The sequence below is a fragment of the Colias eurytheme genome, chromosome 9 (assembly GCF_061535395.1).
Source record: "Colias eurytheme isolate Ceu_HAF_F1 chromosome 9, ilColEury1 Martin Lab GWU primary, whole genome shotgun sequence".
Lineage (NCBI taxonomy): Eukaryota > Metazoa > Arthropoda > Insecta > Lepidoptera > Pieridae > Colias > Colias eurytheme.
The window spans coordinates 9,328,816-9,472,757 of NC_142988.1; the positions used below are offsets into that span (position 1 = coordinate 9,328,816).

Genomic DNA, 143,942 nt, shown 5'->3' on the forward strand with positions numbered 1-143,942 from the left:
ATAAGTGACTTATAGAAGTTAGACAATTTTATAAACCTAACCAACTTCGTAACTTGATTTCAGATATGGCAAACTTTTCAAATAACCTATCACTTGCGATGTTTTTCCAACAGTCTTCAAGTAAGGAGCCTCTTTTGCGTATTCTTTATATCCCCTAGGGCTTAGAACACAATATTAGTTTCTTATGGATCTACCAGTGTTGTAAATATGGTAATTGGGCTGGCCACGTCGTCTGACCCATATGCTTTATGATATGCTACATAAAAAAAATAATAATATCACGTCCAAATAACCGAATCCAAACGCGATAATATGTTTCATTTACATATTATTCGCATTCGGCGTCTACATTTATTTGTTCCCACCTACAATGCCATTATTTTTATAGTGTCGAAGTGCATCAGTACCTCACGTCTAAAATGGGTCTCTATCGTTGTTTAAAAGAAAGTTTCTTGGAAACTAAGTCCCGATTGAAAGGGAATCGAGTTGATAATTTGATTTGGCTAGTGAATGTCGTGCCGAAATTGGCTGGATTTTCTCTATACAAAGATAAAAGTTTTGGTAATCTGTTATTGACTATGTATAGAATTGATGTTTTTAATACTTATTTAATATATTGGCATTTTACTTAATTTTAAGTGAAAAAAAAAAACTGCATGATTCTATTACACTTTTCATGTATGATAAACATTTTATTTATATGACAATAAATAATATTTGAACTGTTATGTGCTGTTATAATACAAATAGATTTTCCCTTTTACGCACGGATGTGACCGTGGCGGTTTGTTGGTATTGGTAATCGGAAATCAGAGTATCAAGGTTGAGTTTCATATTCTATTATTGCAATAGCACCATTCTGGATCGTCCATTTGTCTCTACTGTTCTACGTGTATGGCGTGGGCAGTGTGGTCTACCAGGCAAAGTACGCGGAGGGAGCTGGCGACTTCATCAAGAGCTATGTGAACATCTCTATTTTTGCGCTTACCGTTAATAATAGTTATTGGTTTATCATGAAAAGGTAAGTATGGATTATAATACTTTGGCAATGGAATTCCGACTATTGATATTACAAACCCAACTAATATTACAAATTTGGATGAAAAGTGGTAGAAAATTGTTTGAGACCAGAGAAAGGACGTAAGATGAGAAGGTTTTATTAAAAAAATCCCACGGGAACAGAAACTATGCGGGTTTTCCTTTGACTACGCGGGCGAAACCGTAGGCGGAAAGCTAAAAAGTAGGTAATACGTAAATAGCAATAAGCCCATGATAATATCTTATTTTCACAGGCCTCTACTCAAGACTGTTTTGAAGCAAGTAAATGAAAATGATACATTGACCCGAGAAACATTGTGTCTCACGAAAAAGTATGAGAAACTTCTCTCAGTCGTGAAAATAATTGTATTTATTTTTTATGGATTCAACTTAGTGGATGCATTTTTTATTTACTTACCTCATCGCGTTGATGTTACTAATGATTACTACTCAATGACACCTTGTGTTGGTAAGCAGGAAAATGTTTTAAAGTTTTTTTCTATAGGTATATACATATTTACAAAGTCAAGAATGATCTAGAAACATTTATTCAAATATTCTATTGGAAATTTGACTTATGACTGAATGACTATTTAGGTACTTTACAGTATTTAAGCTAAAGTAAAATTTATGTTTAAAATAATATGAGTGATACGGTAAGATTGTTTCCCGATAATTTAGTTATTATATTGATCAAACTTTATTTTCAGGATTGGAACCCCTAACCGCATCACCAAACCGGGAAGTATGTCTGACAATTCTTTGCCTTCAGGAATTTTGTATAATGACAGTAGTTCTGAACTATCAAGCTCTCCTACTGTTCCTCATAGCTCACACGGCTGTCATGTACCAAATGCTATCGGAGGAGATGTATCTACTGGACATCCCTGTATATGACCAATCTCATAATGATCTGGTAAAACAAAAACTGCCAGCACTCGTCGCTCGCCACGCTTTGACCGTGGACCTTACATACAACCTAAAATCTTTATACAGCGTACCTCTCGGAGTCAACTTTGGTTCAAACGCCGTGTGTATCAGCTTATTTTTCTATTTACCCCTCCAGGAATGGGTAAAATTTGCTCCGATATTAATATATTGCTTTCTTGTCTTCTTTTTGTACTGCTATCTTGGTCAGAAATTGATAAACGCTTCAGAATCGTTTGAGAGATCAGTGTACGCATGTGGCTGGGAAAAGTTTGATCTAAAGGAGAAAAAGATAGTATACCTTCTGTTATTGGAGGCTCAGAAACCAATTCAATTGTTAGCAGCCGATATAATACCTGTAAATATTTACACTTTTGCAACTACATTGCAAGCGATGTTCAAATTTGTCACTGTTGTTAAATTTTAATCACGTGTCAGTTATTGTCATTTCAATAATTGTTTATTTTGTAGTTCGAACAACTGTTTATTTTAAAAGCTAATTACCAAAGCACAATATATTATCATTTGTTGAAATTCTTCTTTTATTTGGCCTTCGTATTTGAATTTTGAATATTAATAAATTCACAAACTTTAATTTTTGTCTTTGATTTTCTTCATTTAATGAAGATGACTTAAAAATAAATTAGATAATTATAATGACATCATGTCATAATCGCTATTACAGTCTAGCATTTTCAAACAACACCATGAATTGCTTACAAGGGATTTTCAGAAAATGCATAATAATTGTTATTTGGTTCAGAATTTTCCTATATGTTAGATAATATATAGGAAAATTCTTATTTCCGATAGATTAAATTATACAATAAATATAATTCAAAATGATATTTCACTATTCACTACTTTGATATTTTTTTAGCAACAATCAGTTATGATCAACACAAACAAAATCAGTTTTTTTGGCGCTATGTTTGTTGTTTGACTTATCTGCCCTACATGATACGGGTTAAATTATAATTATAAAATATATTTATTACTGATTTTGAGTTTAAGGCGTTACCCGGCAATTTCGACTATGTTCAACCTCTATAAAGTCTGGTACAACATAAAGCACAATACCGAAAAAAATATATAAAATAGGATGGTCTTTGATCTTTAATTGCTCGCGAGGACTTTTTTCCAAAGTTAATAGATTTCTAGAAAAAAAATGTGCCGTGGTCATCGATTTTTCCGCAAATACTCTATAAACTTCGTAACCTGCTGACTTAGAGCTCTGAAAATTTTATGTTTAATAAATTATCAGTTACACACAGTCCCTGACGAGGATTTTTTGTTTCACTGATTGGTATCTTTTTAAATACAAAATGCGAGGAAAAAAGAAGGTGAAGCGGGAGAGGTTTGAGATCCGTCAAGTATGGTCAAGGTTATTAGCGCATGTATAAGCCTTAATCCTTACCTTTATCCTTTTCAATAATATGATTTGGAACGCTTTCGGTTCGCTCGGCGTTGCAGCAATTAGTGTTCTTTGTAACAAAGGCAAAACTAATATACGAAACTAGCTGATAAACTACAGATAAAATCTTTGGTAATTGGGTGCTTTTCTATTGCGTTATTTCATAACTTGAATTAACTAAACTATTGTATTGACAGTTTATTAGATTATCTCTCAGTTCCGAAATATATTTGGTAATTATTGCATTTTCTGAAGCAAAAAGATAAATTCGTATTTTATCATCCTACCATCACAGTATCATCATATCATAAAGTAAGTAAATAAATAAATAAATAATATGATTTTCTAAAAAAATAGCAACATGTATAACTTTGCACTACTTAAATCCACTAAATAGAGCAACTGCTCTACATGCGTTTTCTATACAATAATAATTCTTTTCCTCTTTACCCTTGTCCCAATAAGCAACGCCAGTATTCTGTAAAGTATGTGCCTATTTTACAATATAAATTATAAGGTACACATTACGGATCAACTTTGCCAATTATGTTTTCTTAAATACTTTTTTATTAATGTTTAGATGTCTTACCAATCATGAAAATATATTTTGTCAGAAAAAAATGAAAGTTTACATACAGAAATAGAATATAATGTAATTTCAATAGAAAACTTCGCGAACCCTCCGAAGACCGAACGTACAACTTATCTATACTAATATTATAAAGCTGAAGAGTTTGTTTGTTTGTTTGTCTGTTTGAACGCGCTAATCTCGGGAACTACTGGTCCGATTTCAAAAATTCTTTCGGTGTTAGATAGCCCATTTATCGAGGAAGGTTATAGGCTATATATCATCACGCTACGACCAACAGGAGAGGAGCCACGGGGGTGAAACCGCGCGGAGCAGCTAGTGCTTGTATATGTATGTTTGAACAACTGGGATATATTTCGATCATTTCTATGTCGCCATTACGTATTATATAATATTTCTAAACATACGGAACTCGCAATGTTTTGCCCTAATAATGTCAACTCGGGTTTCAGTTAAGAAACAAAACGAATCAGCTCAAATCTCTTCTTCGTTTATTGGAGCGTTATATATATTTAATGCAGTTAAATACCTTTATTTATCTATATTTTATTTTTATCATTTACTCACATGAGTAGAATAATGTATTATTTACATACAAATAAAAATATTTTATTTTGAGCTCAAATGAATTATAAAATATTTCGTAGCTCTACTTTTTTTTTTAAATTTTCATGTGTTTATTTTTACCTTGATATTAAATTTTCTTAGTGTGGTTTGCAATATTATATATTTTGTCATAAAACAAACATAAAAATTATAATGGTCTAAAAAACATTTAAATAATGTGTATAATATTTATAAATAATATGTAAAAGAAGTTCAAACTGCATGTGTATTAAAGAAACACACGACGAAACTAGAAAGGTATTTCCTCGCTTCTGAATTCAGCCCGTCTTGGCTTTGCCTTGTTTGGCGCAGAGTGTGGCGCAGAGTGAGTCAGAGTCGTCGGAGGAACGACACGTGTGTACCGGCATACCAAATATTCATTTCATTTTTATATTATCTGTTATCTGTTTTGTTTACATACATCGTTCATAGTCAGTACCATGCTCATGTCGTTATAGTTCTATATCTATAGTGAAGTTTACAATATGAAGTTGTTTGTTTTTTGGTTTTTTGTTATTGCTAATATAAGCAACAATGGTAAGGCTTCTTTGGAAAGCTTCGCTCCGACGAGTGATACGATTTTTCTGACCGATACTACACAGAAATCAGGTGAGTAATAATATATGTAGGTATTTGTTTTTATGCAGTCTCGATTGAGTTAATTTTATAATCTGAGAAAATAATAGATTGTATTAGCAGAACCAAAGGAAATTAATTGTATATATGTAAATAATTATAGATAATCGAGCAATTTATTTATTTAAAATAATTAGACCTATAAATAAATGTAATTTAAGGGAGAACTAAGTATTTACTTCAATTAATAGTGAAGGTCTCCTCCAGGCTGCACTATTGTGCGCTCCAGACATCCAATTTACGCCTATTTTCTTTATAGCGTCTGACTAGCGATATAATATAAGTCTGTCTTTCTTTCTTTTTGCTGTATTCTTCAAATAGGTAATGCCTAAATATTTCAAACAAAAGACTCTTGAACTCCGCCTTCTCAATTTATAAATCAGCAAATCAAATGTCCCGATTCAGCAAAATTATATTTTGCCTTGTTATTAATTCTAATGTCCGCAATAGCCACAATATTTACGGACATTGCAAAATACGAAACCTTTGCAGACAAATCATGCCACCGACCTTGCAAGTTCAACGTGAAACCTCGTAGATGCTATTATAAATTCGACGTGGAGCCTTCACTACAGGACGATGGTCCAGCGCTTACCATCAACGGTGTGAGCCCAGGACCGGCTATACATGTGTGTGTTCATGATATAATTATTGTCCAAGTTAAGAATAAGATCCCGGATCAAGATTTAGCCATCCATTGGCATGGGCTGGAACAGCGCGGGACGCCATACATGGACGGTGTTCCCATGATCACGCAGTGTCCTATTACTTATGGATCTACGTATAAATATGCGTTTAAAGCGTCGTCTCCAGGAACATTCTTCTATCATGCTAATTCAGGTAATTTTCACATAGGAATACGAATTATGAACTCTATTAGCCGACAATGGTAACTTCCATTTTTCTTAAAATATTGAATTGGTTAAAAACATTATATTATGTAATTAAAAACATTATATTATGTAATCAAACACATTGTCCCTACTATCCGGTAGATACTTAGCGTTAATTTAGTAAAATTATGTAAAATGTACCGAAGAAAGTGAGATATTCGCGCTAGAGAAAGTAAATGTGTTTTTGATTGTTTGTTACATCTTCATCTCACAATTTTGTAACTTCGTGATGATGCAAGTTGGAATCACAAATGCCAAATATAAGAATTTGAATTTAGGAACCTTATCAGTGTCTTGAAAAAACTGTATTTTGGTTCATATTATTTGAGATATTGTGTGATGTTAATAAGGATTATTTGTAAGGTTACTCTGCTTTTAACTATTTTATCTTTATTTTGAACGAAGATATTAAAGAAATAACATTGTATATAATCGATGTTTTCCTTTGAAAACTTGTTTCCACGAATTTACGTCACTAGACAAAAAAGATGATAAATTGGTATGTTAATTTTTATAAAAAAAGTTATGATTTATGGCAAGATTACATAACGAAAAGCAATAACATAACAGTTTTTTTAGAAGTTAATACATCTATAGATTAATGTTTCCTTTCTAGTGGCTCATCAAAGCGACGGTGTCTATGGCAGCCTGATAGTAGACCAACCACAGCCTATGGAGCCTCATTCTTCTCTATACGACTACGATAGAAGCCAAGAGCACACTCTTATAATCGGGGCGAGGTTCCCAGAGCTTCTTTCAGCAAGTTTGAACGTAATAAACGACATACCACCTAGTAGTCTAGTCATAAACGGAGACGCCAAGGGATCTAAGTAAGTTTTAAGTTTTAAAGCGATAAATTAGTTCGCAATAGATAAATTTGGAGTTTAAAAATTATTGAACTCATATGGTACATTAACGTAGATGTTGCAAGCATAACTTTCACATGTAGGAGAGTGGATTGGACTGCATTATGTTCCACTATGATAACACAATATATATTGAATACAAATCCATTGCTCAGTTCAAAGCTATACCAACTCGTAGACTATATTGGTACCTATATACCATAAGGTACAATAACTTAAATACCATATATTAAAAACTAACTGTCTGACTGTAAGTTCATCTAATCTATATTTTGTAGATTATTCGTAATGCAATCATACGGCTATCGATTGCGGCTCATAAACGCGATTGGGATCGAGTGTCCCATAGTGGTCAGTATTAATGACCATTTGATGACGGTCGTGGCGAGCGACGGGAAACCCGTCCAACCAGTCACTGCAGCTGCTGTTAAACTTTATCCTGGTAAGGCATGAAGTTTATGTGATATAATGGAAAAGTCAGGTCAGGTCAGGTGTTTTTGATTTAAATAATAAACAGGTATTTTAAATCCACGGGAGCAAATGTAAAAAAAATATATCCCGTCTTCAAACATCATCAGAACTATTATTGATCAACTTTTAGAACCTATGAAAGGTTTTACTTTTTAGAAAAAAAAAGTCATATTTAAAATGAGAGATACACGATGAATAAAACATGCTTTGGTCTAATGACTAAAAATTAAATTGGTTGGTCTCGGTGCGGAAAATTTCATTCAGAATTCATCCAAAAATTATCTCAATTTAAATATATCGAGATAATCATGAACGTTCATGATATTTTCAGCATGATATTTAAACTGGTTCTTGACAAAATCGACAAATATGAAGCAAAACTTGAATTCTTTTATTACATTCTGCTTTTGATTATTCATATATTATGATATTAACACAAAAGGTCAGGTTACGGTCAGGGTAATTGGTTCAATGAGTTGTTTATTTTTTATTTAATCATGAATAACCAATGTATACGAGAGGTTAATGAGGAGTACCTAATATAGAGAAAAAATATGTTAAGAATTGAGAGCTGCCGTTATTCTGTAGAGGCCATTAAAACTAAGATAACTTATGTAAGAATATTGTATGGATCAATAACAAGCGAAACTCAATTAAATTGAAAGGTTACACTTCCACCTATGGATTGTCATTTTAAGAAAAACATTAGGATAAAAATTAGAAACACTATGTTTGTAAAATGGTAAAACTTTGGTATTGAATATTTATGACGTTAAAATATAAGAAGGCATTCATCTATCGACGATACATTAAAAATATTAAATAATATTAACGAAATGTGTAACGTAAATTAAGAGTGGGTCAAGCTTATTTTCCTACTCATACATATTATGTCATTATCTTATTGTTCATATATTATATGGACACTAAAATGAATTAATTTAAATTGATGCTGAAACGAAATGTTACGTATGGCGTGTTACACGAAGTCATATTTCAGTTTTGAAACGGCTTTACATTATGACATTTAGCTTGGATGAAGGAAGTGAAAAATTACGTAAAATCTTCACCTTTTAAACACTTTTAGTTCCTCGTTAACATGATCTGCCTTATAAATAATGATTAATTGACTATTTAATCACTTGAATGTATTGTACGAATATGTAGTTGTCATTTCATTAAATTTTACGCAGAATAATAAAAAAAAGATGCAGTCAAGAGACTGTTTATATAAATAGGTTTAAAACCAGTGTGACATTTATCGCTTCTCTTTCTTTTTCTAGAATGTACCTAATTATAGTTTTTAGTTCTTTTTATTTAGTTAATAATATAATAATAATAACCTTAAATATTACGTAATATCACAGGCAACGTATAAATTTATTAATATTTTATAGTTAAGACTTTATAGTTAAGACTTGCAAACACTAAAAGTAAAGAATCACTGCTTTAAAAATCTCAATTATATTTAAAAATGAAAGTGGTATCTACGTCACGAGATATTACCGACAGTGAAACTTGTAACATCATTTTGATGACTACAGTCCAGTAGAGTCATGCTGTTTTTCTCATCTCAGTATTGTAAATTGTTATACTGTGGTTAAGGTACCTCAAAAAACTAATAAGCATTTTATATTGCGGTTATGCCAATATTAGATCCTTAATTTGAAAGAATACAGGCTATGGAATTGAACAATATAGAGCTGTTTTCTATATCACCTATTTAGTGTTTAATTTTAAACTAAATTAGTCAGCAATGGTTAAAAATATAAGAGGATTGTTTGAATAACTACATTATATAATGCACAATTCAATTTACGAGCGAAACGATTCTTAATTTTTAATAGTATATGTACACTAGCGGTCCGGCCCGGCTTCGCCCGTGGTACATACCTATGAAAAATAGATGTTGGCCGATTCTCAGACTTACCCGATATGCACAGAAAATTTCATGAGAATCGGTCCACCCGTTTCGGAGGAGTATGCAGACTAACATTGTGACACGAGAATTTTATATATATATAAGATATATAACACTGTATATCGACATGGAAAACATTTTCTTCTTTCAAATTGTTTCCAAAAATATTTTACATAATGTATTTGTACACATACCATAAAGATAAGGTGCTAAAACAAAAAAGGTGTGCACAAAAATTTCACCTCGAAAACAGTGTCAAATGTTTTAAAAGGTAAAGGGTCACAAAAAGTTAATAAGAAATGTACAGAGAAAGGTGTTGTCTTATTGAGTACTTGCACTCAAAGTTTAAGGCCAAGATAGTCACAAACCAGTTACGCTTTTACTCTTCTCAATTTCACTTTCTATAATATTACTATCATTATTCATGGTTTTCTTGCGTTGCATGTTTTATCTTTATAATTCCTTGTCACGTTACATAATCTAATTATATACCTAGCTGTTATAAATATTGTTTTGGCTGATTATTATTATTCGACGTGTAAACAATCGTTGTCGAATAACAGTTATTATCTGCAAGGTTTTAAATAGGAAAACGAAGTGTCAATCGAAAAGTATAACGGCATTATTATAACAATATAATACATTCAATAATGCAACCATTATACAATATAACCAAATTCATAAGTTCACTTTACATATAACTTGATTGAATAGTATTAGGACTGAAAATAAAACAATGCATTGAAACTTCATTTCGATAATTCGTTATTAAAATATTCGATTCGATCTTTATACTCTATCATACTGTATCTGCTACCTGACTTAGAATAAATCCGAAATAACGCTGAAACAAAGAAATAAAATATATTCATAAAGTTCATATGCATAAGTATGTCTCAAAATGTCATCTATACATTTTTTTAATATATAAATAAACAAATTACAGGTGAACGAATGGACGTCGTCGTTCGCGCCGATCAAAGAAGTGGAGGCTATTGGCTTATAGTCACAGGAGAAAGTGCTTGCGATAGTTTGAAAGCTAGATCTATGTTCATTTATTCTGGATTTAACTATACTTCAATGTTAGAAAATGTGCCGGTAAGTTTTTTTTAGTATGACGTGTTAATTGTGGCTAAGACTTTTATAGTCAAGCTATAAAAAACAAACTGTTTTTTTCTTTTTCTGTCCGTCGCACATAAACATAAATATTTAAGCATAATAATTATAATTAACGTATAAACTCCTTGTACGATTTTTTTGTATGTAAATTAAATTATGCGCTAATGTGAATCCACAATAACACAATGTGCTTTAAATTGAAAAGTATTCATAAATTTCAAATATTTTTCAGAATACCGAATTGAATTACGATATTAGTAATATAATCACTGGTCAGAAGCTTTTATCTAACAAAGACGCAAATTTCCCAAATAAAATAAAATCATTTTACCTTGGCATAGATAAAAATGCAATTAAGGTTAAAGACGAAGATTTAGACTATCGGTATATAAGCGATGCTCTACCAAAGAAGCCTTTATATCCTTCAGCATTGTGTAAGTACTTTTAAATAATTATACTCCATATTAGAAAGGTATATTTGAACTTTGATTTTACCTTGATCTTTATTTGACACAAAGTGTACCTATCTGCTTTTTTTGGAACAACTTCAATCTTCATACATATTTATGATAATAAATAATAATATAAACGTAATTGTAATTTAATAAAAACAAATGAACATGTAACCTTTAAATAGGTTTCTGTTATTTTTTAACAGAAAGGTTTATTTAGAAAAGGTTCTTATTGGCCATGATATGTCAATGCAGAAAAACCTCATGTGTAAAAAATATTTTCGTTCCAATCACATAGCTTTTAGTGTAGAACTTTGAATGTACCTATTATTAATTAATTAATATTATTCATATTGCAGCACTCATAGATAGTGTAGTCCAAATTAATCGTAAAAACTTCTTGTTCCCTAACGCACCATTATTATTGAAACCACGTGATGTCTTCAATCACATTGTCTGTGATGTGGGAGCTGAAGAAAAGCACTATGATGTACAATGCCTGCAGACTTTGAAGACTGCCAATGAAGAGGTGGAACTCATTTTAGTTAATGAAGGTAATTGATTACTATTTTTAAGTTAATTAATATAATAAAATAAAACAACTTAAAAACAAGCTTATACTCATGAAAATATTTTATTATCACGGATTCTAGACGAGTGTACAAAGTTTGAATTTAATCTGTCTGATTAAAGTGGGTCGAAATCGAGTCTAAAGGTCACTTACAAACTTATAAAAACGTGTGAAAAAGGTAAAAAATATGTTAGATCTTATTTTAATACCGAATTTATAAAATGTAATATACCTAGGATTATAAACTTTTCTTAGTTTAATTCTATAACGCACAGATTAGAACTACGAAAAGGTATTTTGTGACCTAGCTAGGCATAAGTTACGAAACAATTTCCGTTCACTCAATTACTTTTAGCTCAACATAAATTAAGCGAGTACAAGTAGTAGGAACTTTTTGTAGCGATGCTTTTTATAGATTGTTTCTGCATTACAAAACGAAACCATGAAAATTTAACGGTACATTCTGTAAAGATACTTTCTAAGAACAAAAAAAAAGTTCGAATAGAATCGGACAACGCGTTGAGCCCCTTTCCCAAGAGAACCATGCTGATTGCCTAAAGTGGTATTCTTATAGTCTATGTTCATCTTAAAAACTCGAAATATGAAAATTTCATGTGCACGATATTTGTTTTTAGATTCTTTTGGGTTCGGGGTTGAAAATTGTAGGTAGGTAATGTGCGTAAAAAATGTTTTCGAGATGACTTCAATGTACCTTTCTTTTATTGGTCTTACCTTTAGTCTTTCGGTCACTATTTTAATCGTTATTATACCATTTATAAATTATTAAGGATTCTATAATCTACATCATTTAAAAATATTTTTCATACATTTTCAGGTTTCAACAGCAATGACTCTTATACTTTTCACATGCACGGCTATAGTATGCATGTGGTTGCGTCTTGGCAGAGTCCAGCAGGACTCCCTCTATCGAGAAAAGAATTTGAGAAATTGGACAAAGACGGTCTTATAGTTAGGTAAGTCTTGAATAGAATAGAATAATTTGTTTCTTGTCTTTTATAGTTTTTGTTTGGGAAAGGGATATTGTGATAGTAGATGACATTAATTTGAGTACTGTATATCTGATTTTAACCGTAATATGTATATTGTAAAGGCCACGTTATGAATATTCTCAAGGCTCTATTTCTATATTCACTAGCAATAGCGCCATCTAGTAGTTATTTATGGGTAAATAGCTAAGTATATTGCAAAACCATCTAAATAATAATGATTAGTAACTATGTAATAATAACAAAAACCTTGATTGTTTTATAGACTACAGGCCCGTGTTGAAAAAATTATGGGTCATTTGACCCACCAGGTGACCTATCTAGAACGATATAAGAGCATAAAATAATAAGATTCAGCACTATGACGTCACTTGTAAGCTGTCCACCTGAGTGCAGATGAGAATTCGAAGGTTCAGGTAGAGATTTTCTCCCCTTGTCTCCATGATTTTTGTACGGCGTTGCGGAATAATTGATTTAAAGTAGTATAGAAATAGTATGACACAGATGCCGTACAAAATCAAATGACCAAATTTACCCCGGCAACTGTCGAAAAATAAAAATAAATTCCGACTTTGTGGACCACCATTTTTGTACGGCATCTGTGTCATACTATTTCTATACTGCTTTTAAGCCATTATTCCGCAACGCCGTACAAAAATCATGGAGACAAGGGGAGAAAATCTCTACCTGAACTTTCGAATTCTCATCTGCACTCAGGTGGACAGCTTACGAGTGTCGTCATAGTGCTGAATCTTATTATTTTATGCTCTTATATCATTCTAGATAGGTCAGGTGGTGGGTCAAATGACCCATATTTTTTTCAACATGGGCCTGTAGTCTATTATAATGTCAAGTAGATTTTGATAATGTTATGTTTTGTTTTGTTTTGCAAACATAAAAATTAACAAGTTTTAAATATATTTAAGTATAGTGTTGACAATTCTTACTAGCCATCTCTTTATTACATAGCATTCCTTCCTGTATCTTGCTTTCACATATTTTAATTTTATATAATATTATCCATATTTTCTGTTGACCTGACTGTTTATTTTTCTTTTTTTTTATTGTAATGGCAATAAAACTGCCAAGGACTTTACAAGCCTTATAACATCAATACAACACCAATTAACATTTCAGAAACTTGCAAAACCCGCCAATTAAGGACACAATAGCGGTACCGAACAAAGGTTTTACGATCGTAAGGATCAACCCAGATAATGGAGGGACCTGGTTGTTTGAGTGTAGGTCGTGCAGCCTTACATTACCTGTTGCAATATTAATTAACACACCCATATCAATACCTAAGGCAGTGGTTGATACGTTACCGAGTTGTGGCAGTTATAAACCAGCAGATGTATTACTTCACTGAAGAGATTGACTTTTAAGTGTTTGTGTATGGAAAGAAAGTGGAAGAAATTTAAGGGTTACTTACAATAATTATAGTGACAATTGCCTATACGTCCTATAGCTACTATGGAATAGTAAAAATACAGTTGTAATATTCTCAATCGTGTACTGCACAATTTTGGAAATCGTATTTATTGTATATAGTTTTTAAGTTTAAGTATTGTAACAGGTGCTTTATTTCAAAGGCTTGTTATTTGTAAATAAGGTAGTTATAAGTTGTATTTATTTTGAAAGTGTGATGATAAGTATACGAAATAAATGAGTAAATACCGAAATCTGTTTTTTATTTTCTTTGTTATTTCCATTGATGAGGTACGTAATATAAACACATAACAATCGTAACAAACTTATCTTTTTACAACTAATGCGGGTACATCAAATTCTACGCGAGGTCAATATATTCATGAATAAAATCTAAATATTCAGAAACTCTTGTGTAAACAGTAGGACCACCTTTTATTCCACATGGCGAGAGACCCCATGAAACAATTCCAACAATTTCGGGAATTTCATTTGAATCACTAGCGTTGAATCTATTGGGTTTGGATTTCTTATCATTTTCTATGTAGTTATCATCATAGTTCTCAGTATCCTCGTAATCTGTTGGTTTTGGTACCATTTGAACTAATGGTCCGCCAGAGTCTCCGTTGCATGCAGCGATGCCTCCAGAAATAGGTCCAGTGCAAATGTGTGCAGTAGGGTCCAGGGGATTACCTTCATTTACATCCTTTACTTTATCAATGGCATCATGGCAAGCTGAAAATGTAAAATAGGAATAGATTATCTAGAAGTCAATACTTTAAAAGGTTTCAATCTATGAGCATAATAATGAAAAAAATGTTATTGGTAGATGTAGACGTTTTTTTTATTTAAATGCAGTTAAATTTATCTTGCTATTATGAGAATAATTTTGTTTTGTTTATTATTCGAGTAATAGTCGTAAACTAACTATGTATGTACATTAAAATCATTACCATCATAAGAAAGGTGTTTCACTTGTACTTCCTGCAACCTGCTGGGCAAATCTGGTATAAACACTGTCGTGCTAAGAGCTCCCCAACCAACTAATTTCATGGCTTTGTTCTCGAATTCATCATAGTATTTGGGAAGACTTATTGGTTGCACTTCGTTAGTGAAGTAAAATGGCAATCCAAGTTTTAGCACAGCTATATCGTATGGACCTATGCCGCTGTAAAACAAAAAGAAATTCTTTGAGACTATTGGAATTAGAGTAGGTACTCAATATATAATTATCGAGATACATCTTACCAAATTGCTCAAACGGGATTAGAGATAAGAATTAAGAACCTATTAAAGGTACCACTTTAAATATGAAGTGATGATATAAACGTAGTTAAGAGATTTTATTCATTCTAAGTATGTTTATGTTTCTCATTCCTTATCGACTATTATGTCGTTCTAGAATGAGAAGAGAAATAGTTTTAAGGATGATATAATATTATTTATTTTTATATATTTTTTATAATTGTCAATGATTAACAAAGGAGCATATTTTTTATCATTATTTTAGCATAAAAGACGTTAAAACAATTTAAACAATTGTAAATCAATTTAAAACGTACCCAGCATAATTTGGATGAGTGATTCTTGAACGGACTGTTCTGATTTGTGCTTTTAATCCATAGTCAGATACATCGTGAGTTCCAGCGATAGCATCCATCGGCATCCAACTTGTCAACCATGAGTCAGGGATACAATGTGCTGCTGTCACGACCTGTAGATCAAAGGCCGTTTCGACAACTTTTACAGAAAGCAATCCATCAGATAATTATTTAAATTATAGTAAGGTTGTGGGTGTAATTAAAAAAGCCATATATTTTTATTCATAAAAATAATATCAAGATAGCGGAGTATAACAATATATATATAAGTCTATTATTATTTAATCTTATATGTTAACTACTTATGTTAAAAATCAAAAGTTAACTTGAATGGAAGTTATAATATATCTTGCTGTTTCGACCCCAAAAAACAGATTTTAGTCCTGAAATTTTCGTTGAGGCAGTTCGTTTTTAAACTATTTATTGTAGGTAAAATAAGTTTATTGGACTTACCCAGTTTTCATTCAGAATACTACCACCACATATATGCGCTCTTAGCCACAGAAACCTTAACTGTAACGACACCAAGTATGGGTGACTGTATGGTTTAGCCTCATGACCTCCAACTATCCTTGGTTCTGCTTCAGATTCGATTATTGTTGCTGAAATTTTTAGAGAATTAACTTTTATTCTTATTGCTTTGTCTAGGATTTTTATGGAGAAATATCTAATCGATGGAAAACATTGTGTTAAAAAAACGAAATTGATTTTTATTCTGATTTGGTACTTATTAGTTTTGTATATGTTTGAATTTTCTTTATTTATTTCTAGGTTTATGGTCATTCATTCAATTTGTTATTTTTACTTATCTATCACCACAATTGTATCAATTTTGTATCCGTTAGTTAAATCACTTATAATTGATATTAACCTGATAATACGAAACTGCACTTGGTTAAAAATAACAAGTTCACTATAAAGTTCATGGTGCTGTAGACACTAATCGCTCTTACTCACGTTGTCATTGAGAAGCGCGCTTTTATCATAATGTATGTAATTATGGTCAGATGTTTGAAACCTATTTGTTATTCAATAAATATTCGTCTTAAAATTATAGCTTGGTATGAACAAAAGCTCTACGTTACATGTTTTTCGCCAAATACCGATTTATGCTTGCATTTGCAAATCGGCAACATGAAAATAAATTGGAAATTTAATTTCCCTGAAATTTATGAAAACATCGAAAAAGTGGGTCTAACTTTCTTAGGCAATTTTTTAATATTATATTACAATGCCTACCCTCCCTTGTTGCAAAAAAAACTCAGGAAGTACATATTTAACTGCAAATACGAGTAATCACTACATAGTATAAAACAATGTCGCTTTTTCTGTCCCTATGTCCCTATGTATGCTTAAATTTTTAAAACTACGCAACGGATTTTGATGCGGTTTTTTTTAATAGATAAAGAGATTCAAGAGGAAGGTTTTAGTATATAATTTATTATATTTTAGACAAAGCGGGCGAAGCCGCGGGCGGAAAGCTAGTTGAATATAATTTACAAAACTTTTATGCAAAGCAAAGGCAACAGGCAAGTTTCTTGAAATGAAACGTTGCCTTTATTTTTTTAAACATTTCCTTTTTATCATAACAAGATACATGACTATTAAAAATATATATGAATTTAGGCATCAGGCTTAAATATCTTTTTAAATATTTATAAAATTTTACTTTTAGAAATCAAATTATTTTATACCTAGTTAATATTTCAGTGTTAGGTTAGTCTCTAGCTAGCCTAGCGAGTAGTTAGATCGTAAAGTATCTAGATTTTGCTCATAGTTCAATCACGTACCTACATCAGCTCTCATAAAAATAGTATCGTAGTATCTTTAGTTAACTCATAAATCATAATTTGGATGTATTTTTAGATATTACTTCCACTTGTATGAAATTAGTCATTGAATATTATTCACTGGCATATGAAACATAGATTATTTAAAATCGAACCGTATTTTATCACCTCTGACCATCAAATTCCAGGCAATCCATCTTTCGAGTCACTACGCTTTAAACCTTATACCTTAAAACGTACGGGTTATTATAATACTGAAGCAGGTCAGCTATTCAGTTAACAACGCAGTAAATTCATAATTCATAATTCATTTATTCAGCAAAATAACACATAAAGTTACACATAAAGTTAATATCATAAACTTATTTGAAAAATTATACAATAAAAATAGGAGGAACTCCGGTATCTGTGTTAGTAAAAACTGTGCTACAGACACCTGCGCCCACCCCTCAAATTAACTAGAAATGACTATGTTATTTCTAAAATTAAAGATTAAAATTAAAATTACAATTAAAATTAAAATTACAGTATATATTAGAATTTCATTACATTGGAGATAAAATTACAATTAAAATTAAAATTAAAATTACAGTATATATTAGAATTTCATTACATTGGAGATAAAATTACAATTAAAATTAAAATTAAAATTACAGTTTATATTAGAATTTCATTACATTGGAGATAAAATTACATTACATTACAATAAACATGAGTGTGTGAGAGAGTATGTATGAGTGTGTGAATGTGTGTATACGTTTGTGTAGAATGTGTGTGTGTGTGTGTGTTTTTTTTATGATCTTTACAATAATAGAGCTTCAGTGTCCTCATATGATAGTTTTAATAGATATTCCTTTAAAATCGGTTTTATTTTATTACAGGTTAGAGAGTAAATATTGAGAGACTTATTTATTTTGTTATATAAAAATGAGCTACCAACATTAAAGTGACGTTTGGCCAAATCCGTTCTTACTGCTGCAGTCGTGCAGACAATATAATTCCTCCGATGCATCAATATATTAGGATTAAATGTAATTGTTTTGTGTTTTTTTAACATTGCATTGAAAATAAAAAGTTTACGCACAGATAAGAGTTGGCAATCATTATACAATGAAGAGGTGGAGTAATAGTAGGGCTTACACAACATAACTTTCAACAAGGCTCTTTGCGTTCTTTCGAGTGGAAGTAGTTTTGTTTTGTGTGTGTTGCCCCATACTGTAATACAATACGTGATTAGCGATTGACCTAGAGAGTAATAAACGATTTTTAATAATTTAGTATCACTCACTAGTCTGAGTTTTCTAATAGGGTACATGACTTTTCTAAGTCTAGTTGAGACCATTTGAATGTGACTACTCCATCGCAGTGTCGAATCTATTATTACTCCCAGATATTTAATCTCAGAGACTCTCTCAATTGAGTTACAATCACAGGTATCTGATTGCTGCAAGCAATTATGAGCCGTAATTGAAAATTCGTCATCAGGTATTTGTGACAGATTGCTAGCAAAAGTAACGAATTTAGTTTTATTGACATTAAGGGTTAATAAGTTTCTTTTCAACCACAACATTACTGTTTGTAGCGCGGCTTCTGCATTTTTGTGGCAGCTATTCCAAGAACTACCGTGAACGATCAAGACTGTGTCATCTGCATAAGAAAGTATTTTAGCGTTCGTAATGGGCAACTCACATAATTCATTGACATATATTTGAAACAGTGTCGGTCCTAGAACACTTCCCTGTGGGACGCCATAAGAAAGAGATTCTTCAGAGCTAATATACTCGTCGACTTTAACCAATTGAGACCTATTCTGTAGATAGTCCTTAAATACTTCCAATGCTCCTCCTCTAATTCCAACAGATTCCATTTTGTTAATAAGTATGGGAATAGACACAGTGTCAAACGCTTTGGCGAGATCAAGAAATATAGCTATAGTTTTGTCTCTGTTTTCTATATTTCTTGTGATAACATTAGTTAACTCAAGTACAGCATCTTCCGTCGATCGACCTCTGCGAAAGCCGTATTGATTGTTAGAGATGATATTGTATTTGTTCAAATAGTTGACGAGACGTTTGTGTAAAAGTTTTTCAAAGATTTTAGATAATGACGAAAGAATAGATATTGGTCTATAATTTAGAATGCTGTCTCTGCTTCCACCTTTATGTATAGGTCGAACAATCGCCTTTTTGAATACTGAGGGAAAGGTCCCTTTATCCAAGCACAGATTAATAATGTGAACTATGGGAGAAATTAGGGCTTTCCTAGCTCTTTGGATAATATTGGCTGGAATGTTATCCCAACCAGGAGCACTTTTACATTTAAGGCTGAGTATTGCAGATTCGACTTCACAGAAATCCACATACAGAAGTGCCATCGAGTTTAACTGTGTAACTTGAGAATTATTCTGAGAATTATCATTATTATTAGTAGGCTTGTCAAAACTATTCACCAGTATTTTAGTTGCCAATTCCTTTCCAATGCTCACAAAATGGTGGTTAATTTTATTAACTGCCATATTTGGGTCTTCGTCAATAGCCAGAATGTCTCTATTATTATTAGATATTCCACCAGTACTAGTTATCTTTTTTATAGCATTCCACGTTGCTCTTCATGTGCTAAATTAATATTTAGCCTTGTACATAATATTTAAATTTCGACACTAATAAAGTTATAAGAAACTTTCAAGTTAAATGTTGTGAACTACATTCCACTCTTTTTGCAGAAATCCTCACAACTACTCAACTAACTCCGTATCTTTTTTTGACTATATTATAAAATTTATTACGGGTTTTATTTAACATATACATAATATTATATTCTACATAATTATGCGCTAGGTCATGTTTTATTTATTAAAATTCATGTGACTAGAGCTCTAAGAACAATTTGTTTGTGCTTCAGCAGTAGGTATGTCGTCGACCGTCGTGCGTTTAGATGGCATACTGTGGTACCTAACTAATAATTTAGCTAAAGTAAGGCAAAGGAAAGGAAGTTTTTGATTTACTGTGAGTTACAATGAGTTAACTGTAGTAAATTCCAATAAAACATTCCAATTTTTTTTTTACAATTTGATCAAACTTTATTAATTATTTTGCATACCCCGTCGGAAATAGTTTTTCTAAATAACAGTGTAAACTGTCAAAGTCGAAAGATGACAAAAAAGACAGACACACAGAACGACTTTATTTTTATTTATGCTATGAAGAGATGACATTGTTTCAAGAATATCTGTAAAAACCTGAAGTTATTTAACCTCGGAATATTACGCGTGAATTATGTACATAGCTTGCGCATAATAAGGACGTTTTTTCATGTATTTAAGCAGAATCTATATATTTTTTTGTATTTAATGGGATGAAAATTAAGTCTATTTTTTATTTTTAACTAGCTTTCCGCCCACGGCTTTGCTCTCTTTGTTTGCCCCTAATAAATAATATCTGTAGTTAAACCTTCCTCTTGAATAGCTCTATCTATTAAAAAAACTATGTAGATTGTAGGCTTGTTATTTAGGCCATTCTCCCATTGCGATACGCACAGGCGATTCAAGTATCCTGCAAGTCTCGGAGACTAGTCGCCGCGGAATATCTCACATACATTGTATAATTGTGCGAGCCTACATACAAATGTATGAGAGATACTCCGCGGCGACTAGTCTCCGAGACTTGCAGGATATGTACTTGAATCGCCTGTGCGTATCGTAATGGGAGAATGGCCGATCTCTATGATTGTCGGTGACATTCGTTCTTGTAGCTGTAAATAAATTATAGACATGCAATAAATTTATTGTAACCAAATTGTTACAATCATCTTTTGAACGTTGACAAATAAAACACAAAGTGAATAAAAATACAATATTTTATTGAAATTGACTATTACTCACTAGTAAAAAAATTCTTTTCGACGTGGAAATTTCATTTATTATCACGCTATTTAATATAATTTTGACTAATATTACAATAATACATAACTACATACTTATAAATTATATTACTTATACTAACTATAGAGAATCAGTAAAATAAGCACAATATAATAAAGCTTTAAAGATTATAAATAACACAAAATTGAGGTGAAGTTCAACATTGTAGTAGTTGAATAATAAAAAAAAGTTTTAAGGGATTTTTCTGTCATATAATAAATATATTTGATGCGGACCAACCACAGCAGTATACTTTATTTTAAAATATTACTCTGTGTCAATATAACACGCATTCCACTTAATTTCTATACAAACGAGACGAACAAACTTTTTTCTTAGTTTTTGAAGTGAAACTTCTTTAGGCGCGTTGAGAATAAAATTTCAAGGTTGCGTCAAAGCAATACCGTCACGTCATGGAGGGCGATCGTTATGGTATCTTTGAATCTTGGCAATAAAGAATATAGAATAAAAAAATTATTTATGATTATGAAGTTCGCCTCGTTTGGATTGAAATTAGTTTAACTTTCCCGGAATGATGATTTAGCGAAAATAAATGAAAAAAAGTAGATACTTATATGTTATAATATAATTTGACTGTGGTGCGAACTAAAAAATATAATAAATGAGTGAAGCTAGACATTAAGACCGTAATAAATATTATTAAAAATATTTATTAGGATCGCATCTAACACATTTGATGGTCTTATTATACTTTCTCTATTCATATAAAATGCAATGAATAATAAATATCTTCTTTGTATTTTTCCACGCCGAAATATTACACACTGCTGAATTTCGTGTAAACATAAATAATATTCTTTAAAATTACATACTATAATCTATATATTAATAATTAGTAAAATGATCCATATTTATTCGAATGTTCACCCATTTCATTAATTATTTTACATAAACTTAATATAAATAAAACTAATATTTAGTATTTCAAAATCTTGGGTAACATTCGGATAGAAATGAAATTTAAATATAAATACAATATAAAAACCTAAGATGATATTTAAGACGTAACTAATACTTTAATTGCCGTTTCATAATACTTTGTATCATTTAAAAGTTTGAATATAAAATATTGTTTTGATGTCTGTTAATATTCTATAGCCTTTATGTTATTTTGGTTGTACATAAAACAAAATTATATCTAAAGCATTAAAACTTATTTATGCGAGTTCACTTAATTATTATGTACAAAACTATAATACAAAGATGAAACTGTTAAAATGAAACGTTCTAATTTTCTACGCCTAGAAAAAATAAAGAGGAGGAAGGAGGAAAAAAGTAACAGGAGCTTTGGTTTTCTAGGTGTAATTTGTAGTTGTTCACATTTTTACTCGTATTAGTTGGTCGCATGTTGATATTTTCAACAACAAAATAAATTATGGCAATACTTGACGTTGAAGTTTAAATCATGCCGCCGTACATTTGATGACCTAACTAAGATATTGTTCGGTTCTAGGAGGAAATGCAAGTGGCTAGTGTATTATTGGATAGTAGGGGGGTGTTATCGATGGCAAATGGTGGCCACAGCGGGGGAAGTTCGGCGGCACAGGCGGTAGGTCAGATTGCGTTCCTATGTGCAGTATTAAGTTCATTCCGATGACGATGTGGTAGATGAAGTGACAGTGGAACAGCCAGTATCCTGCAAGATAATTATTAAGAATTAAATAACTGAGACAGTTATGATTGAAACGACAATTCAAAAGTATTAGGTACATAATATAATCTTAAACTTAATAGATTTTTGGTTCATAATTAAATGAATTACTTTTAATGTAATTTTGTTTACTCACTTGAATTATAGGTAACTACGAGTAACTAGTTCTCAGAATTCTGATCGACAATTTGCAAATCGAAGTAAGTAAACGTAAGCATTACAAATCAAGTCTTTAATTATGCAAAATGTAGCATGAAATATGAATTTACTCATGTTTAATACCTGGATTATCAGCCTTTAATCTTAATACGACGTATCCGTTATTAGGCACCGCGAGCGTGTCTTTGAAGGGCGGTAGATTGTACTGTCTGTGTAATAGGCCTTTCCTGTCTAAATCTAGAGCATGCTTGAGGTTGATTTTCTTAATGTTCTTGTCCGGAGATCGACCCATACCGATCACGTTGTATGGCGTCCCGTGAAGATGGAACGGGTGAGATAGATTCGGGGATTGCACTGTAATTAGAGGAAAATATAATATTATAAAATATTAACATAATTTTAAACCCGCTTAATTTTCATTGAGAGTGCTAGATTTGGTACTTGGTTCTGTTTTACAGAAAGTGGGATAGTGGTAAGGTCGAATACTTCTTACCTTTCCTATTTAATAGAAAATAGTAATTTTAAATAAATTGCAAAAATTATACTTTTCCATTTTGCATATGAAAAAAAAGCGGTTCAGAATTAAAATTACATTTTATGAAACTATGTACTCTATGATATTTACCTTCGTCCACAAGAACAATTTCCACAATGGAGTTCAAAGGGACATCAATCATATGCGTGCATCTACAATCAACGGGGCAATCTTCGGGTCTGTTATCTCCGTTACAGAATATCTCTGGTGGCAATTCGTGCATTTGGGACAGTGGCGGGGCTGGAGCCGCCGTGTATGAGATTTCGTCAACCAAACTGAGCACGTGGTCTCCACCGGGAGCAACTAAAATGTACGGAATATTGGTTAGATTCTGAACCTTCATATTAAACTTTAAATTTATAATGTTGAAGATCTAGGGTAACTTATTTGGAAGAAATAACTTCCAAGGTGATGACGGTGAAGATGTTGATACTCTAGTTTAAAAGAAGATATTGAAACAGTAAATTTTTGGTGTCTAGTTTTACAATTTTTAGGCTATGGAAGATTGGAGAGTTATATAATTTTGAACTTTAATAATGAGAATTATTTAGTATAAGAATATCACACCTAAATAGTTTCTGTATGTGTTTTCCTTAAATAGATCCTTGGGCTTGTAGAAATGGAAACGAAACGGTAGAAAGATCTTGACATCAGGTCGTTCTTGAAGGATATCTTTGTCCACAGGTTTTGCAGATTTCAGATTGCTGACGCACACAGCGTCATTTCGTTTAACATCGCATATCGCATCTAGAGGATTTAATACCTAGAGAAAATTGAATATATTTAGAACATTTCTATGAAACGGGTATTTATAAGCAATTGAAAGAAATTAAGTAAGATAAAGATAGAAACAACAATAAATATACAACCTGGATTTACACCACTGCATGTTTCACCAACAATTTCAACACCCAAAATCTTTTCTAAAGATCTACTACTACTTTAAATAGCTACTTGTGATTATTATACACTAACTACAATATATTCTTATATTTACTGTGTCTTAAAGTAAAAAGGAAGGAAAGGATTCGGAGCTGAAAAAGTTTATAAATTGTATAAAATTCATAATATTTTGATGCAATTTCCGTGGCTCTTAGTTAAAGATGCGCTTTATAAGAGAAAAGGCCATGTTAACCTGTCCAAATAGTGTACTCGAAGAGTAAAGTGAAAATAAAATAAAGTTTATTTATGCACTTTCCAAAATCCGAAAATCCTTAAACTACTCAATATGTCCGTTTGCGGTAAGAAGGTGGATGTTTTTTTAACAAATCTTCTTAAAAACGATGTCGTCTGGGTTGTCGAAGCGTTGAACATAATTATTAGGTATGTCAGTTAATTACCGATACTTCAGCGATTTATAAATTATCTACACGTTTATAGCTAATAAAGTTAACGATTTATTGCATTACACAGGTTTAGTAACGAAACATGTTTACTTTATACATTTATTAAATGGTACAAAAAATTTACAAATTTCTTAATATTATAAAATGTTATAAATAAACTCTTGCAATCATTACACCGTCGTCTTAAGATACAAGAATTTTTGTTTTTGTTTTATTTTATTTTTCGATGCCAAGTTTTCAATTGGTTACAATTAGATTCGTAAATAATAAAATACTTATTATGGTTATAATGGTAACTCAAATGGTAACGTATAGGTTCCTATCTTTTATCTACATTCACACTTTAACACAGGTTTGAAGAAAATACACTTTACACAAATATATTATTTTAAAGTTATATCGCTCTCCAATAGTATTTTGGTTTATGTGTGAGTGCGATGTTAAGAACAGTCTTCAAAATGTAGATATGTGGTGGCAGTGCACTTGGGTTTACTAAGCGTTATACAAACGTATGTGTATTTACAGGTATTGCGGTTTGTATTTATTTACAATTACTTTAAGTGTATTGCATGCTTGTTAGTTATTAATAATATATTAATTCCCTAATTATTTACATTGACGCGCATAATATCCAACCATCCAAACATTGCTTTTCAGTTATATCTCAATGGTATCCATAAAACGTTAAATAATAATCTAAATTGTACTTTGAATGGGAATTCACTCTTGGATTATGGTGATGATTCAATAAGATACTCAAAGCAAATTGGACGAATAATATTAGCACGACAATGTAATATTTGTTAGTTTATAATTCACAAAATTAAATAAATATTGTTGGAAAATATATAAAATGGCAAGTACATAGGACAGACGTTCATTATGATAATAGGAAGATGTTTTGTACAATTGAGAGCCTCAGAATCTGTCGAGGTGATACATCGATGCAACTTTAACAGTATCACCAAATATTGCATAAAATAAAATACACTCAGAAATAGAATCACCTTTTAAATAAATCACTATCTTTAAGAACTTCAGTTGAACATTCGAATACATATAAAACACTATCGATGGAGTCGAGCACTTCGAGTCCATCGAACACATCACACAAAACAAACATAAAATTACACTTAGTTAACGTAATGTCAACTGGTTTACCAATGTTGCACGTCTGTAAACTGAAAATAGTTTGTAGGAACCCAATTAGTTGGCGGTAATCGGAGGAAGATGGTCCCCACACGTGGGGAAGTTCGGCGGCACTGGCGGCAGATCGCCTTGCGTGCCTACTTGCAGTACTACGTTCATGCCTATCACTATGTGGAAGAGGAAGTGACAGTGAAGAAGCCAGAATCCTGGGTTGTGAGCTCTAAATCTCAAAATAACGTAGCCGTTGTTGGGAACAGCGATGGTATCCTTCGCCGGAGGCAAGTCTCCTTGCTTCAAGTGACGCTCCAGTAAACCTCTCCTATCGAGGTCGAGAGCGTGTTTCAAGTTAATCTTCTTAACGTTCTGGTCAGGTGACCGTCCGATACCGACCACATTGTATGCATATCCGTGCAAGTGGAACGGGTGAGATAAGTTCACGATTTGCACTGAAAGTGAAATAATAATTAGAAAAATTTGCATTGAAATGAAAACCAAACTGATATGTAATCTTGTTATTTATGCATACCTTCGTCTACAAGAACGATTTCTACTACCGCGTTCAGTGGGATATCAATTTTGTGTGTGCACATGCAGTTTTGTCCACAGTCCGCTGGTCTATTGTCTCCGTTACAAAACTGATCGGGGTTAATGTCGTCGAACTGACTGATAAGGGGAGCAGGTGGGGACATATAAGATATTTCATCGATTAAACTGATAACGTGATCTCCTTGCGGGGCAACTGTGAAAGTTAACACTCATATTAAACCAGGATACCAATGGAAGAAGGAATGGATTGGAATCTTTGAAGTATCAACGACCATCTTACCTAAGTATCTGTTGTACGTGTTCGGTTGGAAAAGCATTTCTGGCCTGTATACGAAGAAACGGAATGGCAAGAAAATTTTAACATCGGGTCTGTCTTGTAAAATAGCGGGATCGATGTGTCTTGCATTTTTCAGCTGGCTGACGCAAATAGCGTCATTCCTGGGTTCGTTACATCTGGCATCCAAGGGGTTCATTACCTGTATAGTTAGTTAGGATAAGGTACGTGCAATTACTAGTATTACGTGCGTTAACTACGCTACAAATTATTGTCTACTTTCTCTGTATTTATAATTTCTACTTGTATTCAGTTGCAATCAATACTGGTTGAATGTAAGTGAATTATTTTAAACTACTAGGTAGTTAACTATACGGCTGACTGTTTAAAGAAAGGTTTCCATTGATTATAATATGGATTATACCATTTGCTTATATTAAGTATATAAAACATGTATATAGGTACATGAAACTAGATAAGGAAAACCTTTCTTTGAAACATTATTGTTAATGAATGGATATGGATTTATATTCGCATTAGGAAAGGAGCTATAAATACGGTCAAATGTGCTACTGCATTTTTTATACTTATAAAAACAATTTACAAATCTGAAAATTAATGGGCCATTATATACAATTGCGTACTGGTCGACACTTGAAAAAGTTGTAGGTACTGCACCGCTCAAAAGTAATTCCAATATTAAACTTTGAGCAATCGTGTGCAACAAAATCTACCAACTTAAATCGAGGCTGCTGTGCCGACAGGTATTCAGTATGCAATATCCGCCAATTAATATATGAGATAGGCCCGTGATCCCAACTCAGGGTAACTACTTATTTTTTCAAGGAGATAATTACAGCAATCTTGAGGGGTATTTAGGGTCACCAATCTAATATTGTATATACAGTCGATATTCATGAGTATTTTTTATACATAACTATACAATGAGATACATTTTGACCGTCACTTACCACTCCTTGCGGTATTCCAACGTCGTAGGTTGGTGAAGGAGTAGATGGCTGGTATGGTCCTCTAGCGTATCGAAGAATTCCCAGTTGTTGTGCTCTTTTAATACCACATTCTCCAAGACCACGTACTTGAATCCAGTACGCGCCCGGGATATTGCTAGCTTCGATTACAAAATCATATCGTTCGCCTGTAGAATAAAACATAAGTAATTACTAACCACGGTTGATGGTTAATATTATTATACAATAAAATATTATTCAATTCGTTTCGGTTCAAGTAATGCACCAGTTAATAGCTCAACGTTACAACATGGGCGTGCCTTTTTTAATTGCAGCTTTTATCGTACTCGTTTGTTAACTAATTATAGTATACTTTAATTTTTGACAGAAGTGTTACGAGGAAACATGGTTATCTAACTCACCAGAGAACGAGATAATAGTATTAACTTTTACGGGCTGGACGGGTTCACCGTCAGTGGCAATTACAGTTAGATTATGGCCTTCGAAAGTGACCTGCGCTGGGCAGACTGAAGCAAACGCGTTTATCATTCTGAACCTGTATCTTCTTCCAGGAGTGATAGTGAATACTTCAAGTGGCGTATTAGTCATGAATCCAGTATTGGGATCTCTGAACTGTCCCTTTCCGTTGATAAGTACGTTTTCGGGATCTTGTCCAGTGTTAACAGCTAAGCGACCAGGATATCTTTCAGCAGCATCTTCGTGAAGCCAATCACTGATGAGCATTACGTGGGTTGTCAAGTCGTAGTCGTATAGATGGCTGTTAGGATCTTTGGAAGGAGGTTGACGTACAACAATACTGCCGTAGAGACCGTCTAATTTTTGGAGACCAGTATGCGCGTGCCAGAAATGTGTACCAGCATTACCTTGCCATTGATATCTGGAAATCGAAAAAATAAATTACATTAAATTTTTCTAAAAAGTCAATAGGGTCATTTGTTAATAATCATCGCTCAGAATAGAAACAAGTTAAAAAAAAGGAAAGTAAGTTGTTAGTTACTATAAAAAAAATCGTTTGAAACGAACCTGAAAGTGTTTCCTTGTTGGATGGGACACTGCGTAACAAAAGGCACACCGTCATAGTATTGAGAGCCTCGTTGCCAGATACCGTGCCAATGAATTGTTACTTCCATTCCCTCCATATGATTTTCGACATCGATGACCACTTTATCGTTTTCACATACTTGTATGGATGGTCCGGGCAACATTCTGTTCACTGACAAGATACCACGCTCGACTCCGTCAGCCAAAACACACTGGCAGTGTGACCACACGACGTTGGTTGCGTTTGGTGTGCATACTTGACACGCCCTGCGGGATATCATAAAATTTTATTGCATTGTGAAACAATGAGTTATTTTAATTGCTTATAAAATAAATGTAGTCCCTATTATACTAAATATTTCATTATGTATGTATATTAACTTAATTCTGAGATAGATGTAGATTATATGATTACAAATTACTAATATCCTAGGACGAAGGCGAGAAGTAATTTCATAATTTTCATAACCGCTGTCGACACCAGCTATCAATTACAGGTACGGCTAAATTTAGACCATTTGGACCGTAACATCGTTCATGGAACCAGGCTGTTTCGCGTGAAGTCAGCCATGAAGTCATAACACGTAATATTATACTTAATTAATTAATTATATTATGAGATATAATCCAAATAATTTTAAAACAACCTTAGGTCTGTCATTTACTGTGACCCCAATGTAAATGGTTTATGTAAATATAATAATTATCGAAATGCCAATGTTTTGCAACAGAGGATGCGTCTCAGGAAACCAGTAAATACAGGTCTAAGTGAGTACTTCTTAAAACTGAAATGACTATGATTTATTATCATAAAAAAGACGGCAAAGCGCGAGTGCTCGCCCATGAATGTTGTTTGTTATTATACAATATAGCATTGTATGTCGTAACCTTCACATATCAAATATAAATTAATACCGCCAATGTATTCAATATTAATATAATGAAAATGTATTGAATTCTATACAACAAATTTAGTATCATTTATTCGTTCATTCGCACCATGGAAACCATATACATATTAGACAATTATGCTCCTAATTAAATGTATTTTTATTTTGTTGTCCTGTTTCAATCAATTATAAAATTATATTACGATTACATTATATTATGTGCGAAGAGATTTGATGGAGTTTTAGTTTAAAACCTACCAGAGAACCCTAAAATATAATTTGTAAAGTATATAATAATCAATCGCCGGTAAGTTAACGCCCAGCAATTAAATTAAAACAGGATATTCATGACGGCCAGCCTATGTACAAAATTATGAATACTCACGCTCCGAGAACAGTGTAAAACTCCAATGTAAAGTGGTAGTAGCAAATCCTTGGTGGCTCGTTTTCCCTGCAGGCTCTAGCGCACTCATCGGGAGCAGACAACGCAGGATTTCTTCGGAGCTCAGCTGTTGCACTGCTGGTGAAGTCCAAATGCTTTAGTCCAGCTTTGCCATTAGCACTTCGCGATAGAGGTGGAAGCGGGTTGCTTCTGAATGTTCCGCTAAGCGGACCGCTGCCGCTTGTCTGAGCGAAAGGGTTAGACGATGGTCCAATTGTGCTCTCTATTCCTCCGAACGATGCAAACGGATCGTTGGCAGTGGGGTGGGTTTGGACTATGCCGTGGGTTGAGGCGAATCCGTTGCTGCTGTCCCGGAATGGTGTCGCTGTACCCGCCTGCCACCATGATGCTGAAGTCGATTGATCATCCGCTGCGTTTATCGCTTCTGAAACAAAAATAATACTAATTTAATATTATGCTTTTAAATTATATCAAGCGTGTTCCGCTGTTATTATTGTAGCAATTGAAACCGTTTGCTATTGTCAGGAAGTGCATTGAACTATTTTTTTACTAGAGGTACCAATTAATTTCAATACATTGTAAAGACAGAGGCAGACTTCTGATTAAATTGAGAACTATAAATGGTAGTTACAGTCAGGAATATTTCGTCAGTCCTACGGTATGGTGATGTTGAATTTATTTAGGCAATATGTCTCTCAGATAAGCCCACGGCGATTTGGAACAGGTGCGTTTATGTAAATCGTGTTGTATTTAAGACAGTAGCGAGCAGCAACTGTGTTGTCACGAGTCTTTTGAAATACCATAAGTAAGCAGGGACTTTAGTTTCGTATCTATCCTTAAATGCAAGGACTTTTACTTCCTCGTTAGTTGCTACAGTTTTGTGACAGTCGCTGCGGCCTATATTTTATCTATCGCTACACTTAATTGAACATTTTGTTGTACGATACTATCGCGTTACACGATTTCCAAATTGTCTATTACTCCATGATCGTGGACTACTTCGTTACGGACAGTTTTTGTTTATGGTTCGACACTATTTTAACGGTGGCCTTGAACCAACTTTACTTTTACTTCCTCATCAACAAATAAATACATATAATTTGTTTATTTTAAGTGTGTACATTTCAAACGGCTACTTTGTTGTAAGTATTTAATTTAACGTATAATTTTATAGCTCTCTTGGTACTATATCTAAAGATGGCAATTCGTATTCATTCATAGCTAGCAATAATAGTTTTAATAAACAGTAATTAATGTATTATTTAATATTGGATCTATTTTATTGGTTTTAATACTACACTTACATTGTATTGTATTGAATACAAGGATAATTGATAGCTATCGAAGCAATAAAACCGCCTTGAAAGTGAATGTGATGATTCAATATTAACACATGTGTACCAGGGAATTTTATTAATCCATCTTTTGAAAATTTATATAGGTACGAACTCTTAATCAGTGTCTGTGCACCCACATACATATGCGTCAGATATTTATTTTAAAATATTTTGCGTAATATGATTAATGAAAATTATTATTGATAATGGTTCATACATATAAATTGATGATACGCAACATGGATAAATTTAATTTGAATAAGCATAATTTTTAATTATACTCATATCAATGTATCTTGCAGGTTGAATCACTAACACAGTCTTTACTGTATAATAGAGCTGATCTCTATCTCTCTATACTATCTTTTTAAATACTTAATATTTAAATTTAATAAATGATCAGTGTGTTTTTATTGTAAATATAATAGTTCACCATTAGATCTGACTTATATAGTATAATAGTTCCACTCTCAAATATGAAACGTAGCTACAGATTATTCCTATAGCTGTTTTAAATTGCCAATAAATAATGTAATCAGATCACGTCGAAATCTAAACTCCCAGCAATAAAATCACTCAATGAAATAAACCAAAACGTTCAATTTAATTATTCTCAGGCCTATATACTCTTATATGGCGTCCTGCAGTTATCAGTAAGACTAGATATTTTATTATCAACTATCATTTATAACACTGGGTTATGAAATTCTTAATCTATGTAAAGTAAAGGTTTAGTTATTTGAAGATAAACTCTTAACTTTAAGCTGAAGAAATTTATTGTATGTCTTGATATTTATAAGCTATTGAGAATCCGCTATGACCAAGTCATAAAGATATCTCACGAACAAATTCATGAGTCAATACGTCGAAAAAAATCATGTCCATTTAATTGAATTTCAAACAAGATATTGCTAATATTCTGTTTTTGTAACATCGAGACAATCTCAAACTTCCTTGTATAATATTGATTGCGGCAAACCTGTGAAACAATGCTCGTTTGTAATTTACAGTCGTAATCTTAATGTTTATTTGTTTATCGCAATTTTATTCGTTTTATTATATAATTCCTGCGCATGCTGTTCAGAAAATTAGAGATAGAGATATCCTTTTTTGTTAAACAGTTAAGTAGTTTTTTTTTTAATTATTACATTATTTTTTTCTTAGCTGAGCACGCAGATAGATAATATAGGACACATTTTTAAATGACTTTTTGATATCATATCGATTTTGGCAAATACATATACATATTCCAATGTTTCCGACTTTAAAATGGTATTAAAAGGTTATCTGCTTACACAGAAGGTATAATAAATATGTAAAACAGAAACTACATATTTACCTAGCCAAATAGATAGAGATATTAACGAATATCCTCCAGTTGTTAATCATAAAGTAGTAAATATAAATCGTGTTAGTTATTAATACCTTGCCCTTAGGGCATATCTACTCATCGGGTTTCAATTATGTTGTTTGCAATTCGCCTCAGTCATAAATACGAAGATATCTATCGTTTAACCCACGTGGCTCCTTTATGTTATTCAATTTCAGTCCTTATTGCAGAAGATAAATGACGTTAATCGCTATTTATTGAAGCTGCGGTGTGATGTAACATTTATGGTTAACTAAACCACTGTTCTATTATTTTATGCAACGTTACACCTGCGGTTTTTATATTCTGTAATCATCTTAATTTGTGTTGAATTTTGAAGGTTAGTATGACATTGTAATTATTTTATGTATCTACATTAACCTAATTTTGTTAATAATAGTGTAAGTACCTATTTGTTCAATTATATTATGGTATATGCAACAAAAGTAAATAATAGTTCCACTTCATAAGATCATGTATTATTTTTAATACGGAATTTTAAATCAATTTCATATCACAATAGTTATTATGTAATTTAATGGGTAGGTACATGTAACGTGTAGTCTTATTATTATAATTTAATATAAACCTATTATCGTGTAATCTATGTTCTGAAGAATTCACTTTGAATTCGTTATGGATTAAGTAAAAAAATAAAATTGTTTTTGTAGTGGTACAAGTTGTTGGTTTGGTAGTGGTAAAGTTTGGCCAGAGAACACGAGTTTCTCTTCTTTATAATTCGTGGTTCTTACAGTGGTTCTTAATATGTTAATTATGGCCAAACCTGTACAGATAAATGTTTATTATTATAATAATTCGCGACTTGACCTCACACAGTTATAATATTAGAACCTTGAACGAATGTAACAATGAAATGCACACGTAACTTAGTTGCGTTACGATACGAACAATTAATTTGTATAACCGTTCCACTTGATTGAAACCAGGTTTTTCAAGAGCTGAATCATAATTTCCTTGCTGAAGAAACTTTTCAAGTGGGTCAAGAATACTATGAGGATAAATGTATGAAATATATCGTGGAAAACTTGATAGATGATTAGAGCAGCAACTAATGCAGATATATTCATATGCCTTTTACACAACATCCGCAAAAGTTCCGGTTGTAGGTACCTTATTGTTGTTATTTGTAGATTTTACAGACTGTTGTGTTTACTAGATGGACGAAAATGGCATCTTACAGCTTGAAGTACGTAGATATTTGAAAACGGGGTCATGATGGCATGGCCATGATGGCATCAAACTCACTGACATGGGTCAGCGAGTTTTCGATATAGTACAATGACAACGGTAGCAATTGTTTTGTCTCTAGTTGCAGTTTACAAAAACAAATTTTAGTTTATCGAGGTTGATAGATTGAGAATGCTATTAGCTAACTGGTAACAGTAGAGTCTTCTTAGATTTATCAATCAACTAAACCGCATAGTTTAACGTTACGTGGTAATTACAGATAAAAAAGATCGTGACTGTGGAAGTAAAAACACCACATCGTTACAATGATGTATGACTTACTTATCCTAAGTTATTACTTATGTCACTATTGTGAAGATTAATGAATATTCAATTAATTTCATTCACAGATTACAAGGTCATATTTCAATAAGCGGTGGGACGATCAGTAAAAATCATTAAATAAAGGTCGATGTACAAACTTCATAACAGAGATTAACGACCCTACATAGACAATAGTTTCTAATAGCGTGCAATAATTTGCGTTGGGTGTGTTCAGTAGTTAGCTCTGTATCGATCATTTTTGCTGACACAGAGTTATAACACACATAAAACTAATGTCACCATTCGCGCGGAACGCCAACCGTATCGAACTGAGAGATTATAATTAGAAACATAACAATTCGTCATAATGTTACATAAGTGCATTGTCGTAGATATAAAATTTTATTAGCGGCGATTATTGTGCAGTCGGAAAACGGAGCTTTTACTTACTCAACTAAACAATTGTGGGCGCTCGGGCGTAAATAGTGAAAGTGTCCACTTTACCGGACACTTTGAGAACAAATCGAGTTCGCTACAACACGTAACATTGTTGACTAAGAGCTACATATTTCGGGTAATTTAAAAATTCAATGAAAGGCGGCTTCTTAGTCACTTTCAGCGCGTAATGAAGTGAAAAGTTGAAGCGTATCGATCGTAATTCGTTGTGTAATGCAGGAACAGTAATTATATATTGTAATGTGGATGTTATAAATTTTTAGTATTATAGTTATTTTATGATTATGACTAGCAGAGGTCTTTTATACTGTTTTCTATGATCATAATTATTAAATGAAACTTCGTTTAAAAATAGGTATAATTACACAATAATTATACTGAAATATTTAGTAATTTCACACGTCAAACACGTGTCTAGCAATTAATAAATATAAGAAATTATGGAATTGACTGATTGTATTCATCTGCTCTAATAAAATCTGCAAGAATTCTTGCTATTATACACAGTGACACAATATATATAAACCAATTTATATTGAAATGTAACTCGGACTACAGAAATCACAATGCTATGTATTTGTTTCCCGCCACATCTGATTGCGTCTCGACAGTAATTTGTAGGAGAAAGTTCAATTACTCGCACATTTTAAATAACATAATAAAGAAAGCAATTTATGATACAACCAATAAAGTGTCACATTTTAACTTCCATGTTTAATAATATCTATTGTGACGATATAGAAAGCTAACCCAATGGATTCGTTACATTAAATGTAATTTTATCATTATTATATAAAATAAACGCATAATCCTTGCATGGGATGTGAAACAAGCAAGTCATTGTTCTCACGTAAATTCAAAAGAAATAAGTTATATAAGATTTACCTAGGAAATACCGTTTTATCTAACATCAAAGATTAATCGTGGGGATTAACAGTTTATGGGTGTTCTCTTTGATTGAAAGAAATAATAAACATATAAAAGCTAATAAGATTCGTGTAAATCTTGAAAAATTGCAGCTGTTAGTTACTGGATTACGTAGTATATAAACTCAGGTGAGAGGTCAATGTATTTCCTGTACATACGCATAAAATAAAATGATTTCTATTTGCACAGATCTGACTAAATGAATGTTGATGTTTTCTCGTTTGTTAAAAATACATAATATATGGAGTACTAGCTTTCCGACCCCGGCTTCGCCCGCGTTTTCAAAAAAAAAAACCGCATAATCTCCGTTCCCGTGGGGTTTCCGAGATAAAACTTTTATGAGTTAATCCAAGTTACCCTCTATATGTGTGCTTAATTTCATTGTAATCGGTTCAGTAGTATTTGCGTGAACGAGTAACAAACACACACAAACTTTCGCGTTTATAATATTGAGTAGCATAGGATAGGAAGTATTTAGTTTTGATGTTGTAAATTCTATTCTAGTAGCAGACAAAAAGGTAAATGAATAATTTTTTTTACACGAATTTTTGAAACTCATAAAGTAGGTATTTTCTGCGTAGAAACGAGATAAGTGTATGTTCCTGGAAGTCATTAAAGATAAATGATTTCGCAAGTAACGTTTATGGATATAACGAAACAATTATTTCATAAACTTACAAGATGACAGCAGTACAATAAAATAGCATTGGAACAAAAACGATAGATTTACTTGACAATAAATCATAATGAATCGCGAACGCGGTGCTGATTGCCGATTAATATTTATAAATGCGTATATCCTCACATATATTTTTTTTTTTTATAAGTTCCGGTTTTAATATTTCATTCAAAGAAATATAATCTTTTGGTAACAAGAATTTATATATCAATGGTGTGTCGTATTTATATCATGACAATTATAACAAAAGTCATCTACTTTACTGTTAGGATTTTATAAAAGAGACTAAAATCCGATTCTGAACTCACAAATATCTGTATAAAGATTATTATTATATTACTAATGTATTGTTTTCCGTTATATTGAAACATGCGTACTAGTTAAGCTGAATTGTATATAATACTAGCTGTTGCCCGCAGCTTCGCTTGCTTGGAAAAGATAAATTTTCATGTTCAGATAAGTTTTCATCCCCTATTTTACTCCTTTAGGGGATGAATTTTCTAAAATCCTTTCTTAGGGGACGCCTACGTTATGACATCTACCTGTATGCCAAATTTCAGCCCGATACGTCCAGTGGTTTGGGCTGTGCGTTGATAGATCACTATTATATCAGTCACCTTTGAGTTTTATATGTAACATAGATATTATATAGGACTGATTTTATGATTGTAGACAATCAGTAAATGTCTAATCTAAACGCAATAATCAGTTTACACGATTCATCGTGTAGGTAGCAGTTGAAGTCTCAAGAAACAATTAATAAATTTAATTTTATTTATTGCTGAGCCTTAATAAGAACTACAGCTATGTCGTGCGGTTTTACCTGCTTTTGGTCATGTGTTTTTCCAAATCTATCCAGTACTTTATGAGCCAATTCGTTACAAACATACAAATCTTAGCATAGATAAAAGAGAGTTTTAATTTAATTTATTATTGTGTATTACTTTGCCTCTAAAACGTAAGAGCGACTCAATATAACTTGAAACAATAACGCCGTAAATGTTTTAATTTGTCGAAACAGTGCAGTTGCGAAGAAATGAATAGAACATAAAACTTTTTCCGTTGCATAAGTTTGCATGCATTGGAGGAAATGGATAAGATTCGTGTCAGATAACTCTTATTGCTTTTTTAATTACTGATAAATGTTCAGAAATTGATTGTATCTCCTGGTACCGATGCAAGTGCGATAAATGCAATCGATGTTATAACTAATAGTTATTCAATATTTTATGTACTTTTTCATTGTTGTGGTTATATAGGTAGGTACTATTTCATTTAAATTTCATTTTTTATTTCATTTAAGGTTTTATTTCAGAAATACTGAATCCCTAAAATTGCTATTTATTTTGTTTTAAATCACAAATAAGCTTTAGGCTCTTAATTGGAGTTCAATATGTTTATTAGATAAACATACTGTAAATTTACCTATTTTACGTTCATAGAAAGTATTCAATTACAATAAATAAAAATAAAATATTATTTTATTTATTTGGTTCAAAAATATCGAGGATATTGATGAAATTTTTATAGTTGATATATGTATCTAAATTATAAAATGCCTTTAAAGTATTACATGTATTACGGTTAACACGCCTTTGAGCACGTAGAATTTATTTCGTGCAATTAATGATAAACCAATTTCCAAGGATTACAATTATAACATAATTTTTAGACTTATTTGTGTTAAATTTAATAAACATTCCTCATATCAGTGTCTGTTCATAAATCACAGCTTTTCGTCATAACATTAGCGCAAGAATGCGAACTTGTTTTCATCGCAAATTTAGAAATCGAGAGTAGGTACGTACATTCGTTAATTTTCGTGTTTCTTTGATAAATTTGTTCTTGTTTCGTAATATTTACCGACTTGCTATTTGTTTACTGTTATTTAAATGAGTTATTATTGCGTAAAGTTTCGTTTGTTTCTATATATTATGAAAAATATAAAAAATAGAATAAATTTTAATCAAATTTTATCCGTATGTGAAGTCAATGCTAAATTTATATTGTTTCACTTGACTTCTAATATAAAATAATTGATTAACCTTAATAGTGCGATAATATTATAGAGTCACAGTCAGGTGATTTCAAAACATATAGACAAAAACACTGTTGTGTCAAATTAAGAATAATATATACAATCTTTATAGTAATTAGTGTAGAGTCTTGGTATAGTAGAGTCAGATGCCATTAATAGCCTTAATACATACATAATACTAGGGGTATCTCTAACTGTCTATTTGCTTCTGGTACATACCTTCACTTATATATGTAATTATAAAAAGAAACGTGACAAATTTATCACTCACGACTCAGTAGTAATTATACCTAAATATATCAATAACTACCAGATATTGCTAGAGAAAATTATTTAGCGTAATGTATATCCTTGTTTTTTTTATTAGTTATAATAAAACGTATTTCTTGATCTTGCCTTGATAACTAAATATTTAAAACTGACTTGATTAGTTTTTGGTTTTTTCGCTTTGACAATAGAGTAGACTAAAATAACATATATATTTTTTACATAGGAAATTCATTAGAACTTATAATGATCACTATAATATAATATATCACTATAATATAATCACTATAATATAATATAATAAGGTAAAAAAATTATTTATTATTTATTTATTATTATTTATTTACGTATCCTAAATAAATGAAAAGTTGTCTATTATAGAGAACATCGTTGATTTAAACGGCATAAAATAGTAGATATCAATCATTAGGTATTAATTTATCATATTATTCAATACATCCAAGGCAATATTACCACATGTAATATTCATCATAATTAATTTATCACACATATTGAACAGATCGATAACCGGAAGAGGTACGTTTCAGTTAAGTAATCATTGCATTGCTTTGTACTGTGGGAAGTCGGCAAGAGTTCTATGAAAATATCCTTTCCCACGCTTTTTCGCATTGGAACAACAGTAGGTGGTCTTAATTATTGTATTGCACGGGTTGTGTTTAACACTAACGCAGAAATCACAAGGCAATTTAAATGTCGGTAGCGTACTGCTGTTTAGTACGGTACAAATTTCACCTACGCACGGTTCCCCGCATGCAGGTTTTCTTTGTGTGTGTTTGTTATCTTTTTGGCTGCTGTTGTATAGAGTAATATTGTCGTATAGTAATGTTTCATTTCACATAGTTCACGAGAAAAAATAATGGAACATTATTTTTATAGCATAGACAAAGTTATGATACTAGTAGGGATAGCAAAGTAAGCATAAGATTTCTTGAGAAATATTATATCGTTATTTGCTATAAATAGTTAATTTTTTATAAATTTATAAAGAATAGAAAAAATTCGATCACGAGGCGGGACTTGAACCCGCATCCTTCGCGCCATTCCGGGGCGGATGCCTCACCAACTCAGCCACTCGTGACCCGCCCGAGTGATCGAATTTATTCTATTCTTTCAGTTTTATGTGTCTGAAGGGACACACCGCGCGCCATCTATTGAGATGATTAACAACCATTTCAACCAATATGAAGCACTTTTCAGTGAATACAATATTGTAACGATGGAACACGACCTTTTTTTGTTGAATTTATATTTTTGGTTTTATGGCATTCAAATGCTTTATAAATATAAATTTATAAAGAATAGAAAAAATTCGATCACGAGGCGGGACTTGAACCCGCATCCTTCGCGCCATTCCGGGGCGGATGCCTCACCAACTCAGCCACTCGTGACCCGCCCGAGTGATCGAATTTATTCTATTCTTTCAGTTTTATGTGTCTGTTTATTTATATTTATAAAGCATTTGAATGCCATAAAACCAAAAATATAAATTCAACAGTTAATTTTTTTTTAATGAGACATGCAATAAAATTATTAAAATAGTCAAATACTGTAAAATAATGTAATACAGTTATCAGTTAACGAGTTATCTAGATTAATTTTGAAATAATAACAACGATTTAGGAGACTTATGAAGTAGTTAAGAAATATTAGCATTACAATGCTAAGCGACACGTAAAATAGACGGTGTTTTGAGGATATGTAATTCTCGTGTTATTACGTTCGCATTACAACGTCGTTGAATTCGCATTTGGTGCAACACAGAGCGTTTTAACTTATTTTCTAAAACGATACAAAATATGTAGAAATATATTAATTATAATAATATTAACTGTGTTATTATTTTTTTATGTCAGAGCAAGATAATACCTTTAAATTCAATACCTTTCATTGATATACCATAGTCGTCAGTACTAACAATAATATGGATGTATAATCTGAATTAAATAAAAAATATATTTAAAATCAATTCCATACATACTTTTACAGAGATATGATATTATCATTTTGCAGAGAGAATATTATGTTGATAATAAATGTGAGTGGATGTTAGTTCATGTAGAGTTTCATGAGTTTTTAGAAATATTGAGTTTTTTTAAAATAATAAAAATTATTTATTCAATTACTCTTTTAAATTTTTATTTCTGTTATCCACACATTTGATTAGTCAATAGAATATTATCACAAATATTCGTTGATAAAAATCGCTTGATCCTATACCTTAAAGGCTTACTAACACGCTTATAAGTGGATAAGCATGGTACCAGCTTTATTAGTAACAATGGAACAATATCAACCCATGACTCCATGAAAATGCTCTAGCTAACCTACTTAGACTACCATAAAGCCATATAAATTATACCTTGTGTGCAATTTCTATTGTTATAACTATTTTTATTTCTATTGAATAAGAGATATTGTTAATGTAAAAAATAGTATTTAAGCTGCTATTTACATTGTTCTTTATATATTGTATTTATAACGGAATGTACATACTACGTGACTTATTTTTTGCGATTTTTCGACCCCTCCCTCCCTTAGTAACCTCTCGTAGTGTATGCCAAGATTTTAAAGATCCTTACCGATCCAAGAGATTTTAAAAGATCCCTCCCCCCTACATTGGTCACGTAGTATGGGTATGTTTCCTAATTAAAAACCACGCCATAGTAAAGCTATTTATCTACCGTGCACAATTCAAAATATAATGTTTATTGCACTAACTTATTTCAATATAAGAGTAATCTAATATAATGCAATCGTAATATATTTTTATAATGACTTTTTATATTGTTTCAATGAAGGACGCAAATTGAAAATCAATTAACCATTACGTTTCATATGGGCTTGGAACCGATAAATGTTCAATAAAACTAATCAGATCAAAGGTCGACAACTTTTAGTTAAAAACTAAATTTCATAATAGTGTGTCCTTAACCTTAATTCACTCATGTTTAAGACAGAGCGCCTTTGTCTGCAAGTCTCAGAGAAAACAATTGAACACAAATTGAGTGCATTATGCCTTGGTGGAGTGAGAGTGAAAACCATACTTAATGTGTTTAAATTCAATAAGTTTTAGTTGTTATCGTGTAGTTATAGGATCTTCAGCAACCCTTTATGATATTAAAACAAGACGTATTTTCTATGATACCGTTATAGGCAGCTTTTGTGTTTTTGTTATGTATAGGATTTTGGTATATTTTACACTTTATACTTATTACTTAAATCCAATATCATTCTTTAAATATTTAGCATGCGCTGGTAATTACAACAACCGGCTATCTATCTCTGGGAGTTACTTATTTTCCACTAGAATTATTACTCATAACTACTGATATAATGCCAACTTTAATGGCCTTTTCCTTCCTGAAAAGATAATTAATTGAAATATTTATCTGTGCCATTATCATACACTGAATAAGAAACGTATTCTCGTATAATTAATATTAAAATTCATGCAAATAAGAATCACATGATTATGTTTTTAAGCTAACATTTCTTCACGACAGTCACGTTTCGTTTATAAACACAGTACTGTTTATTCTACCAATTTTATAGGTTAAACAATACAATAGGTTAAAATCCTTCATAATCCGTCAATCGTTGTCGATTGTATTGGCAGGTTTGTACCTTGACATCGACCATTACCTACGCTTTCGTAACTCACGGCCACCCTTTTTTCTTATTTTTTGCGCCAGTTTAAATCAAATTGAGGACCACGAAGTATATCTTCTAGTTAAAATTATCAGATACTTATTGTATATATAAATGCTATTGAAATTGAATTACCATTATGCTGTCGCAGCTAAAGAGGGTGAACATTGCGAAAGAAATAGCGAGAATGTCGCAACTGCATTGTTATAACATGTAGCTTTATTATACCCATAAATAAACTCGTAGCCATTTATTTTTTATACACGCTTACCGATAATTTATCTGTAGCAATTATTTAACTATATATAAGTGTTAATACGACCAGTATTATAAGCAATGAATGATATTGCGTATCGTTAAATACTAAATATTTACAAAATCACCGATACGTTGCAATCACTTGTATATTTTGTGATCTTGTTTTGATTTCTTAATAGATACGTATTCATTATATGTCGGTTTAATAAAACTAAACTGCTCTTGTAAGCGCATACCCAGACATAAATAATTTAACGAGTTTGGAATTAGTACAAATAGAATCAATTGAAAATCAAAATGGCATACGTAATATAAAACACAGTTCGATTTCATATTTGGTTGTGAGAAATATACTTGGATTTTGCTACTACTTACTTGAAAACAAACTATTCCATTATATTGTTTCACCAGTTATGGATTTTCCGTAATAAAACATACTAAAAACATAGCACTTAATAAAAATTTTCATTTCTAAAGCTATAAAATAACTTCTTATAATCATTATCCTATTTAATATGAAATTATAGGAAAAGCTTAGATAATAATTCATAACTTAAGATTACGATTAAAACCTCGAAAGTTACACTGCAGTTGTAAGAAGGCATAACCGCAGGCGGTAACGTTTCAATATTAGGTACATTTAAAATTGTCAGGGTTATTATAGCTATCAAATCACGACACGCGTTATCAAAAATTAACATCTACTGCTGGTTTCACTTATCACATCCTATTATCTAAGTAGCAATAAATGTTTTCGAACTAACGTCACAATGTTGTGGCGGTACTTGAAAATTATAGACCAGCGACTATCATAAAGTAATGGGACTTTATTTTAGTATAATAATATATGGAATGGTTATTATGCTGCATTTTTCAAAGGAAGATAGATCGAAGCAAGCTTTTATGTAGATTAAACTTTAAAAAGCTTAAAATGTTTCCCTATTCTGTTGTTAACAATATTGCAATGCTATAAAATCGTGATAATAATAAAGGTTTAGTTTGAAAAACTATTATTCAAGTATGAAATTATCAAGGTGTGAACTGCTTGTTAATTTCTAAAATAATATCTATCGAGCGAAATAAGATAGAGTCGATTTTAATATCTATACTTACTCGACCATCGTTGCAGTATTTTTTAATCTTATTTCAATTGTATAATGCTTTTGTTATTCCTTATAAATCGAATGAATACATAATTATAATAATCAGAATAGAAAGTTTGTTGAAAGAATCTTGAATTTTATTTCTTTGCCATTTCGTCGCGATTTTACTGTTCGCAAAAAATGCATTATTTTCAAATAAGGCACATCAAGGTTGTGTAGTTTGCACAGATGTTATGGTAGTGGGCCTATTGCACTATTTAATTCGCCTTTTGCACTATAATACAATATTCTTAGAACTACTGGATGAAGATCTATGCTGTTAGTACGAAGTATAGTAAAAGATCCCCAAATATCAGAATTTCGATTTTAAGCCTTAATTATAAATTAAGCAATTCAAAATAGGCCTGTTTAAAGCACTATATGTAAGCAAAATAATTGAGATTGCCTAAATCTGAGGCCAAGGATAAAACAATTAGCCGAAACTAATATGTAACTTTATAGCATTTTGTACGTTAAAACGTGGGAGACACTAAAGTAAACCTCAAGTATTTGCCAATATCCGCTTCTTATTATTCGCTTATACATGAGTCACATTATCTTTAACTATGTATTTATAAAATGGATAACTTTATCAATATAAAAAACGGTATATTGTAGGTATGGTATACTTTTAGCAGCTTTTAAAATATTTTTATCCAAGATTTTATCTGTAATTTATCTATTAATTATCTAAGATCAGTTTAGCGATCAGGTTACTAGATTACGCATAATCTTTTGATTTTATAGTCAATTAATTCAACATCGTGAAATATATTATCACCTCAAATTATAAAAGTCACGATTTTATTTTCGTTTTTGACAGTTTTAGTGTTAATGCTAATATTTTGGTGTTATATACCGATAAATCTTAATCTAAATGTTAATCGTATTTACTTTAAATTTATTTATCTCAGGAACTACTGGTCCGATTTGTTTCGGTGTTAGATAGCCCATTTATCGAGGAAGGCTATAGAGTATATAATCTCAATATAGCCTATACTCTATAGCCTTCCGTCTATCCGTATCGTCGTTTGGTCGTGATGATTCATGAACAAACGACGATCTAAGACCAACAGAAGCAGAGCAATACGGGTGAAACCGCGGAGCACAGCTAGTTAAATATATTTCATAACATAATTAATACGTTTTCACGGTTACTTTCAATTATATGTACTGGATGTGATTCGTAACAACGGAAGCGTGTTGGCGACATAAGCGTCAGGCAGCGTAAAAGATGGCCTTGGACTTTTTGTACGCGAATTAATTGCATTTGATATAATTATTATTTTATAATACAATGGTCGCTTGGGTAACCCATATTTTTGCGTCATTTTTCGAGTTTTGCAAAACGTTTTCACCACGCAAGTAAAATTTTATTGTTATGTCACTAAATGTAGCTTATTACGCACATACGTAATGTTTAGGCTCATATTATAAACGAAAATGTTTTGGATAATTTAAGTTGTAGAGTTTAAGACGTGGAATTTTGACCTGTATGCATTTAAAAGTGCATACTAATAATAGATACAAATAACTCTCATTTTATGTTTTAAATAAATATGGCACTGTATGTTTTGTGCGCAACTGCGCAATTTATATACTAATATATCCAATTACTTTTGACACATTTTCATAATAAAATTCTTCCATATAAATCTAAAAAATATACATTTAGTAGTAAATTTGTATACAGATGAGTTAATTATAAACTAGAACATAGGCTTTAATAAACTCGCTCTTGATTTAATACTTGTAAGTTAACCAAATACAGAAATTTAAGTCAAGTACACATAGCTACCCATTTTAGCACGACAAATGCTAAAACACATTTCTGCTCAATTAAAAATTTTTATGAAAATAAAAATAACACATGCTACTAAAGAAAAATAAACCAAATCATATATTATCTTCTGCAAAGTATGGTACCTGTATTTTTTTAAGAAAACATTCGAACTATTTTTCTAAATTTTGCCATTAAACCTTTTTATATTCAATGGAATAGAAAGCATCAGCACTTTTGAACATTCTAAAATCTCTAAATAAATGACTATAACAAAAATATTTTCTCTTCGATTGCCATGACCAAGTACATTTATCGCAATGACGTGTTGTGAATTGTGATCCAAGTCCGATACAATGCAGGTCACAAGTTTTCGGAGCAATTTGGACCAATCTAGATTTGTATAAATAATAGCAGCACTCAATGCCACAACTAAAATTATATCTCCAATTGACTACAATTTCCTCAATCATTATTAAAATATAGCTATTGTCTTGTTATATGAAGGATACTCTTGTTACGAAATATTCACCAATTTATGTTGTGAGGTGTAACTGTGAACGAGAAAACTTTGATTGAGGCCGACAGACTACATTTTTACGACACTTGTTAATTTTGTTTTAGTACAAAACAACCTCATTATAACATTGGCTACTGTTTAGCGTGTTACAGTAGATGGTTAAATAGATAAATTATATTATAGAACCATTAATCCCATTAATGGGAGTACTCGTATCACACTATTGTAGATCATTGCTCTGTACTGTAAAAATACATAATTATTTGTGATCTATTAGAACAATAATTGTACCTACTACCTATTCAGATGTTTCTTTTATATCTATTGTTTCATAAATAAGGTAAGTACTCTATTCTTTACATTCCAGACTAGCGAGAATTGGTCTAAATTATTTTTACGTGACGTAAAATATAAAATCTAACGCTTTAAAGAACGCTTGCAATAATTCGTGTTTCATGCGAGATAAAATCTACGTAACTACAAACACACGATTTGGATATATTTTGTAACCAAAAAATATAATTTGTCACACGTAAGTTCTTGCGGTTATTACCTATTGCGTTCTGTGTATTTGACATTATTTAGGGTAATGAAGTGTTATCCACTTATTCATTAAATTTTGCCATCACTAGTATCGCAAGGTTTCACAACTTTGAACTAAAGGTAGGTGAATTAAATTACTTATGTCCACATTATGTTACGAAACAGATCCTGGCTTTATTTCTTAATTTTCATTAACAACCTCACTTAAGTGTTAAGGAGTGTAGTAGGGTTCTTTAATTTTTAATTATAACATAAATAAAGGAACATAACTGTACCATTCGAATGTTATTACCAGACAAGTGTGTAATTAAAACATTTGTGGCACTTTCATTAAAACATATACAGATTTTTGCTTTGCTGAGATTGTACAGGATATGACTAATAAATGAATAATGGGAATTTACAGACTGACATTTTTTATAATAAACCACCAGAATGAGTAAGGTTGATTATAATAAAACGCATTTTTAACCCTTTAAAAAATGCAAAAAAAAGAATCAGCATTAAAGTGAATTGGATCAATTAACTACAATAAAGTTTTATATTATTTTAATACCAATATACAATACTTGTATATTACACACAAGATAATAAAAGTTAATTAAATTTAAATATGTGGTTACTAGCGAAAGTAACGTTGCGTTGCTCAATTTTCATTGTCGAATTATTCATCAGTATAAAGCCTTCATGTAATGATTATTTACTTTTAACGTGTAGCAATTTGTAAATAATATACTTGGTTGCGTCATGTAATGATGATTGATCTTATAGTCGCACCTGAACAGATCGAGGTAATGCCTGTTAGAAGTAGGGGCGCCAATTACACGAATAATCAAGTAAAAAAAAACAACGAGCTAGCGCTGCTGTTTGGCTGCTGTACTGCATATTGTATAAGTCATAAATGACGAAGGTACCTACTTATTTATATGTTTAATAACGAAGTATTCGATTTTAATGAAACTTTTGTTTTGAAACGCATAGAGGCAATGCATTCGAACAATGACTGTAGTGAACTCAACTCGAATATATTATTCACTTTGCATAGTAACTTTTTGTAAATACAGCGGAAGTATGTTATAAAGTAAAGTCGGTTTACGATACATTGACAACCCTGTCTTAAATTATTTCAGGCAGCGTATAGTTCAAGCCTTTGATTATAGAACTTCTTTGAATCGAAAGAAAGTTTGCTTCTTGTATTATCAATCAATTGAGATTATTCTTTGACGTTAATCTCTTTACATGCTTACAATAACTATTTTTTGCTATCGCTGTATGATCTAGCAGATTAATTCAGCGATAAGATGTATCATTATATGTATTTAATATTGAATGCTGATTGTTAAAATTTTATATACATACAATTAATTTGTAATATATTTTATATTATAATTTAATTGTATATGTCGGCGAAACGTGTAGAATGTGGATCTATTTTCAAGCTGTGGGCGTTGCGTTGGGTAATCGAGCAAAGAAACACCTCTAACTCAAACATTTCTTTATTTACCACCGATTCGGAATGCAGTATCTACAGAGAAGAACCGGCAAGAAACTCCATAGTTGCTCTTTTAAATCATGTCAGTTTTACAATACAGTCATTTCTAATACAATCACTTGGTATTACAATTATGACCACTAATAAAATAAATATCACAAATAAGTTATAGTAAGCTACTACGTAATAGATGTACACTCGGCAACGGTCGGCGAACGAATGACCCGAGTCGTGCGCGCGCGCTGCTTTATATCGGTTCGCCGTTCGTTATTTTTTAAAGCTTCGACGGTGGCGCCGTCACGGCCATTCTGACATACGCTCGTCCTCGAGCGACTTCTGAGCACCTGGGAACAAGACAATTAAAACAATGTGCTGGTCCGGCAAGCCCTTCAGCAACCGTGCTAGTCCGGAAATCTCTCCAGATTTCCCTCTAGCGTGCCAGTCCGGAAATCTCTCCAGATTTCCCTCTAGCGTGCTAGACCGGATCTGCAATCCCTATAGCCGAGTTATTGGACCGGACTCCCTTCAATAACTCGCTCTCTCTTTTTTTTGCACCATTCTTTTGCTCTCCTTTTTTTTGCATCATTTTTTTGCATCATTTTTTTGCATCATTCTTTTTGCATCATTCTTTTTGCATCATTCTTTTTGCATCATTCTTTTTGCATCATTCTTTTTGCATCATTTTTTTTTTAAGGATTATTTTTTTTCCTTCTTTTCTTTTTTTTTTTTTGTAACACAACAATATTAAATCCAAACTCACGACTCTCTCCACTCTCTCCACTCCTCGGCCATACTGACAATCGTACGTCCTCGTACGTCCCTTCTTGTTTTACAGCACTACGGTATTTCATCCCGGGATTAGACAACTATACCGCTCGGCCATACTGACCTTACAGAACACCAACAACATCCACATAACATAGACACGACGCTTGCTCACCACAAATGAAGGCTCAACTACCGTGGACTGCAAACCAGATAGTACGCACAATTCCTGCAATGAAATCATTACCGTTACAATAATCCACGTTACAAACTTTTACTTTACACAAGTTATCTCCGATACAGTCATACTTGCGTCCTCGTACGCCATAATATCTCACACTACATTACTACGATAATTCATTTTCATTTTTTTTTTGTCTAAATAACATCCATCCTGCCTCAGCCTACACTGACCTTACAGGGTTTCCACACTGCCCCGATCCTACTGACCGGTCAGAACACACATGTACTATCCTGGACCTCATGCCAGATAGCATATCACTTTCTTCTAATAAACGACATTACCGCAGTAATATTGGAATATTACGTAAATGTGTGTTGTGTGGACACAACACACATTTACTTCGTACAGCGTACGAGTAAACAGATGTCAGTATGCTACTGGTCAACTATGAAAACTGAAAACAGAGTGTTGCCGCAGCAAATCAGTAAAACGGTACGCGACCGTATCCTCAACGTTTGTGCTGCGTCATCCTGGCATCGCGTCATCGAGCCGTACCATTGATGATGCTACGTTGCTCCATATGCTACGCAACCGCTGCGCCGTACTGTTAACTGCCTCGCTTCTAAACGCTGTGTCGTAAAACGCTCTCTGTAATTTAGCTAATTAAAATCAATCTGACATTACCTGTCGTTAATTATGATCATTGACTATAGCGCAAAAATTACAATATCTAAAAAAGTTTAAAACGAATAATTCGTAACTTAACCGCAAAAAAATCACAAAATTTCGACTAACTCAAAAAGTGGCAAAAGCTTGTTCTCAAACTTAATGATTTACCAACTTGAATTTAATGTTATCATGTGGTTAAAATTCCTTAACGGTATGTTAACTTTTGAAAACTCAACTTAAAACAATTGATAAGTGTAGGCTTAAACTCATCTGTGAATCTCATATCGAACGGTAAAAGGGCTGAGCTAAATTTTAGTTTCAACGTAATAAGAATGTACTGCTCAACAACTACCGTACAACTACCTAATTGATGTATTCAGTTGATGTCAAACTGCAGCTAGTCACAAAAACTATTATCAAGGAATTACATAAAATGCACACAATGTAAATCGATTATACTATCGAATACTCCACGTTTAGGATTTGCGTTCTTATATTTTGAAGCTACAAAATAACCTTCAGAAAACCTGGATGGATTTTTTTTTCTTTTCTCTATTCAATTAAACAGACATTATATTCTGACGACAGTATGTAAACTGTAAATGCGCGATTAACCTTGAGATTATTTTCAGTTATTTTTTTTTTAAACTATCGTAATATTTAACGGACCCTTACGTTGATGGGATAGTTACGAGTTTTTTTTTTTTTCTTTTTTTAAAGCAATCAAATTACATACTAAAACCGAATCTAGACCCGTACTCCAATCATAACGTTTATCTTACGCCAGATGTTTATTTGAACACACGATAATTATCTGTGACATTGTATTATGAACTGCCTAAATAGGGACTTAATAAATTTTCTAAGTAAAAATTCAAAACGAAATGCCTCGATTTATCTTTCATTCGATCAAACTAAGTCTGCCACATTTCATAAAACTGCATATTGTAAAAACTGTATACTGTGAATTGTTCACGACTTAATATTTTTTTTTATTTTTATTTTATAAAGAAATGACCTCAAATATCACCCTAAATAAAACCTACGAAAAGTTTATTAAACCTCTAAGCACTAGTTAACGCATTGCTTTTCGTTTTTTTTTTAATCGAATAACAATAAGGCTGTCTTTGTGTAGCAATTAATTGGTATTTGTCAAGGGTATAGTCTAAATAAAAACTAACGCAGGTAGTTCAAGAAATGAATGCGGGTAGTCAAGAAACTAACGCGGGTAGTTAAGAAACTAATTTAAAAGTAATTCGCATACTGTTTTTTGTTCCGATACACGGACAAGTGAATGTTTATTGTTTACGTTCGATTGAAGTATCTGGATGCAGTGTACAAATTATTGCGCTTTCTTTCTTTAGTGTTAGCTCACAAACTAACCAACATTAAAGCAAGTCGTTACTTAATTCATCTTGAAGACAGTGCTTACGCCGCAAAGTGTTTTTTTTAAAATAACGCGAATTACCTACTCAAGTAAACGTGTCCCTGAATAAGTGAAATACAAGTCACACGACCTAGGTACTGATAATAATTTATCACTGCGTAACTAAGATGGGCTAAATGTAATGGAATAAGATTTAACTAACTACAAAACCGTAAAGCAATATCGCACGACTTAATAATAACATCACTGCGTGAATAAGTCGAGTTAAATGCAATAAGATTTAACTATACACTGGTCTTGTAGGTTACAACTTTTAACAAAATCTGTACGGCCTGTAAATCAGCGCTGTTTTTATGCAGCATTTAGCTGAGGCTGTAACGATTTTCCTCAATTAATTTTAAGATAAATTTTGTTTTTGGCAATAAATTTCTTTTTCTTTCAAATAAGTTACTACATTTTAAAAACCTTACTTTCTTTATCTAATTGCACACTCAAAGTGAAATGTTATCTACTGACCGATTTCTTACAAGAGAACATCAGAAACATAGTAATAAAAATAGTACGACTGACCAGATTCACCAGCACTTAGCCTCATACATGTGCCGAGTGGCAGCTGCCAACGCGTCGTTTCGTTACACCATACGGTCCTCTGCCATGAACCACACGGCTTGTAGGCGCACCGCCCGCGCCACTGCTACTGCGATAACGCTGCGATGCCAGACTTGTGAAGTCATGATGAAGCGCTGCTCTCGATGATACGGGGTCCATACGAGCACATAACGAGCTCTCCCTTTGTCACCGGCTGCTCAGTGACACGCATGCTCGTAGAACTGTAGGATGCCTCTTCCCGTTGAAACTGGATCGAAGTGCCACGTGGTTGCGGCATTTTGTCTTTTAATCAGCGCACGCATCAATTGTATCCAGGTTATCGCCACGTGTTTTCTCATTTGCTCGATTTCATCCCAATTCTGATGTCGGCGAAACGTGTAGAATGTGGATCTATTTTCAAGCTGTGGGCGTTGCGTTGGGTAATCGAGCAAAGAAACACCTCTAACTCAAACATTTCTTTATTTACCACCGATTCGGAATGCAGTATCTACAGAGAAGAACCGGCAAGAAACTCCATAGTTGCTCTTTTAAATCATGTCAGTTTTACAATACAGTCATTTCTAATACAATCACTTGGTATTACAATTATGACCACTAATAAAATAAATATCACAAATAAGTTATAGTAAGCTACTACGTAATAGATGTACACTCGGCAACGGTCGGCGAACGAATGACCCGAGTCGTGCGCGCGCGCTGCTTTATATCGGTTCGCCGTTCGTTATTTTTTAAAGCTTCGACGGTGGCGCCGTCATATATATAACACTGATTCTGATAAAGTCATGTTAATGCATTATAGATTTGATTGATACCGCTTGAGGTTTTATTTACCTACTTACAAATAAATTTCACAATTGCATTATAAATAAATTCCAATCAACGTTTATAAATAGCTATTTTTAATATGTAGGTTGTATTATATAACGTTAATTAAAACAGAAGCACGCACTTAAAATAGTGATTGTACGCATCAAAAAACACGTGGTAATCAATCACACTACGAATTTGCAGCCGGATCGAACTGTTCCAATTTTTGGCGCCAATTAGATTTTTCGCAATGCACGTTACGTCACGGCTAACAAGATTCACACTAACAATCTTTTCTTTATAATGGTACAGCAATTAATATTACTTAACTAACAATGAACGGTTCATGCATCAGTTGCCAAATGGTCTTCTACATTACAAAGTTGGGTTAGGGTTGCCAGAACAGTTTTCTTTTTGAGGGTTGTTCGTAATTTAACATAGTTTAAATATCATTAAAACTGTTTACGATTTTTGTCAGGAAGAAGTTAAACAACATGGATGGAAAATATTGGTCTTATTTTAGCTCTACATTCCTACGATAATGAGGTTTAAGTATTCGTATGGATTTTCTATATTGTATCTATAAAGGCGAATGGAAACGTTCAAAACTAAATTATAGGGCTTTTATCATAAGTAGGTTAGTCATAAAAAGTATAAAACTCAGTTCCACCATTTTATGAACCATTTTCTATTATTCTAAATGTATTCTAGGAACCTTATAAATTATTTTATTGTAGCGGAGGAGAAAGTGCTCCAATAGTTTCAAATTATATATCATTACATTACTTAGGTACATTATTCATATCGATAATCAAATCGCTCTATGAACGTATTTATTAATTTAAGTGGTAAGTGGTATTACAGTAGCTTATCTAAACACCTATTATTTGTTTATCAGCGGATATCGGATGTAATATTCATCAAATTAATAATTATAGATAAACTATGTACATTTATGTACAAAATATTTTCAACAAAAGAGTTTCTCAATTCGATTGTATTTTCTTTTGACTATAAAAACCCAGAGCTTTTGACTATGTGAACCGATTTTGAAGATTGTTTTTTATTTGGTCCCATTTAAATTTTACCTAGTTCTGTCAATGTAATTTTTGTTCAACATAATTATTCACCATACATTCAATTTCCTTCCGTTGACATTTAAGTATTCGGCATGTGTTTGATCTTATTAAATTGTGCAAGAATAAGCTTGAATGAATTTCTACATTGGTCGTTAGCTCTAATGACCGAATGAGCTCATCTCGTAAACATGATAGATTGCATCTTGAACGCAACTTGACTTATAAATAATGTAATATATGTTATAGTCAAATCCCGAAACACAATCTCTTCGCAGAAGGACTGGTTTATCTTAGGTTTGGCAAAAGCCCTCGGGCAATCCTCGAAATAGATTTGAATTTCACCTTTTGACCGAAGTCAGCAGCAGTCTCGGGCGCAGGCGAACGCATAGGCATCGCACGCGCATAAGACGCCTCAGCTAGACAACGAATGACGAAAACTGTTTAGTAAAAGGCCGAAATATCTCATTTATTTGGGCTTTGACAAAGTCATTATGCAAGACCTGAGGTTTGACCAAACCATCCTAAGAGCGACCGAGCTTCGGGGTTTGACTATAACATATCATATATTTCAGTGTCGGAGTTGCCAACCGTTAAAAGTTCAGCTAAATTAATACTTCCATCATTTTCACTTGACAGATATTTCACATGAACCTATGTATGAGGTTAAAGTGAAAATATTACGAAAATTTTACTTATAGGAAAATTGTTTCAGTTAATGTATATAATTATTATGTTTTTGAGGTGAAACTTGTTTAGGCGCGTTGAGAGTAAAATTTCTGTGGCGTCATGGCAATACGGTCACGTCATGGAGTAAGGCGACGATTTTGGTATCTTTGAATCTTGCCAAAGAAGTTTCTGACTCGTGTGCTCGATACACACGCTCTTTTTACATGATTTATATTAGCTTCACCTGTATGTTTGTTTGTTTGTAACCGACTTCTTTGGGCGCGATTTTGACCCACTTTAAACGGCCAGATTTCGTTCAAACTTTGTAGATTTATTGAGGACCGATGACAATACACTAATTTGATAAAATTTTCTATTTTTTAGTTCGGTTTTCTGTAAAAAGCGTGTTTTTTTAGTTTTATTAAACTATTATTATTTATTTATATTTCAACACTGTGAAAAAAATATAATTTGAACCAAAAACAATAACTGTAAAAAAATAAATGTTAACATAATATCTATTAGCTAAGTAAACATATTAGAAAGCGTAACATATCCCATGTTGTTAATGTGTTAATAAACTATGTATACCATTCTTTATGCGCAAGTAGGTGCTATAAAATGAAAGTTAAAAAGAAACAAAGAAATCATAATCTTTGTTTTTTAAGAGAATAGTAATGGAAAATATTCGATTACATCCGGTTTTTCTATACAACATACATTGTATTTTCGAACATAATTGTGGTAAAAATATACATTTTTTTTTTATTTATTATCTAAAATAAAATGTTTACCTACAGATATAATATTAGTGTACAGTTGTGAATTAAAAAACCACTGAGGTACATAAAACATAAAAATGTGTTAATTATTAAAATATTATTATTAAAGTTCTTTATTACTATTTTCATAACTTGAACAGCGGTTTAAAGTGGGAGCCTTAAAGTAGGTTAGACCTGTGAAAAAGGACGCCGGGCCCGCCTCTCGGATTTACACTTCATTATAAATATAAAATAAGTATGACAGTTTTAATTATCACCTAAAAACTGTTTGTTTTTCTATCTTCAAGACTTTTTTAATTGATAGAGCACCGACGGCGTAAGTGTAACGAAAACTATCAATTTTATGCTCTCTAACTATCTGCGTGTAAAATTGCATCGTCATCAGGACAGATGTTCTGTGATTGAGTAAAAAACAACAAAACACACAAACTTTCTCAATTATATAAGTGAATAACATAGATCTGTTTAATGTGCGTTTTGTTTTATTTGCATTTACACTTTCAAGAGCAAAAAGCGGATGTGACTAAGACTCATTCACGCTTATGTGTTAATTGAGTGCAAAATATGTTATTATCAATTATATATTTGTAATTCGTTGTATCTATTAACTTTTTTACAGGAATTATTAATTGGTCACGAATATTGTTTTTACTTTGTGCGTCTAATTAACACCTTAAATCAGCCACTCATGTAATTGTCCCTTTTTCTGTTTATTATTTGTGTTGATTTAAATAATTTACGTAAAATTGAACTGAAAGAATAAATTCACTGGCAAAGAACTTTGTTTATTGTTTTATCTTCCACCTATTATAGCAGTAATATATTTTGTTTATTTGTCTTTTGCGCTCTAAAACATAGGGCCATTTAAACTAGTGATTTAGCACCGGAACTCTTATGACACAACATGTTATAAACGATATATGGACAAGCAAAACCGGCCACAGCAAACAGTAAATTACTAGTAGGTACATAACACATGATACAAATTGTCAGCAAAAGCTCCCTAATGTTTGACCATAACTCCGCGCTACGCTCGTATTTGTTCGACGTCTAAGATATGTGGTTTATTCCATGCGCGTTCACACCGACTGGTTTCACTATTCAATAGAATTACATTATTTTTGTATCTGGAGCGAGTACACACTTTCGCTAGACACGATTAACTATCAGCTATCCGTGTCAATACCTATTATTTCTATTAAGTCTTTTATTTTCCTTAATTGGACGCGCTCAGTTTTTCAGTCTATCAATTTTAGGTAACCTGTAAGCTGTTGTAACTTCTTTCGTCACCATTTCACAGTTTGGAAGTATTTTTACAGTTTTAATTAGTAATGGTTTTATAACTGCTATTGAAAGACTACAATTTTAAATAATAGTGTCTGAAAATAGGAGCAAGACCAAAAATTAGAGTCTACAATTAATAAAAATTAGATAGAAAATATATTATTAGCGCTATTCCAATTGTTTTATAAACATAAATTTTAAGTAGGTATTCCATTTCCGCATCCATCATTGGAAAGGCAGGCACAGAAAATAATCGCTTAAATATGAATAAAAACAGTATTCTGAAAGCATAATTTCACGCTTCACTTATTCATCGATCATAATATTATCAATTCACATTGCCAAGGATTAGTATAAATCTTTATAGCCTATGGAATGAACATTCTAATGCATTCGTATTGAATGGTATGAAAGTTGAAATGTTACTGAGATCCAGCCGATGACCGCAGCGAGTCGTTATGACTATGCAAAGCATTATAACTATTAAGTAATGTATTATGAGAAAATAGGAAGGAAATGCGTACGATTGCGTTAGGGGAAATAGCTGTATGTAAATGAATTGGCGTAAGGGGACTATAGATTCACGGACGGTCGGATGTTGCCATCATGCTGTTAATATTTTAATCTGTGACGGTGAGAATTTATTTCTTGACATAGAGTTTCCGCTGCGGCTTTCCGTTCATTAAATACTAGAGCATGTTTGCTCTCGTCTGAGGTACGTTAACACGTTTTTAGGCATTTGCTTGTAATTTATCGCATGAGAAGTATTCTATGTACAATTTTTTATTAAACATTAGTAAATGTGAGATTTTTCGCACTGTGATAAATTAAGCGTTGAATGTCTTTCGGTAATAAATGTCTAAAGTTTAGTAATCTTAGATTATATGGAATATGGTAATTTACTTTTTGCTTGTGCGAAATCTTAATATACTGAAATAGCAATCATGTGTTTCGTTAGCAGGATATCTAACACTTATGTAGAGATGTATTTTAAGTTTCACCGGTGATTTATTCACAGATATAAAACATCAAAGAGCCCAATATGATCTCTGTAAGTATGAATGAAAAATAAAAGTTTTGCTATTATAATTTACAATATATTAATAGCACGTTTCAAAACTGGCACGGTTGTCGGCGTCATTGTATTTAAGATAACATCGAGCACGGTCACAGCCCGGGCTTTTGACCGGCGTGTTAGTTCATATACATATATACAATTAAATGTTCATGCTTTGTTTTACAAACGTTAAATGTGACTTTCTAGTACCTAATAAAGATAATAGTAGAATATTAAACAGCAAGCAAAGACATCATGGTCACCGTATAATGGTAAAGTTAATAAAAAATTTACGTTTCGGTGACTGATTTGTGCATTTATTTCGCTAAATCGAAACACTTCTGAATAAAGAAAAGATTTCAATCTATTGTTCTCGAAATATTCTGCAGAAATCTCAATTCAAAAAAGCATTATAATTGTTTTCATTCAACTATTCCTTAGGTTTTTACATAAAACAAACATAAAGAGGTACTTGAAATGGCATACAATTGCTTGTAGATTAATTTAATCCACTTAATCGACTAATAATACTAGAAAACATGTGTTCCGCATAGCAAAGGCCAAAAAACTTCGACCCAACGACATAATATCCGCTTTAGGGTGCACTCACACACATCAGTCACCGTCACGGCACGTCACCGGACAGGATTAAAAAAAAATATGTATCAATAGTTCTAGTATGACTCTGTTCCCACACGACAGTCGCCGGCACGAAATCTATCAGTGACGTCACCGGTCAGGCACGTCAAATAATCTTTCCATACATGTATCATACTTTTATCCCCACTCACCCGGTGCCGTCACGTCTCAGTTCAGTCAGCGTCGTGCTACCGTCAATTGCTACATGTTCTCTAGCGTGACACACGTCTAATCACTGACTAACCTGATGTATGTGTTCAATGATTCAGTCAAACCGGCGACGTGACTGACGGACAACATGACGGTGACTGGTGTTTGTAAATACGTACACGAACCGTCACCGATCAGTCATCGGTGACTTGACGGTGACTGATGTGTGTGAGTGCACCCTTAAGATTTGAATAGACTTGACGTGTCCGACTTGGCTACCTTCACAAATTAATTGATAGAAAAAATGATAACAGACGTCTGTACGAACTATTGAGACCTTGGCTGACCAATGACTCAGTGTTAACCTCATTTAAACGCTTGATATAACTTTTATTAGAATACTTAAAAATACTTAAACGCTACTAAAGTCAGTACGTAAATTAAGATGCAGTTCTATTGAGAAGTAACGCTATTAAAGTTGAAAAGATCGTAAAAATAGTTAGCACAACTTAAATTAAAATTCATCAGTATAGTAAGGTAATGAGTTCTGGAAGATCTTTTGTCGCCGTACAAGATTTGCTAACACATCCGTGAATATACGTTCTTATGAATGAATATCTGGGCACTAGAAAAAGACTCTGATAAACTTTTAGAGCATTGAAATCTTAACTAAACTACATAAGTAATGAGACGTAAGAATAATCGTATAATAAAATGGCATTTAAAGCTTCTCCAAGCGAATCGATGATATACGAGTATCTTTAATATACGTAATTATTTATAATAAACCATCTCGTAGATTTTACCTGTGTCGTTTGAATGAAAGTGTAGACTGCCAAAAAATCATAGTTTACCTGAAAACAAATTAAAATAATTAAATTATGAATACAATTTATTATGTGGTCATGAAAATAAGAAGAAAATATTATGTATTAAGTTCAAACATTTCAATACGGATGAAAAGATAAAAAAGAATTCAACATGAATTTTGTCTCTATCTTTTTAAGTTAATCAGAAATAAAATATGTAGGGAAATTTTTTCAGTAATTTTATTCGTACTTCTTGTTGGAATTAATATGTTATCATAAGTAATAACCGGCTTTATATCTTAAAATTATGATAATTGTTTCATTGAACTTTTTGATTATCGTACCTTTATCCTCTTTATGTGATGAGTGTGATTAGAGTTTTTGTTAAAATATTAAAATGCATAACAATTATGATCTTAGGAGATATGTTGTATTACAACTTATGTAATAATACTTTGTCTGAACAAAGTGAGTTATGTAGAACAGTGTATTGTTATTTTACGTTAAACATTCAACTGTGTTTGGAAATTATCAACATTTTTAAGCTGCGCCTATGTAGAGCTTTTTTGTAGAGACAAAACTTTAAGAATTAATTACTAAATTTGTTAAATTAGAAAATTAGAAGACTATTAAATACACAGGTTAAAAACACGATGGTAATACATGGGTTTAAATATACTACTAATGTTTGAATGTAGGAAACAGACACGAACAGTGATGGTAGGCACATTTCACACATTCTATCTGAGATCTTTTAATTGCACACGTGGGCATGTGTGGAACTGAAGAAGTCACACGATCTTATGCGACTATTATGCGATAACATAACGCGACCGATTACGAAATGTTTACATAATACCATTGCCTACTAATATATTTGCTCGGAAGTCAATTTTTTGCCCGGTCATTTAGCCCTCTGAGAAATAAACTAGCGCATACCAATTATCTATTAGATTACGTTAACCTAAAAGACGTATTTAGCATGAGAAATTTTCTGCATAATCGGTTATTAACGTTTTTCGTTCGCGGGAACATTGTTGCACGCTTAATTTTAACGTACGTAATGCGTGGTATTAACAAATTCATACTTGTACAGCAAAATGAATAGTAATAAATGTTAGTATGTATTTATTAAAATAATATACGTATACTTTAGTAAATTCTAGTATATTTAAAACAGGGCTACGTAACCGAACAAACAAATGTATTTTATAGTTGTTTCATGCATAAAATGTAGACGAGCAGAAAAATAAAAAAGAAAGCTCGTAGAAACGCTTCATTAATGTACGAGAAAAACGACTTATTTTCTCTCATTTTAGTTTTAACGGTCTTGCTGGTTTAGTCTTGCATTTGATATTTTGGCCGTATGTATCATCGCATATTTAAATAAAATATAACTTTTACAAGATTTTCATGTTGCACAAGACAAGTTAAACTCGCTTGGTAAGAAATTTTCTTCTTTTCAGCGCCGGTAAAAGTTGTTTACATTGACATATGTCACTTTTTATGACGACTTGTTTATGGAGCAAGGACGAGTTTATTAAAAGGCGTTAGGGAAGCGTCAGAGTGAAAATAAGCTAACTGATAAAATAAATAAATTCAAGAAATAAATTCCATTACTTTGCTACATGTTTTTAAGATATATATATAGAGTGGACCTTATTCAGATCATCTTCGGTCTGGTTTATGTTTGAAGAGGGTGCAATCTATAAGAAGCTGGCGTGCGTATTCGCAATCTAGTGTAGCTGTTTTAGTTTAGAGATAGCCGATTTCATAAGGATGTATTGTTTCCGCGATTAGAGTAGTAATGATGTTAACAATATACACATACATCGAAAATTTCTATTTCATTTTTTGCATGCTCATGTGGCATGCTTTAACATTTAGCATTTCTATTATTTCAATGACGACTCTTTCAGTAGGTATTTGAATTCAAAAATGCTGTTTAATCCTAGAAAGTTCAACCTGTCACATCGACGAGCAAGTTCACGATAGCGGTTCATACGCAATTCATGTCTACTTAATGTCACATGAATGTCATAGTGTTGCGACAAACTTGACACTTTAATGATATTATAATAGGTCCGATGTGCAATTGTCGTTAGTTTCATTCTTTTAAACACAGCTTGTCGGTCGTCAAGCTCCTCGTCTAATGTTTGTATTTCGTTTGTAATGTTCTCACAAATGTTTGAATGGAATGAATTTCAATATCGTCAATTTTGTTTTGGTTATATTCTTTTGTAGATTTTGGTTCTGAAATGAGTTCGTCTTCACTCGGGCGGTGTCTTGCTGCTTACGAGCCATGCTAATGTGTAAAAAGTGGTACAGGCTGAATAGGTATATATTCGGACTGGTTTAATAATAATGAATTTATATTTATGGTTTGTTCTTATGGCATACAAGTAATAAACAAGATAATATATTCGGTTAATGGTAGTAATAAAATTGTAAGAATCATATTTAATATTTTTTTTAATATTTGGGATTTAATGTTTGAAATATAAAAATAAGAAAAAAAAACAAATTACGACCAGTTCTTTGCAGCAAAATTAAAATGAACCGGAATAAATGGCCACTTAGCAAGATAGGCATTAGAAAATTTTTACCTGAAACTTTATATTACTTACGCAAGTCACTTTTTTTAATGGCTCTATATCATACGTAAGAATAAAGAGTAACAAGAAGTGTATCCATAGCTACAATTTAATTACTCTAAATTAGATCACTTCATCACTAAGGTATGTATATTTAAAATACATAGATATTATAAAGTATTGCACGATACATTTCGTAAAGTACAAGTTGTCACTGTATCATTAAGATTTGTGTACGAGCCTTATTAATATGCAAGAGTAATTTATGCATTCAACGAGATTGCGTGCTAAATGTTTATTATAAATCAATTTTGTCATAGCTATAGATGTTTAGAGTTAAGATTAACTGAATTAGTTCATTTATAATGTTTTAAAGTTTCTTAATTACATTAATAAATACCTGATCTATTGGTCTCATATTTTAATACTAATTTATTGAAATTTCTGTGGGTTTGGTCACGTTTTGCGGGGACTTTGTGTACCATTGTTCCGCTTCCATAATTAATAGTGAAATACCGCTCTACCTCCGGATTGGAACTCATAATTCTTAACGTTATCTTATCGAAAAATTCCAAGTCTTTGTCATTAAATTAAGCGTAGTTAACGATGTAAATGTCTAATTGATGATAAATAATCCAGATATAGGTTTTGTTTTGCCAATTAGATTAGTTTGGACGGCGATTTTCGTGTCTATTTAGCCTATCGATACGACATAGCAAACAAATGTTGCGAAAGCCTCGTAGAATTGGGCGTATTGTTTCGCAAAATGTTCCGCTGCACCCAATCGATATTCGATAACAATGACATTACGTGCTTATTGGTGAAAAGGTAAGCATAGCGATTGCGAACCGATACAACAAGGGCGTTGTCGACATCCGTCTCTCCGCGTTATTCAAAATCAATTAGATTCGCTTTTAAACTGTCATAATCATGTCGCAATAAAGTAAGCTTTATGATTAACGCAGGAATTACTAAACTCCTTTATCCGCGCGAACGCGGTACAGAAGTAATATGGAATGCATTGTCGTGAACACCGCTGGCCCATTCACGCAGACTGGCCTTGTCTACAGTGAGGTGCACCTTTAATGGTCCGGAAATTACAAAGGTTTTGTCGTGCGTTTGCGCCGTTTCGGTCAAAACGTAATCGCCGTTGTGGGCTATACGATTGCGTAAACTAACGCGTGATTTTTAATTTAACTTTCTCATTAGTAGGATCGGCTTAACTGTGACGTACGGGAGCTTAAAAGCTTTGCGTAAGTGATGTTTACGGAGCGTTTAAAGCGAGAGCAAATTATCGGAACGAGATCGGTTGCGCAAGTGAATGCGTAGCTCGATGAAGTATGGAAAAGTCGCGTGGTGGCTGTTTCTCAACCTTGTCACCGCTGCTCCAGTAGCGGACCCGTTGCGCCAGTCATTGCACTACAGTTGGGCGAAAGTAAAAGTACTAGCGCACTTGAACCAGAAACCAGTCGTGAGCATAACTTTTATCGACGTCTCGCCAGTTCCCACAATTAATTTTACGAGCGCTACTTGAATTTTTGGGAGCTTTACAGCGCGCGGCGTGAAATTTTATAGACATGTGCAAATATTACGTGTTTTCGCACTTTCTATACAAATGTTGAACGGAATTATTGGTAAAATTATTGCTGAAAATCAACTCATCACTTCTTCTTGCTGTTAAATTTAGCTATATGCAATTTATAATATTTTCATGTCTGAAACCTTTCGTTAAAAGAAAATTGTCTTAAATAAAGAAAATAGTTTAAAAAAGTGCCTAATACAAATATTGTATTATACAAAAGATTAATAATGTTAAGTCTGAGGATTTACGGCTTGTAGCTCTATCAAGTGTAACACACATTTGATAGCAAATTGAATGTAAGCACCACTCGCTAGTTGCTAGACTAGCCAAGAATTTCTCACCTTGTCTATTTTTAGTTCATATCATTAGAAACAAGCACATATAAAAGAATCTGATTTTTCATAATAAAAGTATGGTAACAAACTATTCTTATAAATTTATTTTGATAACGTAAGAAAATTTAACCCCTGGTTCTATTTAAAATATTTTTTTTGTCATTTGATGTTATATGCATAATACAACGATTATACACATAGTTCTAAACAACGACTTCCGTAGTGTTATAATATAAAAACCAGCTCTTGAAAAACAATAACTTTATTTTAAAGGAAAAAAAAAATGGCCATATACACTTTAGAGGCATATATTTTTTACTACATAGATTGCCATAGTAAAATTTCTTAATGCGTAGTTATATACGATAAAATACATTCAAAAGTATTGTCATATGATTTAAGTGGACATTACAGGGCTAGCAACTTGTTAAATTTTATTAACAAGGTCCATTAAGAGACCGAGTTGTCTGATACTTGTCGTTGCTTGCACATTAATTATATTTAATGGCTAAAGAATATACATATTATATTATAGATTGAAAACTTATGTATAGGTACCTACTCTAGAAAGTATTATGAATTATGATAAATTTGAAGATGTTGTCTACGTAATGAATTAAACGTGTATAATATTTTCTAATTACGATCGTGGATAAAGATTGATAATATCTGTTTCGAAGCGTGCGAAATTAACATAATGCGTGCTTTAGAGAAAGTGAGGTGCGCTTAGTATAGCAATATTGCCTGCACATTATCTCATTCAATCCATGCCTTATAAAATTACCATGAATTGTTACGACGCCTACAATGGCGTTTATTCACAAATACAGTGCTTACATTACTTCTTGCGCTCAGCCTATTATTACCCATTGATGGCTGGCGCAGTAATGGATCATGTACTTGCTAAAGTACGTTAGCCAATTCCACATGGGAATATTGTATTCTGTGGACGCCAGCTGTGCTCGATATTAGCAACTAGATCAATAAATACCAAATCACATTCTTGTATTGCATTATCGTAGAACATGCCGACTGTTTTACGAAATAACCACAATAAAATAGGTTTTAAAAGATAAAATGAAAAAGCAATACTTTGTGATACTGGCATGTTGACTTAGCTATATAGAGAGAAATTCAAACCATTTCGGTCAATAAAATGTTATTGCTGGCCTGCATATCTAATAAGCTTATATATTGTGGCCACATGTCTTTAAATAAAGATATTTTTTAACACAGTATACAAGCTGAAAGACGTGTTTCATTGCCAAGAATTTCTTTGATATACTTATTTCGTTTCGGTAAAAATAAATGTAGATTTTTTATAACTACATATTATTAAAGTGAAACTTTTATTACATCTGCATCGTCTCAAACTTTTTGGCATGTCGCGTGTATCGCGGCTGCCGAGTAGGACATGCGCTACACAAAGCAGTGTTGGGAACCGTTCGAACAGTTTCACTTTTACCGTGGTTTCATAAAACCACACAACATTTTTCATTTATTATAATGTACATCATGTAACCAAGTAATACGCGTGTTATACAAGAACGTTTCTATCATGTCCATTTAAGCGAAAACAAAAGCAAGTCATGCGGAATTGTTTACAAGAAGTGCAGTTTGAGATTAGTAAAGTTCACTTAATAATGAGCACACAATTCTCACGGTATAAAAGGACATTATTTAACCTTGCGGATTTATGTACTTATTTCTTGAGTTATATGCAATCGCTTGCTGTATAAATTAAGAAAGTTTCAATTGAATTGGTTTTATTTGAAGATACTATAAATATACAGAATTATAAAATATTTATGAAATAATTATAGTGTATTTCATTTTAATGCAGCATAAAAATAAATGTTAATAAAAGAAACGTTTTATAAGAGTATTTTTTTTTGTTCGAACACTGTTTTTTCTACGTTTTCCCATTAATCAATGCATTTAGAAGATTTTCCGATTTTCCTTAGTCAACAAACTGCTCTACTATGTGAACTGAACGACACGGTCCGCATTATGCAAGCGAATAGCAAAATTAATACTATATTTTTTGTTTCAATATTGCGGGTTCGATGACAGCGGATGAGATTCATGACCGATTCGATGCCACGGTCAATCCCCACGGTATTGACCTAGAGTCCGCGATGCGTACGAAATAATCAACTAATTGCCAAAAAACCATTTCCAACACCATTAACCGGATCAAAGTTAAACCTTCACTTTCTAAAATATTTAGAACACTGAATTACGTAATCTTCGAACACATGTGACATAATTAGCTAGCGATTTAATCATGTATTGCTCATTCAATTTTCTTTATTAATTTTTGAATTTATAATTTATGCTTAATCAGGTGGAAAGTGTTAGTGCCTGTTAATATTTTGCAATTTGTATCATGTGTGTTCAACCGCGTCTCAGTCTCAGTTTCTCCTATAAAGTGATAAAAAAGTGAAATTGTCGTATCTCTTTGCACATACTAAATAGATTTCTAAATAGACAATTTAAGAAGTGTAATGAACTATTTATCGTAACAATTCACTGAATAATTTCAGGTGAACAATAATTATTCTAAAATAAATAACCAATAGGCAATTAAAATAAATAAAGTATATTTATCACCTAGCTTTACATAAACCTTAAATTTTTTAAGCTTTATTCGTAGTTAATTTAAATAAATAAACTAAAAATAGTTTTATTTTATATCGTAAAATAAAGTTTCTCAACTTGAAGCGTTATAGCTCTTATATAAGCGATACGGTAATATTATTAATAAGCGTTGAGCGCTGAATATGACCATGAAAAGGGAAATCTGGTCATCGTTGCTGCTACAGTTTGAGCGGTCGTCTTTAGAGAAAGTTTTAAATTATACATCGCAAGTAAACTGGTAACATTGACAACATGCTGCGACGGATGCCAGACAGCCATAGTGATATTAATTCACGATGCCAACTGCTGATGAACGTCATCTAATAAATTGTAAACTTAATTTGAAACCGGTTCTATGATTTACGAGCATCATTCGTTTTCTTCTTTTAATAAATGCTGGTAAAGCGTGCTAATCACCAGATTTATGGTGGCGGTAAAATAAATATGTCAAACCTCGTAGAGCGCAAGATAATTTGACTATAATAAACTTGGTAGAAATGTTGCAGACAAATTGTAGAATTTCGCCGTTTACAAACGGCGTCCGTCACTTTACAAACGGTCGGCATTTTGTAATAATTATGCCGAAAATTCGTAATCAGAAATTTTTGGTTTGGATAAGGGGGTGGGTTAGGTTAGGTTCTTGTTTTTACAAAATGCCGACCGTTTGTAAACGGCGAAATTCTACAATTTGCCTGCGACAGAAACATTATTTAATGCAAGAATTTTAGATTTTATTTATCAGTAGATAAGATTCACATGTTTAAAATAAGCTTTAAGACTTTAAATAAGCTAACTTATTGCCAAATTTCGAGATAGCTCCAATTATTTTATAGATTGTAGCGATAAATGTTTGATATAGGTGTATTATAAATATGTTTTATAGATTCGTTGAAGAGAAATAATAAATGAAGACTGAAAATTAACAGTTTGTTCTCATTAACGTATTAGTTCGATAAAGTGAATTCACTCGTGGAGAGGAAAGCACTCATGCAGCACTCATATCAAAATATGGCAGTATGTGTTAACTTATACGAGAAGTCGTTCATCCGAACATCCTTATAAGCATGCTATGCACATTCGTGAAATAACCTATACTTATCTGTATAAGAATTTGAGATTAAGCTCCACTGCTATTTAAGTAATATCAAATTTAACTCAAACCACTTAGAAATTACGTGCGAAACTATAATTTATTTAATGACTCAATTTGCAAGGAAAGGCAAACGTTTTGGTCGGCTATAATTAAGATCTTAGTACGTACTGATTAGCCTACTTAATTTGGTAATGAATAAGTAGCGATGACAGCTGTATTGAGATCAAGTATGGTTGGTTTGGAGTTTTGTAAGATATCCTATGTTTACTTTACTGTTTGTAGTATATATATATCACAGTTATCATTAGGTACTGCAAGCTAAATATTGACCGAGAAATGTTGGTCGCCTTGCCAATAATATATTTGTTTATATTGGACCTTAAGTGAACTAAATCAATTGAAGGTTTTATGTATCGTTTGGGAATAAAGCTTAGCTCACTTCATTCTGAGTCTGAAAAATAAGGAGAAATAGAAAAAAAAATCTTATAAAAGACTGACCCTGTTAAGTACCAAGGGAACAAAATAAATGGTGATTGAATTCTGATGCTAGGTATTATATATTTAAAGAATCAGGTATTGTTTACCAACGGAATGAAATAAATGGTGATTCAATTGTGATGACATATTTAAATAATTTTTTATATTACCGCCGCGCGTTGTATTTAAAATCTGCGATTTTTTCTTTTTATTATAAAAATAGCATTGAAGGCTGTATCCTCGTTTTAAACATGTTTACTCTTCAATAATGCGATCGAAATTCTTAACGGTAAAGGATATCCGCTCGGTCTAGAACTTACAAAATGCACTGTGTAAATAACTATTTTAAACTATTCAACATATCTAAAAAAAGACTGATTAACACGAGGTAAATGATGTTATCAAAGAAATGTAGTGCTAAATACATAATATATTGTAATAAAGACCTTGTTAACACTGACCTCTCTGTTTCGGTTGCATACATGTGCACGATTGCTCAGTTGAAAGTTTGTTATATTGATAAAACTATATTGAATCTAACCTCTAACTTTAACTTTTTTTTTAACACAAGGACGTACACAATTTCTTCAGACAATGCAAATTATTATAATGTAATTTAAGTAGTTATCCTCCTAGATAATAATCTAGAATCTAGATTAGTGATTACAATCATAAAAGTATATTTTTTTTTGCGAAATTCCTAAGGCAAATACTTCCTGAGCGTATGCAATAAAATGTCTCTTATAAAACATTTTTAATACCTAAATTGCTTTGGCATTGTAGTATTATTATATTTCCTAGGAATTCAATTCCTGACTCAAATACGTTTCCGTTAATTGTGTGTCTTAGAAATTGTACTGTATTTGAATATAAATTAAACTGAACAGCAAATATTATGAAAGAGTGTTTTGATCCTGTTTATTTTGGACCCGAAAATGATGACTTAATGAAATTTAACCCATTGACCACCGAGCGGCCCGATCGGGCCGAGACACAATATAGATTTTCTATTGTGTCTGTGATCCGAGGACTGACGGATTAAATAACTTAAATATTTTGATCTCTTGATTATTACGAAACCTATTATTTTCCAAGTCTTTATTTATATTCGCATGCATCATTAAATCGATATTATAATATGTACAACTTAACAACCATATTAAGCCAATAGCATATAATATTAGATTACCTAGTAATTAGGCAAAGCGAATCTCGAAGTGTAACCAATGATACTATAATATGTATTTTATGAATGCCTACAGAATTATACATAAGGTTGACTAGTAAAGGTAGGCTAGTTCTAGCTTTAATGTTTATAATATATTTACAGTATATTGATACTTTTATTGTGTTTTAATTAAAATATATTTTTATGCAATTTATACTAGTGATTAAATTGACGATTCAGATAAAATTTATGCGTGACAAAATTATTTATATTATGCTATATTAGGTTATAAAAAATGAAGTGTGAATTATTCAATTAATTTAAATATCTGCTCTCTATATGACGAACGGAATGTGAATGTAAATGAGCCGTTAAAAATAGTCTGCTTTAAATGCAAGATTTATAAATAGAGAGTAAACCTATCGGAATCGTGAAATTCGGAGAAAATATGCGATGCGATTAGAATATCTTCTACGAAAGTGAAATACGGTTTTCTTTTTAGATATACACGAAATGTCATCACGTGACGTAATCAATTGAAAAGTATACATTTATTTAAATAGGTATGTTGTTAAATGGTCTTTCAAAAGGCGGAAGTTATAAAATTAATAGCTAATTTTAACCTTCCAATAGAAATATTTTAAATTGTTTTTTGACTAACGATTGGAAAAATGCGCCCGCTATGAAGTCTATCTGCGGTGCTAATTTTATGATTATAAAAAAATTCTCAAACCTCTCGTTAGTTAATCAAGAACATTATATGTCCATTTAAAACAAGCTATTTCGGTAGCATAATTAGAAAAATTGGGTTGAACTATGAATTAGATAGATCGTTTGGTGGACATAAAAAGCAGCAAATTGAACTTGTTCTTCTACAATATTTCGTCTATCTTATCGCCAAACTTTTTGCTTCGCATATTTCTTCAAAAGAAAGCTCAAGGAACATGGTTAAATCTATTTATAGGTTTATAAGCCGCGCCCTATCGCTGTGATCTTATCAAATGAGAATCGCATATTAATCTTTATTACGCATAAATTCAAAACCATGTACGTCTTATATATATCAAGGATATAATCATTTTCCAAATAACCCGCAGCAATGTTATGTCAATTAAAATATTCCAACTCAGGTTACATCGTCCAATGACGTATATTTGAATATTAATACATGTCACTGTATTTGTATTGATTTGAATTGATAGATCGATTCAGTGCTAACAAGATTGACCCACATTCTTTAATGTAATCCGAAGAATTCTGACAGAAGGCTTTAATTAAAGTATGGCAGATTAAGGCAGATACCGTTACTGGCATATATTTAGAATTCAATTTTATCATATGTTATGATAAAATTGAATACATTAAATTTGATAAGTTGTTTATACGTCAATTACTGTAATTAGAAGGTGTTACTTTGATAACGTAATGATAAATTTGTCACTTAATAATTCGAAACAATTGCCGGCCTATAATTGTGATAAAACTGTGTAATAATGAACGTACTGTTAATAAAGTACCTACAATAAAATTAAGTAAATTAAAAGTACGAGAAACATGAAATAATTCCAATTTCAAGAAGCGTATAGTTAACACTTATTACGAATGAATAATGCATGTGATGTGCGTGAAGCGACAAAGTGCAAGCGTGATAAGAATTCGAGAACTTTTTGCCCATATTAGAGAGTTCCTATTTATAATGCGCTCATTATATATTTTTGTATGCTAATTCAATATTCCATTCCTAGGTTTATCACAAGAGAAAGTTTATATCCCGTACAATTCTATCTTAGCATCTTTAAACTTTTAATAGTCTTTATATAAGACACCGCAACCAAGATAATGCTGTATAAATTCGAACCTTTGCCTGCCCTATGATCTATGTAAAAAAATAGAATAGTTTTTTAAAAGCCTAGCCTTTAAAAGCATAGTTTTTATTTCTAGATTATATTATCTGTATGTTTATGGTTATTATTGAATAAATTACATGATACTGGCCGTATAAATAAAGTTAAAAAATATGCTTTGGTTTGATGCATGATTACTTTATTAAGTAGGAAAACTAAAATCGATCATTACAGGTATAGGTATTCTGAAGGCCAACTCTCACTTTGGTATTTCGTATTCTTTTAATTGCTTATTTTGTGTATATTTTAGCGCGTGGTTATAGTTTAATGTTACGCAGTCAATTAACACATTGTAAATTTGAATTATCATTAAAATTATCTAGTTGTTAAAAATTTTGGAAATCGCGATATTAAACAAAATTGTTAATTGGTGCATTGAAATTCATGGACGATAATAAATAATACATTATATTTAAAATATAAATATCATTTTTTATTTTATTAAAATCATGATGATGATAATTAAAAAGGCGTACAGTTGGGAAATCGCAATAAAAATTAGTTAATTAGCGAGTTGCAAGGCATGGACTATTTTAGTACATTATAGAGTTTTTTTATTAATTTAATATATTTTTGTATAGTAGGTAAAAGTGCCTTATTTTTTTCGTTACGAAAGAGTAAAAGGGGGACTCACAACATAACGTAGTTCTATAATAACAGATTGATGTATGCAAATAATATTTAATAATGATACTGAATTTCTAAATGACACTTGCTCAAAGGTATGTTTGGCGAAATACGACTCCGAATAAATTAGAAATCACAGGCCTACGAAGATTAATAAAATAACTATAAAGAAAAAATAAAAATGCTAATATCATGGATAAATATATGTATATATAAATAGGCATAGTGAGATCTATCATAGGTGCTCAATTTAAGATAAAATCTCTGCATAAAAGCATCAAATGAAATAAAAATGTATGTTAATTGACTAAAAATGAATATTGATTTCTTTCAATATATGTATGTACATATTACGTAATAATTTTAATATCTGTCTGATTCATCTTTTCTATTAATATCAATGCTTAAGGCTTTCTTATGCAAATTTAATAGACCTCAAATCGTGTGATAAAAATAGCTCGGTAGAGATTTATGTAATGGAAAATTAATTATTGCTCTTTATTTTATAACACTCGCGTAAAATTAAGAAGAAAATCTATGAACTATTGCTCTCAACTGGATTACACTCGTTAGCAAATTGGCATAGTGCTTATGGATAGCATAAACTTGTTCTGCCACTAATTGATTGTTGAAGCCCGGATGCGTCTGCATAGCTCTCATCTTGCAATATCCATATTCTTGTAAATTGTCGGCAAACTGGGCTTTGGAGAAACTCACTTGATCGTCATAGTATTACGGTGCATTTAGATTTTTGATCAAACGAGAATGCTCATTCTAACCCTCCTGTGTCAAATTATTTTAGTGGAAACAGGCGTAGAGCATTCTTTCGTTGTTCTTAGTGCGTTAGAAAAGATTCTATGAAATGTTCTAATACTAAACAACACAGAATACGAGTTTTCGTTTACACTAAAAGATCACGAAAGAATGCTCTACCTAGGTCCATGTTCATTCGCTTATGTCTTTACACAGCAGATTATGATGGTTTTTTTTTAAATAGACATAAGACAATAAGGTTTTAGTACATAATTTATTAGATTTTAGATATAGCGGGCGAAGCCGCGGGCAGAAAGCTAGTTTCTAATATTCGAACTGTTGTTATCACTTTGTAAAACATAAGGTTATGTTAATGATCTGTCGGCACCTTATTAATTTTGAGAAAGCGTGTTTCATTAAGAGTGTGGGTTAAATTTATGTACATTTTGTTATCTTTAAAGAATTTGTTACTCGTGACAAGGAACCGTATAACGTTATATAAAACTTATACAATTTATTTTTATTTACATAATAGAGAAACAGAATTTTATTACGATTTATGTTTTTTACCCAATTCATCTAATTTTATATTATATTTAACTTAATGTAATAATCGTTGCCTTCATATGTTTATAATTGCAGATACATCAGACATAAATACCCACGGCTCTTAGAAAAAAACAGATACTATTTCACCCTGATTTACCCCGTTGCTTAATTACTTAATTAGACTTTTAAGTAAACCCATCCCATCCACCCTATAATTCCTGAACAATTATGCTAGAAATAACATTTTTTCATAACTACAAAGGTTTTTTTACATTGTTAGATATTATTGCATCTCACATACTTCATGCTACATTTTGCTTCCACATTTCATAGTGAAATAGTTATTTCTTGGAATAATTTTCCAATCATTGCGGACGATATTGATGCAAAGATGCGCGTTTGTCTCAGGAGAAATTGGAATAGCAATCCGTAACATGCGTCCGAGGTAAGTTACTGGAATTATCACATTCCACCATATTACCTTGTACTTACACTTGTTAATTAGTTATAAGGAAATCGTCATACACTTTCTTCCGTTCACATCAAATTGTTTAGAGTGCATACATATTTGTACGGGCATTTTAGAAAATGATTTTTGAATTCTTTACGTATGTTATTTTACGGTAATTATTATTACAGCCGCGGCCGTTAGAAAAAGTATAAATGACTCACAAATCTAAGCAATTGTAATTCAAATTAGGAATGAAATATTGTTTCTGGTATGATTAAAATCGTATTATCGGAGTTATTGTCTCGTGTATGCAACGTTTTTGTGCTATAGATAATTATTAATTAATCTTAAAGTAATTGGATGCAATTAAATCGTCATATCAATCAGCGTTGCATATCGGCCCGCCTAGAAAGATAGCGTGTTATTTAATTTTTAAACTTTTTTAAACAACGATTTCATTTATTTCAAGGATTAAATAATAATAAAGATGGATCCTTAATTCCATGCGTTGTTAATCTTATTATAAAATCAATGTTGATAAAAAATGGGAATATCGTAAATATGTTCCAATAATAATTAAGAGATACATACTTACCCATATCTATTTGAGTTTCAGCATAATATAAGCTTTTGCCTTGACAAACTAAGGCAAGCGTTTTTATGTTATAAATACTTGAACGTTTTATTTCAGATTTCCGATATATCAAATTCAATTTATCATTAAATAAATCAAGTTGATTAACAATCTTCATCTGTACATTATATGCTATAAATCTATAACGGTAAGCAACTACTGAATAGAACTGATTAAATTATAAGGATATAAAATATAAAACATATGAGATTCTCGTTTTTGACGTGCAAAAAACCGGAAATAATTATATTTCTTTATTATCTGAGTTACCGAGCCACTTTTTACATGGCATGTAAATACTCGAGATTCGGTCAGCGTCTACCGTTATGATTTCAATCGTTTTATTTTATAACGGTTTATATATGAATAAAATGTATGTTTAAATTACACTTTCAATCGGTGTGAAATCTTCATATTAGGTTTGTAATACGAGATACATCTCGTTTTTTTAATGAAGTGATGATGACGCCTATAAGGCATTTTGCGTATAATAAAGAACAACTTTTTCAGTGTTTTCTTTATCTTCCTAATTTTTTTGGGTCAAATTAAATAACATTTATACCTAAAATAAAAAAAAAATCTTACTTAGATACATAGATAACAAATATTTTTTTATCTGTTGACATAAGAACGATAACCTGTCAAAAAGCCCTACAACTACATTTGCCGCGCTTTTGATATCGTTTTTTTTCAAAAAAAATTTTGTACCTAGATTTTTTCGTTGTCTTCTTATTGTTTTTTACTTGTACATTATGAATTTACAAATTATATAATATCAAAAAGCGATGAAAAGAATCAGCGTCCATGCGTTAAATAATGGTTCGTTAATTTCAATACTTTATCGGTGGTTATGCATGTAATATTGATATCGATACGTCGCCTCGCTTCAGATAGTAATTGAGGTAGGTATCATATTTCCTGCTTAAAAATTTAATTTCTATGTAATTGTGAATAAATATCAATGGTTTTATTTGTTCATGTGTTAATATGTGTGTGATAATAATTTTTTTAGTAGGTAAATAATATAAATATATCTTGTTCCCAAGTATGAAATAAATATCTCACAATGCACATACATACCTATATGTATGTGCATTGTGCATAGGAATAAGAAATCAATTTTTATCGTTAGATTGTATTTATTCTAATGAATCTAAGGTCATGTTGATAATAAAGTGAATAATTATGTTAGAATCGAAACGTTGTTGTTATTATGAGCATGATTTATTACGAAATGAGTTCCTAAATTTCATTTTATTCGGTAAAGTGAACGTTAACTACGAACTTGTGAACAAGGATTAATTATGAATCTTTCAGTGCTAATTTTATTCTTGTGCAATTTGTATTGTGGGAACGGATTTGGAAGACATCAGGTGAAACTTACCTTTTTTCCTTTTGGGCATCACTCTCACACCGAACGCTTGTTCCGTCACTAGGCACAAGGATAGCGTCAATAAACAGTATCTGGCACTGCACCCCATTTTCACAATGTTCGTTTGCCTTCCCGATAATACTATGTAGGCACTATGGTACCGCGCATTTGCAACACGTTAACAGCCCTTTAATCCGGTATCGCGTGGGACACGCGCGAACACACGAAACAAAATTTACTATGCCGATGCACGGCAGGCAGGCACACGGCTGTCAAGTGAACCGCCCGACTACCCTATATTTTGACTTGTAGCAATTTGGCAGTGCGAATTCCACTTGTATATAAAACCTTTCGCCGGCTCGGGGCGGGCGGTCATTGGCTGTGCGTCGGCTGCGCCGCGCTCGAAGGTGAAGGGAGCTGGTAGTGGTACTCCCCCCACTCGCGGGCTGCAGCGGGGGAACGCAGCGCCAGGGTCGGCAGACACTTTTGCTATCGTCGGAGCGATAGCTATATGCGCTGGAGTGTACCGTTGTGCCCTGCTTACGTCACGACGACTTATCTACGTTCTCATGAATTAAATCTCTTAATTTTTAAGGTCATCGTTCACCATGAGATAGGAATGTAACGAAATAATTGTAGCACGATACAAGGCAAAAATGTACCTTTCAGTTTTCTTTTCAATGTATTTTGTTACTGCAATAATTTCGTAACATTTTTTAAGTTCTAAACTAAATGCATTAATTATTTTTTATAAGTTATTCGTGAGTTCGATGTATTTGTGAAACTACGGATCTTTTTGTAAGAGGCTTGGTATTTCTTTTTCCTGTGGGTGGAGTCACACCGGTTGTTAGTTAAATATTTAAATACTATTAATAATTTACTGTTTACTTTTATTTCAACACAAAGTTTCCAATAAATAATCATATGAACATATAAGTAGACATAAAATATATGTCAATCGGAAAATTTTAATTTAAAGAAGTGTCGTATACAACATCTATAGACATTCGATCTACCGTTAAAGACTTTTTATTTGCCATAACCGAAAGTTAATAAAAAGCCATCACGTACGTTTGCACCACATTCATATCTAATAATATATATATCTCCTTAATTTCAATTATTATGATTATAATCTGAAATAAGTATGGAGTTAAAAAGTTAAGAGAAACGCACAAATGTGAAAGTTAAATTTTCCAGTATCGTCCATATCAATTTTTCTGGTTCTATCGTATGGCCATACTCTATAAATCTTTTTAGGAATGGACGAAAGGAAATGAAATAAGATGATGAAATTAAAAAGACCTGCAATTATTTTAATTTTACCTAGTACTTATAGTATTATATTATTTGTGCTATTACTATGTTTATTTTTATACCCGTTAAATAAAGTAGATATTACAGCTAACACATATACAAAAACTGATTTAATAATATTCAAAAAATTTAAAATGTTAAAAGGAAACCTGTGATACAATTTCACGAAAGTAACTTTTACGTAAGATTACGGATTCGTATTGAATTTTAATATTAAATATTATTATAACTATTAAAAAGCGTAAAAGAAAAAAAGTCGCGGAATGGAGTTACGAGACGGAAATAATCTTGGCGGTTATGTAAGTACTGGAAGTCGTATAAAGATGCGTAAAGTGTTAATTGATCTATACTTTTATGGAAAAGTTGTATGCCGATTGAAATAAAATCATTATGCACATTCCGAACAATGGGGAAGCTGATTTATATTTTTAAAGACTTGATTCTGAAAGAATCAAATTAATTATACTACTTATTAGTTATTACGTACTTTTCAATATGAAATCCAATCGTAAGACTGAAAAAGGCAATAACGTTAATAGAGACGAAAACGTGATTTATCGTTTTTGCCTGTATTTCTATGCATACCAAATAATATGTTATAACTAGCTGTCCCGGAAAATGTTGTTCTGCCTTACTCTTGTCACTTAGGGGTATGAAAAATAGATGTTGTCCGATTCTTAAACCTAGTGGAAATGCAAATAAAATTTCATGACAATCGGTCAAGCCGTTTCGGAGGACTTTAACTTCAAACACCATGACGCGAACATTGTATGTATTAGATAACATCATGATAACATAGTTTAAACTTTAAACCGTCTATCTATGTCTGAGTCTATATTATGTTTTTTCTTTATTTTTTACTTATTTTATTATATAATTTTCAATCTTTATTGTTTATTAAATGCCAAAAAAACCACTTGTGTTGAATTTTTACTTCCTAATGTAAAAAAGTTGAACAGAGATATTACCTTGAACGGGGAGGTATTGCATCCTACTGAGTCTACTGTATTTCTAGGGTTAACATTGGACGAGAAACTACAGTGGGGAGCCCATGTCAACACCGCTGCAGGTAAGCTCAGTTCTGCTGCATATGCAGTCCGAAAAATAAGGCATCTCACCGATGAAGATACGGCCAGATTGGTTTATTTCAGCTACTTTCATAGCATTATGTCCTATGGAATTCTACTGTGGGGCAGGGCTGCAGATATAGAAACTATATTTATCTTACAGAAAAGAGCCATTCGCTCTATATATAATTTACGTGCTCGGGACTCACTAAGAGATCATTTTAAGAATACTGGTATCCTTACTGTACCATCACAGTATATATTTAATAATATTTTGCATGTACACAAAAGCTCTGACTTACACACAAGAGTAGGAGATAGACACGATTATGGCACAAGGAACAAGAATAGAATTGAAATGCCATTTTTCCGATTAGCTAAAGTTAAAAATTCATTTATGGGTCAAGGTATACGCTTATACAATAGAATTCCTCATAATATTAAAGAGTTTAGTAGTACTAAATTTAAAACTTACATAAAAAATGTACTAGTTCAGAGAGCGCACTACAGTATTCAGGAATATATGGACGATAAAGACCCATGGAGGGTTGTCGCGTAAAAACCACAGGACAGTTCTTTGGCATATTATGTAGTTAGGTAGATATAAGTTACATATTATGTAAATTTATTGACATTATTTAAAAGAGCAACTATGGAGTTTCTTGCCGATTCTTCTCCATAGATACTGCTTTCCGAATCGGTGGTAAATGTTAAAATACTATGTAATGACGATTCGAAAGTGCTACTAAATAGTAGTCTAATTGAATAAATGAATGTTTGAGTTTGAGTTTGAGTTTGAGTTTGAGTTTGATCGTAAATGTATTACAAATAAATTTTTAATAAATTGGCAATAATTTAGCTACATAAGTTGGTATTCGTTTCATAACTAGTAAGTATTTCAGGAGTATGTCTTTATGTTCTGATTATTACTGCATTTGTAATATGAATAAAAAATAAATATTACAACTGACTAAATAAAAATTGAATTTATTAAAAAATTTCGTTCAAAACCCAACAGTGAAACGGATGCATAATGCACCTGCCCCATACGTCACAAGGGGACATAGGAATTCACTTTATAAGCATCAGATTCAAGGTTATTTTAATACTTATAATTATGTCTTAAATTGAAAAAGATATCGTTTGTTAATTAAGTTAACACTGAAAGTAAAGTTTTTAAAGGAGAAACATATAGTTAATAAGCAGACTTTATCGAAGCGTATATTTAGTTACGCTCTATGCAGCTACTTGAATATTAAACAAACTGTTAACGCTAGTTTTAGACTATACTCCCGATTTCACTTATTTTTAAGTTCTACTTTTTATTTTAAGATAACTGCGTCATATAGAAAACGAACTGAATAGATAAAATTATATAATTGAGTAATTTATTGAAATTTATTTTTTATATGATATACCTATGCTAAAATATACAGAGAAATGATCTCACCTCATTAAAAGGTTACACATAATATTGCATATATGTATCTATTTTTATAAATAGAAGGTGTTTAGGAAATAACACATAGAATTAATTTCTTAACGGACAACGTAAGCTTTATAATTTTCTTGCATTTTGTACGCTCTCTCCTGTAGTCATAATACTTTTGTTGTCATGAGGCTATTATTAATAGCTTCATAAATTTGATCCAAAGATTTTTTAATGCTATAACATAATACAAATAAAAAACACCCAAAAATGCTCATATTATGTATTTCTCATCGATTTAGGGAAATATCCCTTATGTGCCTCAAATGAACAATAATTTTAATGTAGAGATTAAATTGATATGCGCCATAAAGACAAAACTGAGAAAATTTTAAGAACAAAACAGAGAATACTTTTGCAGGGGGATTTACTCAAATGACTATTGGCCTTCATATTTAACGCTATGGTTGATATTTATAAAACACAAAAACCTCTAAATATTTATCGTTCCTGATCCTCTTTCCTACATTTTTCATACATTACTAAGACTAGAAAGGTAATCTCTTAAGAATTTATTACATGTATCATTAAACTTTATCAAGTTCAATAAATCATTATATTTTCCTTCCGACTACCAAGTAATAAGTACTGTATGCATAATATGTTATATTCGTTATGTTACACTAATTGACGATTAGTCACAGTTGAATTAAAATGCAAAATAATGAATACTTTTCGGAGAATTAGGGAAATATATTTTTGTTGTATTTTTCACATTTTTAGGTACTTACCATGGAAAATTAAAGGAATATTACCAATCATAATTTACTTTTGTAATCGTTATAGCGGAAATTAATACCATCCACAGTAAATTTCCATTTATTTGTTATTAAAGAAACAGACGTACCGTGTGCAAAAATTGGTGTATAATTACTGAAATAGATAATACAGAATTATTGAAAGTGAAAAGGAGAGTTTCTAATTTATTGTGCAATAACATTAGTAAACTATTACAATAAGAGTTAACAAACAATGATCAAATACTAGTATAATTTCTTATTACTGTTACTGTAAAGTGTAAGCTCACAACTTAGCTTGTAATTAGAGTAAATACTGAATAAGACGTTTGCATAACAGATATAAATAGCTTCATGTTGAAGTAGACCATCCCTTTACCGTGTAAAAGGAGGACTTGTTGGGATTTCGCAATCATAAATATGAGAAGACTCGTTATCTGTGGGTCTGCCCAATGCTCCCACTCCACAGCGTAAATATCCAAGCTTAAGTCTTCACTAGCCTGTAATAAATAAATACGTATAAATCAACGTTCGGAATATTACATAGGGGACCGTTTGATATAATTTTTGAAGATATATTGCCATCTTCATGAAATTAATAACTTTCTGATCATGTAGAGCTCAATAATTCATCTTTTTGAGTTTTTGTTAATTTCAAATTCTAAAATACATATTACGATGATAATCTTATTGTATACCGTCGTATTAAAGATTTAAAAACATAATTGAGTAGTTATGATGGTTAATTAGCGTTGTAATTTTAACGCTGCAGAGCGTCTAAACCGAAAAGTTTCTAAATTATTTATTTAGCAAGAGTTAAGAATTTTTTGCTTAAGAACTAAATTCAATGTATTTTTTTGTTCTGTGAAAGGCGGGTCTTTGATTATCGCTCCGTCTGGCAAACGATAATGCGCTCTAGAAGTACGCATTTATAAATAAAACAAATTTCTATAAATTTAATATAAAAAGTGACGGGAAGATGGACGCCCAGAGAGAATTAAATTCCAAGTTCCTTACACGGAATGTCGAAGCTATCCATGTACTATCTCACCATGGAACTGGTCTGTCAGTTCTATCATTAATTTGTGACTATTGAGTTATATAGAAATAAATTGCCGCAGTATTTAGTGGAATTTTAAAAAGGAAATTTATACGCATGAGAGAGCCTCTAGCCGAGTATCTTATCGTAAGGCTTATATATCGGCCACGCGACAACAGTATAACTTTCATAATAGTTTAATTTGAATAAAATTATGTTTTAGTTATTTTGAAAGCAGGAAGATTCCTACTAATTTATTCGGCCGGTCACTAGCATAAATTTATTTTTTTCTAAAATAAAAGTGGTTTTATAGCAAATTAAATATGGTGTAAGATTTCAAAATTTTAAAAGCAGGCATAGAGATGATGATTTTAAACCAGTCCTTACCTTTATCAAGTTACTCGCAAAGTAACAAGGCGTGAACATATGGGTTGCTGCGCTGATAGCAAATATAGTGTATTTTACGTCAATGTGATCGCTTAAATATAATTGATACAGATTCATTGCAATTAAAAGCGACGTAACTAAAAATACCATAAATAGCCAACCACCATAAAATTCTTGCAAATCATTATAAAAATCGAGGGCTTCCTGGTGATCCTTTATAGCTTCTTTGACGCGTATTTTGAGCTCATCTCTGTCTTTAGAATCTTTAAAAGCACGATACATCTTGTGACTGACCAATTTTAATTTCATACAAAGGTGTGTCGTGGCTATGCAAAACGATCCATCAAACCCGACAAAGTTTGGACATAATGTTATACATTGGACTATATTATACCCGAACACAAATTCAAATAATGGTGTTTCAAATTGTTTATCTTCTAGATTTTTAATTTCCAATTCGTGGACCATGTATCGCTTACCAACGTCACTCTTGAGGCTCTCATAGATCGTTGCAACGCTGGCGTACAACGGAAACTGGGTACTCAATAGTAGAGGTATTACAATCCAACAAAACTGTCCAAGCTTACCTATTTTTATATATTGTTCATATATCTCTTGATAATCTTCTTCTAATTCGTTACCTTTCAGTAAGTCATCTGTAATTTTTTGTAAGAGTTGGGCGAATATTTCTGTCTTACTGTTGACGTAGAAATATTTAAAAAAGAATAAAGAGGTAAGTATTCAAATTGATATGTTTCTCGTGAGATTCACCAAATCTTGTGTTACTGTGCATTTATATAAGTACAGAAAAAACCAGTAAAGCATGAGTGAATTTACACCGACAACAGAGTAAAATAAGATAGCTCTCTTTCGGTAATTGCTGGTGTTTGGATAAATGAGAGCAAAGGCTAAAGCAAATGCACATTGACGGAATGTTTCGTGAAAAGATTTAAATTTTTGTTCAGTCATTTCTATTTATTTCTGATGCAATATTGCACCACGTCGGCTTAGAACCATGAATGTGTGAAGTTCGAAGCAATAAATATGCGATGACGTTTTCTAATGGGAAAGCTTGGCATCAACATTAGTCGTAATCACAGGAAAATTGCTAAGCATTTTAGAGTCATTATGGTGTCCGTAATGATAGTATCTGGCAATCCTTTATCAGCGTTCCACATTAGTTAAATGAGTTTGAATTAAACACGTGATTATTTCGCGTAAACGCAAATTTAATATGCAAAAGTGGTTGGTAATTGTCTAAAGTTTCCATGACTTGAGGTGATATGTGGAACGGGTTTACTTCGCGTTTATAATGTGTGCCGATAAAACATATGAACCCATAAATGTTGGCTTTTTATTTCGTATCTAGTAACGAACGTACCTATTTTGACCTCTCCATAAATAAATGATATATATTTGAGAAACAAATTTATTACACTATGATTGAGTGCTCTTTACTATATTAAACGTCGATAAATTAGGCAATATTGAATAAACCACCTTTTTCGAGGGTAGGCGCTCAAAAAGTCGTAACGTTTTTTGTAAGAGCTCTGATATTTTAAATAGTATTTTTTTATTATTTTCAATGTTTTAAGTATGTTTATGTGTTAAATCAGTGCCTTTACCTACCAGTACATTATTTCCAACTTTACAACACTTTAAATCACCGTTTGTATTTTCTATACTTTTTCACTATTACCACTTTGCACCACTGCACTATGGAATCTGTCCAGCAAACCATGATGGAGATGACAGCTTCCTTTAACAAACGGATGGCAGAGTTTCAGCATGATCTACAGAGTCTACATAATGCTAACTCGCTACCTGCATCAACTAGTCCTACTTCTAAATTGGCTGCTGAATTTAATTCCTTCCAGTCATTTGTGCTATCATCTCTTAAAGCCTTAAATGATCAAATCACACTACTGTCAAATCAGGTAAATGATCTGGAGACACGGAGTCGAAGAAAAATATTATTAATACATGGCATTCCGGAGGCTCCTAAGGAAATTCCTTTGAAATTGGTGGCCAGTTTTGTGTCTCAACACTTAAAGATTCCTGGATTCGACGAGGACGCCATTTCACGCTGCCATCGCTTGGGAGTTTTGAAGAAGGATAAGCCCCGGCCCATTGTTGTCAAATTTAATAACATGGTAATGAGAAACAGTATTTGGTTTTCCAAAACAGAGCTGAAGGGAAGTGGTTACACAATTTCTGAATTTCTTATTAAAGATAGGCACAACATTTTTGTGGCTGCCAGATCACGCTTTGGAGTAACAAATTGTTGGACCAAAGACGGATGCATTTTTGTAAAAACTGAAGATGGTTCCAAACATAAGGTTACGTTGATGTCCGACCTTGATAACATTTCGGCCTCTCTTTCAAATTCCTCTCCTGGCGCTGCTGCTGCTGCATCTAGTCTTCCCAGGGACGGCAAACAGTTACAGAATGTGAGGCCAAAACGAATTGGCAGAGTTAAGTGATAACATTGTTCATATATTCTTTCTCGAAATTATTTAAATTTTACAATTAGTGCTTAATTTAGCCTTTCATAAAGTGTACTTTTAAAATGAATATTATGTTCTATATCCATAATTTTGTTGTCGCTATAGCTGTTATGTTGTTATGTTTATTGTCTATTTTACATTGATGATTTGTGCTTAAATGCTTCCTTGTGTAGTTTCTTATTTTTACTTCTAAGCAGATCTTTTGTGATTTAGCAAATTAATTTTACTGTTTACCCGTAAACTTTAATAATATTTTGAACGAAATGTCAAATGTCACTTTTTACTGTCAATCTCTCCACTGTTTGACGTATGATGTAGTTTATTAATTGTCATGGATTCTAGCATTTTTGCCATATTATGTAGTTGTATGTAATTGTGAAGTCTGTAGTTCTTTGTAAATTATTATAGAATATTTTTTAAGTGTTTATTTATTCCTATTGTAATGTTTGGAGGTAAAGGATATGTTAGACTTGTAGCTTTTTTTTTTAAGTTACTATATATTACTTATTTATTTTGTTTGTTTATTATTATTTATTTTATTTATTTGTTTATTTTTTTTAATAGTAGTATTTTATTTTAGTATATTCATTTTATATTATATATTTTAATGTCTCTCGATGTTGCAGATAGTGACTCTTTTATCTCTGTGTGTTCTGATACTTGCTCAAGTGATGACAGTTTCCATAGTACCTCTTCTCCTTCTTCCTTAGATATTTCTTCCCTTTTCTGTAATGAGCTAAAAAATTTTAATGTGGTTCACATAAATGCTCAGAGTATTCCGGCACACTATCCTGATTTACTCGCTTCGTTTGATGTAAATTCACTGCACGCCATATTAATCTCCGAATCCTGGTTGAAGCCTTGTTTACCTTCTGTAGCTTACAATATCCCAGGTTTTGAGTTGATTCGTAACGACCGCGTCGGAAGGCCGGGCGGTGGGGTAGCAATCTATTTACGTAATTATATTCCTTTTTCAATTGTTAGTTGTTCTCCTCAACCCCCACCATCTGATGCGGCCGAACATCTTCTTGTTGAAGTCACCTTATCAAACACCAAAATTCTTTTAGGTGTTTTTTACTCGCCTAACCTCAATATTGACTACTTTTCATCTTTTGACTGTATTCTCGGCTCATTTTCTCCTCTTTACAAGCATGTGATTTTGATGGGTGACTTTAACACTTGCCTCCTGAAGAATGACCATCGTAGTAGAAAGTTGATATCCGTTGTTGATTCATTTAACCTTAACATCCTTCCTCTTCAAGCTACCCACTCCTTTCCTAACTGCTCTCCTTCCCTCCTTGATCTAATCATTATCTCCTCTCCTGAGCATGTTGCTAAACATGGTCAATGTCCCGGTTCCCTGTTCTCCTACCATGATCTTATTTTCCTCTCTTATACAGTAAAACCACCCAAGTCGAAACCCAAAACTATCTTGCAGCGCAATTTTGGTAAAATCGATCATGACCGATTGCGTGATGATGCACTCAAGATGGATTGGTCGGTTATTTACTCCGCAAATTCCATTAACGAAAAGGTGGCTCTATTTAACTCTTTACTACTGAACCTATTTGATATTCATGCTCCAATACGTCCAGTCAAGTTGAAGCAGCTACCTGCTCCTTGGATGACGGCTGAACTTAAATCTATGTTGAAAAAAAAGGCTCGTGCTAAAGCTAAATTAAACTCCTCTGATTCTGATATTAACCGTGAAAAATTTCAGAAAATTCGGAATCGATGCAATACATTATGTAGGGATGCACAACGACGACACATATCCCAATCTGTCGAAAACGGCGACCCCTCTAAAGTTTGGAAATTCCTAAAAACTCTTGGTATTGGCAAAAAAACGCATAATTCTTTTCCGTCATCAGTTAATATTGATGCTCTTAATTCTCATTTTTCTAGTCCATTTTTGGACTTTGACGCTAACTCCAAATTGCGAACATTAAATACCCTCAACTCCTTACCTTCTCCTGATTTTCCTCCGTTTGTTTTGCGTCAATTTACCGATTGTGGTGTTGAGAAGTGCATTTTGTCAATCACCTCTAAGGCGGTTGGAAGTGACTGTATTGGTCGGAACATGATCATCCCCATCCTTCCTATCATTAAACCTATCATCACTCACATTTTAAATTTTTCCATTTCCTCTGGTCAATTTCCTGAAGACTGGAAAAATGCTCACATTTTTCCTCTTCCCAAGAATCCCAAACCATCTAGTCCTTCAGACTTCCGTCCAATTGCTATTTTACCTTTCCTGGCCAAAGTCTTAGAACGCTTAGTACAAGAGCAACTAAGTCGCTTCCTCAATACTCACAATCTCCTTAATCCTTTTCAATCTGGTTTCCGACCAGGTCACAGCACAACTACTGCTCTAGTTAAGATCACAGATGACATTCGCCGGGGGTTTGACAACAAGCAGCTAACGTTACTTTCTCTACTTGACTTCAGTAACGCTTTTAACACCGTCGATCATGATGTTTTGTTAGCAATGCTACGCTCTCTCAACATATCTCCAACGGTTATTGACTGGTTTCGAAGTTACTTGTCTGGACGACGGCAGCGTGTCATGGTTGAAGACTTGTCTTCTTCCTGGTGCAACGTATCTGCTGGCGTCCCGCAAGGTGGTGTGTTGTCTCCTCTCTTATTTTCAATTTTTATTAACTCTATATCCAGTAATATTAATTCTCCTTATCATATGTATGCAGACGATTTCCAATTATATTCGCACGCCTCATTATCAGAACTACCGAATGAGATTTTTCGTATAAATACTGAGCTAGCCACCATCGTTAAATGGAGTAAAGACCATGGTTTAAGAATTAATCCTGACAAAACCAAGGTTATTATTTTAGGCAGTAAACAGCTTATAGGTCGTATAAACTGGGAAACCCTACCTAGTATTGCGGTAGACGGTACAGTGATTCCTTTCTGTAAGAAGGTGAAAAGTCTTGGCTTGCACTTGGACGAAAGTTTATCTTGGTGTGATCAAATCAAGGAAGTGCAGAAAAAAGTGTTTGCTTCTGCTTCTTCTCTCCGTCGTTTACGCAACTTCCTGCCGATTTCTACCAAAATTGCGTTGACTCAATCCCTTTTGCTTCCTCTCCTAGATTATGCCGACTCCTCTTATCCCGATCTTCACGAATATCAACTTGATGCTCTCGAGAGGCTGCAAAACTTTTGCATCAGATTCATTTTCGGCTTGCGCAAGTTCGATCATGTTTCTGATTTTCGCAAAAGATTACACTGGCTACCTATTCGCCTTCGCCGGAATACTCACATCCTTCAACTCCTGTACTCTGTCCTGTTTAACCCCAAAACTCCTGTCTATCTCAAAAATCAGTTTCATTATTTAAACTCCAATAGTTCCCTTTCCCTTCGTTCCTCTGATCTCCTTCTCCTATCCACCCCTATTCACCATACCAATTTTTTTAACTCCTCCTTTACCGTCCTAGCGATTCGACTGTGGAATGCTCTTCCTGAGACTATCAGACGCGCCAAAACACCACATCATTTCAAGTCACTTGTAAAAGAGCACTTTTTCTCCAGTATTTAGTTTCCTTTTTATCTTATAAATATGTATTTATATTTTATATATACTATGTATAATATGTATTTATATACATGTATAATATGTATTTATATGCATATATATATAAATATATATATTTAAATATATTTATTAATTTGTATTTAACTTATTATTTTTATTTAATTTGTATGTATAATATAAATATAACTTGATTAATACATATATACAGAATTATCTATGTCTATTCTTTAATTAGTAATGAATTATTTGTGTTATCTAATAATCTATTCTTTTTTTTAATCTTTTTGATGCGCCCTCGCTTTTTACCAATGTCTTACATGTCCTTTATTTTTATGGTTGCCTGGAAGAGATTGCTTTTAAGCAATAAGGCCGCCTATTGTACACTTTCCAATTTTATGTATTCTCTTATTTTAAATTCCTGTTATTTGTACAATAAAGTGTCATAAATAAATAAATAAATAAATAAACCAACTAGTTAAAACGTATTGAAATATTACGTAGCGAAATGAACCACTTTATGTCATTCAAAGTACACCGAATTAAGGTATAATTTATGGTTACATAATTATTTTGGGATACACACGTTACGACGAGAGTGAATGTGGTCCGGTTTTGATTTTTATTTTTAAACCCGCGTGAGAGAGATTTTGGACAGGATACCTACCTACGACAAAGTTACGAAATTTTTTGCAGTAATGACATATCATGCATTAAGCGTCATCCTGTTTACTTATTTAAGTGTGCAATTTAAAATTTGGTATTATTTATCATATGTATTTTAATATTTTTTACATCGTCTATAGTGCATTTTATCTAAGTAAACAAATTGATTAATTTTGTTGGTCAATAATAAGAACATTATAAGAAGCAATTAACACATTAAATGGGGCGGCGAATATAAAACAACTAGACCGCCTCTTCTTTTTCTTAATTACTTGACTATAAAATTTATCATTTTCGTAATAATTGACCAAAATGAGCAAATACGAACCAACTACCGCGCCCACGTTTACAAGTAATTATAATATAATTAATAAGATATCAAGTGAATTATAAAAAATTAAACCTTCAAATACATCTTCAGTGGTAATTTTAATTGATATAGGTACGTACTTATATATTTTCATCCAACAATACATAACGTGTAAAAACCATTCCGTTTTATGTTGTTTTTCTCTGAAATATAATTTTAATATGTTTACATTTATGGACAGTTTACACGGAGCTAGTAACTAAATATTAGTACTAATACTATGTTTATCCAGACATTTATGATTTAAAATTATATAGTTTACTGTAAATATTATGATGATTGAGATGATGTATTATTTTTATTTATTTACTCTTTATTGTACAACAGTCTTATAAAATAAAAGTACACTGTACAACAAAACCATTCAAAATGTACAAATGGCGGCCTTATGGCTCTAAGCCATGCTGCATGTATGTCTATGCTGGGATTTTTAGTATTTGGAAACAGTTTATAATATCAATATAATGTTTGGAACGTGAAAAGTTCAAATTTTGTTCTAAAAATTGTTATTTAAAAATGTAGGAAACGTAGGATAGAAACGGGGGAAAAAGTTATCTGTTTTACTGTGCTTATATAAGCCTAGGTAAAATGTAATTCAATTGAGATATGAACTTCGTTTACAAAACTTCCAGTATAGTAATATTATATTTACCTAAAAAAGTTCAAACATATCATTAGCTACTACAATGTAATAAGCTTTATACCAAATTATCTATTAAAGACTTATCAAATTTGAAAATACGTGGCAAGTAAGCTACTAACTCAATGTAAACTCTCCATTACGCGTGTAATCATGTCATTGTACTATCTAAAACAAAGAACAAAAGGTTCATTTGATTAAAAGATAACAATTAATTTACATTGTTATGATTTTTTTGTGGTAATGAACTTTGTAAAACCAGAATGTGAAAAGTTTTAGGGGCATTGTGTTCAAACAATGTCATATTCAAATCCAAATTATTAAAGTATGGTAACTTTCTACCTTGCTCTAATCATTTTTTCTTTTTCAAGCGTGTTAGATTTTCATTTTAACGATGTAATTTTGGTGGGTAGTTATAGTGCGACTGTACAGCAGTAAGCAGTAACTTGCAGACAGCAAGCCAAAATTTTTAGTCATATATTTTTAAAAGTAGCTTTAAATAATTGTCTAGACAACAATAATAATTAGCGTCAACTTTTTGAACATTCAAGTTTGTTGTAAGTTTGCTGTTGATTTGTCAACTCTTTGTAAACTCGACATCATTTTATGTGCTACTAGATTTCCGCCCGCGGCTTCGCCCGCGTTTTCAAAGGAAAACCCGCATAGTTCCCGTTCCCGTGGGATTTCCGGGATAAAACCTATCCTATGTGTTAATCCAAGTTACCCTCTATATGTGTGCTAAATTTCATTGTAATCGGTTCAGTAGTTTTTACGTGAAAGAGTAACAAACATCCATACATCCATACATCCATACATCCATACATCCATACAAACTTTCGCCTTTATAATAGTATTAAGATAAATTCGGAGAAAAAAAGATTGAATTGCTCTAATCAAACACTGCGTAAGCGCTCCATAAAAAGCGATCACGTCGAATTGGCGTAGCCCAGTTCATAGCGTAATAATTGGTGAAACAACACCACCTTCACGTCATCGGACCTTGCGGAGGTTCTATGTTAACTCATATGAGTTTTAAGCGATACCTTTCACCAGGTTAACGATTAAAACATTAAGAAAACATACCGACAGTCAAGTGGACCGTATTTTTTTTCCAAAACCCACTGTCATTGCGACATACCTAGCTTTAAAGGCGCTCGTTAACGTTTTAAGCACAATTATATAAAATATTTTATTATAAGTAATAAAAACAACGAAGTTTTAAAATTAACAGTCGCAGATTGTTTGTTTGTATTTTTTTTATGTTATTCGCCACTTCTTGTATCGTCTTTAACGAACAAAGACACGTAAATATGCTAGAGAAAGTAATTATCATTTTATCTATAATTGCTGTTACAAATAAATAGACGGGCCCTGCCATTATCCAGTTTGTTAAATTAGTATTTCTTGTTAGAATTAACATTCCGAACTGCAAGATAAAACATGACTAAGTAATGAATTAGCGGCTAAGAACAAACAAATAGGCGCAAAAACTGTACAGTTCTCGCGTAACAAAATTCTTGATTTATTGCATATGACTTCTCGAGTAGACGTAAATGTTTCTTGCCTATCATCAAAAAACTTATTTTTTTTTATTTCGTAAAGTAAAATCAGGTATAATTTCCGTTTTTACGTCTTATGGCACGGAAGACCATTCTGGAAAACCCATTTTACCAAGACGGGGAAGAATGCAGGACGTTATTTTGAAAATGGAATTCCATATGAACTTTCATGTTGTAATTCAATATGGTATCGTAATATGTTATCTGTAGTTAGCAGTGTGTAGCCGAAGGCTAAATATATAAATTTTATTACCTCCGCTTGATTGAGCTGTGAGTTTGGAAGTAAAGAGTAATTAACGTCATGAAATGCGATAGTAGGTCTTTCTATACGATTTAGAGCCTACAAAGGTTACTATTATGGACGTGGCATGTCCACCGCATTCTGCGGGTAGTTATTATATTTTCAAGGTAAATAGATCACTATTTGATCTCACGGCGCTGATAGTTGTGTTCGAATCTGATTTGAATGTTTCCATTATACAATATGACCGTACTTTTTATTTAACTGACTGCAACAATGTATACAGTATAGCTATAAAATTTAATGACTTTTTTATGCTAATGGTAAGGAAGTGCGCCGTTCGCAACAGAGTGGTGTTACCTACCAGAAAAAAGTTTACACAGAATGTAATAAATTACGCAAAATTAAAAAATATTGAACAAATAAAATCATTTATTCTTGCTAATTCAAACCGATGTTCGAATCACCTTAACTTTTTTAAGCAACAAGAAAAATGTCATTTATTATTATTTCAGTACCATTGTCATTGGCTAGAAAGCACATTAAACTGTATCAAAGTCTGTAATAACATCTTTTCTTTCAAAATAATAGAATATTTCCTTTCCCATCAGGTTGCCTGGTAGATTTTGCTGCTTAGCAATAAGGCCGCCTCTTGTACAAACGATGCTTTTCTTTTGTATTACCTAATGTTATTTTGGTCATCATTTAGTTTGTGCAATAAACTTATAAATAAATATTTAAAGCTATTTCCAATAACACGACCGGTTATAATGGAAACAGTTTCCAATAGACACGGCCCGGTGTGTCGTGCTCCTAATTTTGGTAAGGTTAAGCACTTGTGTTGCGTGAACAGTTGAGAACAAAGGCCATGTCGACTATACTATTAATTATAGAATGATTAACGCAGTACCGCGGTCAATTAAGGGTATGTTAGTGTTATTTTGTAATTGATTGATGCGAATTATATGTTGGGTGATAAGTTATGATCTACATGTATTGTTAATCGAAGTGGACAGTACTTTATATGCTTGAAAAATCAATATTCATTGAGGAATAAATTGGTAGAGTAGAGGTACATGTTTGACATTGAGTATCTAACAGACATAGTTGCTATCAATGTTTGTTCCTCGATGAAGCAAGAGTGTCTGGACGATTCTGTATGTAATTTAATTTACCTAATAGACTTTAAATGTGGAATAGCTCATAACAGTTCAGTACCTAGTAAGCAGAATATTATAGTAAGGAAGTTCATGATAAGTAATATTTTTCCAAAATAGATAGCAGTTGTTTGCGTTACACATAATTAAATTTTTGTCTCCTAGCAATACTCCTGAAAATAACAGTTTTAAGATTAGAAACAAACACGTTAAACACTTCAATAGGAAAATAAAACCAAAATCTTAACCTTTTTGTATATACATATAACACAATTTTGATAATTTCAAAATATAATATGGGTATTACAAAATATAAAGGTACAGCGAAACCATCTGTGTGAAGCATGAACTCATAATAATTAGCAAGCTTTAAGCACTTTACAAGTAGGTAATTTAAATAAATTAAATGACGGTTATTACGTTGTATGAAACATATAGGTATAGGTAAAATTCTAGCAGGTAATAAATGTCTTCAGTGACTTTAATAATATTATTTTGGTATATTTTTAGATGCATAATTGATAATGATAAATGAGTATTGATGTAATCTTGTATTCACGATCAATGTATCTAATCTAGAAATTTCTATGTCAATCTGGCTTTATAACTCAGTCAGGCCCAGGGGCCAGAAAGGGTCAATATTTGACATTTATAAATACCGCGTTCACTCACTGTGAATATGAATAATATAGTTATTATTTTGCCACTGGTTGTTACTTTTTAATTGTTAAGAAAATACAGTAAATTTTTCAATACGAAATTATTGTATGGTATTTAGTTATATATGTTATTATTTAGGTATTATAAGGCACTTACTATTATTTGTCTACATATATTATGAGCTAAGCAATATGTTTACTTTGCAAAAGTCCCAACATAATATTAGGGTATTATAACTTTGTCTGATGCTTCCATCTGCCTAATGATAATTATTTACACAGATTATAAATCATCATAAAATATTTGATTCATATTTTTCCCACAGGTAACTGTAGCGGAATAACTATTAATGATGCGTTACTAATACGGTTGCATCTATTTTTAATAGTCGGTATTTATATAAAAAGTTTCTATAATATTATTAATCGTTACCTATTAATACTTATATAAGCTTTTATAACATTTGGGTATGCAATTCTTATAAAACAAGGAAACAGTTGAAAGTAATGTTATGCACATGCCCTTTCGTTAGCAATTGCAGGCTCAAAGTTAGTTTACTTATTAAGCCGGGTATATACTTATCCTACTGCGTTTTTCAAATAAGTATAATTGAATTAATCGAAAGGGTACATTTAATTTCTAAAAAAATGAAAAGAACGTTCGATAGCATCTGAAGCATTTCATTCGTTTTGTTTTCTTTATCATTGGTAACTTTCAATTCAATTCCGATTTCAATATCGAATATCGATATAGTTAATGAGTTCTCGCAGGGCGTGGCGCAACATTGATGCGTCCGGATTGTAACAATTACCGTATTATGTAACTGGAAACGTAATGATAACAGGAAAGAATTTTAACAACTCGTTTGAATAATACACGTATAGAACGCTGTCTAATCATACGCTGTTAAATTTGATGATTATATTATTACCTCTTACGTGTAAATAGTTACACGATAAGTGTAGGTTGTCATGTTGTAAGGACCAATGGTTGCGTACAGAATCGATTTTATAAAGCCTAGTTTGTTTGGTAATTACAACCTGCATATTATAAGAGTTCATTCGGTTCTAGGGTACGATAACGCCCTCAGGATGTCACGATTGTCACCTGCCATTTCACAAATCGCATTTATAACTGTATAGTACATACAGGCAATAATTAGAATATGTGCTCGTGTTTTTTGCTCAATAATTAGTAATTACTGTTTACAAAATATGATATAAGGAAAATAAACAAATGTTATCAAAACTTTTCAAATACATCAATAATAATCAAATCAAATAGTTGAAATAGTTGGTAGTCAGATCTGTAGAAACAAATGACTTGAAAATATTTACATGATAATTGATAATAATGATGTTGCAAATTTCGCGCGTAGTTTGTTCGAGCCAAATTACAGTCCATGAAATCTGATACATCTACTTTTATCAGTTCTAAAAGTTATAAACCAATCGTATTACAACGTTATGTATAAATACTGTATGTATATGAAGTTCAACTATTGACGTTTACAATAAATCTTAAAAAATTAGGTATACCTAAGCTTGATTTCCAATACCAATCAATCAAAGACGTTCGTCTCATCAGAGCGTATTTCACAAGATAATAGCATTCCTTTACATTCAACTTGGTATCACTTCCTCTTGCCTCACGTAATGCGCCCGCGCCGCAAGCGCACGCGATCTCGCGTGTGGCCGTTTATGAATACGCCTTAAGATTATCTTTAACGATTGATGTTGTGATATGTAATGTGTCTTAAGAGCCTTGTTATTGTAATGTGGCCGAGCTTCACTATCGGCTTGGTTACTTTGAAGGGATTTAGAGGAAGCAACTCTTTTATGTAACAGTGAAATTTTACGTATGAGTTAAAAATCACCGTCGCGTCGTTGATTGAATTGTTATGTGCATTGGGTTTCAGGACATATTGATACAAGTAAAGATAGTGAAGCAATTTAAATTACATGAAACGTAGAAACTGCTAGAGATTTGATTTATAACAAAATTTATAGCTGGGTAATAAAGAGACCATAAAGTAGATCTCAATTGAAGTTAAATAGCATAATTTATAAGTATTTGTTACCGTTATTATAAATGGTTTATGAGAGCATACACGGGCAAAACATCTGGCAAATATAATATAAGTATGTACTTACTTACTACTACTACCTACTACAAACTCTATTCTACTCCTAAGCTATAATATTTATTCACATAATCTGCGACATATCACAGTTGTAGAAAATAGAATAACATTTTATGCCGCATTTAATCTAACATTATAAGATATAAAACGCATGCTTGATTAAGAATGAAATTGAAAGTTATTATCATTGTATAAGTGTAATAAAGAAAGTATATAGTGACACAATGCACTCGTTTCTTATAAATTTTCTGATGCAACGTCTCAGTTCTCACCCAGAGATATAATCGGAACTACGCTTGATAATTAATACTATAAGAACAATAATTTTATTGTGTTTTTAGATTTTCACTAGCTAATATTATAAAATATTGACGTGTTTGATTTGACGTGAACTTAACTTTTTGTCTCAATTTTATTATATTAAAAGCATATTTTTCGAGCTCACGGTCATTAGTTTTTCTTATTCTTACGCATTACATATTTATAAATACTTTACTGCTTATATTTTAATATTTTTGCATATAATTTTTATTTATGATATACTGTAAATATTTTACGACATCCTTCTTATGATATTGTAAAATGTTTGCCTAAAAGCAGATTATAGATTTTGGAACACGGAAGGATATCTTTTTTATATAAATTACAAGCACTTTTCCGTTTCCAAAAGACATTTGTCAAATAATATGGCGACTTTACAAGGTTTTTCAAAATTCCTAAAAATTATAAAAAAAACTAATTTATTTTTGCCAAATTATGAAACACTTTATGAACTTATCTCATTGATAACGCATTTATTTTGTAATTTGAAGAAAAAAAAATGTTCAAATCGATTATCAACGAATTAAAATTAATTTACCATGGGAATATGACGGCTATAAACCAGTTTGTTTATTTCAAACGGATGCATATCCGCTCGAACCAATGGTTGGATAATTTTTTCAAATTTAAATCCTCTCACATATACTAATAAGCAGTATCGGGTTTCTTAATTACGATTGGTTTTCATTTTTCTTATAACATTATATTAATAACTTGACTGAGACGGAATACAGTTAATCTATACTTTTTATATTATTGTTTGAAGGCGCTAATCTCAGGAACTACTGGTCCGATTTGAAAAATTATTTCGGTGTTAGATAGCCTATTTATCGAGGAAGACTATAGGCTATATTATTATATCAAAACCGCGAAGAATAGCTAGCTAGTGATATCATATTCGATAAGTTAATGTGATCTTTATGAATAGCATTAGTATATATGTATCTATTTTGTTATCAACCATTCAACCTAATGCAATTCAAGATATTAATTCTGGCTACTTAGTATCCATTTTATTGATCACCACTTAAATAAAAAAGAACAATACTGATTTGAACTTATAGTGCGATTGAGAGATCATGCAATAAACTTTTTAGTATAGTAGTGTGTGAGAGTACCTAATAAAACCTACTTGTATAATATGATGGACGAAATGATACCATTTAAATCACACGCTTTCAGTCAGAATGTCATGTTAAGTCTCATACTTAGCCTTATCTTAAAAACGGGGGCAGATGAAAGTGGTCTTTCACTTAAATTAATCATATGATCTGTGCATTTCAATAGTAATTACTTAACTTTTTATACAACAAAGTACATTGTATGGGGCTTGAGAAAAATCTCATAATGGGTCTGTGTTTAGATAGCTCTCATCTTTATAACATTTGCTGTTATCTGTATTTTTAGAAATTAAAAAAAGGAGATTTCAATGTAATTTTAGCAATTACTCACGATACTTCTCATGTAAAAATTACTGTTATTTAGTAGTAGTTTAGTGTATGTTAAGTTGGGAACTGGCCACAAGCAATTTATTTTTATCCTATATTCAGATACTTTAAGAGTCAACGAGTTTAATCGATCGAACGATATAACAAATTAAATATTATTATTGATCGTTTGAAATAGACATAAAGGCGACAATATGATCACATTGATTTAAAAACAAGTTTCCAAGTTTTGATATGTAATCTCCATATCTTTTAAGAATGTTTGTAACAGAATAATCGTTACTAAAATTAAACTAGGAAAATTATATTATTTCTTAATTTTATTTAAGAAAATTGTTAATATAGTCGTAATAAATTGATTAATTATTTAATTGGGGTAAATGATTATTTTTCGAACTTGAGAATTTTTTTGGTAAGTCAAGGTGAGTTACAATTACTCGTACTGGGTCAACTCAAAAATCTACAAATATTTGTCATTCCCTAGTGAAAAATATATTTGTGATAAAATACAGGAAACATTAAGTTTTTGATTTCTTTCGAACGGATGTTAGATATATGTTTTCGTCACGAGTCACATGTTTTGGGGTGTAGGTAATCATTTGATTAATGAAAAAGGCAAAATTGTGACTTATATAAAATTCCGGTGAATATGTACGGCGAAGTCGGGGCGGACCTCTAGTAATTAATATAAACTATAAAGCAATAATTAGTATAACCCAAAATATTATATTACATCAAAGTTCTTAACAACTGTTTACATAAATAAAAATGTATTTGAGGAAAACATTTAAATGACTATCCTTGGTAAATAGGTAAAACCTAGTCAAATTTATGGTTTTGGTACCTGGGTTTTTTTTATCAAAATCAAGTAGAGGTTATGTTAAATAATTATGTTTTTGAATTGCAAAATAAATCATTTCATTTCATTTCATTTCATTGGGTATTTGTCAGAAACATTTCTCAATTTATAAAAAGATCGTAGTAGGTAATGGAACTATGAAATAATTTTAAGACAAAACCCAGTAATGAACTTGAAATGAAAATTCTATGTCCTAGCTAGGTTACCTATATTTCATATTTTTTTATACACGTATTTTATTCAATTCAAGCTGTGCCGCGCGGTTTCACCCGCATTACTCCGCTCCTGTTGGTCTTAGCATGATGATATATAGCCTATATTACCTACTCGTGGATAATGTAGCTTTCGAATAGTGAAAGAATTTTTAAAATCGGTCCAGTAGTTTATGAGCCTATTCATTACAATCAAACAAACAAAGTTTTCCTCTTTATAATATTAGTGTAGATATGCAATTTGTAGTCCATTTTCGTAGTCTAAATTCAATCCTTAAGTAAGTATGACTTTAAATATGGATAACAAACGTGGGCTGTACTTATTTGCTAACTACCACAGATAACTTCTTTTAATAATCCAATTTATTTCAAAGACACGACAGGTTTCTATTTAATAATATCTTATAGTAGCTTGTTTAGGTCTCCTTAATAAATTATCTCTTTCATAACCGTTACAATTACGTTCTGATCTTAAATTGGTGCGAAACATAGTAAGCCAATAATCATAAAAATGTAATGTTTTTTAATGAAATGCATTTCTGTTTATATAACTAGCTATTGAAATAACGGCGTTACGATACATTCGCAACCCCGTGTTACTCGTGTTAGTATTTTGCAAAAGTTTAATTTGTATCTAAATTTGTAATAATAATCTAATATAAATGTTTTCCTGTATCGTCTTATTTGTAAATTTTACTATTCTATATTACAACAAACAAAAGATACTGCAAGTGAGATTATATACCTACATTCATTTAAAATTTAAGAAAAAGTTTCTATAAAACGGTGATCCTTAGACCTTATGGTAAATAAGAATGCTAAGCTTTTATGTAATACTTTCCGCTTTTCCCCGTTTCCGTGGGATTTCCGGGATAAAACCTACCCTATGTGTTAATCCAAGTTACCTTCTATATGTGTGCTAAATTTCATTGTAATCGGTTCAGTAGTTTTTACGTGAAAGAGTAACAAACATACATACAAACTTTCGCCTTTATAATATTATAATAGGATGAGAGGGAAACTAATTTAGTAGTTTTGGATAAATAATTGATTTTGTTAAATTTTTTGCCGCACTCTTAGGTACTATAATTAACAACTATTGGATTGGATTAATATAAAATATGTAAATATGCTCTGTGGTAAATATGTAAGATGACAGCAATAGTCTTGAGCCATATTATACTAAAATTGTATCATGGCTTATGCAAATGCAATGCTTTTAATTTGAAATTATTAATTAAGTAGAAAATGGTGTGAAATTCTTCGTTAACAAATTAATTTAAATGAAAAGTGGGTTTTCTACTCAACACGTCGCATAAAACACCACTCATCAATTTTAATGACATAAAATCAAGGCATTTCATAATTTTATTTGCTTATTAGTTGTATATTTTCAATGAGCCGTAATTGTATGTATTTGTATTATTTCCTTATACGCAATATGGTTTTCGGGTCCAATGTCGGGTGTAAGTACTGAATTCCGCTCGACTTATCAATGAGGTGGAGCTTGCGTAAGTGCTTCAGTGATTACAGTAGTTATATGTTACATAAGTAATGCAACATTCTTAGCGCGGCCTTCCGAGTGTAAATAAACGTTAAAATTGATAACGTAGATTCCTTGCATTTATTTTAATAGATTTAATCATTGTAATCAGATATATTTTGGCCTACATTTTTATTTTGCATTGGAGCTCTACATTTAATTAACTATTTTAAAATATTTTTAATGTAAGCGATTGTTAAATTTTTATATGAACATTTAGATTAAAGGGGAGTCTAGTCTAGTATCAATAAATTTTTGTTAGTGGAAATAGTTAAAGATTAAAAAATTATAGACATGGATACTGCATTAGCTCAAATGACGAGTTATAAAATCCAAAGAGGAGTTATTATAATGGTATCGTAATATAAGAAAAGCTAATTTTATTCTAGTTACCAAATATTTTCACACCGTCTCGAATATTCCTATAGAATTGGCAAGAAATGCGTCATTGAGACGCAACAAACTGCGAAACTATAGTTGAAAATCTGCGAAATAAGTCTTAGTCATGGTTAAGAAATAATTTATTAATAGGTAAAAGCAACAGCTTATGTCAACGTTCATTGTTGAAGTGGTGTAATCGGTCTGTCTGTGCAATCCTTTATTGGATTAAGGTTAGCGGCTATGAGATTTTTTTGTGTTAGAGCAGCGACCTGGTTGACAAGTGACCGATACGTTTTAACCTTATTTTAGATAAAGTATTACGATCTTGAATTATTTCAAGGGCCCAGAGAATATTTATGAACTCAAATTCTTATTATTTCCATTTAATAATCAGATCCGAAAGCTTTTTTAGCGTGAATGGTAGCGTCACAACAGAGAGACATAAAAGACACAAAAAGGTTGATTATTCACTTAATAGCAAAATACAGCTTTGATGTAGGTAGATATTTAAAACCAGAAAAAAGAATCTGAACTTTTCTCTGTTATGTTTTCAGAATGACTAAATGTGTTGGATTTCTTTTTTAGGCAGCTCAAAAATAATTCAATGAGCACAATATTATTTATAATCTGTATATTTTCGAATACTTACTAATTAATTATGATTGCAAACCTTAGTTTCAATCCCAAAAACTGAATATTATGTACTTAAAGTAAAGTTTTAGTTTCAAACTAGATTGTTCATAGACATTAAGGCGCTGCACAACTAAGCAAAAAACATAGAGATCAAACTCTACCTCTTATTTTAAATAATATTTATTAAAGCTAAGTGCACTCGAATATAATAAAATATATAAATCATAAAGCAATAAAAAATCGTTACAAGTTTTACAATTTTAATCAATCTAGACTAGGTATATAAACAGACATAAGTTTTGTGGTCACCGGATACGATTGGCATTTAAAAATCATAATTAAATTGAATTAGAATTTTAACTTGAATTTTGAATAGCAAAATTACGTAATTTTCATCAATATTACATCTAAAACCTACTTTCAGCAAAATTCTTAAGTAATATTAAGTATTTTTTATTTAAATCATTGCCTAAATTAACCAAAATTAGAAATTGATACTATTTTTAATAAATTAACAAAATCGTCATTTTTAGATCTGTTTGGTAAAAGTTTAGATGTGATAAAAAAATTATGCAATACGATATTATGTGTTATATTATTAGCATGGTAAACAAATATTTTGCAAGTCATTTATCATTATAAAATAGAAGGGGCGGCGGAAACAGCTGCTCTAATATATATTAGGTTTAATTAGCCAACGATTGAGCTTATAAATTCTCTTGTCATGATTCAATAGGAACTATTTACGGTGTAATCTAGCATTTATTGTGCGGCTGTTGGTTAAATATGCTACAATAACTCTTAGTCAAAATTAAATATAGTTATTGGTATTACGGATATGATTCTGATGATAAAAATGCATGGAACGGATAAACCACAAATCAAAAACATGCAGCCAAATAATAGTCAGGCAGTTAAGTAGTTAAAATTGTGTCCATAGTCCATAACAGTAGTTCGTACTTCAAAATAAGTAACTGTCAAGTTGCTTCCGATTATTTTCAGTAGACGCGACATTATAAATACCTCCGATACGGAACGTCGCTTCTTAAATAATTAAAATGGATATGCGTAATTTTAGTTTCACTTTGATGGTAATTAACTGTATAAACTAAAAATATAACGATAGACTTATGTACTGTATTATGTTTATGTACAGATAATATTATATTAATATGACACATTGCAGATGACTGAAACTGATTGCAATTTTTATAAAAGCAACAGCTTCTTCAACAGTTTTTTTTTATCTTGGTACACTAAAATCAAATAAAACATCCCATCCTATATACCTATAAAGAGAGAGAATTCACCCTAGAATAAATACATTTCAAATGGCACACCAATTATTAATGTCTATATGTACGAAGATGATGTCGATAGCTTAAACAGGATACTTGCTGTAGAAAAGGTCTTACCAATAACCAATCCTATTGTGTAAAAGATATTTATGTACTTTAAAAACCACATAAATTTTAAGTCTAATGATGAGTTAAATCTAATACATACATCTATATAAAATAATTGCAACATCTGTCCATACAATATTATACTTGTTCATGTAATAGAAACAAAAACCCCACTGCTTATTACTAAATTATACAGTTTAGGTGTCTAAATGCTAGGTTCAAGGTAATGTTATATGAAACAAACGGAACCGGATAAACCACCATGTGAAAACAGTCATAACGAAATGTTCCTTGTCTTTGAACAATGAGTTATTAGTTTAAAAGTGATTTATCTTGATAATTGATCGATTTTATGGGGTTTCCTATTATTAATACCATTACATGTATATAATCAATTATTATTATGGTTAAGGAACTAATTGTTTTGCGCTTATTAGTGGTGTATGCGGAACTGATTTTTTATTCATACTTTAGACACAAATAATATGTAGTCTAAAATTATTTATAATAGAAAATACATTAATTATTGACGTATGTTAATTAAATTTAATACACCATTGTACAAACGATTTATTAACTTCAAATTGTGGAATATGAACACAATATGAACAAGATTATGATAATGGATACAATTGTATTTTTTTTCGAATCGATTTTTTTAATGCGAACCAATGACACAGATTATAAGTCGCTTAACACCAAGTCTAGGTTGTTCTTAAATTAATTTTCCTTCTACGAAATCAGAAGCAATAACTGATAAGCATAAGTCCATTGGCTCTAATGTGGTATGAAGTTTACGCAATCACGTAATTTTCTCGAATTACACATAGGGCGTAAAGCGTGGAACCAGATCTAAGCATTGCGTCAAAGAGGCCGGACATTATCAACGATATTCATTTAGTAGCATTGGTGGGCGGCCTTCAGGTGTCTGATAAGAAATGACCACTGTTTTAGTTACAATACCAGCAATTATGGGTTAATGTTATAAATTACTCGATTTGACTGCCCTCTCAGCGAACCACACACGCCCTTGTCTAAAAAGGTCACACGAATTCCTATTGTCTTCGTAATTATAACATTGACACTGTGTTACCTTTGATTCGTGTATGTAGAGCTAGAGCAAATACATATATAGTGTATACTTTAGAGGTATGTATATCAATGAAAATTTCCCCAAATTGTAATTGATAATAAATGTAATTTTTAAAGCAGTTATGAAAAATATCCGGGTGACCTCCAGTGGACCTTGTGCCGGTGACTTTCTATCAAACTCACTTCGGTTAACTACGTGTTACAGTTCGGTAAACTCGATATATTTGACTATTCAAATGTTTTACTTGTAGTTTTAACAACACGCTATCTTAGTATTGAGATAATACCCAATTGTTCATATTTTTATTTTATATGATACGTATTTCTTATAATGATATAAAATTTTATTTATATCAAATGGATTAGATATAAGAATTGCTGCTACTAGAGAAGTTCCTAGTACAGTTTTGTGCAGAAAAGAAAAATATGTTATAACAATATGTAACAGGATGATAATTGTAATTTTTAATAATACCTCACGATAATTGCTGTATAATACTATAATTATATCGTTAGTTATTGTCATATACATTAAGATACGATAAATAGTAATTATTTTATTAATTACAATGCGCAATGATCTAGTTACTAGGCGTTACGAAGTAAGGATTATAAATATTACCTTATTATTCATTATAATTTGAAATAGAAAGTGAAAATATTTAATGTGAAATATGCGTAATGTAGGGCAGATATCATTATTATGTTTTAAAAAAATATCTAATAATAGTAATTCAAGCGCCAATTGTTTGTTTCTAAGTGTTTTAGATATATTACAAGTAATTGCAAGAAATGCATTATCTATATGTGTCAAATGTCAATGTAATAGCAATGAGAAATTAATTAAGGGCCGATTTTTCAATGCTTGGATAAAACTTATTCGTCGAATAATGTAAAAATCTATCATTTTAAAAACGTATTCTAATTGCTCGTATTTGACAGTTTACGTGACATTTTAATATTATCGTGTAATACTTTATTGGACGGATATGTTTTATCCAAGCATTGAAAAATTGGCCCTAACTAGAATATATTTAATAATAATAATAAATAAAGAAAGACGATTTTTTTAAATTAAATGAAATATATAAATTACTAGCTTTCCGCCCGCGGCTGCGCCCGCGTTTTCAAAAAAAAACCCGTTCCCGTAGGATTTCCGGGATAATACCTATCCTATGTCCTTTCTCGGGTATCAAAATATCTCCATACCAAATTTCATGAAAATTGGTTCAGTAGTTTAGGCGTGATTGAGTACCAGACAGACAGACAGAGTTACTTTCGCATTTATGATATTAGTATGGATAGGACTTTTATTTGATATTTTTAATTTCGTATTTTAATTAATCGTAATCGTAATGTAAATTTTAGCTTTAATTTATTATGTGGCTGTAAATTGTGTTTTTGTAAATAAATAAAAAATGTAAATAATGTCTCTGGACAATATTCCAGAGGTGGCGCGAGGACCATGTAATGGCGGGTGCCTTTATAAAAAAAAAAAATGCACCATGCGACTAAAGAGTTATAAAGGATTTTACACCTTATTGAATAACAAGCTTTATCCTTATCCAATCCAAGGTATACAAGACACATTGCGATAATAAAAGTGCTCCTTATCTTTGGTAAATTTGCAAATAGATTTACGTAACTGTAAGTTGTAACTCGCTATTTCTCCACTCAACACTTATCTATTTTTATGAATTATTTATTTTCTAAATTTACGTTATGTGTAATATTTTCGTATACATATATGAAAACACTTTCAGAACTTAATATAGAATTTGAAATGTGTGTTTGTAAACATGTGAAAAGGAAATAATAATTGCCAAATAAAAGACGTTAGAAATTATTATAAGAGCAGGATAAATAAAAAACAGACATTGCATAATAATTAGATGAGAAATAAAATGTCTTCGATATATTTTGTAAACACGTTTTGTTATCCAAAAGGGACTATCGGAATTCACTTTACACCTAAGTGATATGAGGGACTTGTATTTTATTTAATGCTGTTATTAACGTAATGGTGATATTTAATAAATTGCTGGGGAAAAGTATTCTGTTAAAAAAAACGCGAAAGCTCCGTTGAATTCTAAAACTAAAAACATATTAGAAAATTCTTGAAACAATACTTAATCGTAATGTTATTCCATTCAAATGAAATGCAACGCAATGAATATTAATTATAGGGGTTAAATTAATTGGTCTATAATTTATCCATCGTTCATTAAGGCACTGCAGTACTAAATTATGATATTCGTGACAAAACTATGTAGATTCTTGTAATACAAAGTTGGTCACGTAGACAGTTGGTGATTGTATTTTATTTGCCTTATTTAAAATTAATCTTGATCATTATTTTATCGGTTAAATTTTTATTGCGAAAGCACCGCGCAATAAACAAATAATTGTAATATTTTTATGTACCTAATGGAAAGTTATATGTAGAAAACAAACGCTCATAAAAGTTAGTTTGTCCAAATGTTTTATCGTTTGTCCAAGTCTATTCGTCATATTGCATCATTAATGTGAAAATTTCATGTCTTTTTATGTTGTTATTTCTTTTATGTTCACGACTTAGAAATTACTTTGGGAATATGAATGACCTGACATACTATAACCGTGTGGACCGACATAATCTAAGTAGGTTTAGGTTATGTAAGGGCCCATATGGGTAATGTCATAAGGTTGTTTGAAAACAGAATTTTAATGTTATCTTAATTTGATCTCGTATCAGTTATATTTCGATTTAATCACGAAAACATGTAGCTGTTGTAAGATTTAATGGAGACATTTTAAAATGATGTAACTCATCCAAAATATTGTCAACATATTGGTCATACGTAAACTATATTCACTGCAAATTGCGATACTCAAGAACAATCTAAACAATTCTTCATAAATGCGTGAGCAATCTAAGTGGAGACAGATTGAATGCCCCAATGTCCCCATTTCCCACGTTGTGTCAAAACACGTTACACTATGCGTTTACCTGGCTGTTGTCATTGTTTGTAAATAGTACGGAATGCAAGTGTTATCTCGGATGATCTCAAACACGTAGATTTTGTACACTGTATGATGCTATTGTATTCAAATACGCACCCGCCCTCTATGTTGGTACAATGCTTATCAAATATTATATAAAACATTTTGTATTGGGCAAAGGGGCAATTTTACGGTGGTAAGAACAATGTGTTTGGAGAGCGTTACCTCATGTTCGTCTAGTTTTGGTTTTATTGTAATAACGTAGCCCAGGGAATAAATTTTATTAATATTTAACAGCCTATAGAATAAAAAAATATACCTATGCTGTATTAATTAGAGCAATAATCTAAAATTAATAATTTATAATTTGTCCGTCTGTCTTTTTAACACGAAATATGTTAACACTGCTTAGAATACAAGCAGAATAACATAAACATTGACCACACGAGAAGCGAATTTTTATTGACTCCGCGGACGGCATCGTGAGCAGTCTTTAATGTAGTAATTAGTCTTTAAGTATTCGAAGAGGTAAAAGTAGGAAATATACTTATATATTATATGTAGTTATGTAGAAGCTCTATGATTTACAGTCATCGAGTAAGTATGACTACGAATTTTCTTTCTATGAACATAATTTCTCTTATCCAATTACTCGGATCTATTAATTTGCCATTAATTTTGTAAACGAGAAAGCGAACCTTTCATCATTTTCTAGCGTTACGCCTATCGAGGCGAAGATTAATCGATCACGCATTTCATTAAAAGAACATCATTATACATTTGTATGGTAGGAATTTATAGAAAGAAAGTATTGTTTATTAGTCACGTACCAAAAATAACAAAAAAATATTTATTATTCACGTAGCAAGAGCTACATTTGACAAAATTTACGAGTAAAGACGTTATATTTATTTTTTGTCTGTCTTTTACATAATTATGTATAACTGTGTCTTAGTAGGTACCTAATGCGGGACATGATGGTTATAGTGCCAATATTCAGCACATATAAATTAATACATTTAACGGATAATCTTTGATAAAAATGAATATGTAATGAGTGGATGAAAATTTAAGAAATATTTAGATTTTCATTATAAAATCATCGTTTTTCTTTGCAAACGATAACAAATGAAAACTAAATACTAAAATACTTTTTGTTAATTTTTAATACAAATAACGTTATATATATTATATATTGCGTAATATATTTTAAAAATTTAATATCAATGTAGTTGCTCTCAAAAATTAAAAGTTACAAAATACTTTATAGAGCTGTGGGCGTAACAGTTTGCCGACAAAAGTTTGAATTTTTAAATTTTCTGCTCGATTTTGCAATACGTTACGTTTTAGATGTCAAACTATTTTTAACTTTGTGTTTTCTACACACAGTTTTGGCATAGGATACGAACTTTTGCATAACACGTATAACAACTTTTGAAAATATGTTTAGTTTTTTATGCAACTGAGATAAAACTCGACGGTTATTAACTTATTATACAATCTAGGATCATTAAGTCATCTATTAATTAATTATTAATAAGCTCCACTTAATAAGGCGGCCGATAACTGAAAGAGAGAAGAAAATATGAAGACAATTATGTACTGAAACAATAAATTGTAATTTTTATCCAAGTAGTAAGTATTTGTTTGCATGGTAGTGATGTCTATAAATTATTAATTATCATTTAATATTGGATTAAATTGTTATATTGTTCCAATCACTCTTATATCAATACGAGTAGGTACCTCAACCATCACATTTTATTTATTACTAAGAACTATAAAATAAAGTGCTCTTCTTTGTTATTCTGTTGTTCACAGCAATTACTTCACACGCTGACAGTTTCATTAATGCCAATAAAGTCGTATTAGAGCTAGCGCGCACGAGCAACTTTGTCTCCGCAACTATTTTGTCTCCGCAACTATTTTGTCTCTCCCACCTATGGGCTAGTATGAAAGTGCGCGCACGTAGCGACGCAACTCCCCATACAATTGATGGGAGAGACAAAATAGTTGCGGAGACAAAGTTGCTCGTGCGCGCTAGCTCTTAGTGCCACATTAGTACAAAGTGACATGTACTGAGTCCGTGTTAACTCTCCATAAACAAAAACGAACAATGGATTGTGAACAAGCTGTTACTTATTGTTGTTAATTAGCAGAAAAACAAATGATTTACAGTACCAGTTTATTAATTAATGCATATATATTTTAAAGTCCTACAGGTCGGTGGATTTACTATGTCTTAATCAAAAGTGTCAATAACTTTGTATATTTTTAATTGACTATATTTTTTGGATTGCATTTTTGCACTTATTTTTTATTTAAGTGAGAAATTAATTACTGAGCTGCATCTAATTAAAACTTCTACATGATAATATACTAACAATATAGTTTTTTTTATTTACTTTAAACTTTAATTAAAAAATAATATCGTCATTAATAAGTCAGTTAATTTCTCCGAAAGACATAAATATTATTCGTGTAAATGTTCTAATAATATTAATACTACAGTGATTGCTTATATTTTTTTTATCTATATTATGCAAATAAGTAATAACGTAAACGTACCTACCCATTGCCTTTCCCTCTAAAATTGTGCATGTAAATAGGTTAGGTGTTGAAAGCTCGCATTTGATAAGGCTATCAGGCTTCTACGTTGATATCAATTTTATGTTGATCAATATATCAAAGTCATAACTTGTTATTAAAATTTTCCTACACATCTGAAGTATGATTACTCAAGCCCTGGTTTTAAGGCTGTATGTTTGGTAAAACCAACTCAAACCCTATAGTGCACAGACATAATATATCATGTCTGTGCTTTAGTGTATGAATATGGTGTTTTTGGAGTATATAATAAATAAATAAATAAAAAAATAAAAAGCCTTTTTATTTCCTTAATTAAATATATAGTTTTACATAGTTTTACATTTATAGTGTTCAAGTAAATTATTCTAAGTTAAACAGTAAATACATAGTTTTTTTATATTATTTGTTCAAGTAAATTATGTTATATTATTTATGAAATCGAATTTGCATTTAAAAATGTTAATCCCAAAATCCCCATTCCCGAGCTACAATGATGAATGACAATAATAATTAATGATTGTTAGTAAAAAGTTTACTCTGCTTGCTAATAGATGGCGCTGTATCGATGTTTTGGAATATTAAGTTTATTATTTAATAGCATTATGAATTAAACATATAAACGAAATTTGAAAAGGTGGTATATCTAAACTAACAGTTACTTAAAATTTTTAAATATATAATAAGGAAGTACATTAACCTCATTACGGAATAGCACGAACACGTGAAGATTTTGGAAAATCTCGTTATGTATGTATTAGGGACGTAAATTATAACGCTGAATCGAAAATATAGGTGTGACCACTGACCATTATGCAAACGCCCAATGACACGAAGTATGATCGACATTGCGCAATGGTTAAGAGAGATATTGAAAGTATACTTGATGACGTGTAAGGTCGAGTTAACCAGTTCCTTGATTCAACTATGCCCTGTACTGTACTCCAGTAAACCCGAGGCGGTTCATGGTAAGGAGGCATGGTGCGTGTGACGTATTGCTTTGACAACCAGGCTTTAAGGTTAAATGAAGGTTGTTAATTCCGGTTCCCTACATTTTTGTAATAATCTGTCTATACCCAGGTACTTTTTATGTTGCGTTTGAATTATGAAAATGTAGGTGGTAATAACAGGAAGTTCTTATTTGAATTCGAATTGTCTTTTTTTTAAGCCTGACATAGAAGTCTGAATACTAAAAGTGATATAATTAAAATTTTAAATTAATCAATGCTCAGATTATTTTTAATAAATTCTCTGTAGGTATTTGGCCCTTTTTAAAATGTTATATATTATGTTTTATTCCAATTCCCTTCAAAATATAGGCATGTGAAAGTAGAAAGGAATAATCTCACCTGAGAGAAAAAAATTGTAATTTTGGATCGAGTTCACGTGTTTGGTTTTTTATTTTATTTTTTTATTGAACGTTACTTTAAGTACCTACCTATGTAATATGTATTAACATGACAAGTCAATTAGCTCAAAAAATATAAGACAAGCTCAATAAGTAGACATAGATAAGGAAGTAAATAAAATAGGAAATTGAAAGATATTTAAATTGATCACATATATAAAAATGTATGTATCATGCATATGTCTAATGACTTGGTTATTCTAAAATTACGGCTAAGGGCTATTTTAATAGTTTATGTGTTATAATCTAGAAGTATGTTATTTTCATTAATTTCCCTAAGAAAAGTCAACCCTTTATACTTTATGACAAAACAACGACCAAAACTATTTTAATAGCGTATGTGTTATCTAGTGTTATGCTAGTAGGTGCAAAAGATTTAATATATCTACTAAGAAACATTCATACATCCATATATGTATCCACATATTTCATAATTATAGGTATAATATATTTAAACAGTCAATCATTTGCATTTTTGAAAAAAATATTAGATTACATTCTGTAGGTAACTGTGACACCAATAAATATAATTATTGCAAAAAGAAACCATTCCATTAATTGGAAATGTTTGACTTTTAAATTACCCTTAATTCTTACACTAATCGATAATTAATTATTTAAATGTCACACATTTAGTTTATCAAAATCAACAACAACAATGATGAATATTGAACAGTAACACGTAACGATCGAAAGTAATTATAAATAACATGATTAAAACTCAGTTTAAAGATACACATAAAGTGACTTTCACTAAGGCATTAATAGGCCTACGTAATAATTATGTAGAGCGACAGTTTAATCGACGTATTGTTACTGGGCGATCACGTTATTGTAACACTTTGTAATCTCGTTCTTATGTTAAATACATATACATGAATACCGATTGTCTGTTGAGATTATCGCATGTATTACTCAGAATATTGACGTGTGCATGTTAACCGTTGGCGAGTACAGTTTCATAACTTCTAGAAGTTATTCAATCTAGAGATATTAATATCTAGATATTTCTCTTTAGTTTATCTATCGCTTAAAATGAGATCTTGTATCAAAATTAGATCATAAGCGATGGCATTATCTGCAAGAGGTGAATCTGGTCCTCTTACTGGTAAACATGTAGATTGTAGATATACAAGATATCCCTTAATTACTCGCGTGGGGTATATCTAACCCCACGGCGTATTTGAAGCGTCGTATCTCCGCCATTTTTAAAGCTACCTGCGTGCCTTTCTTAGTAGCTGCCTAAATACCTTCCCCTGCCGTGAATCACTCGTGAGCGCCGCTCCATGTCGTGTGGTTGTGTCAGGAGATCGCGTCTGGGGTATATATTGCCCCACGCGAGTATTCGTGCAACTTTTTTGGACGAGTGAGTATGTGTATTTTTATTTTATAATGTACAGTACATATACTAAATGGTTCGTTTTTTACTTATCTTTGTTTTAGGTTAGAGCGCCTTAAATGGCAAGTAAGCGTCTTTCTGACTATCAGATTGTTGAGCGTTTGGAAGACGACGAAGAAAGCATCATAGATAGTTCCGATGAAGATGTGGTAGACGAGGACGTATTCCAGAGTGACCACAACTCAACCAAATGTGTGCTAACTATAACGTCGGCAGACGAACAAAAAGATGGCCTATGGTTATATTTACCACACTGCCTAGGGCCATACAAAAACGGCTAAAAAAATGCTCAAGTTCAGGATCCTAGCCCCACTTCCAGAGGTGGTCTATCGACAACTTATAAAAGGTGCCATATCTGTCCAAGGTCAAAGGATAAAAAAATAAGATTTATGTGTGCCAAATTCCACCAGCAAGTTTGTCACGACCATTCCACTATGATATGTGATAAATGTATTAAATAAAAAGGTCCTAAATTTAAAGTTTCATCTTTAAAAGTTTATTATATTTATATTGATTAAAGATAGTATTATAATTTAGAACAATGTTGTCTCTTTCTAATATTTATAATAAAAATAAAAGTATGTCATTAAAAATATGTTTTATTGTACCTTTAAAATTGGGGTGAAATATACCCCACGCGAGCGTAAGTGTAACTATATGGACGCGGGTAATTAAGGGATATAAACATATACACAACATCCTGAAGAGAGTCTGTGGGTTTTGTTATAAATAAAAATAATATTTAAATCTAAACCAGATGACATTTGACGACAGTTTTTTTTCTTCTTACAAATGCAGTCGCCGTACATCCTGTGTTTTTGCAAAGCAATGGAGATTTTATACTTCAGAAACGTAATAGTAAAAAATCATTGAGGTGATTGAGATTATAAAAAAAACGAATGCTGAAAATAACATGAATATACTGGTTAATTACTACATTTTAGTTTAAGGCCTTTACAATGGTAATGAAGACGTGTTTGAACTTTCAGGAATGACTTTTTCTGAAGCAGAAGGTTTGCGTTATTAGAAAGAACATTAAAAAGCTATAAATGGTGTAAGAACATTCGGTATATTCACTCTAGAATTTAACGACAATTGAATGAAAACCAATAAAATAAACTATACACTTACACTTCCATATTGTCATTCATCAATTTCCTGTACACTAGGAAGCATGTATAATTAATGTAATTATTAGCTACACTTACGATTCAGACAGGTGCTGCGTTACCTTACAAAATCCTAAGGGCATTACAACACTAGCCTTATCGATGCAGCTGACACATTCAAATTCAGCCCATAGCCGTTTATACGGAACCTAGCCATATCTCCAGCGTAATCATTCGTAATATAGTGCATCGAGTGACATCAGATCACGTGTCTAGTGGCAATTTCTAATCAATACTCGTGATCGCAATTCAGACGAGAACGAAAGTGCGGATCTAGTTATGAACGCGGAATATTTACAAATTGTTCGGATTTAAGTCGCTCCCTATTAAAACGAGAACGGGCGGAATGTCAATGAGGCGAGTGCAAGTTGAGTTGGAATTATTCAACGGATAAATTGATAGCAAGCCTGTGTATTGCTGGTATTTATTACCTATTAGTTATATTGAGCCGGTTAAGGCTTACACCGTTTTGGTACATTCATATTGTTGGTGAGATTTTATCAACGTTATCGTCTTTAGACGTGTTTCTGACAGAAAGGTGTTGGTAAAACGTTCCAAGAATACAAATTGAGGCTGAAAGAGGTGTTTTATTCTCTTTGTACAGAAAGATATTAGAAAATAATTTCTGTACCTATATTATATGCTATGTCTATATAGATATAGGTAAAAAAAGTATAGGTAAGTGTAGCCTGTCACTTATATACTTGATTAACATACATATATCTGTCCTCATCTATAATATTACTAGATTTCCGCCCGCGGCTTCACCCGCGTTTTCAAAGGAAAACCCGCATATTTCCCGTTCCCGTGGGATTTCCGGGATAAAACCTATCCTATGTGTTAATCCAAGTTACCCTCTATATGTGTGCTAAATTTCATTGTAATCGGTTCAGTAGTTTTTACGTGAAAGAGTAACAAACATCCATACATCCATACTTACAAACTTTCGCCTTTATAAATAGTAAGTAGGATTATGATTATATTAATAAAATATGCAAACAGTTGCTGCATATTTACACTGTAAATATTGCATCAGTATGCCGTATATTTGGATATAAAAATAAAAAAATAAAAGCAATGTCCTCATTCAATGATAAAGTATCGCAGGCTGTGGCACTCTGTCTAGTGAACTACATTCCTTCGTTATCATTAAGGACGTTGGTTTACTTATCGAGAAAATCTTAAAATAGACTACGCAGTACATATTTTTTTAATTTATTCCATGTTAAAGTTTGTAAAAGGACTAATGAGAACACGATTGATGTAATATAAACGTGAAAGCATAAAAAATTAAGTCTTTACTGTGGTTTTTCATTTTTGTTGTTATTGTTTTGATTGTTAATAAGTGATATAAATGCAAAATGCTTTTTTGTTGTAGGTAATAGGTTATAATGCATTCATTTTATTTTATTTATTAAAAAAGTGTTGCTTTTTACCTTCAAGAACTAGAGTACAGAAAGATTTTTTTGGAACTTACAGTAATAATAATGAATATATATGCTTCTAGGACTTTTGTACATATTTTATATTTAGAAGTTCCATACATCATAAAAAATATCGTTTAAAGGTAAACGTAGGAATTGACTAAGCAATAACATCTTGTATTTAAAAATAGATTATATAAGTTTACACCTACCTTAAGTGTCGCTTATGATCTCACATAATACCTGTCCTACATTCACTTGAAAGGTCTATCACAAAAAGTACTTAAAAAGCATCAGTATTAAAACGATTACAGGGATTATACTTCGATATGCAAGAAAGATGGAATATGAAACGTTAATTTTTTGGACGAAAATAGTCACTGACCTTCTTTGTCCTTTAGAATAATTATAAGATTCATAATTAATTGTTACCTAAGTTAAGCTTATAGCACCAAATTGAAATGGGTGCTCTAATTGTTTTCTTGCATTTTCTATGTTAGCAAAAAAGGGGAACATACAGATTGCTTGTGAAACTACCAAGCTATCAATGCACCTTCTAACCTTTTACGTTACCTATTTGTAACTTTTAATTTTGATAAAATTCTTAATGTATCAATAAGAAATATATTAACACCTGAGCTCTAGGGACATTGTTTTTTTATTATTTGCAGTAACCGCTCTAACTACTTAATTGAATTGAAATTACCTTAAAAGCTTCTGAATTAACAATAACCGAGAAATAACAGTAACACAGTTAATCTAAATTAGCAACTGAATTGTACTTTATAGGCAATAAATGAACTTGATACCGACACTTATTTCAATAATACAGTGTTACGAAACAAACACGGAATTACCTTAGAGCCTATAAATTCTATAGCTCCTTTATTGAGCCTATGTTTCTTATCATTCATGTCTTATATACTCGTATAACATTAATTACGCGAAAGGCTCACTTTAACGTCAAATAATAAAGGTTTATCTAACAATTAATATCACACATGAGTTCGCTTTTTGTCTCTAACTTAGAATTGAAAACTGACAGTGATATATGAAAATAGGTAAATATTATACCGTAGTTATTTATTTAGTACCTACTTGCATTCGGTATTTAATAATTACGATGTATAGTAATTATATTTAAGGTAAATTTTCTCGCAATTAAATTTATCGAAGAATGTTTTCTTAACGAGGGTATTTATAGAAATAATTATTTTTTAATAATCGGTTAAAATATACAAATGTATGCTTTAGAAATTAGATTGATCAGACATTATATAGACAATAATCACTTTCCTTACGATATTTCACTTTTTAACTTTATCTTCTTCTTAATATTATCCATCTGCTTATCTTCAAATAAAAAAGATTTGCTAAAATTGTATACTCGAAATAACCGTAACCAGCAAACAATAGAACAATCTACAATCTTTAAATTGTATGATTGCTTTCTGAAATGATTAAAGTTATCGTGACTTTAATTATGAAAAATCAGTATTCAATCCAATCAGATTTCCTTTAATATGTCACGAAGCTTTGTTGAGAAATAGAAGTATGAGATTGTGATATTTACGTAATGTAGATGTTTGAAAAACACGCATTCTATTATATATTGTCTTATAGATTTCAAATATGTCCGTGGTGTTGTCCGTTGTTATGTGTGGGGCCTATTCTGTAAACGCTTAACTGTATCTATACTAATATTAAAAAGCTGAAGAAATTGTTTGTTTGATTGAACGCGCTAATCTCAGGAAGTACCGGTCCGATTTGAAAAAATATTTCAGTGTTAGATAGCCCATTTATCGAGGAAGACTATGTATCATCACGCTCAAACTAATAGGTGCAGAGCAATGCGGGTAAAACCGCGGGGCAAATGAAGTTGTGAATACCTATATTGTAATGCGCAATAAGTCCGCAATTGTTTATAATATACCTATTCATTAAACTGAAAAATGTATGCCGTCTACAAGTAATTTCGAAAACCATCCTAATTGCAGGTCCGTCCATTGATATATAAATCACCATATTTTTTAATATTACTATATTCAAAGTTAATACTTATTTAGTTATTACTTCAAAGTTTTGTGGGAATTCATGAACTGCTTTTTGTCGAGAGTATTTTTAAACGGAATTTATACTCTTTATAAAACAATGCATTGAGTTTAACTTTGTTACCATATTTTATAAATTAATACCTAATTTTACAAGTACTGTAATATAATTGAATGTAATAAAATTTGCATATTTTTATTAATTGAGATTATCATCGTCGCAGAACCGATATTTCTCAGATTAGCATTATCAGTGACCTCGGGAATTAATCAACGTTCTATTTAGTCGAGAATTGTATTTAGATAGTGTATCAATGACATAAACCAACCTGCGTAACATTTAATTACTAAAAATCTATTATATTATATTAAATTCTATATAGTATTTATAAAGAACAAACGGTTCATTGTTGGAGATTATTTGATGCAATAGAAGAAGTGTTAGGCAGTATCACTACATCGTATAAAACAAAGTCGCTTTCTCTGTCCATACATAGGGACATAGCCCTATGTATGTTCAAATCTTTAAAACTACGCAACGGATTTTGATGCGGTTTTTTTTAATAGATAGAGTTATTCAAGAGGAAGGTTTTAGTATATAATTTATTATGTTTTAGACAAAGCGGGCGAAGCCGCGGGCGGTAGCCGGTAAGCTAGTTCTTTATAATTTTAAAAAGGAGTTGCTACTTGTAATATTATAATACTCTTTTACAGCTATTTATGAAAGGTATGCATTAGCGTTCTGCTTTTTCTACAAACTTCAACCGATTTTACGACTCTAATGTAAGTAGGAAGAATAAACTACAGTAAAACTGTATGGCTAAAATTTTATCAATGGAGCGTGGTAAATATATACTAGAACTTATATTTACAGACCATGTCTGAACCACCGATCTGCGCTCCAAAACTTATATCATCGATATTTTTTGAAATCCTTTGCTGAAATAGCAGCTCTAGTATCTAGTAGAGCTGTAATGTGGACTATTTTCTTTTTTTTAAAGTGGGGAAATCTTGTATAGCCATGGCCCTCGGGGATGGAGCCGTGGGTTGTGTTGGATTTCTCTCAGCCGCGGGTATTATTGGTTTGAATTCTTCCGCGACCCCCTCATGTGACCTAATATAACGACATTAAGGAGCAGGATAAGTTTCAAGATGCTGCATCAGACTAAAGGGGAGTTGAAACAGGATTTTGAACCTGTTTCAACTCCCCTTTAGTCAATCAAAAATGTGGCAGTGGCAAAATCTTATTTGAAACTGTTCATAATATATGACTTGTTGGATTTGTCTATAAGTGTGTAAGTATGTTCAAACGTAAACTGATATTTGTTTTTCGATAGCTGTTTAACATTAATGAATAATAAATTTGACTATATATTCAGAAAGTGAAAGTATCTTGAGTGCCGCATGCATTATTTATATACTTTATCTAATTCAGTATATAAACAATAAAATGCTTTTATGTGTTGCGTAATTAGATTAAAAAACATTAGGCAATTAATTCTAAGGCATTAAAGAAATGTTAAATTTAATTAAAATCTTAAAAGAATTTGGAACACTTTTGCACAAAAGTAAACTTATAAAAATGAAGCGCAATACTTTCAAGAATTTTGATTTAAAGATATTTTATGAAAAATTAAATTATTTTGTTTTATTATCCGTGTATTTAATTTCACAAAGATGTAACTTTCATTAAACAAAAAATTAAAAAATTCGTTCTAACTTATGTTGAAAGCTAGTTCCTATGGCAAGAAAAATAAGAATCTTAGTAAAATAATATTATAGAATCGGACATTTTATTTAAAATTAATGTATATTTAAAAAAAAATATCAAAGTTGTATTAACAGTTAGAATTCACTCAACTGTTCAAATTAACTGCTACATATTAGTTCGACTTCCTGCAAGTAAAATTCCTATTTTTAACCTAGTAATTTTTTTGTTTATATGGTCACTTGCAGCGAGGACAAGGACGGCCGAAATGATAGGTGTGAAACCAGTTCATGAATGAAATTCTGTGTTATAATAACTGGCACCTGTCCGATTATTGAGATAAACGTACTTAACTTGCGTAACTATAACATTTGTGGAACAATCGAAAATAATTTGAATAACTCGATGTTTAACGCATACAATGGGTGAGAATGCTTGCGTGTTATTTGAAGTGGTTTTCGAGAGCTGGTTGTGTTTTTATACTATGACTTTATAAAGCATAATTTATTAAGGTTATTACGTCATACCCAATAAAGATTGTCATCGCTTTTTGTATTATAAAATAGTTATACTTCAATCTTTTTTATTCCTAATTCCAAATAATAATCGTAAAATTTTTTTGAATAAAATTCAAAAAAATTTTCATTCCAATCAATTATGCGGCTACCACGGAATACAATTTTCTATAATCATTCTACATACGATAGCGATCTAGAGAGAATGTATGTTATTAAAAAACTCCATTATAATCGCGCAGTTCATTTTATTAACGAACGTATATTGAGGGAGATTTGATATGAGTACCGTTTATGTGATGTTTTCTTTTTAGCCCGATTTATATGCTCCAACTACGAGAACAAGGATATGTGTCATGCAGTTTGAAGAAGTTTGAAGTTTATACCGATGCATTCTTTACAGCCATAAAAAAGACAAAGTAACAATACACCATTCCTGTTTACGCTCATTACTGGTCATATTTTATTATACAATTGAAAATATAAATCATATAAATATGGCCATACATAAATTCCATATCTAAATTTTACGCTATTACAACAGAAATACAATGTTGTAAAAACTATAATGACTTCAAATGTGGTTATAAATGACCATTACCACATTGCTGTTAAAATTGGTGTCTATGCGAAAGGACAAAATACTAGCACAGATAGCGAATACAGAGTGACACTAAGAGTCGAATAATAATATTTATTTACTTATACTTTTTTGCGTAATGTGGAAGTTGTCTGGATATTTGTGAACGTGCCTAAATGGCATACGGTGAATGTTTTGGAATAAATTTTCTATGTAGCCATACGATAAAACTTTGATTAAAATATGGGATACTTTTTACCTCTTTTGATGTCACAAAAAGTAGTTAGATTGCAACATCACACTTAACATAAAGATTTGGTAAATTTTCCATGTTTTTGATGTAAGAAAGTATTAAAGGCGTTAAGATATACGTGTATGTTAGTTTGTAAATGTGTCTTGATGTTTTAAATTTTTATTATCAAATACGAAATTTCAATATGTGATTGTAATGAAATTTCAGAACAAATTCATTTAATTGAGACTTGAAGTGGGCTGTTAAAAGTTCTGTCATTTGAGCTTAACAGGCATGGAGAACTTATAAACATCGTGCAATTTTAATAATATAAAATATACGTCTTGCTAAATACTCATTTGTCTAGACATAAAAATAATATGATTTTCTTTCCTATTAAATTTCATTTCTGCATATACTCATACTCTACATCGCCCATATTTTTAAGAATAATCTTGGAAAAAAATGCATTTCTGATAAATAAATTTTAGAGTAATATCTTTATTAAATGTTCAAGAAACAGTTTCAGTAATTTTTTTTTTAATCTACTAATTTACTTCTATCGTTCTAGTCTCTTGTACTTTCAATTGTGTAACATTCAGCTGAGCTGACCATTCGACAATTCCGTGTAAGGGCACAATCGATAGATCGCGGTTTAATTGTATTGTTATATTCGATTTGCCTTCATGGCTCTGGGCGGGGTTAACTTTTCGTCACGAATCCTGACTCTACTTATTGTATGGTACTGTTTCAAGGTTTGTTGTTTTCTTTGAAGTTATTACTATTTTATAGCAACATAAATGTTTCTATGCAAAATGTTAATTAAATTAAATACATAGAAAAATTATGGTGGGTATGGGAAAAGGTACGTTACGCGTTGGTATTATATCCCAAAATTACTAGCGCTAGTCCAGTTAGTTTTAGTTGTTTATGAGTGCCTGCGATGAATAAAAAGTTCCAATACTTTAAGGTCATTGCTATTTTATAATGCATCGGTATAATGGATTTATTTAAAATTCAATCGGATGTTTGAAATTAGTATACTGTTTGCACCTAAACAATTAAATACTCGTTTATATCTTATGGTTTCATATCCTTGTTAGCATAAAAGTAAATCAATTCTGTAAAATAAATTGATACTAACTTATTCAGCGTATTTAATGTATACCGCATATTCTAAAATAACATCATAATGCATATTATAATATAGGTCAAATTCCGAGTAAGAAACAATCGTAGCATACTATTGTTTTGATATGGACATGCCTTTAGGCCATTACTCTGAAGGACTTGAACTATTATACGTGCTGTGATAGATTAACGTTAACCTATTATTAAATAATATAAATTGAAATTTCTAAAGCCATTATAAATGGACGCGTGGCCCACGCAGCGCTATGGTGTCAGGACCTTGGGGTTATTGATTGATTTAACACAAATTACACCATGAAATCTCCATGACAAGTTGTGTCTGATTAATGAACGAAATATTATTTAAATATTATGATTGAATAGCTATTTATTGGTTGACTACTGTTGCGACCGGGTTTGCACGAATTCTTAATCGACCGGTAATGCCAATCCTGTCTCTATATTTGTTATATTGAGCATTATTAGACGTGATTAGCCAACAATGAGTTTCCTCAGTTTTGTTACGAGTAATTATCTTCCATTACTAGTGCTAATTCTGAGAATAATACATTTTTAATGTTCAATTAGTAAATAAATTGTAATCATTCACTTTATATAAATCTCATAGTATTTATGACATTAAAACAAACCAAAATAATACAGCCTCCATTTTACTAAATGATTAAGTGCTATTGTTCAATCTATACAAAATGTATTTGGGAATATAAATAGAAGTGGAGCTCTTGACTGCTTGTCGTTTATTTAACATCCAATTAAGGAACTGTTCGTAGTTCTCTTAATACATGGATTAGAATTAAATTCGCTTGTCAAATACCAAATTGCTTGGGATACTGAACAATACTGACAACTCTATTATTAAGTGGTCAATTAAAGCCACATATGGTACATAATAGTCATAACAAATTCACTCTTAGCACATGAGTAACTGTAAGGTTTGAAAGATAACTGACCTTAATTTAATTAATAACTCTATTGTAAGTTTGAATGGCTTACATTTATAACGATCAATGCTGCTGTAAGTATACCTACTTGCATAGCCAACTAGCTACGGCAACCGCTAGTTGACTATGGAAACTACTAACTAGGTAGATCCAGGAAGGCTGATTATAAAATCCTTAATTAAAAATTGAAATTTTACTCCAAAATTCTAAAACATATGTGAATATCAGAAATAAGGAAAAAACAAAGTGTCGTGTTGTACCACATTAATGCTTATCGTTAGCACGCGTTGAAATCTTTTTATTGCGTGAATTATGATCATGAGGAAAAACATCATCTTAAATGTTATCTATTAGATATCGTGCTTCGATCTTATACTATTTTCAAATTACTGTGGCACGAAAAAATACAAGATTTTGCTTGTTTTTTTTTACTGATACTGACAGGTATACACAGGTATACCTGATTAATTATTATTTAAATCATTAATTAAATAAACTCGTATTGATTATTTAAAAGCATCATACACCTATCTCACGATCATCTAGATAACCAGAGTTCAATCGCTCAGGGAATCGCAGAATAAAAACAGCATGAGTTAGAAGTTGCTTTCACGCCAGCACATAATTATACATTTCAGTATCCTAATACTTATCGTCTTAAAGACTGCGATACCCTAAACAGCTTCAAAAATAACGAGAAGTGACTTCTACCCACAATGTTATCGTTTGAAAACTCGAACGCTACATACTTAATTCTTCCATTATCACCATCAATTCGATCATATTTAGAGACATATCCAAACACTTGTGTTTATTTACGCCATCTAGAACGCAATGCAGTGATAATACATTTTCTGAATGCGAAATACGAACGCTTGTTACGTTCGTGATTTATGGTAACAGAACACAAGCACAGATAAATATTGAGTTGGCTTTCCTTTCATCCGCGGGCCAATTCTCGATTTAGAAATATTCAAATGTAAAGTTCCGATTTAGTTTGTTTTACGAACGATACAAATATTGTACCTATTGTATTTATAAATTAAACGGACAGGCCCGTGGGCCGTGACCACGCTGACTGTTCGCAATGTCGGTATAATATTTTAATCATTGCTTTAAATATGACGTGTTATTTTTTTCTAATTATTTAATAACTAGCTAGTTAAAAAAAACACAGCTGTGTCCTGCGGTTTTACCGGCATTGCTCCCATTTTGTTGGTCTTACCGTGATGATATGTAGCCTTCCTCGATAAAGGAGCTATCTAAAACCGGACCAGCAGTTCCTGAAATTAGCGCGTTCAAACAAACAAACTTACTCCTCAGCTTTATATTATTATTTGATTACGTAATATCCAAAAATAAATGCTATTGTTATTAAATATTTGGAAGGCTCTTTGAAGATTTAATCCGCAAATCGATCACAGCTATAAAAGTATATTTGTAACTGCAGTGTCCAAAGATCGATTCGTTCGATCAAGAAATTGTTGTGTTTCGTACAGTAGCTGAAAGCTTAATAGCATAACTAGTGATAAGGTGAGCTAAGAATAGGCTACAACGTTGCTATTAGTTTACCACATTCATTTATTATTGCTAACGATTGCCTTGTAAATTGTATCTACTGAGGCCTTTAGTTTGTCGTCTTTTAAAATCTTTCTTTACTAAACTTTAAAACTATACACCAACAATTTTTTTTTAATGAAGTAGTATATCGCGTAAGATATTTGGGAGCTACAATCTATACTTATAAGGCAGGCAAGGAAGGCTTAAGGCTATATATCATCATATCATCACGCTAAGACCAATAGCCGCGGAACACAGCTAGTAACTTAGATTTTAAACTTTCTGATGCATCTCGATTGAGATGAATCAAGCCGAAGATATACATAGAGTTTGCATGTGCACTTTTATATCAATCTCATATACAGGCCAATTTAAAACAAATAAAACAATTGAAGGCATAATATGCTCTTCAAGGCACGAAAATGTTCTAAAACCACCACTTATTTGTATCAATTAAAAAAAATCGAATTATTTTTCTTGTCGGGTTGCAGCTGAACATGCTTACCACAACGTGATCTTGTCAAATAATAATTTATTTACACACGAGATTTATGATACTAATAACTAAATAATAAGCCTAGAAAAATTCTTTCATAGTCTGTGAAGTTACTAATCTATTCACTTGTTTAGACCAAGCCTTTCCCTATGTATTCATTTCAGCATTGTCCTTAAGGTCATCAGTTAATAACCGCCTTTGTACAAACCATTAACTCGAAAGGCAGTTTAACGTGACTGGACCAATTTAGAGCACTTGGATTTGGATGAATATTTACCAGTGCAAGCTGGAAATTCAATTTTGTTATTTTTGTTTACTTTTGAGCAATTGAGCATAAACTATTGAGCAGTTATTTCATAACATTATCATATTTTATGATTAGTAATTAACTACCGATTTAAAAGTACGTTATTATATTAATAGTAATAACTTTACAGTTGTAATCTTTTGTTTATATTCAATCTATTTATTCACAAATACGTAGTTTGTATAAATATTATACACATAAATTACACTATATCCTCAAATCAATGTCACAATAGAGTAAACACTATAAAAATAGTATTATTCCATATCCTCAAATCTAATGCTATTACCACATAGTTAACACCCACCGCTGGCCCAAGGCCTGAGCCTTTCGTGACCAATGTTTACTTAATTAATTTAATTTATCAAGTGCCTACTGCACGAGCGGGATATTAGTGTCCGATAACGTTATCTCTGCACCATATCTGTTATATTGAATTCTTTTAGAACGTGTCCGAAAGGTGTGAGAAATATGTTAGGTAAAGGATATGTTAAGATTTTATTTTAATTATTTAAGGAAAGCATAACATACAAAGGATACATTCACGTAGACTGCTTTATATATGGCGTAAAGTCTCTCTTGGGCAATGGTTGACAGTAAGAAATTTAAAAAAGCGTTTTTTATATTTAACTAGTCTGTAAATGTGAAATATTTTAAATACTTAGAAGTATAGGTCTATAACCGTCGGTATGAATAGGAAAGAAACAACTTAAATCTTGCCATCAATATATTATTATCATTCCACATTTTCAAAATCTTCACTATTTAAACTCCTTTTTGGAATAAAGACTGAAGTTTCTGGACGAATTCGTCGGGATTCCCCTTGTAGCCTCCAAATATTTGCTGGATGTTTGTTATGAATTTTGTGAAGTCAACACGGTTGATTTCCGTTGCCGTCTCCTGCGCAGCCGCCACACAGGCCATCACGACGACGAGGAACAGAACCTAGGAAATAATTATATACTCATTAATAAAATCTATACTAATATTATAAAGCTGAAGAGTTTGTATGTTTGTTAGAAAGTGCTAATCTCAGAAACTACTGTTCCATTTTGAAAAATACCTGCGTTGTTAGATAGCCCATTCATGGAGGAAGGCTATAGGCTATGTAATATCATCACGCTAAGACCAACAGGAGCGGAGCCACGCGGGTGAAACCGCGGGGCGCAGCTAGTTCTATTTCTCAGTTTAGTCAATTTTAACTATACTATGAATAAAATTCATAAGAATATTTTATTATATAAAACTGTTATACAAGTAAACAAAATATATATAAATATACAAGTGTACTGAGGTCGACCTTATCGCTGGGAGCGATCTCTTCTTAACAACTCACAGTTAAAAGGAACTTTTTATCCGACTGAATCACGGAATTTATTTCTTGTATCTTTGTGATCTTTGTTTAGTTACTTACTCAAATACCTAATACTTTAATAAAATCACTAAAAATAAAAGACATTATGTGAAAATAATTGTTCACCGATTGTTTTTGATTAAATTCACACCCTCACCCTCTGCATGGAATAGTAGGATCACAAAATACCAAAAATAAAATAGGTACTTATTTCGACAAAAATGTCAACACAAGCGTAAAAAACATTTCTCAAAATGCTTTCAACTTGTTAATTTGGAAGCATGTTTGAGAAAATACTATTTATCCTTAAAGTGTGAATCTTACCTTAGCAGAGACCATTGTTGAAGTTGAATTGTTAGAACGAATTCTACTGATACTTTGCTATACTATGTTACAGTATATATACAAAACAGTCTAGTATAAAATGGACTAATTAGTATTTTATTTTCCCTAATTAGCTTGATAGGAAAGTCTAATCAAGACACTAAAACTTTATTGATCATTGGCAACCATAAAACTAGTCAACCTATTTTTATTGTTTCTTCTACAATAACTCTGTTGAAAAAGTAAAGCAGGTGTATACGCATACAGTCGAGCATAAAACATTTAGTTAAGTCGTTTATTTTTAATAAAACATCATATAATTTTTCAGCACCTCGTTCGTTCAGTCGCTAGTAACAATTTTCCCAAAACTATTATCTAATTTTGTATAAGTTTTCTTTCAAATTTTTAATGCAATAATTTTACATAACATTAATTATGTAAATTTTAAAATTATCTTTTACAATAACCAAAAAGAGCAAAGTTCTAATAATGAACTGTTAATGTTATTCGTATTAGGTAGATTTTTCTTAATTTCAATCTAACCCATCCTTCCATTGAGTAAATCAAATGATTTTGTATCCATAGTTTAAATTGTCTCCTTGAAATATTAAACACCTGAAAAACAAATAAAACAATTATGTAATATTTAATTCGTCATACAAAACATGAAAGTAGCTGCCCAATTATATAGAGCTATCAAAACATACGCAATTTTAAACATGCATACTGACCCACATTCGAAGGTACATATTTGAGTAATTGTTTGTTTGGCAAAATTATTAAGAAATATGATTATAGTATTACACTTTAAGAATCAGATAAATAGATACGTACGTAATGTCTTTATAAACAGGGGAGTTACTGACAGTGTTATAAATAACAATTACAATGTAAACGATAAACTGTGCTCCAACAAATTTCAGTTATTTGTCTTGCTTTATTGCAAACTTATACTTTGATTCAGTGTTACAATTTATGATACTAAAGAAGTGTTTTATAAAATTTTCCCTTATATTCTATAACTAATAATAGTGTTGCAAAGACTTTCTCCATGAAATTTCGATTTTGTGTTTAGGTATCTACTGACATTTCGGTCACTGGTTTATCAATATCAATATGTATAGTGTATATAGTCATGAGAGTAAATTAGGCCAGAATTTTCATATTTAATTGATATAAAAATTCTGGCTTTAAATAATAAGCCGATACTATTATATTAATTTGCTTTTCAGCTATTATTATAAAGTGATTAAAGACCATAATATCTGCCCCGACCCGATTTCCGTTCTGATATTTCGTAAATAAAATAAAACATTAACAATTTATTGTACACGACATTAAAATCCATTTACTTAATGGTGAATTGATCAAACGATATAGCCTTTCAATATTACATAGAGCGGACCAGATCAAGTCATACGATTAGTGAATAAATATTCATTGCACGGTATTAATTGCAAAAATATATGCGAGAAATTCGTTCAAGTCCTTACGGATCAATAGGAAACAGTTATTAGCGTGTGTAATTGTGACCCGATTGCCGTAAATGAATGAATAAATGGCGCAAAACATGTTTTTATTACGCTATTAGAGTGATGTTTACAGCTCTTAATAAATACACTAATTATTTTCATAGGGTTTTTTGTTTGAAATGAATCATAACGTAATTATAGTTCAATCACATTTGTAAGACGTTAAGTTTATAAAGAACTAAATTGAAGTCATTAACACATAATTAAAGGTTTTACGAATTTAATTGCGAGAAGTGATATCCGTAATTAAGATGATAATACCATTTTATGAATAAAGTTCAAGCTTTTATATGTAACGTCAATTTAACATTTTTTTAAATAAATGACTGTAATTTAACCTAATAAAAAATAGAATTAAAATTTGGCTCTATATTATATTATCTGTTTGTTCATTTATTTTCGCAAAATGTAGTACATAATTTTGACTAACCTAATTGTAAGGAAAAAGTATTATTTGCGAGATTTTAATAAAGAGAAATGATACGTAAACCCAATCCCTACAGAATTTATAACAAAGACGCTTCCTGTCTGTTCCTATGTATGCTTTAGATCTTTAAAACTACGAAACGGATTTGGATAAAATTTGTAAAAATATACAGTGATAGAGGAAGGTACCACCATAATATGTATTACCATGCAAAGGTTTATATACCATGCATAATTTCACCCGTCCGAAGCCAGGGTAGTTCACTTGTATACAAAGCTGAACGCGATTTAGATAGGCAGGTACCAATGTGTATCACTATAATAATTAATGCAACAGTCGAATAGGTAACCAGAAGCTAATAACGCTCATGTACGTATTCGTAAAAGTTATCAGGTAAAAAAACGGTCGGTTCTTTGTGAAATATTATAAACAGTGTCATGGTTTAGGGCTCGAGGCAATAATTAAAACAACGGCATGATCAGCGCCGCTTTCCAGTCGCTGTCCGGTCACAGGTAAACAACATCAAGGCAATCTGTCATAAATATTTGTGAAACAGTTATCAGACGGGTTACGAAAAATACTTTAAATTATCGATTATTTTTTATTTAAAAAAATGTGTATTTATAGTTCTATGTAAATAAACATGCTAGGAAATATTTAAAGCAGATGTCGTCTGAAGTGTGTTTGCGACTGGTGTAAATATACATCATCATCATCATCATCGTCAGCTTATGTTCCTTTTGCAGGGATACAGGCCTCCTGTGGGGGTTCACCGTTCAGGCCATAATCCATTCCATTGGCCAAGTGCGGGTTGACATCAGTGATCTCACATGTCGAACTTTTGATTCTTTGACATGCAAACAGTGGTGACGATTCCACATGGGTATGGATAAAATGAAAATTCTATCTCTGCTCTCGAACCTCCGACTAATCGATTTTAAGTCCTCACCACTGCTCTCTATATTTTAAAACATGGTCGCGTAAAACTTTGTTGCCCTTGTTTTATATAAAAATTGAGTGTGAAATATTTAAATTGCACAACATTCTTTTACTTATTAAGTTATTATTAAAACCTTTTCATTTTCAGGTACAGCAAGCACCTCAAGTTTTAATTTTGCAATAAAAAAGCTCACGTGTTCAAGACGACGTGAACAAGACTATTTGTATGCTCTTAGTCCATCGAAACAAAAGCAGCCTATTTTCTAATTACGTAAACTTCACCTATATAAAATTATTAATTAATGCAAAATATAATGTTAAGTTACACATACATTGGCCTTTTCTTTCAAGTCCCGTACTGTTGTATATTATTAAATTATAAGCGCGTTTACATATTACTAGCATTAATATTATTAATATTATGCTATATTATTAATATAATTAATGTCTAGCATGTTGTCACACTGTTGCTTAGTACTGTCCATAGGTGTGTAGGCGAGTTAGTAAAATGGTTAGTTCTCAAGTATCAAATTACTCAACGCTCGATTTGACATGATGGAGACACCTTGTAATTCGGCAAAAACGTAGGTAATTTAGTCAATCGCTTTCACTTATGGATAGTAATGTTGCTTTAAATCTATAAAGATAATATTAGCTTTCATCCTATTAAAATAAAGAATAAGAAAAGGGTTACAAGTTTTAAAATGTAATTCATTTATGTTTTTAGTTGCTAGTCTGTTAAATAAATAGATAGATGGTGTTGTCAATGAAAGATAAATTTATTCATCATAATTTATTGAAAAGCCTCTATAAGAAATGTTATTATGTACTAACAACCATGATCATTTACCGCCCAGCTGCATGACAACGAATACGTAACAGAGTAGGTTGAAACTAGTAACACCAAAACTAATTAGGTATACTATGTATATATATACAACTCGCCTTTTTTGAGTCGAAAATGTTTGTGCTAATTATAAGTATCATCATAATGAGATAGTTAAAATTTTGACAATAATTATATGTCTGTTTTTTTGACAAAAGCTACTTGTTAATTGTATAGTGAAATTTGAAGGGAATTTTAAAGATATTAAGTCCTTCGATGCACTTAAATTTGCACTTCCTACCATCTTGCAACGAAGTGTAGCTGGATAGCATTTTCACAGATATTTCATGAGCAAAAAAAAACAAAAAATTAGCGAGATCTATCAAACAGGGTTACTTTCACATTAATAATATTCCTAAAGATGTATATCTTCTACTATTATGTAGCTAACATTATTATGAATACTTTATCAACGATCAAATAAGAACTATTACGCCACTTATTAAGGGCCACTTAATTATGTATTAGGTTCTCAAAGTTATCTTTACAAGAATTGAGGTCGCATATTGAACTACAATGTAAAATTATGCAACTAATTACAATTAGCCATTGTGGTATGGGATTGTCGTAAGTATGTAGATTGTAGACAATAATATGAGGTATGTACAGTAAGAAGTAAGTCGTGCATAGTACAATATATGTTGAGAATGGCCATGTATAGACCGGTATTCACATAGTGATTATATTACTAAATTATATAACCTAGCATAATAAAATGTTATCTAGTGCTGAAGTCATTGTTCGGCGCCTTAATTAACTGAATAATAAAATAAATAAAAAAATTGTGTGTGATTTGTTTGTGTTTTTTAAGCTTCTATTCGAAGTTTCGTGTCATTTATTTTTATTTTTCGACTCCCATTTATTTCATGATGTAGAGATATTATTTAAAAAATAAAATATAAATGTTTTTGTTAGCGATCATAACTTTTTCGTAGGAGAAATATCATCTTCTTTTCTTGTATTATTTTAACTGAAAACTAGAAACAAGGTAATTTTAATTCTATTATTAAGAGTTAATCAACGTTACAATGAGCTTATTTCACCAAATTAAAATCAAGTTCAAAACTACTGATTATATTTTTGTAAAAATACAGATTTCTATTAGAACTATACTAGTGCTGTATTGCCCATATTGTTGTAAACGAAGGCCTTTGAAATTTAAATCCAATAAAAGTTAACGATACTGCACGGGACAGCTAGTTCTCACAAAGGCAGAACTTTAAAGTTTATAGAGTCTTGCTGGACGCTGTAATTACAAATGCCAATTCAATCCTCTAATATTATAAATGCGAAAGTAACTCTGTCTGTCTGTCTGTTACTCAATCACGCCTAAGCTACTGAACCAATTTGCATGAAATTTGGTATGGAGATATTTTGATACCCGAGAAAGGACATAGGCTACCTTTTATTGCGAAATATGTACCACGGGCGAAGCCGGAGAGGACAGCTAGTTTACTATATATATATTTAGTATTTACCCTACGTATGGAGCTTAATATAACTAGAGTTTATAGGTATAATAATGGTGATATCATGGGACTTTATAAAAAATGCGACGCTAATCTTCAACCACAAAATTGTTAATAACATGACTATGATAACATGACTATGATGACTAAATGTCGGAATTCAGGTCAGTTTTGTTTTACTCTCAACTCAGCCGCATTGTGCCGCTTTCAAAGTCAGCAATCTCGTATCCGAGACGTCCTTCACACGTCGTTGTCGTGATACAGTTATGCAATGCCTTATCTACCATCTAACGCATGTTACGCACCTACGTACATGTGATCACGCCCTAAGATAACTCCGCCTTTATATACGCACTTCTCTATTACCTTACCGTCACAGCTAGCTAACTTTGTAGCTGGATTGGATATTTTTTGGTTTATGGCATTCAAATGCAAATATAAATTTATAAAAAAAGTGAAGTCCCGTGTCCCCAAGTGGGGTAAGGGGCTATATGCATACATCTGTTTCACTGATCGATTTTCTTTAGGGACAAGTAGGTGATCAGCCTTCTGTGTCTTGCCAGACCGAGACATATTTTTTTCTTCGTCCCCACCGGGAATCGAACCCAGGACCCCTCGGTTCTACCCTTACGCGTCAACCACTTTACCAAGGAGGCGGTCCTCCATAAATTCGATCGCTCTGGCGGGATCACGGGTGGCTGAGTTAGTCAGGCGTCCGCCCCGGATTGGCGTGAAAGGATGCGGGTTCGTAGTCCCGCCTCGTGATCGAATTTTTTCTATTCTTTATAAATTTATAGCTTTGTAACTACAAAGGTACATACATCATTGATCTTATTTACGAGTAATGAATGAACAGAAATTTAGATCGCGCTATGAATTATGTAATTGTGTACGCTGCAGGCGCAAAACGCAATGATAATTTAAATCAATACCCTCGTTATGTCAAGGCATATTAATACTATACATATAATTAAGTAGTAACAGATGTCATTTGATTGAAATTCTCGCAATTAGTCTGTATCCGCAGTTATTCTTGTTTTGAGCTTGTTATCACAACAGTATATGATCATATTACTTTATTTTCCTGAATAATGAAAACAATAATATATTCAATATCAAATTGTTAGTAGAACGAACGGTCAAAATAATTTTTATGTAGCGAGATGATTCATCGCTGTAAATACACCTAAATAATTTATTCATTATATTTGTAATATAGTATAGTCATGTATACGTAGGAGGAACAAATTGTGTTCATTTTAATAAAATACACTTTTTTTTTACTATAGACTCATTGGTGCAACTGTATCTCTTGAGCGCCTGAAATAGAATGTTCACATTCTTTTAATTTCAAAATTAGTCAGTGTGTTCATAACTATGTCTGTGTTCGGTTAAAGAGATGCTAGTAATTTTTACTTTTTAATCAACACATGTAACTCAATGAATCTATACCTTAAGGCTAAAAATTATCCTTAACGAATTGAGCTAACAAGTTCAAATCTACATAAAAGTAATACCTAAGTATAAGTATACACTTCAAGTTGCAATCATTTATTACTTCAAGTAATAACTGGTTATTCCATATACCGTTATCTAGAGGATAATGAATTAGTATTTGTATAATATCCAGGCGATGACTTGTTATAAAACAATAATATTATGTAATCTTAGATTGATTGTTCAATGTTCACGACTCACGTTCCTTGATTTTATTATTTAAAATATTTATCATCTCAACTTATCTCTTTTGTTGACGATTAATATTCGTAGAAACTCTCAAATATTTATTAGTTTTATTTTATTATTTAGAACCATCAAATCAAAAAAAATTATCCTTGTTACCTCTGTAAGCTACCACAATCGAGAGTTTCGTACAGGAAATTATTGGGCGTCTCATCAAAATAAAGCTACTCACGGAAAATTAGCTTGATAGTAATCACTTGCAAAAATGGGCGAAGGATCCTGGACCTAATAATTTATAAAGGCTATCTCATTAAAATAATCTCATAGATTTTGTTTAATTCGCTGGCTTTATTCAGATAGAAACGTATCATAGATGACCCCATGGATGTCGCCCACCCCTGATCCTAATATATTATCTTACTATGTAAACTTGTTATAATAGAACTTAGAAGAGGACATAACACTAACATATTTTAATACTCATTTCATGAGTTTCTTTTCTGAGGAATAAGCTTTTCTGCTTACAAGCACTAGTCTATGTTTTGATATCTGGCAAGTCAATAGTTAGGAGAGGAGGTTATGCTTTAGACGTGGGATGTGGATTATATGTAATGAACTACATCTGAATGCCTAACAGTGAAGTACGATGTGATTTTCCTCCATAATTATAAAAATGAATTGATAAACTGAAAGTTTAATATTGCATATCGTACGTGTTAAATGATATAACTTTTATATACAAAATATGTAATATGCATATATTATCTATAATATAAAAATGAATCGCAAAATGTGTTGGTAAGCGCATAACTCGAGAACGGGTGGACCGATTTCGATAATTCTTTTTTTATTATATTCCTTGAAGTACCAGGATGGTTCTTATGTAGAGAAAACATAAATATGTACGACGGGCGAAGCCAGGGCGGACCGCTAGTACTGTCTTAAATGTTTATAAACTTACATAACATTTTTTTTAATTGCGCGTCTAAAACAAAATCCTTACACAATTAATTGCACCTTTAGTCGCCGCGTATCGAGTGAAATTCCTTTTACAGCGTTGTCAATTAACAGACTTACAGAATAGTTTATGGCATAGATAAAGTTAAATTTCATCATTTTATAGTGGGTGGCCGCTGTTTTTGTAACGGGCCCGTTGTTCAAACATTACGGAGTATGTAATAGAGCAAATTAAGATATCCGTTCGTTTTGTCAAGTAACTATTTGCCTGGAGGCTTCACGATAGAATGTATGACTCGCCTTTCCGATAATAATCACATTGCTTTTTTGCTCAACATTGCAAATTGTATTATATACGTAAGTAGTTATTACCGGTACTTAATTCGTTTGAAAATATATTTTGTGGTTGTTAATTATAACGAAATGAGTATTTTAATCGAGTTTGCATTTTTATTACTTTCTTTAATATTGCAAAGCCTTGCATAAGTTTTCTACTAATCGGATATATGAAAATATCATAAAATTAATATTAATACTTTATATTTATTTTATATTCATTGGGATTTAATTGGAAAAGAAGAAATTAATTGCCTTTTTTCAATTATTTATATAACGAAAGATACTTATTTTTCTAATAATCATAAAAAATGTCTAAAAGATAAACATCTGATTGGCAAGAATAAAAAAAAACTGCAGCAGCAAACATGAGTATTTACATAAAAGGGTACAGGGTACATCGTGTACCCATACTCATGTTTTTCAATGAATTTTTTTTTATGTATTAGTGAACATCTTGCTAATATCATTATTCATAACAATATTTCGTAGAGCAATAATAATTACTATGCTTTACCACCCACAGTTTCTCATGGATAATCTATACATATAATAAAATCGTAGGAAAGTCAAAACTGTACATTGAATATTTTTTTAAAAGAATACATAATCCATGATCTATAATCGATATAGAAGCCAAAAACATAGTTTTTAGAATTTTTGTCTGTTTGTCTGTTTGTCTGTTTGTCTGTTTGTCTGTATGTTTGTCCAGGCTAATCTCAGAAAGTACTGCACGGATTTACTTCAAATTTTGCATGAATATTACTAACAGGTCGGGTCAGGCTGTTATATACATATTATCATGCTATCACCTTCGGGGGAGGAGCTGTGAACCTTTATTTTTCTTACGTATTCCGTGTACTACGACAGCGTACAATATAAAGACTCATGTTTAAATGTTGTTTTTGAGTAAGCCATGCTATTGTCTACCTTTACACTATACAAACTACATCATTTAAGTAATTTTGGCAGAGAAACAGTATAATGAATCTTAGTAGTATAAAGACAAATTTAAAACAGCGCCATCTATGAGATTTCATTAAAATTAAATCAATTTACATAATATTAACGCTCCTTGGAAATTCATAATTTAAATATTATGATGTTGGTGAGTTTGTTTTTTTTTTTTTAAAGTTAAATAAATAATTCATATCTTCCCAGAGTAAATTTCAGGTGCGCTTATATTTCATGTGAATATACTAAATTTTTATAAGTGAGGGTAGATGTTTATTATTTGATGTTAATTACAGTTATATAGGTAATAGACGTAATATTTGTATTCTCTTTGGGTAATAGTAGATAACAGTGATTGTGTTCATTGGTTACATTTTTAAAAATCTTCGGCTTTTTTTTAATTTTCGCCTTCTTGCGTTCCCACAAAAGGTAAGTTGTAGCTTTTATATTTATTGTTTATTATAATTATATAGTTAGACTCATGTTTTTAATTAGTTAAAGTTATGACAAAATAAGAAAATGATGAAATTTTATTTTTATCATGTATAACTTTTACAAGACTATATTATACGCCCAAAGAAGGTCACTTTAGTTCTTGATAAAACTTTATTTGTTAGTAGCTTTTTATTAAAATTAGGTACACTTATCTTTTGATTTTTTTTTATTTACAGATTCAATGTTCATAAAAATTGACGATTTGCGTGAGGATGTAGTGGAAATTAGTAACCTTGCGCGTGGTCAATCAATATTCAATACATATTATAATAAAATTCTAGAAAAGTGATGTCTGTACAATGAAAATATGTAAAAAAAATAGCAGGGGTTATTACTAAATCGATCTCAAACCCAAAACTGTAGTTATAATTTTTTTTGTCTGTTTGTCTGTATGTTTGTGCACGCTAATCTCAGAAACGGCTTATCCGATTTAGATGCGGTTTTCACTAATTTTAGATGCGGTTTTCACTAATATATTGTGGTAATCTTCATTTAACATTAAGTGTTTATTTCATGTTAATCGGTTTGTAAATAAAAAAGTAATGACCATTTAAGTATTCACGGCGAACATTTGCAAAGGCATTCTATTGTACACTATACAGTGTACGATAAAACGTAAGTTATCTGTTATACGCTACAGTAATTATTCCTTATAAATGTCCAGGTGATCATATCGAAAGTCCCCAAGGGTGGGGGGGTAAGCTGAGGTAGTAGGGGGGGAAGGGGTCAAATTAGAATTATGCTTACTTCTAGGTAAATTTTATACATAAAATGTCCTTTAAATTATGTCGTATTATATTTTTAACCCCTTTTAACCATTTTTAACCATCAAAAAGATGGGTGATAAGTGTTTAACCGCTATGTTTGTCTGTTTGTGCCACCGTAATAATAGGTCTAACAGGTAATACGAATTAGATGCGTGTTAGGCAGCATATTTTCCGACGCTGGTTCTTAGATAAAGTGTATCAAAATCGGTTCATCCATTTATTATACCTAGGTATATAGAGGTAAAAGTGGGAATGTGGGAAAAAATATTAGTTATATTTTTATCCAATTCGGTTTATCCATTTATTAGATTACAGCGGTGAAAGTGGGAATGAACAATAATCGAATGTGGTCAAATAATATACTCAAGCGGCATATCAAAATATAAAAGAGCAATGTGTTTTATCGAAATCGGTTCATCCGTTTATTACATTTATGGGTGACAGTGGTTAGATAAATAAACCAAATGGAGCATCAAACGACAGGATATGACGTGTACATATAGGTATAATTAGATAATATGGTTTACATCAAAATCGGTTCTGCCAATTACTAGGTGTGGAAAGAGAAGGGTTGAAAGTCTGTGAAAGAAGAGGGGGATATGGGAGCGAGAGGATAGCCACACCCTGGAAATTTTGAACTCTACTCAAAGCCACATAGGCCTGGCTCTTGGCAATTTTTTTTCCTAAAGATACCACTTCTTTTGCCACTGTGATCCATTACAATTTGTGCACGGTTACGGCCCAGCTTAAAAGATGTCAAGGAGCAACAAACTTATCAATATGATGTAGGAATGTAATATGGAGGTAGAGGTAGGTCTCGCTCACTTGAAAATATTACATGAAAATAAGAAACCGAAGTTAAAAATTTAAAAATTAAAAAGAAAAACCCAACGCAACGAAGGAAAAGGAATAAATAATAATTTTACAAACTTCCCGACGATCTTTAAAATTAAGTACCATTATAAAAAAAAATATAATTGTATATGATATGATAATGATGGTATGGCAGCCCCGATGACTTTGTTTTTTTATTTTTATAAATATTTAAAATGGTACCTAAATTTATTTTTAAAGATCTTCGGGAAGTTTGTAAAATTAGTGAAACTTTTATTACATCGTCTCAAACTTTTTGGTCTGTGTAGCGCATGTCGCGTGACGGTCGGCTGCCGAGTAGGTATAAAGCAGTGTTCGGAGTCATTATCGTACAAATACGATAATTTTGTGCCTAAGTTTCACTTTTACCGTGGTTTCATCAAACCACACAACATTTTTTCCTTTTTCTATGCACTTTTCTTCGTTGCGTTGAGTTTTTTTTTTTTTATTTAATTTTTATTGCACGGTCTAAACGGTTTAGTTACTACGGCGTGATACAGGAAAGATCTGAGCGCTGAGACAAACGTCAAAACAAAATTGTGCAAAACACAATTAAAAATAAATTATTAAAATTTCCTGTCGTTCTGGTGATTGGAATTTTTATTTTTGAGATCAACGAATGAAAAAATAGATTTTTCGTAGAAACGGTTATATATATTGTCAAAAACATCCATACAAGGAAGGAATTTATTTTTATTTTTTAGCTCAGTTTAGTAATAAATTTTACTAACAGTTCGTTTAATTGTTTATGGTAGTACGTGTTTATTCAATAAAAGTTAAGTAGTAACTACCTACTATGCAGTCACTATCACACGCGGACGAAGTCGCGGGCACAGCTAGTATAAAATATTTATACACATACATTACTAATGATGAAATATTAAGTGTTTTCATCAATAAATTTAATGGTTACCTGCTTCCTTAGTATTATGTTTTGCGCATTAGTATTTTAAGCAAATAAAACTAATATTTTCTCATGTATTTACTGGGATGAAGCAATTACTCTGAATTATAATAATTTTGTTCATATTGCATAAAAACAAATTAATAGGCAGGTCTGGTTATATTTATCCCAGCACGAATAACTGATCTGAAATCTTTGATAACATGTATGATATTATGATAATTATTATTTATCGAGTGTACGAAGTCTACGTAAGAGCCTTTCTATTCAGAGTATCTGCAGTGTTATCAAAGGGTTATTGATAATAATTGGAAATGCATAAAATATTATGATAACCGACCGGAATCGAACCCAGGACTCCTAGGTTCTACGCTCATGCGTCAACCGATCCAAGGATGCGGTCAGGCATAACAAAGACTACCAATCTTTTATCTTTTACCTCATTGCATAAACATAAAGAATATACAAAAATAGATAAGTAGGTACTAGTTATATTAATGTTGATGATGACCCATTGAAGAGTGCTGTATTGTTTTCACATACCGTCCAACTATTCAAAGTAATTTCATCGCGAGAATTTTTTAGCAAAATGTTGAACTTGAATTATTAACAACAGGTACGTATAAAAAAATACGTGTTGCACTCGAGGACTGCCGCGGTAAAGCTATTGCATAGCATCGCATCGCTGTGCCAGTTGGAGTGGGGGGTGTTAGGTTTTTTCGTTACGGAATATTTACATTCGATCACCGCGCTCAAAGTCTGAGATAAAAGCTATGCAATAGTTTAATAATTGAAAAATTGCACTAATATCGAACCTAAACTATGCTGTAATTGACGCTAAATATGTCCTTGCAAGAATGAATTTAAATTCATCGTATACAGTTTGAGGCCTACGGGTATGTTTCAAAATTGTCCCTTACTAACTTGTTATCCCCATTTCGTAAGTGACCACAGTTAATCCCCCATACCTACATTTCTATTGCGATATGATTGAAGATAATTGAATAGGCAAATGATATTTCTAGAGCAAATATTACATGATATTTAATCCGTTATGTTGTTAGCTTGATAGCGTTTTTGTGTTACGGCTTAATACGTTTTCTGTTTTTTGTATATTGTCTATTAATATCAAAGCTGGATAAGTACTTTAATTTAAAATTTCACAATAATCTAATAAACTTAATTCCAATTAAACTTAATTTGCACGATTTAATTCCGCCATCCCCTTTTTTCCATCGATCGTCGAGGCGCACAGACTCTAGGCATCGCCATATGGTGGACGTTCCATGTACCCGGACAAAGCGGTTCGGATCGACATTCTTCATCCGAACCGTGAGGGACTGGAACATGCTAATATGGAAATGCTAATAGAATTGTTCAATGGGGTCAGAGCAATAAACTTTATTTTAATACAACTAAATGCTATGTAATGAGTTTCACTCGCACTCGAACACCGCTACTTCACCAATATAATATTGAGTCGAGTTGCATAGAGCGAGTCTCTCAAATACGAGATCTAGGGATATACTTCAACTCTGATTTAACATTCTCTGATCATATTGTAAACATTTGCAAAAAGGCTTATAGGAACCTAGGTTTTATATTGCGACAATCACGGGAATTTACCGATATCGGAACTATCAAATCACTATATAATGCACTGGTAAGAAGCCATCTTGAATATGGTTCAGTTGTATGGGCTCCGTATGAACAAAAATATTCGTTTATGTTGGAGCGAATTCAAAATAAATTTTTAAGATATTTATACATGAAACTTTATGCAGTGTACCCATATTATCCTTTGCAGTATCCTACTCTTTTTGTTCTCGGAATGGTAGGATATTACGATTTAAAAGTGCGAAGGGAGTGCCAACTTGCACTGATACTGATACGTATACTACGGGGCAAAGACCAGAACCCGCAAGTTTTACGAAGCATTAGTTTCTGTGTACCGGACGCATATGTATGGAAACGTCGAAGCCCGCCGCTTTTACTTGTTCCCCAGGCCAGAACTAATTTACTGTCTAGAGCCCCTTTGACAAAGGCCATCCATGTTGTCAATGAGGTGCACAGTAAGTCTGACATTTTTTCAAATAATTTGAGTGAATTGACAAAGATTATTTTAAATTTTATTGCTTACTTCTAGTCCCAAAATCTAACATATTATACAGTGTTAGATTTTACAACTTATTTAAATTGTTGAGAAATGAGTGGCTTTATTTAAATTGATGTATTTTTATTGTTTTATTATTTTAATATTGGATTTATAAATGAATTTTATTTTCTGACTATTAATGGAATATTATGTTTTCAATTGGAAATTATCTAAAACTTAAATCAATGTAGTGATACTGTTATATTATATTATGTACTAATATTGCGTTTTTGAATTAAATTTAGTTTTTAACTTTTAATTTAATATGTTTTAAATTTGACATTATTAAAAAAGATGAATTATTCAGCTTTATATATAATGTATTAATCATTATAATATTTGACTAGAATTTCAAACATAATTGTAGCGGTTGTATATTATAATCTTAATTAATGTAATTTTTTTTTTTTTTTTTTTTCTTTTTGTATTAATGAAAAATTGTATTGTAAATTTGACCTCCCTATCGCATTGGGTAAACTGTAATGGTAGGAATGGTTTTGTATAAATAAATAAATAAATAAATAAATAAATAAATAAATAAATGCTTCCTGAGTATGTGTTCCCCGACGAGTACAATATGGGGGTCTTCAAGCGAAGAGTGAACGGGTACCTTCTAGGGAAGCGCGCTCCATCATAGGCCACATCTCTATCACACAATAAAAAATAAAAAATAGAAAAAAAACTGGAATCGTAATATTTACAATCAGTTTTTTCTACTTTGTGTTTATTGATGCAAGGGTTTTTTTTTTATTTGGCAATGAATATACTCCATGAGACAAGATACCTTGATAATTTCTCTCCAATAACTATATTTTTATTCAAACTGTTAATTTTTTTTCGTTTTTAGTTATATACTAATACCACAATTTATCCAAATTAAGGCGTAATCAGGTAAGTAACATACATAATGGCTCCGATTCGAGCTTTTACAGTAACATAATAATATTATGTTATTACCTATTCTACATGTTGTTTGAAACGCTTATTATTAAGGCACATAATATCCAAACACTATAACAATATCGTTTATATAACTATTACGATGTTAGATTTACAATTTGCATGTTGCTAATTAAAACCATAAACTGAGTATGTAGCTTAACTCATAGTTGGAAATATGTTAACTGTATCCTCATTTCAAGCTTTAACTGTTTCTTTTTATGATAGTTTAATTAATATTAAACTTTTAATTAGGAAATATTTAAATTCTTGTTTGTTAGTTTCTCTTTAAATAATCAATTTATCTTAAACTAGGTTTCCACCCGCGGCTTCGCCCGCGCAGTCAAAGAAAAACCCACATAGTTCCCGTTCCCGTGGGATTTCCGGGATTGCGTCATTTTCCCGGAATAAAAGGTAGCCTATGTCCTTTCTCGGGTATAAAAATATCTCTACACCAAATTTCATGCAAATTGGTTCAGTAGTTAAGGCGTGATTGAGTAACAGACAGACAGACAGACAGAGTTACTTTCGCATTTATAATATTAGTATGGATAGTATGGATTAAAATAACACATCTTTTATTATGAGCAAGCCACATTTTTACCGTGTAGGTAACAGAATATATATTTTTTTTTTAGTTATTTGTCGGTAATCTCTATTTTTAATGGAATGAAAGGTGAAAGTGTACCTATTTTATACACTCCATTTTTTATGATTTAATGTTTTAGTTTTAGTTTGAATGCTCACATACATTAATTTAATTTCCCAAACAAATAAAATACTTATTTCTATAAGACGAAAAACCAATATCCAACGGCAATATGGATTAAAAATGTGTGTATGAATTCTACTTTAGAACATTTTTTTTATTTGATTTTGTGGTCGACTGAACTGAATAGCAGTGAAACTACTTTTGGCTTCTAGGAACAGGTGCTACATTTCAATTTCTTCAATTTGTTGTAAACAAAAAGTGTTATCAGAGATATTATCAGTAAAATAGAGATACGCTTTCGTATATTGCATAAATGTAATATCGTCCATTTAACCGCGAAAGTGAGCGTGAAACAATTAAATAAAAATGTAAAGACGTGACTGAAGATCTAATCACCAGACTGTTAAATTGGCAATATCAAATTTAACTAACTGTTTTATCACATTTAATTTAGTTATACAAACTTGCTGTGTCGTAAAGGATGTGGGGAATTACTTTAAATTGGAAGTAGATTTACCGCTAGTTCATATTATTTGTTAAATGTAAATAAACCGGTTATTGTAATCGTGTTAAGCCGTATGATCATCAATCGTATTCGACGTATTTATACTAATTGTTTTGTTCCTTTAGAACTCATATTTGCATATCCCTACATGGAAACTAAAGTAGGCACTGGGCCAGGCCATGCGTTTTTACTACGTGAAGGCAAAATTAAATAGTTGATGTTTTTGTATATGTATTTAATTTATGTTGTATTACTTTTTTTCCAGATTGATGGCTTATTAACTGAAAATCACCGCTGCGTTGTTTTTGCAGATTCAGCATAATATTATTATGCTTAGGTGCTTTTCAATGCTGCGTCGTACCAGTCATACGATAGCGTGTTATTAAAATAATGATTTTTCGTTTATCATACTAATCTATGATATAGAGCAAGATGTAGAGGTCTTGGTCCATATTTTACCCTATGATAAAATGTTGACAGTAACAAAAACAGAAAGTGGGAAAAGATAAATTTATTATAAAATGCAATTGTCACGATATGCATAATAATTACAATAAGGAAGAAAAAAGAAATGAAAATATGCCTAAAAAAAGATGCTTAGTCAATAATTTTAAGACTAGATATTTGGAAGATTTGGGCTTAAGTGATAATTATAGATTAAAGAGAAGTTGCGTGATAACAAAATGAACTGACGATGGATTTCTATTGCAATAATCTGACAGCATCTTGCAAGCAAATAGCAGCGATAGAAAAATCTTAATTGAGCGACAGCAATGGCTCATAAAGATAATATCATAAAGTTGCGTACACCTAAATGTTAAGTTATCTTTTTGACAATCTGCTAATTGTTAACAGTTCCTTTGTAAACGATGTTCACACATTGAGCGTAATTTATTACAACTGGGTCAATGTTAGTGACCCGCTGGTTTGGTGTGATCCATTAATTAGTATTACCTTATTTTATATAATAATGAGTACGAAAGAGTATGGGTTTCCGAAAAGTTGATTTTGCTCCTAAAGCCTTAATAATAGAATTAATGCAAACAAAATGAAGATGTATGACAGAACTGACTTACATATTATAACGGTTCATTTACATCAAACGAACATAGAGCTAGAGCTAGAGCAAGAACATTATTTCGTGATCTTTTAGTGTAAACGAAAACTCGTATTCTATGTTGTTCAGTATTAGAACATTGCATAGAATCTTTTCGACAACACTAAGAACAACGAAGGAATGCTCTACGCCTGTATACACTAAAAGAATTAGACATTGTGGGGTTAGAATGAGCATTCGCTCGTTTAATGTAAATACACCGTTATATCTATCTATTCTTTAAAAAACATATTTATAATGCATTTGAATGCTATCTATTAAATTTAAATATCAAATCCAAAAATAGAACTGACTTACATCTTCATTGACCTGAAAGAGACTATTATTTATTTTCAACATTGACCTCAAATATTTGAAAAACTAGGAAAAACTATTACCTAATTATAATACGAAATATTTTTTAAATAAATATTGAAGTTACTTTTATAACAATTGAACTGAACTTCGAATGGAAAATATTATTAAGATAATTGAATTTTAGGTATTTTTTTATACGAAAGTGAATATAAATGCATAATAAACTTGTAAATTACAATTCAATCACATTTCAATTAAACAAATTTCATTACAAGTATGTTTATACATACAATTTTTATGGTAATCGAGGTCAAATCAGTGACCAATTACTTGATACAACATTCGAGAATTTGCATTCCATTCCAACATTAATAAGTCGAATAATTGCATTGACATTATTACTGCTACACGTTTGCAAGTATCTAAACGTAGAGACAAAATACAAAATAGTATTTTTAATAGAAATTACAAATTTATAGTATACCTATAAGTTATAAGTTATAAAGTTATTTATTTTTTTTTAGTTTTTTATAGTATTGCAAATGCTTTTTAATAAAAGAGAAAATTTAAAAGAGTAGAAAAACGAGGTGAGATTAGAACCCGCGCCTTTTTGCCTTACCGGGGCAACGCCTAGCCTCTCGGCCACCCATGATATTCGAAATTAGATTTATTATGTGTAGTCTACGCAACGCCGCTGCTTCAGTAATAAAAGGCTGTTATTAAACGTTTTAAAGAAACCTCATATTATCCGTATTAGGTACCTCACCACATCCTCACCAATATTAAAGTTGTGAGCATGGAAAATTTTTAAAAAGTATAACCATTCCATTGTAACAAATTAATAAAACAGGTTGTTAATAATTTAAAATGTACAATGTATCAGTTACAATTAAAATTTAATCTAAATTGCACTCAACAAAGATTAAAATAACAACCAAGTCTCAAATTATTTAATTAAAAATTATATAATATTATTGTTCTGGTAAGGATGTCTTTAACTTCTTCTACGTACTTGGCGTTGGCAATATAAATTCATAAATTACACATAAATTCATTATTACACACTATTTATTTTTTAT

General features: G+C 31.6%; 6 protein-coding genes and 1 long non-coding RNA gene across 10 annotated transcripts; 3 read left to right on the plus strand and 4 right to left on the minus strand.

Moving 5' to 3' along the window:
- Window positions 1-419: 419 nt before the first annotated feature.
- LOC149906031 (uncharacterized) lies at window positions 420-2,392 on the plus strand. Of its 2 annotated transcripts, none has more exons than XM_090105448.1 (4): window positions 420-561; window positions 853-1,021; window positions 1,293-1,507; window positions 1,749-2,392. In XM_090105448.1, the coding sequence occupies exons 1-4, from the start codon at window positions 420-422 to the stop codon at window positions 2,390-2,392; spliced, it is 1,170 nt and encodes a 389-aa protein (XP_089961574.1). The 2 variants fall into 2 exon arrangements, with proteins under 2 accessions (XP_089961574.1, XP_089961575.1); XM_090105449.1 differs by having other exon boundaries at window positions 420-555.
- A 2,519-nt stretch (window positions 2,393-4,911) lies between these two features.
- On the plus strand, window positions 4,912-14,192 carry LOC149906032 (multicopper oxidase 3-like). Its single transcript, XM_090105845.1, has 9 exons — window positions 4,912-5,183; window positions 5,703-6,050; window positions 6,720-6,933; window positions 7,248-7,411; window positions 10,308-10,459; window positions 10,713-10,914; window positions 11,292-11,486; window positions 12,339-12,477; window positions 13,648-14,192. Exons 1-9 carry the CDS (start codon window positions 5,060-5,062, stop codon window positions 13,877-13,879), a joined length of 1,770 nt encoding a protein of 589 aa, XP_089961971.1. The 5' UTR covers window positions 4,912-5,059; the 3' UTR covers window positions 13,880-14,192.
- A 106-nt stretch (window positions 14,193-14,298) lies between these two features.
- LOC149906033 (lectizyme-like) lies at window positions 14,299-16,465 on the minus strand. The gene is made up of 5 exons (XM_090105059.1): window positions 16,411-16,465; window positions 15,993-16,141; window positions 15,501-15,652; window positions 14,892-15,106; window positions 14,299-14,673 (listed from the first exon to the last, which is right to left on the minus strand). The coding sequence occupies exons 1-5, from the start codon at window positions 16,463-16,465 to the stop codon at window positions 14,300-14,302; spliced, it is 945 nt and encodes a 314-aa protein (XP_089961185.1). The 3' UTR covers window position 14,299.
- Window positions 16,466-21,166: 4,701 nt separating this feature from the next.
- Window positions 21,167-75,698, minus strand: stw (laccase). Of its 3 annotated transcripts, none has more exons than XM_090105488.1 (9): window positions 75,320-75,696; window positions 30,235-30,676; window positions 28,942-29,226; window positions 28,320-28,795; window positions 27,901-28,085; window positions 24,182-24,377; window positions 23,705-23,917; window positions 23,203-23,433; window positions 21,167-22,905 (listed from the first exon to the last, which is right to left on the minus strand). In XM_090105488.1, the coding sequence occupies exons 1-9, from the start codon at window positions 75,414-75,416 to the stop codon at window positions 22,739-22,741; spliced, it is 2,292 nt and encodes a 763-aa protein (XP_089961614.1). In that variant the 5' UTR covers window positions 75,417-75,696; the 3' UTR covers window positions 21,167-22,738. The 3 variants fall into 3 exon arrangements, 2 of the variants coding, with proteins under 2 accessions (XP_089961614.1, XP_089961615.1); XR_016457067.1 differs by lacking the exons at window positions 21,167-22,905; window positions 23,203-23,433; window positions 23,705-23,917 and adding exons at window positions 25,968-26,555; window positions 26,636-26,848; window positions 26,936-27,131 and having other exon boundaries at window positions 24,242-24,377; window positions 75,320-75,698; XM_090105489.1 differs by lacking the exons at window positions 21,167-22,905; window positions 23,203-23,433; window positions 23,705-23,917; window positions 24,182-24,377 and adding exons at window positions 25,046-26,555; window positions 26,636-26,848; window positions 26,936-27,131 and having other exon boundaries at window positions 75,320-75,698.
- Window positions 75,699-80,196: 4,498 nt separating this feature from the next.
- LOC149906035 (odorant receptor 4-like) lies at window positions 80,197-81,830 on the minus strand. The gene is made up of 2 exons (XM_090105490.1): window positions 81,344-81,830; window positions 80,197-80,417 (listed from the first exon to the last, which is right to left on the minus strand). Exons 1-2 carry the CDS (start codon window positions 81,809-81,811, stop codon window positions 80,211-80,213), a joined length of 675 nt encoding a protein of 224 aa, XP_089961616.1. The 5' UTR covers window positions 81,812-81,830; the 3' UTR covers window positions 80,197-80,210.
- Window positions 81,831-83,061: 1,231 nt separating this feature from the next.
- On the plus strand, window positions 83,062-85,107 carry LOC149906036 (uncharacterized). The gene has a single exon (XM_090105578.1). It carries the CDS (start codon window positions 83,062-83,064, stop codon window positions 83,824-83,826), a length of 765 nt encoding a protein of 254 aa, XP_089961704.1. The 3' UTR covers window positions 83,827-85,107.
- Window positions 85,108-123,951: 38,844 nt separating this feature from the next.
- Window positions 123,952-124,957, minus strand: LOC149906037 (uncharacterized). The gene is made up of 2 exons (XR_016457063.1): window positions 124,917-124,957; window positions 123,952-124,183 (listed from the first exon to the last, which is right to left on the minus strand). It is a non-coding gene; the product is annotated as an uncharacterized LOC149906037 (long non-coding RNA).
- Between the last annotated feature and the right edge of the window lie 18,985 nt (window positions 124,958-143,942).

Excerpts from the sequence above, each read along its gene's own strand:
- stw (XM_090105488.1), bottom strand. The coding sequence starts at position 75,416 with ATGGGGTGCAGTGCCAGATACTGTTTATTGACGCTATCCTTGTGCCTA. Across the intron at positions 29,227-30,234 it reads TTTTACACTGTTCTCGGAGC|GGCGTGTCAAGTATGCACAC; the intron begins GTGAGTATTCAT and ends GATATCCCGCAG. Across the intron at positions 28,086-28,319 it reads TACTATTATCTCGTTCTCTG|GCGAACGATATGATTTTGTA; the intron begins GTGAGTTAGATA and ends TTTATTCTACAG.
- LOC149906033 (XM_090105059.1), bottom strand. The coding sequence starts at position 16,465 with ATGAACTTTATAGTGAACTTGTTATTTTTAACCAAGTGCAGTTTCGTA. Across the intron at positions 16,142-16,410 it reads GTGCAGTTTCGTATTATCAG|CAACAATAATCGAATCTGAA; the intron begins GTTAATATCAAT and ends TAAAAATTTCAG. Across the intron at positions 14,674-14,891 it reads GAAACACCTTTCTTATGATG|CTTGCCATGATGCCATTGAT; the intron begins GTAATGATTTTA and ends TTACATTTTCAG.
- LOC149906032 (XM_090105845.1), top strand. The coding sequence starts at position 5,060 with ATGAAGTTGTTTGTTTTTTGGTTTTTTGTTATTGCTAATATAAGCAAC. Across the intron at positions 5,184-5,702 it reads CGATACTACACAGAAATCAG|ACAAATCATGCCACCGACCT; the intron begins GTGAGTAATAAT and ends AAACCTTTGCAG. Across the intron at positions 10,915-11,291 it reads TTTATATCCTTCAGCATTGT|CACTCATAGATAGTGTAGTC; the intron begins GTAAGTACTTTT and ends TTCATATTGCAG.
- LOC149906036 (XM_090105578.1), top strand. The coding sequence starts at position 83,062 with ATGGAATCTGTCCAGCAAACCATGATGGAGATGACAGCTTCCTTTAAC.
- LOC149906031 (XM_090105448.1), top strand. The coding sequence starts at position 420 with ATGGGTCTCTATCGTTGTTTAAAAGAAAGTTTCTTGGAAACTAAGTCC. Across the intron at positions 562-852 it reads ATACAAAGATAAAAGTTTTG|CACCATTCTGGATCGTCCAT; the intron begins GTAATCTGTTAT and ends TTATTGCAATAG. Across the intron at positions 1,508-1,748 it reads CTCAATGACACCTTGTGTTG|GATTGGAACCCCTAACCGCA; the intron begins GTAAGCAGGAAA and ends CTTTATTTTCAG.
- LOC149906035 (XM_090105490.1), bottom strand. The coding sequence starts at position 81,811 with ATGGTCCACGAATTGGAAATTAAAAATCTAGAAGATAAACAATTTGAA. Across the intron at positions 80,418-81,343 it reads TTGCGAGTAACTTGATAAAG|GCTAGTGAAGACTTAAGCTT; the intron begins GTAAGGACTGGT and ends TATTTATTACAG.